Source organism: Cylas formicarius, unplaced genomic scaffold (assembly GCF_029955315.1).
Source record: "Cylas formicarius isolate icCylForm1 unplaced genomic scaffold, icCylForm1.1 PGA_scaffold_1__22_contigs__length_36826433, whole genome shotgun sequence".
NCBI lineage: Eukaryota > Metazoa > Arthropoda > Insecta > Coleoptera > Brentidae > Cylas > Cylas formicarius.
This window is the reverse complement of record NW_026844264.1, coordinates 24,583,682-24,706,829: the sequence shown is the minus strand read 5'-3', so window position 1 is coordinate 24,706,829 and position 123,148 is coordinate 24,583,682. Positions and strand designations below refer to the sequence as shown.

At 33.7% G+C, this 123,148-nt stretch overlaps 4 protein-coding genes and 1 long non-coding RNA gene across 15 annotated transcripts; 3 read left to right on the top strand and 2 right to left on the bottom strand.

Annotated features, from left to right (window-relative positions):
* The first annotated feature begins 10,453 nt into the window (after positions 1-10,453).
* On the top strand, positions 10,454-88,061 carry LOC132696175 (voltage-dependent L-type calcium channel subunit beta-2). Of its 8 annotated transcripts, none has more exons than XM_060660852.1 (12): positions 10,454-10,831; positions 19,926-20,081; positions 44,176-44,211; positions 69,286-69,402; positions 71,792-71,911; positions 72,831-73,002; positions 75,104-75,335; positions 76,140-76,404; positions 76,460-76,627; positions 78,707-78,812; positions 80,422-80,460; positions 83,269-88,061. In XM_060660852.1, the coding sequence occupies exons 1-12, from the start codon at positions 10,763-10,765 to the stop codon at positions 83,490-83,492; spliced, it is 1,704 nt and encodes a 567-aa protein (XP_060516835.1). In that variant the 5' UTR covers positions 10,454-10,762; the 3' UTR covers positions 83,493-88,061. The 8 variants fall into 8 exon arrangements, with proteins under 8 accessions (XP_060516835.1, XP_060516834.1, XP_060516840.1 ...); XM_060660851.1 differs by having other exon boundaries at positions 72,831-73,041; positions 83,269-88,060; XM_060660857.1 differs by lacking the exon at positions 80,422-80,460 and adding an exon at positions 81,155-81,192 and having other exon boundaries at positions 72,831-73,041; positions 83,269-83,397.
* A 745-nt stretch (positions 88,062-88,806) lies between these two features.
* LOC132697050 (sodium/hydrogen exchanger 9B1) lies at positions 88,807-99,123 on the bottom strand. Of its 3 annotated transcripts, none has more exons than XM_060662308.1 (9): positions 98,919-99,123; positions 96,208-96,285; positions 93,787-93,967; positions 92,624-92,759; positions 92,002-92,379; positions 91,524-91,757; positions 91,228-91,468; positions 90,130-90,531; positions 88,807-89,463 (listed from the first exon to the last, which is right to left on the bottom strand). In XM_060662308.1, exons 2-9 carry the CDS (start codon positions 96,283-96,285, stop codon positions 89,134-89,136), a joined length of 1,980 nt encoding a protein of 659 aa, XP_060518291.1. In that variant the 5' UTR covers positions 98,919-99,123; the 3' UTR covers positions 88,807-89,133. The 3 variants fall into 3 exon arrangements, with proteins under 3 accessions (XP_060518291.1, XP_060518290.1, XP_060518292.1); XM_060662307.1 differs by lacking the exon at positions 98,919-99,123 and adding an exon at positions 98,771-98,909; XM_060662309.1 differs by lacking the exons at positions 96,208-96,285; positions 98,919-99,123 and adding an exon at positions 96,017-96,170.
* Positions 99,124-103,718: 4,595 nt separating this feature from the next.
* LOC132696895 (2-oxoglutarate dehydrogenase-like, mitochondrial) lies at positions 103,719-117,302 on the top strand. 2 transcript variants are annotated; one of them, XM_060662020.1, is made up of 16 exons: positions 103,719-104,004; positions 104,075-104,218; positions 104,271-104,388; positions 104,822-105,077; positions 105,653-105,786; positions 106,528-106,672; positions 108,471-108,600; positions 109,608-109,788; positions 109,848-110,102; positions 110,526-110,771; positions 110,839-111,040; positions 112,770-113,020; positions 115,139-115,414; positions 116,497-116,660; positions 116,720-116,874; positions 117,156-117,302. In XM_060662020.1, exons 1-16 carry the CDS (start codon positions 103,795-103,797, stop codon positions 117,259-117,261), a joined length of 2,973 nt encoding a protein of 990 aa, XP_060518003.1. In that variant the 5' UTR covers positions 103,719-103,794; the 3' UTR covers positions 117,262-117,302. The 2 variants fall into 2 exon arrangements, with proteins under 2 accessions (XP_060518003.1, XP_060518004.1); XM_060662021.1 differs by lacking the exon at positions 104,271-104,388 and having other exon boundaries at positions 117,156-117,296.
* Positions 117,303-118,203: 901 nt separating this feature from the next.
* Positions 118,204-119,068, bottom strand: LOC132696897 (uncharacterized). Its single transcript, XR_009618093.1, has 2 exons — positions 118,930-119,068; positions 118,204-118,878 (listed from the first exon to the last, which is right to left on the bottom strand). It is a non-coding gene; the product is annotated as an uncharacterized LOC132696897 (long non-coding RNA).
* On the top strand, positions 118,640-122,828 carry LOC132696896 (trypsin delta-like). Its single transcript, XM_060662022.1, has 3 exons — positions 118,640-118,836; positions 118,914-119,158; positions 121,434-122,828. Exons 1-3 carry the CDS (start codon positions 118,640-118,642, stop codon positions 121,757-121,759), a joined length of 768 nt encoding a protein of 255 aa, XP_060518005.1. The 3' UTR covers positions 121,760-122,828.
* Positions 122,829-123,148: the final 320 nt, after the last annotated feature.

Sequence of the window (123,148 nt, the reverse complement as noted above, 5' to 3'; positions counted from 1 at the left end):
TCGAGTAATTATTGTTACCCACATAATGTCAGCTAAATAAGTCGAAATCTGTTCACGTAGTTGCCTTGTCGTTTGGCAGTTTTTTCTTATGTTATGTTATTTAATGTAATGGTAAACTTTTTTAAGCAAAAATATCTAAATCTTTGGGACTTACGCAAACTACATTCTGTCGACATTCTGGTAAAACTTTCATTGAAAATGGCAGTGGCAGTGGTAGCTGAATTCATTGAATTTAAGAACATGCTACTCCATTACAAATATTCTCCTGTGGAACATTTGCTTTGCTTCACTTCAGATTTATGGTAAAAATACTATACCAAAAACTATTACAGTTCTTGAGCGCAGCTTTCGATAGGTTTATTTGCAACTAAATGGTATAAAGTTGGTATGGTACGCAGGTACCTCAAAAATACATAAAATAGAGACTCCTTCTCGTGCAATTTATGGAACTCATCTTAGTCTTGAAGTATACACTATTGAACCTCATTTTCCTGCAACTCATTGAGTTGATCCTTATTTAAGCGATACTTTAAGTATATAAAAGGAAAATCAAAATTCCAGTATTTATTTAGAGAGAACATCCTACGCGTTAATTTTGCTTCATTTCAAATTTCTGGTAAAACTACTATACCAGAAACTATTACACAGATTTTTAAGCTCAGCTGGCAATAGATTTTCACTAAGTGGTATAAAATGTTGGTATGGTAGGTAGGTATCTCAAAAATACATACAGCTAATAATCGTCTTTATCGTTATTCCTCGAGCACTTCTGGTATGTATTGAGGGAGCTCCAATTGGAATTAGGCTTTATATACTATATTTTTCCTCTTACTTTTGTTGAGAGCTGTAACCAAAACTTTCCAACACAATTCTAGCTTTCCCGAAGGAGAAGCAAGGATCAAATATAAAATACACCAGCTAAAGAAAAAGGCTTGAAGATCCCTGAGATTTCTGAGGAATGACTAATCTTTCCATAAGTAGAAATTTAACACAAAAAATTTCTTAAGCGTTGCTTTCAGACAATCAGAATTTTTTTTAGCAATAATAGTTTTTCAAAGAGAACATGAAATATTCAAATTAGTAATATAAATATTTACTTACCCAAACTTCATTCTGTTGATATTCTGGTAAAACTTTTATGAAAAATGGCAATGCCCGGGGTAGCTGAATTCATTGATTGCATAAGGAATAAGATGACATTGTTTCCAAAGTAGTTCATGCTCTGAAAAGTTTTTACGATCTCGGAGAAAGACAACAATAATTTTAGAGGGTTTAACCCATTCATAGCCCATGTCATCATTAATATTAATTAATATAATTACTAGATTTTCTTTCACATATGATCTCTAGTGGGGCGGCGTCTGTGTTTATGCTCGCTATCACTGTTTAGGCTTCTCAGACTTATATAGATATGTTGTTGGTTGTTTTTATGAATACCATACTTGTACCGGTCCTTGGCTTAACTTTTATACTTTGTGCATATTCAATTTAAGGTAGCTAGACCTGACAGTCTGACTATCTCGTTGCAAAAGGTATTTATTGTTCCATCAAGCGCAACTCGCCTGTAACGTTTCTACTTCTAACGATGTGGCAAAAGTGCGCTAAGTAATATAATAACAGAAAATTATAAAATCGTATAAAAAATAAAATGCAATAATATGAGTTTTATTTTTCATAAATATATATCGAAGTGATATCTGAATAGGCTACTGAAGAGCGTCAATATCTTCTTACTATACTAAAATACCGAAGAAAGAAAGTTTATTTAATATTTATTCTGATCTATTAGTTGAAAAAAACTTAAGTACTTCGCTTCAACGTGAATACAAATTAATACAAAGGCAAATCTGAAAATGTTTTTCATGGTTTGCTTTTGGGTATTTTAGTAATATTGTTTACCCCTTGTCCACGACGAATAGTTTCCGAGATAGGAAACAGTAAGACATTCTTATTTGGCCACCCTGTAAAATTGTTACCTGTCTCTAGAAAAAAAAGCATATCAGGATAATAAATAGCAGTTTAAGAAGCTTAGTATACACAATAAGTCTCTGTTAGGAAAATAGTAAAATTTTGATATAACTTCACTGGTTCAAAAAATAAATATAGGTAAAAACGAAAAATACGTGACAGTATGATTGACAAATGAGACTTCCTTTTTCCCCAAAAACACAGTTAATTTTTTCAAACCCAGTGGTCACGTCATGCAGATAGTACTCCTGATGCGGTTTAGGTTTAAATAATATTAAATTAATATCCATTTGAAGCAAAATTTTTGAAAAAAAAAATTATTAAATAATTAGAACTATTTCCCGCTTGAGATTTCCAAAATTGGTGTAAGTTATGCCTAACTAATAATCAAAAGAAAAGAAAATGCCTTGTCCTCCTTCCCTCTCTTTTAAAATATTATCTTATATCATAATGAATGTAAGAAAAAATCGAAACAAAAATCTTTTCTTGGAAGTGTTATCCGGTTAAAACTGAAAAAATGCAATGCAAATTAACATTTTTTACGTTACGACATCAGATAAAATAAGCAAACGTCTCTAAGTTTTGCGGATATTTAAGGACTCAGGAAAAAGTCGACACATTATATTCCAAGTATCCCCGACGTACTCAAAGCGTTTTTGTTTCTTCAATTGTATTAGCCGGATAAGTCAGGTTTGTAATTTAATTCTCCACCTGTATCTTTCAAACGCAGCCACGCGTCCAAATTAAGCGCGATCGGCAAAGGAATTTTTCGCAAATTACTCACTTGCAAACGTCCGTCGACCACGATCACACCACGCATCGCGCACTACATCGGCAGTGCGTATTGACAAAACTAGGGAATTGTAATAATCCCCGTTTGTAGGTAGTTGAAATGTTCATGACTGAAATAATGCGTTGGTGCGGCGGTGGTCGAAAATCGTAACACAGCGTACCATACGCAATTCCGCCTCCTGACCCCTCGACCTCTTGCCCCTAGTCGTCGGCTTGTGTATACGTCAGGCGTATATTTCGGTCTTCCGCCCTTACTGCATCCCTTCACCCCTCGCGACGCCAACGAAAAACAAACCAAATCGATTTCGGGATCCCTTATCCGATATTCGCTTGCAATATAGTTTCTCGGCCTGGATATGTACGAATGGTTTGTACGGGGGTGGCACGAAAAGTTTAGCGAAATGATAATTTTATCGAATTGCTCACATAATCCAGGACTTCTTAATTTGTTTTACATGGTGAACCCGGAACAAATTCCCCTAAATGCTGAAAATTGGGAGTACTATTTAACATACTAAAAGTGCCCAACTCTACGAGAGTGACAACTTTTCCAAGAACCACCCCAAAAGTAAATTTTTTCATTTTTTGACGAATATATTCATTATTTTTTTTATGAAAAAGGACAAGGTACCAGATTTAAAGATTATAAAATTCCCTATAAAATACAAGGGGTTGAAATAGATGAAAAATACAAATTAGGATTAGTAGTGCAAGAAAGTGAAACATTTCTCGTTTATGAATAAATTGGTTAGTATCTATAACCAAACTGCCTCTGTTAATCGTAGTATACTTTTTAACAGAATTACTTGTACCTTGTTGTACCTACAAATCGAAGGATGAGCTAATCACTTGTTTTTTGTACGAACTTTCACCAAATCCTTTGGCTCTTTTTAAAAAAGTCTGTTCGAGAAAAACTACGAAAATCGACTTTATACAAAATATTTCACAAAAAGTGCTTGCCTACAAAGCCCCACCCGATTTCACAAGATTGTTTGGCAATTTTTTAAATATATACCGTATATCATTATGGAAAAAAAGCACCATTGTTTTTGCTAATGACTCAAAGGTAATAACAAGAACAGATTCGAAGATATCAAATAGTATCTTAATCAACTGCAGCTCCTCTATCTCAATCAAGCTATTTTCCAACAAAATCAATAAACAACGTTTTATGTTACAACTTAGTAAACACCTAGAATAATCTGGTGTATCAGTACACCATGCAGAAGGTGATGCCGACCATCTGATAGTCGACAGATGAATCGAATTGAGAAACACTCAAAACTCTGCGACTCTGGTCTTACTTTATGGTAAAAAGGAGACGATTTATAAGTTAACGCAAAACCTGACAAGCTTACTAAAAGTGTAAATCTACAAGAAAAGCTAGGTTCAATGTTCTCCCATGCTAGTTAAGGCATACACTACTTCCGCTTTGTTTAAGAAGGGAAAGCTTACCTGTAAAACTATTAGAAAAAAGGGAAGATATGCAGCAAATTCTAGAATATTTTCTAAAACCGAAATAATAAAATCTTGAAAAAGTCTAGATAATCTGCGATATATTAAATATACAATTACAACTGCCAGACAAGGGCTAAATAAAATCTTTGAATTTGAATCTTTACCCCAACATCTGACTGCAGTCTACTATTTTAAGAGGGTCTATTTTCAAATCTAAAGCTGGATCAACAAAACAATACCATGAATTTTCTGCAATAACGTCTACAAAGAGCAAGATTCTGTGAAAGATGAGTTTTAGGTAATGAATATATTAATATATCAACCTGCTGCCTTCAGATTTTACTTGTTTGGACTTGCATACATACTTTTTGTTTTTAGGCTAATCTGACAAGTTGGAAGAACTATTCTTATATTCCGTTAATTCCTATTTCTAGTTCAAACTTAATCATTTTACTTATGTATTTTATGTTGATTTGCATTGCATTCTTAAATGTGATTGCCATTTGGCAATATAATATAGGCTAATTTTTTTTTTTGCTGAATCCTCGTATTTTTTTATCCCCTTTGTTCTTATAACGTTCTAAACTGAAATTATTTTAGTACGTAATGTTGATTTACAGTGCTTAAATTTGATTATAAGCCAACATAGTGATCTTTTAATCAAATGTGTATTTTTTATCTATTTCAATGCCTTGTAGGGCGGTAATGGCTGATCTTTTATTATTTTTTAGGGACTTTTGTAATCTTTACTACAAAGTACTTTCCATATCTGAGTCAAGCCTCTAAGGCCTCTACAGACGCACGTTGATGTCAGCGTTGATGAACCGAGCATTCAAAAACTTACATTGAAAAACGTTAGTGTGTGTGACTACATATTTGAGTGTGTATTGCAGTGTCCTTTTTTGGCATATAAGGTGTTTTGTGCTGTTGTTTATTGCCATCATTATCTGTAATTTTGTAAAAACTTCTTAACAATAATGAAAAACAATATAATTAATAGACCGTGTGGTGTAATAGAATAGTTTACGGCTTCTGTTCACCTCTGACGTGGTTAAGAAAATTGTATTATATCTATATGGATTTTTTATCTGTTTGAGGAAAAGCAGCACTATGCTAACTAGGCAATCAGTCGGCAGTTAAATTTTGCATTTAGCATTTTTGTAAGACCTAGTATATGGAATAAAATTCTTTCCGTTAATAAATTTAAGGTTGATGGGCGTTGGGTTTTTATAATTATTATTTCAATTTTCCCAGCAATAAAACAAATGTTTAGGTAAAAACCTATCATAAAACGCATTTTCCTAACCAAATCATTTTTAGGAATTTAGTGCATCTATTAATAGAAGTTTGTTAAATGTCGAGGATTTGGGTTAATCTGTGGTAGACTTTGACACAAAATTTATTCTTATATGGAAGCATAAAATAAGAACAAATGAAAAACTCTATTAAATGTATTTTTGAGAAATTTTAAACACTTGTAAATTAATCTTTGTTAATTTATTATTTAAAAAATATTGTAGTATTTACACAAATCAATCAATCTCTGCTGTCGAGACCTCGAGAGGAAAATTCTTTGGTCAAAATTAGCTTCAATAAGGTTTATGATGGCTAAATCTTAAGGTTTTTAAATTAATTTGAATGTTGTTAAAATATAATCTAATTTTAATAAGCTGAAAGTATTTAAGTTATGTATTTTCTCCAGTATTTCCAGTAAGGGTGACCCATAATAAACCATATGTCATATTTCAATTTTAAAGAGCTTCCTTCTTATCATTTTATTTTAAACTTTTTTTGCTTTGCATTTGGTATTTTAAAAAAGTTACAATGCCGTATAGCATGAAGTACTATGAAATCTGAAATAAAAACAGAATTCAATTATTTTTTAAAATATGATTTTAAATTTAAAATAGTCATAAACAAATGAAATTAAAAAAAAAGCACAGTAACGCTACCGATAACGACGAAGTCGGCAAAAATTAAAAAAAAAAGATCATACGCCCAAATTTCAACTTCAATGATACTTTACATACGCATTGTATCAATAAAATTATTTTAAGCATGCGATTTGAAACCGAGAATAAAATGCAGGAGTAGACGTTTATTTTCTACCGCAAAAAACACGCCATTCCACGGCTTTCCATTCCGTATTATGCGATATTTGAACTACTATTAAAGCGATCGATAAAAAACATTAAGCAAGAGGAAATGCTCGCTCCGAATGTCAAGAAAACGGCATGAGTTATAGTAAACGCACAGTCGATTTGAATTGGTAATGAAATTGGAAAAACAAAATTCGCGTTGATTTATGCCCGAATTATATGAAGCAAAAAAGGAACTTTAAATTTACGGTTGCCCTTCTATACAAAAATAAGGCAATGAATCCTTCCGAACTATACGACTCGAAAACTTTTTCCCCAACAACAAAGTTTTATCTTACGTTACACATATACTGTAGCCTGTTTTTCCATAAAATGTCGCATTTATGTTACGACACTTTTCATAAACACGCAATGACTAGTTCAAACATTTTTCGTTCGTTGGACCCAAAGAAAATTACAGGATGACAAGAAATTGGCAGTCTGTAATGCTAACTGCGGTGTGTGTCCTTGGCGACTAGAGTGCGGCATTTAGACCTTCGGATTTATTATCCTCGCATTTCTTCCCTCTCACTTCATGGCGAGTTTGGATACTGACTCAATGAATGTTAGGTGTCTGGAGTTTAGATGACGTTAGATGCCAGTCTCCTGTCCGACCAGAATCGAAATTTTTGCGACCCTCTTTTGACTTGTTTTGTTATTAACGAATTATGAAGATATAACGCCACTAAAAAATGAAAAGTTTCTTTCGTCCAGACTATAATGCTTCTCGACAGTCAACTAGCAGTACAGCCACTGCGCAAATAGCACAAAACTTGGTCCGTCCAGGAAGGTTTGGAGAAAAGCGTCACGCTCAGATACTTCAATCTACGAGCCGAATTGAACGTCTCCCCCTGCAGAACTATGAAAAGAAGCAAAGCAATTAATTTGTTCATGCAAAGGAAGAACTCAATGATATGATAAAGCATTGATAAAAAGTTTAAAAATGGTCCATAATATGAATGGAGAATTAGTATTGATAGAAGTGGTTTTACACAACCACATTATATAGTCCGAATATGCCACTACATTTAGACCTCTTTCTAGTTTATTTTGTACATATTTCTTACACAGAATGGTGGTTATCATCATCTTAACATTGTACCTAAGTTTGTAGTTTAACAAAAATAAGTAATGTTAGTTTAGAATGCGATATATATGTTGGACATCACTGTTTTCTTTTTAAGAATAGTGTTAGTTCTGGTTAGTTTTTAAGCGAGAAGCTACAACCAACCCGGTCTTACCATTTCCCATAAATTTAGGTAAAATAATCTAACTAAAAGCTTGTCAAATAAACATGCGATAAGATGTCGCATCATTCGACAATTGGTTAATCATTTTGTCAGGTCAATCAGTCAATCAATCAATCAATAAAAATGCCTTTAGCCCTCTAATACATACAGGATAATAATCGTAAATATAAAAAATCATTATTGAATGTCATAACACAAAACAAAACACCACTGATAGGAATAGTACAAGCTTTCAAATATTAGACACGAAAATATGCTTAAACCAAAAAAATGGCTGTAGTAACAAGTTTCGACCAGGTTTTTTAGGATATTCAAGTAGGAAGCATTCGCAATTGGTAACCTATTAAATCTCCCCAGGACAGCATTTTTGGGGCTATCCTAATAGTACATTATGCAACTAGTTTTATAAACGACTATTAGTTTTTGAGTACATTTCAGCTATTGAGTCACGCTTGTGGGTCAGTGGCTAAAACCTTCCAAAAATATCATATTCCTCGCTAATTAAAATAAGAAAAAGTATATTGGTGGCTCATTAGTTTGAAACTTTATAATTTTGTGAACTCCGCACAATTTATAGCAATTTGTTATCCCTTATAAAAAAGTATTTGACCTCACCGTAATCGATATAAGATTCCTAATGCCGTTAACAGGTTTCCTTGATGGTCATTTCCCCTTAATAGTATTGGTGGTTGTGAGTTTTCTCCAGTCGAAAGGCCAAACAACTAGGAAATATTTATCGGAAATAAGCTTAATCAGGATTATAACAAGTTATTTATGGCTCAATTAGACCTAATGCGTGAGATCCTTTGAAACCTATTTCTTTATTACACTTATGTCATGTAGGAAGGAGAAAAAATAATATTTAAAACTGGCACTAGAAATTCAAGTTTATTTTTATAAGTTAATAAGTAGTGGCTCATTTCCACCACTTTGTAGTTCTATTAAAAAATAGATTTATTCTAGAAAAGGGCAAAATAGAACGTTTTGGAAATATTTTTAATAAATATTGATAAGATAAAATAAAATTTTATATAGCATAACTACTAGTGCTAACAATTTTTCAGAAATTTCTTAAAAGTCGGTTGTTTCTATTAATGAATGTAAGAAACTTACTATCACTTAAATCACTTTGTTAAAAAAGTCATATCCTGACAGAAATAGTGAATGTTTTAAGTACGTGAACATAAAACATGGTGTCTTACAGGGTCTGTACTTCTATCTCCAATCGGGGATGGGAGCTATAAATTTTGGTGACCTCTACAAGAAACTAGTCTACATCTCTTTTCGGAAAATATAAACATTTTTAAATGTTTTGAAGGTGTGTTTCAATTTATATTAAACGGTATTGTAGATATTACTTAATTAATTTAAAAGATCCCAGAATTGCTTTTATTAATTCAAAAATGGTTTAACGGACTTTTGTCGCACATAAATTAAAGTTTTTCCTAAAAATGACGGCATTTAATATATCAGTTCTTCTTTAGGTCAACAAATCCATTGCTGTGGCAACCAACATTTTTGTTTAAATATTACAGTTTTTATACCTTATTTATTTATTAGAAAATAGATAAAAAAATAAAATATAACGTAACTATAAAAACACAATTTCTTCATGTTTTTTTTTATAAGTGGAGGGGATTGAATTATCATTCTTCTTAACTAAATTTAAAGACAAACTTATGCAATAACATTAAAAAAATGTTTTTTAAAGTTTTATGCCTTACTTAAAAACTTTTGTCTGCTGATTTTTTTTCATAATAGTTAGCGTTTGCATATAAAAAAATTAAATCTTAAAAAATGCGTAATGAGGGAAGAAATTAATTATATAAAAAAAAATAGCGGCCGTTGTAACTTTTTAAGGCGTTTCTTATTATTGCTTTATTTAACATTGCGTAGTCAGTTTGATTCAAAGGCATTTGAGTGACGAGTTTATTTGGCAAGAGCCGAGCAAGTCACTTAAAACGTGTACTGATCTTGTTGCAAAAAGTTTCTCTTTTCGTTTAAAAAAAAAAAGATATAAGCAAGTTGCACACTTCATAGTCACCTGTGGTGGTGGCAGCTTTGAGGATGCTACTGCGATGGTCTTCTGATATCATGGTAATCTGGGTGGATGTAATAGTGTCGTTAATATAGCAACAAGTGAAATTAGAATAGGATGTTTTACAGAAAATCATAAACATAAAATACAGGGTGTTCTATTTAGTTTTATAAAATTGATCCCAATCCATGGAATACTAAGCATGAAGTAGCTTGGCGGATACATAATATATAAGTTCCTTTAAAAAAAAAAGAAGTTTTTTTCTAAATCTAATATATCTTTTGACAAACGAAAGTCGAGAATCCTGTATGAGGGACCATTTTTCACATTTAAATAAGTCGCTATTATTGAATTGCTATTATTAATGTTATTCCCACGGGAGATGAGAAATCTTTCGTTGAAATACCGCGATTCCAAAATTTTCCTAACGGAAAAACTACCTACCGACAGACGTACGCAGAAAGGCCAACAATAACTCAACGAATAAAGAAAACTCATTTAATAGTCGAACTATGGTGCTTTATGTGGCGCCGATAGGGTGCTATACTTTCCCATTTTGCAAAAGTAGGCTCCTCTCTATTTTGAAGAAAAAACATATTCTTAATAAGGTCATTCGGAGATCGATCTCGCTCTCTTTTGCACCCACCTCGAACCAATTCCATCGTCTCTTTTTTCCCTTACGTTAGATAACCGAGCGGCTCTCTGGGTTGTTTCCCAAAATCGATATATGAGACGCCTGTGACGTCGAGCGTCGCGACGACCCGCGAAATTTCGCGAGACTGCCCGATGCTCCAGGTGGTGCTCGTGATTGACATTTGTTCATACGGGTGCCGTGTTTTCTTACTAATATGTAAATACAATCGACAAAATAAATTGTTGTCGCGAGTATAGCACGCGGTTAAAGTCGTTGAAGATTCGTAGACTACCGATTTCGGTTAGATTGAATGTTTATATGGATTTGGTGTGCTCGTTAATAACAATTGCCGAGATGAATCCGCGCAAACACTTTAGTGCCGATGGTCGTTGCTCCAAGATTTTCGTTTTGTTCCGTGTAACGTTTATTATTTGCTAGACAATGATCTTGAAACCATTATGGGGCGCCATGGTCTAAAGGGACCATGACATCGCGGCCACCCCATACCGTTGCCGTTGAGCAGGAGACACTCACGCCTTATATAGGTGTTCAGGTAGGTTTAAGTGTTACCAATTCTTCTGGATGGTCCAAGTGGCTCGAAGGGACGAAAGGGGTCTATATGACAGCTATGAAGGGCTTCAAATTGAAATGGTGACCGTCATCGGCACTGTTTTAAAAGTTTACTGGAAACTGTGCTAAAATAAATAAACAGTTAAACCCTTGTGATGTATTTGCTACAACGACAGAGTTTTGCTTTACTGTTCTACCCTTTCTAGCAGTGAGAAGTGGCGCAAAACAAGTTTTCAAATACCTAATTTATTTTATTATTATTATTTATTAATTATTTTGACATACTAATGGTAGAAATTTGTTCTTGTTTAGCTTTTTCCTTACAGTGGTGCTTTATTCGCCGTTTTTTAGATTTTCCGAAAAAACTTTAACTAAGTTCATAAGTTCTTTTTTGTTCAATAAGATTTTCAAGTGTCATAATTTTATCCTGCATTTAGCGTAATTCGTTTAAAAATTGATTAAACCGATATTCTCAATGTGTTTCCAACTTTCCTACTTTTTGTGGCAAGAAAAAAATATTTCGCAACATAGCTAATTTCTCTTGAATGTTTGAACTATTTAGATAAACTAACCGACTGTAGCGCATCGAAGGATATTGCTAAATTTTGTGTGCAGTTTCTCAGTTGGATATTTTTTTTTTTTTTTAAATGCTGTTATCGAACACATATAGCATGTCTACTAATATATTTTTTGGGAGAAGTTAGCTACAAAATTAATTAAAATCAAGGTGGATTACTTACATTAAATAATAAAAATTTTAACTATTCATCTATTCGTATTTTCAATTTAAGAATAATTATAAAGTTTATATCGAACCAACCAACCGAATTAAAAAAAATAACTGGTTAACAGAAGTGCATAATAGAAATAAAAATTGCGAAATGTTAATTATTTACTTAAATTGTTATGGAAAGGTAAAAAAGATAGTAAATTAAATTATGATTAAATTATTGTAGTCATTAAAAAATGCAAAATTAATTAAAAAAAAAAGATTTTAAGGTCACAAAATGTCAATTTACTTACACGTAAAACTCAGAAAATTAACTTTTTATTTTCCTACTTCACTTAGTTTTTGTACAGGATATTTTGCTTCAGTTTAAACAAGAAATTAATTTACTTATTTATTGGCAATAATAGAAGCGATTCAATTAATAACATTGTTACTGTACTATTTTCACTGAATAATACTCATCCATTTTTTTGTTTCGAAAATAATAGACAAAGAAAAGTTGAAAGCAATATTATCAGTTTCCTTTATTTAATTTTAAAATTTAAGAAAACGCCATTTAAAGTAATACTATTTAAATCCTTATACTTTTATGCGAACCAACTGCATATGTTTGTTTTTGGTTAAATTAAGATGGAATAGATTTCAAAGGAGCAAATGGCTTAAAAATAACGAAAACTGTCGTTTCGCAATTTGTCCAGGATCTAAAACTGTAATGATATATAGGGGACTCTTAAAAGCAAGCACGATGATACCGCGTTAATGTAGAAGCGACAACATTGCGTTCTCAAAATATTTTAGAACGACTGTGTGACCAAGCAATTTAATTTAGAGTCACTTTACACCAATTAAGCCCCAAAAAATACGTCAAAAGAAATAACGTCGACACCCGATAGATAGATAAAACGCGGCAGCAAATAAAGGACGGTCCTATTTATTAAAGGTAGAAACCCACGCGGGTCTCTGCATTAACACAATTTAAAGGGTGGGCTTTTTCGAGGTGGCGCAATGCAGGTCCAACCGACCTCGCAAAGTACGAATTTCTCGACATTGTCGTGATTGCCTTTGATGAAGGTTGATTTTTCATCTCCGTCGCTTTTGTCTGTAATGCAGGTAACGTTTCATGGGATTAATCACTTCTTTCGGGACGGGTGGTAGGCGAACGGCGTTTTATGTACCTACTTATGTTCTTTGGCGCTTTTTTTTGTTCAATTTTACTTCGGCGACATACAGAGTGCGCTATCAAAAAGTATAACTATTTAGAATATTTCTCCGCTTAATAACTCAGGTTGATAAGTCTCCACGTGATCAGCCACTCACATTCATGATGTGATGAATGCATAACTATCAGAAATAACAAAACAGCTGATCGCTTGCAACCCGTAACTAAAGTACAGGAAACACTCCAACTAACTTAGGACAGTGTTGAATGAAGCTGACTTTTAAATTTTAGAGTATGGAGTAGAAATGCCGTTTTTTGACATTTGCTTTGGTCACTTACGCTCTGTTTCTTGTACTAAATGTGATTATATATCTAGAATTACTTTATATCCACGACCTATTCAAAGGTGAGTACTATCGAACCTGTTGAGGAATGTTCCAGCTTCATTAATTATTTTACATGTGGAGGTGGTAAGTGGACGAAAAATTAAAAAAAAAAACATGCAAACATTCAGAGAAATACTTGTATTTTATGGTTGATTAAATTGAAGAAAGGTAGAAGATAAGAAAAAATAGTAGATTACAACCATAAACCATAACTACACCACAACTTACACGACGTTCATAATGTTCGTGACATATCGTTTACTGATGATACTTGGCTAGCGAAACGCGCTTTAAGAACATCATCTTATATATTCTGATGTGGTTGTGACTGCGAAAAGAATGAATGGGAGCTTCTATCTATAAATTTTTAAATAATTAAATGGCATAAGTTGGAAACCAACAAAAGTGTGAAATGATGTTAAAAGAATGTTTACAACCAAAAGAAAATAGTATCGTATGTGCGGTAAACGGCATTTGACTCACGAGTATAGTTGAAACGAGGTCACTGACATGACCGTCAGAATTGACAAACGTCAAAATTTAAAGCGTGGGAAATATTTCCGAAAACATCCGATTGCTTCCGAACCCGTGCGGTAAAATCTCGGAAATATCCGAAGTGGCTCGGATCCGTGGGATAACAACCTCACGCGGTAAAGTGACGCTTCCCGCACGCTAGATCGCTAGATATTTTACAGACGGGAGTAGAAAACGGCAATTTTCTGATCCTCACTCTAAAATACATCCATTAAAAAATTAAACTTTCCTTCCTTTAATGATTGTATTCGTGCTGTCTTGCGAAAATGTACCGGAACGTTAGTAGTCGTAGAAAATGTACAGTAAGAGAAATGTTGATAAATACTTCAAACACTCGTTTATTAAACACTCATTTAGCTTTTATCTAAGCATAATCATGACTAAAGTGACTTGGTTTCTTGAAAGAACGTTAATGTAAACAGTTGAATATTTTTACAAATTGTTTATCCGTCATCATTTTGAGCCAATATTGATTATTCTCCCTGTGGAGAAACTATAAAATATGTATCAGTTGCAATCATCAAGAACTAAGTGAAAAGTTACTGTTGCTGTTACTGTTTTGTTATGGTTGTTATCGCAGTTTTTGATTGCTCGCATAATTATAGCAGCTATGTTGTGGAGGACTGTTGTTTCAAATTAATCATCGACTCCTATTGAAACATCAATTTAAAAAATATATGTGATTACACAGTTTCTAAAACAAACAGATCGAATACTATATTCTGCCAAAACAGTGAAAATGTATACGAAAATTTAATCTATTTTGCATTCTATTTCACACAAATTTGTTCCACTGAAATTTGGTATTTTTTCAAGTCTATAAAAAGTTTTTGTATTACTTAAAATACCGAACATTTCTGAATACGTTAACTAAACTGAATTTGCAGAACTATTCCGATATTTCATTAAAGATAATATTTGGTACCAACGCTTTGAGTACTTACCTGCATACGGTACACTCCCTTTTTTTCGGCTGAGCGAGATATGTACCAGATCACAAAATTTATACCTATGATCAGGTAGAAAAGTCAAAAGTCCCAAAAAAGGTCGGCCTGATTGAATCGCTCATACATACCGAGCAGTATTTATTATGCAGCTTCGTTTTATGCGTGGGTACACGTACAATCTCTTTATTTGTATAGCGAGACTAAAAATTTGCGGCATTTAATTGAGATATATTGACACCAAAATTATTTAAAATACTCGGCGATTTTTAAATATGTCTGAGGTAATTTCTAGCAATTCACTAAAACAGTACTAAAACTATGAATCCTATTAAATATCTTTAACTAAAACTCCTACTAGAAGTCACGTGAACACTGAACCAGTTGCTTTTCCAGAATAATAAAAGTAGAAAAATATGACAATGGTGTGGGTGCTGAGGATGATAAACGATTTAGAAAAGGAGGACATTCCATCGTTGCAATAGAGGGGATTAATTATTCTGCGGTCCAGAATATTTATATAATTAGTGGCTATAACAACAGCAATTTTTAGTTATTGGTATATTATGCAACATGTTATACTTGTGACCTTTTCCGCACGCTTCATCTGTGCAGTATTTCAGATTAGAGAACTACCAAAAATATCATAATTTTCTAATGCTTTCCCTCAAATGGAAAAAATTCATTATCACCTTAAATGACGTGCCTGTGATTGAGTATTTTAGCCAGTTTTTTTGAAGTATTTTGAATTATTGGGTTACAATATTTTTTAACCATGTAAATATGCTGGAAATAGTTTTATCAAATTAATAAAAATTAGAAAATTTTAATACTAATGCCCTTTTGATATATATAAACTTAGGATGACCTTGTGTTTTTTCATTTCATTGTTATTGAAAAAATAAAATTACTTAAATACAATTTTACTGATTTTACTACTAGATTTATATCTGGCTTTTTAAGTTCGATAAAATCATAAAATTTAAATTAAGTGCATCGTAAAAGAAATTGAAATAAAGTAGTTGCAAAAACATCCATCCCATAACTGATGTTATTCTGCGAACGAACCAGCTCAACTAAACTTAAACACTACAAACTATCGGGTCCGAGTTTAGAGTGGGTGTGGCCAAGTTATTTCAACCACCTTGCCTTTCACATGTTAAATCTGCTTACAATACCTTTTCCCACCCTTCACCCTGCACACCCCCGCTACCTTCGGGGATATGAAATCTGCTAAATAATTGTACCCCGGCCCTTGTCCTAAAATCATGATAAATGTGAGTATTTCATTTTTCCAATGGAACATTTCTACATTAAATTAATGAGGGCTAAAAAAGCACCATTCTTCGGCAGGTAAAAAGATTTTAATTTTAGATTCTCTTTCGGTGCGCTCTCTTATAACTCTGAAACATTTTAGTTACGGAATTTTAGTGACGATTTTGATTTATTCTGGCGGACTTTTAACAACTTCTATAAAGTATATAATGTGTTATTATATTTTTGTTTTATTATGGGAGAAATAACATAATAATATATTTCATTCGGAACTTGCTTAGACCGTAGATTAATTATACCAGTTTTGAAATCCATAAATCCGGTAGTCATAAAATTGAATCGGTTCAATTCCAAATGCAGATAGAAGCCTATTTTTATTCTAAACAAAAACATTAACATATTTAACAGTTACAAAAGCGGGTTTCTAGCTAGCTGTACGTAATATGGCAACTAAAATCTATAGGTACCTATAGGCTTAAAGCGTTCCAAATTATATTGGCTTCTTAGTACTAGTGGAACACTACTGAATTAATTGATAGTATTGTCAAGTATTTCTATAAACTTTTCTTATTTTCATATAATATATTAAACAATGTTGCTTAAATAAAGCTGGATTCCTTTTATATATATTCTGCTAGATATTATACTATATTATACAAGTTTGATAAACGCCATTTGAAGAAGTTTATCAACCTATTGCAGACTATACTTTTTCTACAACTTAAATGACACTGTCTTTAAAAAATGGACGAAGAAGAATTTTTACTCTTTAATGTTTGCATACCCACCTACACGGTTAACGGAAGTCACCGAGAAAAGCTTTTAATACAAAAGATGTCTAATTCTTGCAGTATTACTTTTTAGACTTGTAAAAGAAAACAAATGCGCATTGTAAAGTTGAGAAACAGTAGCAAGTTTTTATTTTTAAATGGAACTCCCTATATATTTTCTGTTATGAAGACAGATCTTTTTCTTCTGATTTCAAAAATCTATAGATGGTTGATATTTGTATAAGTTGTGCTTGAATTATTTAATTTTGACTTTTTTATAAACTAAACGAATGTTGATATCCACCATGATTTCCTAAGCATTTTCTAATATTATCTCTCATTTTATGACGAATCGCATTCAAAATAATCTTGATGATCTCTATTTGGCATCAATATTTCTTGTTAAATTTTTTGGCTCATCATTCGTATATTTTGAGGTTTGTCATTATATACTCGGTTTTTTAAAAATCCTATAGGAAAATATCAAGAGTGTTTAAATCCGGGCTATTAGCCGGTCACTGAACAGGATCGGTATTATGCAAATAAACCAGGTTAATGCATTGGAGAACTGGCAGGTCTTCCAAATAATTTTTAATGTTATTTTGAATTAAATCTAAATATCGATTGCCTGTCAGATTTTAATCAACAAAAGTTGGACCTATTATTTAGTTGGCCGGCATGTCACACCACACAGGGACCGATCTACAACCCTGTATTTTTACCATACCCGCCCGACGATGTTGGAACCGTTGATAGTTATTTCCTTCAGTTAAGCCTTGGGCTATAATAAATTTTTAGGGGTGATATTGTTGTTCCATTTAAAAATAAAAAACTTGCTACTGTTTCTCAACTTTGCGATGCTTATTTGTTTTATTTTATACATAATAGTGAAGAAATTATATAACTTTTATAATAAAAGTTTTTCTCGGCGACTTTCCTGTGGTGAGTAGGTGGTATATAAAAAATAAACCTGTACAGTGGTTCAAACAATAATTGTTAGAAAGACCGTTACGGCTGCCAGTCGTTGACCCTTATTTTCGAATTACTTATGCTGAAGCAATTTCAAAAACTGTTTCAGTGCTATGCTATCTACGTTTCGTTTAACGATCCCCTGATGGTCCCTTCAGTCGCTAACTACTTAGGGATTACAGGTCCGTTTCTTGTTATGTCCAATTGCAACAATTGCCTCAGAGGGGGCCCTAAATTAGATTTTATTTAGATTCCACGCTGTAGCCGTGGCTAATGAATTGTTTTTTTTTTTTTAATTTCTTATCATCCACTAGTTTACTGCTATCACTATTACAAGAACTTATACTTACTTCTATCTATATTTCTACACCACTTTTAATTTTGATTGAGTTTGATCTGCTTTATTACAATAAAATACTGAATTTGCCTGACAATTCGAACACTGAGTGCTGCTCTACTTCTGCGCATGTTTCCGTATTCCGCAAGGTTTCCGCGGGTTCACAATTTGATAGTTCGTACTGTTTCTTGTTATTATTAAGGATCAGGAATAAAGAAGGTAACTATTTTACGTCCATTGAATATTGTTGAAAGTTTCCTATATCTGGTCCGTACCTGACTACTTAACCCGGCCAACTTATTCTCTTAACTGGTTCACAGGCGATATCTGAAACTACTTCGCAACCACCGTAAAGCCTATTGATTGATTTTAATAAAATATGAAAAATATTGGAACTTAGTTTAGGGCTCTACTAAAACAACTCCTCACATTTTTTGTTGTTGTCTGCCTTTTGAGGAGTTTCATGACAAATCTTAGAAAAGTTCAGAACTCTAAGCTTGTAACCTGTTTCATTTTATTCCATTTTAACGTTTTATTAATAAGCTTACAATTTCCTAAAAGGTGATAGTTTCGAAAAAACCGTTCGATTGCTCTTAGTTTAAATGTGGCATTTTCGGTTTCATTTTGTCAAAATTTGCCAATTCGCATGAAATTTCAAGAAAATAAAATGAAGGGTGTAAAGATCGATGTTTAAAAAGAAAAGAGCCCAAAGTGCAGGTTAGTATTTGATAACTATATGAAAGTTAAATACAAAAAGACAGCTTGATTCATAGAGATATAATTTGGCAGCCTGCATGATTAACAATGTTTTTACAAGAACACGTAATAAATTTGGTATGTAGCAATGGTATCGTCTAGAATGTGGTTTATTTATGACCGTACTTCCGAATATTCGTTATCTAAAAACTAGATTCACTCTGCTTTACAATCGCCGCCATGTCCGTCAATTAAATTATGTAGGATAGGGGTACCTGGCCAACTTCCATGAATTGGTTAAGGGAATTATTTCTAAATGAGGAATTATCATATTTTTTGCGAATCGGCTCCACGTTCAGGTATCATAAAATCGTCTTGCGGTGGTCTCTCAAGGTTCTCTTTGTTTTCGAACCGTTTAACATAAATCGTTTTTGCACCGAAAGTTCTGTAAACGATGGTTTTGATATCCCCGCGATTAGGTCGCAATTTAAATAATAGCTAGATGTATGGCGGAAAAATTTACTTCATGGTCAAGGCCCATGCAATTATAAAGCTCCGAACTAAAAACACGACATGGAGCGATGGAACCCTTTGTTTATTATGCTTATTCTTGATTACTTAAAAATTCTGTTTAACTAAAATGGAAATATCTTTTTATAATGTTAAGTAGCCCTAAAAAAAATAAAAATCCGTGATAATTGAGTCATTGAGTTCACCTCATATAATTGATCGATCTTAGGCACGAAGTAAATGCGACAAAATTCGTAATAAGATTTGCAGATTACTATATAAAATGTAATTTATGTTTTGATGATTAATGAAAACGTTTTAGCCACCATATTACTTTATCTACTACTAGGTACTACAAAAGACTCAGGATTCGTTATTGGCACTGTAACATTAGTCTGTTTCTTCATAAGTGATAGTTTGGCGGATAATTTCAAGTAATCAAGGCATGTAATTTTTCCTCCAGCACTAAGAAAGGTCTGATGTTTCAAACTCACTTCTTAAGAAATAATTCGAAATCTCAAATATGATACGCGAACGTGGCTGGTTTCGTAATCACCTCATCACAGCCAATCATTAGCACTTGGCCAGTTTTGGCTAAGTGTTTGACATTCAAAAACAAAGAATATTTTTTAATACCTTGCCAAATACTTTTCGACCTTTCTGCAATGGGTGCAAGAGCTTACTTGCCTCAGCGCCAGCGGAAAAGTTATGTTGGACGGGGAAGCAGAAATCGCACAGATCTGACGCATGTATATATTCGTCCTCAGGGACTGGCAGCAACCAACGAAGGAGATACCGAAGAACTGGTAGCGTCGGAAGGGCTTCCGGCAGCTTCTTTAATCAAAGGTCGTTTGAAAAACCGGGCCCGTAAGGTCGCGGCCTCAGGCAGCCTCAGTGACAGCTCGTCCAGTGTCAAGAGACAGGCAAGTCAATTACTGATTCATTATGTATTAAGTATATACAGGGCGAGTATTATGAAAACATGGCACACTAGACAAAGGCCTTATTTTAAATTCAATCTTATTTTTAAATCTTCTTTATCCCTCCTTCTTCGGTTGTTTAGACGTTTTGAAAGCCAACAGCGAAACGTCAGCAAGTTTGATTTATAAACAACCGAAAAACAACTGAAAAATTGCATACCATCTTCTGAATATCTTTTTTTTTTTGTTTCCTAGTTATTGGGATGTCTTACTAAATGTGCAATTTTTCTATAGTTCGGTCTTCGAGGAAATGAATGAACTTTTTATAGAAATATTTTTGCCAGGTTATTTTTTTCTTTCTTACTTTTTTTATTTTGCCAAAATCTTAAAAAAAAACATTACTTTATTAGTTTGAGAAGTAATTATAAATTTCACTTGGAAATTTTCCTGCTGAATAATAAACTGAAATCAAAAATCATTAATTGAATATGGTAGATTAATTTTAAATAATAAATATCCACTGGAACCCAATCCGAGGTTATGCTAGTGAAAATAGTAGTATTGGGTTCCATTTTAAAATATTATGACTTTAACCGTTTTTTTCCTTTCGGTGTCTAGATAAAGATAAAGATAAAAGGCGCCTCAAGTTAAAAATATGCCTTTTACCTATTTTGTATTTGTTTTTTTTTTCAATTTCCTTTGTAAAAAGTAAGGAATAAGGAAGTATCGGAATGGCGAGATTCGCAAATGGATGCAATATCGATAATAACTAAATAATTAATAAAACAAATGAATGAAATGAATGAAGTCAGAAAGTCTACCGCTACACTAAAATAATGTAATCTAAATAGAAAACTAATTAATAACATTATGTAGGTACAATATTGTTAATATTATCTCAGTAACTATTACAAATTTGAGTAAAATATTTTACCATAAATCGATATACGGCACTAAACAGTTTATGGTGAGATCGTCGACTTTTTAAAATACTTTTTTTTTTCTTTTTACAAGCATGCGTTAAAAAAATATCGTTAAAGTTCTCAGTAGATTTTTTCGGTTGGCTTTTTTCCGATGCTTCAATTAATGCTAATAGCGAAAATCAGTCTGAATTGAACCAAAACCGAGAGAAGGCGTCTGTATAAATTTGTGTTAGTGCAGTATTTGACTATCGCAATTATTCATAATATTGTTAGAACGAAGGTAATTGGTGGTTATAGATTATTTAATGAAAGTCAGAGTGCATGTGTGTATCTCAGGTGGCGTTTAAAACTAAATTATAATAATACTACTTTTGGTTGTCTCAGCACTAGAGATATATAGGCAGTGTCTATGCCGATATTACTTATGAAGTAACTATAAAAAAACTTTGAGAAGGAATTCAACATGCCCATGCGAGAGATGAAAGATCTGGTTTTTAACGAATTGCCTTATGGCATTCAACAATCAACATGACCGCTGAGAGATTAACAAGTTTGAATGCGACCTTTTTATGTCAGTATTTTCTCAAAATATGTAATGTAGAACCATACGTGAAAAATCATTCCCTTCTCTATGAAAATATCAATGCTATTTGCGGCGCATCAATTGTTACTGTAGTAGGGCCACTATATTATGCAGATGCAGCTAAATGGGGTCTCTACTAACATCCAAGTTAAATATGAGTTACATGTTCTCAAAGAGTTCAAATATCAAAAATTTTACTGACGATTTTTTTCGCTGACTTTCCTAATATTGCTAATAATACACATGTCTTTTGCTTTAAAGGGGGCCTTTTGTAGATGTTCGATCTCATGCGTTTCTCTTTATTATTATATTTTTTGAACATGAACATTTTTTAGAAATTTTAAATCCTATTTCGGTTATTTTTGTTTTATATTATCAACAATGCTTGACATTTGAATTTAACAATTTCTTTACATTTTAATTAATAAAACCTGATTTCAATTTTTGAAAAATATTTACGTTCAAACTTTTTTCAAAACTTTTGGATTTCTATTGCCTCGGTTTTTGCTGAGTCGAGCTTGCTGACGTTTCGTCAATCATCTTGTTGGCTTCTTCAGAGATTGACTGAAACTCGCTCGCATTTTACTCTGTATTTGCTTATATATTGTTGAGTGCGGAGCTAAATGAGGGGTATAAACACCGTCTCGGATGACTGATTCAAATATTGGTGACAGACCTGAATCGCAGTTATGATTGTTAGGTTGTTTGTAGATTTCTATAGACTCTCAGATTTTTCGCTGGTAGAAGAATTGATTACTTGCAAGAGTTTTATCGAATAAAATTTTATGTCCGGTTTCGTGATTGTGTTCGGCCACAGCTGATGAGGTTATTTGTCTTAGTCGTAAGGCTGTTTCGTGTTCTTTGAGCTCAGTTGATATTTTTCATCCGGTCTCTCCTTTGCCGCATATGCATGGAATGTTGAAAAAAATCTGTTACCACTCTAAAATTATAACAAAACTAAACTCTAAAATTCCTCGTCTGTAGTCCCAGGATATCATTGGTTCTCCAACATATTCTCTAGCAAAATATCTAGCTTCCTTACAGGGAAAACTGACAGTTTCTTCCTTAATTCCTTTCACTTAATTGAACAATTAAAAAGCATTGCATTAGATACACAAGATATTCTAGTTAGTTTCGTGCCTATTCCTGCAATACTCAACATCATTTCAGATATATTATAGTCCGGGAATCTGGAACCAAACCTTCTCACCTTAATTGAAAAATGTTTGTCTGGAACATATTTTTCTTATAACGGTCCAATTTTTGAACAAACGTCGGGAACAGCTATGGGTTCTCCACTATCACCAGTTATCGCGAATATATTTATGGAAGCCTTTGAGAAGAAAGCTCTCGATACCTTTCATCTAAAACCAAAATTATGGAAACGCTACGTCGAGGATACTTTGTTATTTGGTCTCATCGCCAAGAAACCCTAGTAGATTTTCTTAGATATTTAAACTCTATATACTCTAACATACGTTTTACCATGGCGTTGGAAACTAATAATAACCTTCCATTCTTAGATATTCTTCTCAATAGAAAATCAGACCTAACATTGGGTCATTGTGTTTACAGAAATCCTAGGCACATAGACCGATACCTTAATGAATGGTCACATCACCATCCAGCCCATAAATCATGGGTTATCAACTCTCTTGTTTACAGCCCAACTCACTGAACCCAGAATTAAAACACCTTACCTCTATTCTTCTCTCTAATAATTTCCACATTAAAGATATTAAGCAATCCATCAAAAAATACACTTCACCACAACCTTCCAATACCAATGAGGCGGAAATCAATACTACGCTATTATCTTGATTCGGGTTTAAAGGCCGTCGTCGGTTGGAATTACTTCCTAATGTTTCGCTAGCACGAGTGGCGAGCTTCTTCAGAAGTCCTTCCATCTCCCATGTTGGATGTAGACTGACGATTTCTCCTGCACAGGTTGTATTTATGACGATTGGTGGTGGGCGGGGCTTGTTCCGCTTCGGTTGGTCTCGGGATATCGATCGGTACTGCTCAGGGGTTCCTAAGGATCGGGTTCCAGATTTGGTTGAGTCTAACGGTCTCTTCCTTTCTGTTGAAATTGTGTGGGTGTTTTTGTATCTCAATGGCTTCCCTGACTAGTCTGTTGTGATAGCCGTTGACCGATGCTAGTAACTTACAGCTCTCAAAGTGTATCCTGTGTTCCCCGCTGCCCAGTGCGTGTTTAGCTACTGCAGACTTATCTGTCTAGAGGTTCTCCGGTTCGCAAATCCTTCGGGCTCGTTCTGTCAGGGTTCTGATAACCCCATACTTTTGACTTGGGTGATGGTTGGATAGAGCATGCAGGTATCTGTCCGTATGGGTGGGTTCTGTACACTGTCTGGCCCAGCTTGTTACCTCGCTTCCTCACTAGTACGTCTAAGAATGCAAGTTGTTGGTCATTTTAAGTCTCCATAGTAAACTGGATGCTGGAATGCTGACTGTTGAGAAGTTGCAAAAAGTTGTTGAGCTTGTCCATACCATGTTTCCAAATCACGTAGGTGTCATCCACGTACCGGAACCACGTTGCTGGCTTGTACTCTGAGGTCTCGATCGCTTTTTCCTCAAAGTGTTCCATAAATAAGTTGGCTATAACCAGGTTTAATGGACTTTCCATTGCCACTCCGTCCACCTGTTCGTAGAAGTTTCCCTTCCACACGAAATAGCTACCGGTCAGACAGACTTCAAAAAGTTTGCAAATATCGACAGGAAATATCCTGTTCACCAGGTCCAAGCAACTCTTCAGAGGTACTTTGGTAAACAGTGAGACGACGTCGAAGCTCACAAGGATGTCGTTTTGTTCAATATTGATATCTTGAATCTTGCGCACGATGTCGGTGGAGTCCTTGATGTAACTGGTGACATGTCCTACGTGTGGTTGGAGCAGCGATGCCAAGTGTTTAGCCAAGTAATACGTTGGTGATCCGGGTGCGCTAACTATTGGTCTGAACGGGACATACTTTGTGTGCCTTAGGTAGTCCATAGAGCCTTGGTGGAACAGTCTCCGTCCTTATCAACGGACCGCGAAAGCCTTAACCAATTTATCAGACGCCTCTACGGGGAGGAAATATGTAAACAGTATCAACGACTAGACAAAATAAGGAAGCAAAAGGCGCATTTACTCGCCACTTTAGCGTTTCTGTACCGCTGCCGGGACACCAACATCATACCAGCATTCCTTAGACGAAACGAATTCTCCCATCAACGAAGACAAACAGGATCTACGTCAGGACTGAGAAAGCTTTTCTCCGGAAACGAATTCACCACACTCGTCGTAGCCTTGCGAAGGAACTTCTTGGCCTGCACTTGACACTGGGCAACAAGATCGAACAACAGAATTGGGACAGAATGGATGCAATCTCACATTCCAACATGAGGAACGAACTGGACCGCACAAAGGAGCAACAGATAAGGAAGTACGAGAAGTTTGCTAAAAAACAAGCGCCCAAAACAGCAAGCCTAGGCAGTAAGCGACTCGTGACGGACAGAGTACTCACGGATGTCGAGAGAACAGTGCTAACCAAAGGAGGGAACTTCGCAATCACTCCCCGTCACATTCCGATTGAAGAGATCATCTCCAGCACGGAAGCAGCCATCAAGAACCTACCTAACCAAGATGCCGAAGAGATACGAATCGAGACAGCCAACATCCGCAGGAAGGCAAAACCACCCAAGTCTAACCTGACGAGAAGTGAAGGACTGGCACTGCGTAGCCTGAACACGGATGAGGGTATCATCATACTCCCAGCGGACAAAGGAAACGCAACCGTTCTTCTGAAGACCAAGGACTACGAAAGGAAGATTGAGGAACTCTTGGACCCGGGAAGCTACAAAGCTACAAACCCTGGATTAAAGATCCGACGCAAGCTAGACTACGTCTTACCAACCGGCTCATCAAGTCATCATCACTGTCAGAAGAAATCATGAAGCGCATTGTGAGGACGGAGACTGTTCCACCAAGGCTCTATGGACTACCTAAGCTACACAAAGTAGATGTCCCGTTAAGACCAATAGTTAGCGCACCCGGATCACCAACGTATTACTTGGCTAAACACTTGGCATAGCTGCTCCAACCACACGTAGGACACGTCACCAGTTACATCAAGGACTCCACCGACTTCGTGCGCAAGATTCAAGATATCAATATTGAACAAAACGACATCCTTATGAGCTTCGACGTCGTCTCACTGTTTACCAAAGTACCTCTGAAGAGTTGCTTGGACCTTGCGAACAGAATATTTCCGGTCGATATTTGCAAACTTTTTGAAGTCTGTCTGACCGGTAGCTATTTCGTGTGGAAGGGAAACTTCTACGAACAGGTGGACGGAGTGGCAATGGGAAGTCCATTAAGCCCGGGTATAGTCAACTTATTTATGGAACATTTTGAGGAAAAAGCGATCGAGACCTCAGAGTACAAGCCAGCAACGTGGTTCCGGTATGTGGATGACACCTTCGTGATTTGGAAATATGGTATGGACAAGCTCAACAACTTTCTGCAGCATCTCAACAGTGAGCATCCCAACATCCAGTTTACTATGGAGACTGAAAATGACCAACAACTTGCATTCTTAGACGTACTAGTGAGGAAGCGAGGTAACAAGCTCGGCCACACAGTGTACAGAAAACCAACCCATACGGACAGATACCTGCATGCTCTATCCAACCATCACCCAAGTCAAAAGTATGGGCCCGAAGAATTTGCGAACCGGAGAACCTCCAGATGGAACTTGAACACCTGAAAACTGCGTTCGAGGCAAATGGCTACAGCAAGAGGGAGATCAAGAGATCAATGAACTCAAGATCATCAAGATCACGGGATACCGAACAACGACCCTCCACCTCCCACGCATATCTGCCGTATATTCCGAGCGTCACCGACAGGATTGGCAGAGTATTGAAAAGACACGACATCAAAACAATCTTTAAGCCTACAAAGAAGATCCAACAGACCATCAGGTCAGCGAAGGACAAGAGGGACTCACTTTCAGCTGCAGGAGTCTACCGCATTCCGTGTTCATGCGGAAAGGTCTACATCGGAACTACCAAGAGATCAATGGGAACGAGACTTAAGGAGCATAAAGCAAGCTGCAGGCTAGGACAGACAGAGAAGTCTGCAGTAGCTGAACACGCACTGGGCAGCGGGGAATACAGGATACACTTTGAGAGCTGTAAGTTACTAGCATCGGTCAACGGCTATCACAACAGACTAGTCAGGGAAGCCATTGAGATACAAAAACACCCACACAATTTCAACAGAAAGGAGGAGACCCTTAGACTCAACCAAATCTGGAACCCGATCCTTAGGAACAACCGAGTAGTACCGATCGATATCCCGAGACCAACCGAAGCGGAACAAGCCTCGCCCACCACCAATCGGCATAAATACAACCTGCGCAGGAGAAATCGTCAGTCTACGTCCAACATGGGAGATGGAAGGACCTCTGAAGAAGCTCGCCACTCGTGCTAGCGAAACGTTAGGAAGTAATTCCAACCGACGACGGCCTTTAAATCCGAATCAAGATAATAGCTTATCAACGGGCCGCAAAAGCCTTAACCAATTAATCAATACTACACTTGCCACTGTTCCATATATACATTGAAGAGACTTGACGAATAGTATCAACTAGGCCCAAATAGCACGAAAGGGCTTTACGACTGAGACAAATAAACTCATCAGCTGTTGTCGAACACTATAACGAAACTGGACATAAAATTTTATTCGATAAAACTAAAATTCTTGCATGTGATTAATTCTTCTACCAACGAAAAATCCGAGAGTCTATAGAAATTTATAAACAACCTATCAATCTTAACCGCGACTCTGGTCTCTACCTGTCACCAATATGGGAATCAGTCGTCCGAGACAGTGTTTATACCCCTCATTTAGCTCCGCCCCCCTCAAACAATATATAAGCTCTAAAGAAGCCAACAAGATGATTGGCGAAACGTCAGCAAGTTCGACTAATCAAAAACCGACGCAGGAGGAATCCAGTTCTGTATAAAGTTTTACAGTAGTCTGTGGAAGTTTCTTTGAAAAATTAATTACGGTCAAAATGAAATTAATGAGTGGACCGATTACTTTTATAATTTATTTAACAGAAAATTTTTATAACAATGGGAGAGTATTAACAAACACAACAATTTATCTTAGAGTTTTTTTAAACTGGTTAAATGAAAGGCTCATAATTATTAGTAATTCGCCACATATGTGTGAGTTGGTTGTGCATAGCGTAATTCGTGTTGGGAACTAGCATATAGAATAACGTATTGTTACATATTGTGCGATGGGCAACATAATATATTGAGTAGAAGTTCTTCACAGTCACCTCAAACTATTTTAAACAAAAAATATGAAATGAAACTGCCCATCTCTGGGTCCGAAAAATTTTATTCGAAAGTAACTTAACACAGTGCTGGTAGTCGAAATACGGAAGGAAGTGTTTTGTGGATTATCATATCAATTTTGTATCGAATATATTCTTCTTGTTTAATAATCTACGCTATGGTGTCTAATTTGTTACCGAAAATTTGCTAGTACCAGTAGTATACCAACTATATGATTATCCCAAATAACGCACTACATTCTTTTAATATTATAACAAATTAAAGAAGACTGAGCCTATTTATTTGAAAAATATATTGACTCTAATGAATATTTGATATATTTATATCATGCCAGCACTCATTTCAGTTATAAAAAGGAAATATCATTTTGCATATATGTCGCAATTAAATATTTCATGAAGTTTGAAGGGACTATAACTTGATATACCAATAATCTTGAACGGTAAAACAGTTCAAGGATGCAAACTTGATGCAGTCTTACATTTCAGTCATTCAGTTACAAACCAAATGAAGACTGTGTGGGATACATATTAACATTTTATCAAATTAATTATTCTGTCTAAGCGGCCATCTTCATGTTGTAGGAATTGATGTTATCCAAACCATAAATCAAAATAAAATCGGCAACGGCAAAGCAATAATACTTTTCGACGCTACATGATCGGTAAATAACTAGAATTCGTAAGAGGTCAACTACAATTTTATGTATATTAAGTTTTATTGAATTTCGAAAACATTCTCGTCCCATAAATAAGCACCAAATGTTATAGGAATACGCGTAGTTTTTATGTGCCGTCGCCATTATTTAATTATAATTAATTGAACGGTAGATACTCAACGCACATCTTAGATTTAAATTTTGTTTATAATGGACAATTTTAATGAGCTTGTTTATTAAGTTTTGAGCGAATTAGATTTGTAAATGGCGAGAAAACGTGAAATCAGACTTAAAAACAGAACCAATTTGACCTTCAACTTGCAAATGCTTCGAACCCTGCTTATTCGTTAAATGAAAGGTTGGAGCACATTTTCTCAGTAAGTGTGATACTTTTGGTTGGTTGGTTGGCTAACTTAGACAAATGTGTAATCAATTGGGACTGTATAATCTTATCACACAACTTTTGCTTCAAATAAGAAGTCGAATTGCAAAATATATTTTCTATTGATAGCATCCGATTTCCAATACAGTCGTCAATACACCTAGTTCTATTGTAATTAGGTATTAGCTAGATATATAAATAGATAGATAGAAAGATAGATAGATATTTATTAACTCCTCTCGATGTATACATAGACATAGACATATATAGATATTACAAGTATGCAATAGACAATTATGCTTAGACACAAATACTTAGTCAAATATCACATTTTTGGATGTTCCGCAGAGTTTCTAAAATTGGGCTCAATTAGTTTATTTGATGCACATATAGTCGGGATTTTGTTGGCAAATTGATAATCTATAAAAAGGAGATTCATTGTAATTTTTTGTTTGCGTATCTAAGTGGGAACCTCATTTCTCTGTAACAGTCGCTACAAAAACAAATTGGTATTAAACTGACGTTGAACTGATATAAAGTATGCAATACACTATAATGCTGGGATATAAATATTTAACACAAACAAAGAATATGAATACAACAACACTAAAAAACCGACCCAATCAAATATCATATTTTTGGAGGTTTCTGGTTGAAAAATTTTCAGTTTTACTTTAGTTTAAGTGTTTCACGCACAGTCCCTAAAATGTACAAATAGTTGGAATTTTGTTGGCAAAATGATAATGTATAAAAAGGAGATTCAATGTAATTACTGAAATCTGAATTTAAATTGCTAGAAAAAACTGAAGGTTGACCCTGCCTGGTGAAATTGTTGCTTGCATTCTTCTTGGCTAGTCGCGAATGTTTTCTTTATCTTAAACATCTTAGAATTAATTTAAGCTTGATCGGGCCGGATCAGGGCTTCGTGTTCTTCGCCCAAACTGGTATTGTTTTGTATCAAAGTAAAATTATCCCCAATAAAATTGGCATAAGAGCCAACCATATCATGAAGATTTTCGTGATTATATCTGCAGCTGAAGTCTTTTTAACCGTGGTACTACATGCCGGCAGAGAAATTCTGCCTCACACTATAACTTAGCTTACTTCAGGACCGAATGTATATCTTGCAAAATTCTCCTATTGTCTTCGTCTTACTTCTTTGTCTCTATCTACAGACTACAGATGGTGGTAAATAAAATACACCCACATTCATTTTCATTCCAGTGTTCATGACTCTCGGCAAACTGAAGGTGTAACCCGATTGCCTCTAGGAAGCTGTTGCAAGTCGATCTCTAGTAAAAATTGGCGTCTCCAAGTCTTCGTATAATATTTACGATAATCCTCCAGAGATTGATACTTCGCAGTTTTTGTGCATAGATTTCTTCGATGCCCCCAGTGTAGTTTCTTTAGTGCTATGGAATATTATTGAGCAACGCAAGATTTGAATATTGCAACTTTGAGTGACTTACTAAACACAACACATCTTCAAAATAGGTACCTATCAAATATATAAATTTAAATTTGAAAATTTGAAACGAAAGTACAGAACTAAGCTGATGGTCACGTTACACATCTCTCAGTGAATGTATTGGGGCTGTATAAAGTATAGTATGCAATATGTTGATTAACTTCTCCAATCACTCGTTTAACAAACCAAGTAAAACTAACCAAGCCAGATTTCTGACCAAAGTGGCATTTCTCAAACTTGTTGCACAATTTATTATTGTCGGTCTTTCCCGATAAACGCCGAAATAAGTGTACTTGTCCAACCAAATATCTCATAGAAGTTAGGAGCAAGTATCTAGCAACTCCCCCTCTGACGTAACCGCTTCGTGTGTGGGTAGTTCAAAGCAGATTACGATATGGAAATAACCGGCACATTCAAGTGCAGGCAAGTAAGTAACCATCGGCGGTAGTGATTTACAAAGAAAGATGATGGGCTCGCGCTTACTGCTTGTCCCGTTTCTGAAGCTTTGAGCGATGTGCATCTTTTTGAACATTAGAAGTACTTTGCGCGCTGCGACGTGTTTATTCTGGCGCGAAATTCCGTAAACCGGAAACGCGAACCCATGCTTGAGTGTACGCTATATACGTACAGGTACGGAAAATCAATACCAGGACAAACCAGCAGTTTTGAAAACTGTAAGAAAAGAATTGGACATTACGTGATGTAAAAATCAGTTAAAGTAGTGTGTGTAATAAAAATTACAATAAGAGACTTGAGAATAGACAACCTTAATGTTGTTTCTCTTGTTGATTATCTTCTCTTTCATATACTCAGAAATGTTCAGTCATTTGAAGATGATCATTTTACGTTTTGGAGAGATGAGCTTCCTGGAGTATCGTCATGAAGGTCACATTGATGAATACTTGCTAGAAAAACACATTAATGCATTCAACAAATTGGCATTAGCAAGGAATAGAACCGTAAAGGACGAACTATGGGAGTAATTCCTTTTTTCTACTCCCGTCTGTAAAATACCTAATTACGCACCGATCTAGCGTGCAGGAAGCGTCACTTTACCACGTCAGTTTCGTTTCCCACGAATCCGAGCCGATTCGGACATTTCCGGGATTTTACCGCACAGGTTTGGGAGAAATCGGATGTTTTCGGAGATATTTCCCACCTCTTGAATTGTGACGTTTGTCAATTCTGACAGTCATGTCAGTGAATGTATTCGTGTTTTGCGAAAATCGTTTATCAAACACTCGCTCCGCTCGTGTCAAATAAACTCGTGAGTCAAATGCCGTTTACCGCACTTGTTGCCTAATATACTATCTCCAGAGTAAGTCGACTAACCAACCAACCAACCTTCAGATCAGTGAAATTGCTTTATGAACAGAAACCTTTTGTTGAGAACTTTAAAAAATAATGTGCAGTAAATTTAGAGGTTGGCTTTGAATAAGACAGTTAATGTTCACGATACTCGCAATGTACTTAAATGCAAATATCATTTCTTCAAATATAAATATTGTGACCTAAACTTTGCAATTATTCAAGTTATGGTTGTGAGTTAATAATGCTAATTATTATTATTGTATTAAGTATTTCTATAGGTCGGGTTGGGTTTTAGATTTAGGTTTAACTTTTAATTATAGTGATTTTACGATAACTCGATTCGTTTGTGTTAGATTGTTAATATTTTATATTGAACTAGGTCACTTAAATAATAAATTAAAATTGCCAAAGTAATTTCTTTTAATACTATTTCCTTTACAACTTATGGGTTATACCGAATGTCTATGGCAATGAATTACTGAATTAGGGAAACAGACGATCTTTGAAATTCGAAAAAAATATTAAGTAAATCGTCCACCAGGGGTCGTAATTGGTTTTTAAAATCCGCTTTTTACAAAATATTGCTGTGAGTACAGGTTTTCAGGCTAAAACAAATTGGAATCTTTTTTGTTTAATGCCTTTTTTGGTGTATTGCTGCAGGAAAAATAAATTGGTGAGTGCTGAACATTTTCAGAAATAAATGTCCATAATTCCAAAAAGGTTTAATGCACTTAAAACATAGAGTCGTTCAAAAAAGCTTTTCCTAGGTTATCAATCGTGCTATAAGTGACGCGTTCGCTATTGCTTATCTTACCACCAAGTGGCGTTTTCTGACCTAATCGCGGCATAAAGTTCTATTCTATTCTATTCTATTCTATTATGACGACTCTCTACTCTAATTATGCACGGTTATTATGCTTTAGCTTGCGGAACGTGTCACTCTAAGATATTGCTTCGCTACTTTAGTTATCGATTTAGGAGCTATCGAAAACATCCGTTCGGATGTTTTCACCCGATTTTAACGCTTTCCAATTGTGACAGTCGTCACACGTCTTTCAGCGAATGTATTTACCGAAAAGCTGGCCTTAAAAAAAGTATAGTGTGCAAAATGTCTATAAACTTTTTCCAAAATTCGCTGTACTTTGCGCTGCGCCAAATCAAACCAGTGACAAAAGTGGCATTTATCAAACTTGCGGAATAATATACTATTGTGATAGCGTGGCAAATAAAAATGCGACAATCAGTAGAAAACGTGCGATTGAAAATAGAGCGATAACAAAATGCTCAAATCGAACTTCGATGAAATAATATACGATCAAAATCGATTTAGCATTTTCAATAATACGAAACTGCAGCAATTTCGTCGCATGGTCGCTCATTAACTGGCTTATTAGTGGCCGCCGTAAAAATCCGAAGCCAAATGTCGAATTCTGAGAATTAACAACAACGTCTATGCAGTAATTGCGAACAAGCAGCCACGTTTTAAGGACCGGGTAAACCAAACACCAGAATTTCGATACCTGCTACGTACCCGAATGACTTGTAACGCAATTTTAAAGTGGCATATTTTGTGATATGGGTCTCATGAAATGGCTTTTGTCGACGAGAGCTTTAAATCGGCTTTGGTTAAGCGAGGGTAAAAAAGACCTTAAATAATACAGAGTCGGAACGGATAGTTGTTTTTATAAAAGAATAGAACCAACATTTAATAAAACGATTGATAATTAACGCCGTAATTTTGATATTCGGAAAAAAATATGGAATAAATGAATTTTAAAAACTTTAGGGCAATTTTTAAATTACATATTATCTATATATGTAAAAATCAATTGCTGTTCGTTAGTCTCGCTAAAACTCGAGAACGGCAGAACGAATTTATCTTATCCTGGTCTTGAAATCTTTGTGGAGGTCAAGGGAAGGTTTCAAAAGTGAAAAAGATAATAACAATTGCTGGGAAAATCCTAAAAACAGCCCTTTTCTTTGAATTGAATTTGAACTTTATTGCTGTACTTCAGAGTTAATTTTCAATTTATTACCGCTGCACAAGTCTTTGCGTGCTCATTCGAAGATCTAAAGCGTTCAGAAACTCAACAAAAGTGATAATATCGCGAATGCGACAAAATTGTATAGTCACAAAATGAAACAGATCATTAGTAGTACTGATTTTCAATTCAGTTGTTAATCTATCAGATTATACCATAATATTTGACGTTAGATTTGACAACCAACTAATATGGCAATCCATCCTGTCGCACTTCAGAACACGTAAAAAAGCATTACGATATTGTGTGACGATATCTATGAGTGTGCGAGGACTTTCTTTACTTTGGCGATCCTGTGTGATGGTGACATTGCAGGTAATGTGCTCTTTTTTTATATATTTTGTAATAGTGATACTTTACTGCTGAGTGAGTGATGATTAATGATTAATTACAATTTACGATGCCGAAGACCAGGCGACCTGATTTAGGTCGTCGCAGTCAAACAAATTTGCGAAAAGCTACGTCACGTGCTAACCGCAGTGATGACCAGAGCGAAACACATGAAGAAAATAGTCGTATTGTTATGTCAGAATTGTGTTAGTTAGTGAGAGACAGCGACAGGCTTAGAATGCAATGAGTTCGTGCACATCAAACACAACAACAGCAAGAACGACATAATGAAATTGAACGAATCCGCAGACGCAGTGCTCCTGTGATTCTTGAACCAGCTGCATTATACTATAATTATTGTGCAGACAAATCGGTAACAAATGGGGAAATGAACACTGGTGAATCTACTCGATTATGCTGTGCACAATTGGTCCCACCACCAGATCCTTTACGATTTTTAGTTTCTGAGATTGGAAATGAATCTAAAAATTTCTTGGCCAACATTATTAACATCATAAAAAAGTATTTCAGGAAAGCTCTGTTTTGTAAGTAAGAAACATGATGTGTCGAAAATAATAATAAAAATAAAAAACTTCATGCTTCATTCAAAAAATGCTTTTTTATTAAACACGGATTTGTTATGTTTGTTTTAAGATTATTTTATGCAAAAGTTTAGGTCTTTTATTTATAGATAGTATTTTAAATTTGTCGATTTTATCTGCTTGGTCCTGGGTCGTAGCTATAGTAATTTAATTAAGAAATAACGCGTTTTCACTAATATATTATCAGAATATCAAAGTATCACGAAAATTTGTTTTGTAAGCTGCTAATGACCTTATATTTTGCAACAGCCTCAATAAGTACTTGAGGTCGTTTTTCTCAAAACTCTCCGGTTACAGTTGTTCTTTATAATACGGCAGTATTGTTTAACCAAGAAGGATAAAAATTATAGACATTTCCCTATGCAAAATTTCTATGTGAAAATTGTTAATTGTAGGAAAGGGTCATAAAGAGTAAAGGTTTAAGCAATATGCCAAGTTACACCAAGAAATTGAAATAAAGATTTCATTTACTATCAATTAATTATTAATTAATTAATAAATCAAAGAGCACATATAAAAACACAAATCATCAGAGCCGAAGACGTCCGTGTACGTAGAGGAGGAGACAGGGATGTGTACTCTCACCACTATTATTCAATAAGTACTCGGAATAGATTTTTAATGAAACGTTTGAGAACTCCGAATAATGAATAAAGGATAATAGAATTCCAATACCTGAGATACGCGGATGACTCCGTATTACTTGCAAATAACATGAATGAGTTACAGCACATGCGCGCTCGACTGAATGAAACCGGCAAGCGATATGGCCTAAACATCAATTCCAAGAAAACTAAATTCGTGAGCATTAAACGAAGCGAAAATATATGCTAACGCAATACTCAGCATAGAAAACCAACTCATAGAAGGGGACAAAAAATATCAATATCTTAGCAGTTGGCCGCATGCATAGGGAAATTAGAACAAGCACGTGCAACATTCATTAATTTTAGCAACGTAATGAGCAGCAGAGATATTCAACTGCAGCTACGTTTGCGCTACGCAAGGTGCTATTTGTGGCCTGTCTTGTTCTATGGAAACCAGCAGCATAAATATAATATTGAAACTTGTTACCAAGAAGAAAACAATTCAGACACTTGGTTAAAAATCTACTCAGACAGCAAACAGAGAGAATCAGATACAGGACATACAACCCGTACCAGTAAACATCTCCTTAACGGGCAACGTCCTTCTAAGTGTGATATGTGTGAGGTAAATTTAACCGTGGTTCACATAATCAGTGAATGTCCAGTGTAGGGTTTGCAAAGACACCAACTTAACATAAAACCGATTTTTGAAGACAACTTGAAAACAGATTAAACACACATTGGCGTGTTTAAAAGACATCAACGTGTTTGACAATTTATAGAAAATACTATTATTAGTATTAGTGTGCAATAGAGATTAACAGCTAAGGGCCCTAGCAGCCGATGCAGTAGATTGGGGTTGATTTAGTGGGTAAGCCTGGATTGCACAACCCACCAGGGAGTCCCACCACTCCCCTACGCTTGCCATACAGGGCGTCCGTATGGCAAGCAATTCCCAAAAAAAAAAATCAAGTAATATAGAGCTTCTAAAAAATTCTTGATACCTTCCTGCGTAATTACTACCCAAAGATCTTTTCAAGTTGCTGTATTAGGGTTAAATTATTCTAGAATGTTTGGAGTATTTTGGTGGAACAGCAAAATCGTGCCTTCAAACCTGCAAACAATCAATCCATTAACCCATACAATTTTTTTCTTAGGTTGTTTATTAAAAACCTCCCCAAAAACGAAAATTGTGTGCTTTCAATTATTCAGTAATGGAAATTGAAACTTTTTGAAAACGAACAGCTCTGTTTTTAAAACAAGACAATTAAGGTAGTTTTTTAAATATACAAGTTTCAAGAGCCTTATTATCCAGAATTGCAGAAACGGTTTTTCATTTATTTTGATCATGACTATTGGCACATGTACAGGGTAACAGAACATTATACGGTAAATACCTACCTATCAAATTTTTATAAAATCAAAAAGTTAGCTGATAATTTTGTAATGAAAAAAAGATAGTTTTGTACTGACGAAATTTATATTGAATTTTATTTATACAGTTGTATTTCCGAAGTGTGTCACAAATGGAGTTTTTTTTTATTGTTTTGTCAAGCAAAATTTACGTAATGTCATGTCTTTTTGGTACGCTCCTTGCTTCCAAAATTACAATTCTGGACGACGAAGCAGTTGATAATATTCAAGCCTCTGATATTAAAATATACCCTGTTCTAGAAAATAAAGCGATGGTTTTCAAAAAATTGTATTTTTTTAATTATTATGAAAATTAAATAAATGATCAGACACCCACGATTACCTACATAATAAAAATTAAATTTTAGATCAATATATTTTAAACTTTGATATTTCCAAAAATTTTCTTCAAATCGCAATTTATTTGATTTCAGATGTACCAAATTATAAGTATTCAGTTTATTATCCAGAACATAGGAATTAAAAAAAAAAAAAACAAAAATTGGTTTCAACTTGTAGAAAAATCCATTGACGGATTAAGATTCATGCTATTTATTTTAACGTCACGTGATACGCTAATAAATAGCCTATTTCATCAATATACGTGGTTGTACATGTTAAAGTCTTGTCTTGTAATGTTTTGCCAAATAATCGATATTCTCTCATGAATGATGGATAGTTTCAAAAATGTCAAAACCCAACTAAATACTTGTTTACTAGCATGTGACGTTATCGAGGTTGTTGTTTTATTATTTTGTAGTCAAGTTGACGCCCATCACTTGTAATACCAATAATTTATCGGGAAATTTAAAGAATCAGTATTTTTCACAGTTTCAAATAGAGTATTTCAACGACCTTGGGCTAATTTCCGATGCGGCACAGTTTCGCACTGGATACGTCTCTGTGCCGTATTTCGTTGTGTCAGTGGCAATTTACCCCTCGCCTTCTACCTGATCTCATCTAAAACCGTAGGAGTTAACGTTCATTAAACGGCAATGTAATGTTTTTTTGTTCCCTTTTCTTCTTCACCCAAATGCACTTTGGAATTTATTATTTGGTCTTTTATTTAGCGATATTTGAGTGCGCGCCTTTCTCAGAATTCGGAAAGCGCTCGATGATATTGCGCGTTTGCCCTCGGTTTCGCCGTTCTTCCCGACACGGGCAACGTATTTTTTTTTATCCGCATATCGTGTTTTGAAAGAATAGGTTTCAAGGTGTTTTTTTATGATGCAGATCGCAGTTTATCTGTATAGCTATTCTTGAAAAAAAAAAATTTACCATACGGAGATTTTGTGATTTCTATTCCTAAAAAAAATTCTTTGGAAACCACTATCCTGTACTATTGAAATCCCACCTCACATAATATATTATTTATTTTGATAGTGAACTGACCAAAAAACGTGTCTGGTTTTAACGTACCCTTTAAATAGTATAACAGAGATACTTAGATCCCAAGTAGTATGTACTATCAACTCTAATAAAATGAACTCAAGAAAAGTTATCGCCGGACAAGAAGATCTGATAATTTCGTTTATAATAGAAAAGCCTAAAATATTGGTAGCCACACTTGTTGAATAAATAGTTGACCAAATTTTCTGATAGAAACCTAAAAAGTTTCCATCCAATCTCGATCTTTTCCAGAGCCTCTTCAAAATCGGCATGTGCGCAACTTTTTTTGTCCTTTGTTCAAAATTGATCTTTTTCTAAAAATACCACTAGGTAAGTTGGTTTAATTTAATTTAAATTTGTTGGAAATAAGCTTGCCTTTTTATGTGTTATGCATTTGATAGTATTAGTACGACTGTCGGTAGCTTATAACAGAGGAATAAATCAATACACGTTACACAAAAATTTTCGCCAAATTGCCCAGATTTTTTTTGAAATACGTCCCTGTAATTCCGCGCAGTTTTTCAAAAATGAAACGAATATAAAGAAAATAAAAGAATAAATACATGGTTTGGTATGTGCTTCTCAAAGTAAAAACGTAGTAAACTTGCTTCTTTGTTTTGAGATGATTTGGGATAACTGAGTAGAGACCTAAAAACCCATATTAGGATCTTGTTATTAAAAAAACAACTTTCTGAAAAAAAACATTATGTGTTCTTAGCTTAATTTTTCCAGTATTTGCGGTGAAATAAGTATTTTTGGGAACGGGCACAAAATAATATGTTTATGATAACATAAATACCCAAGCAGAATGGCTTTGTAGATTATTTTCAGCTTACTGTATTCTAGAAACCATAGAAACGTATCATTTTCCCTTTAAAAAATAATTCATTAAATTTGCCCTGTATTTTTTTTATCACACTGCCTATAAACATCTAAGGCCCAAATTCCCATGAAATTACCTTGAAATTCCCCCCCAATACCCAAAAATTTCGCGGAACTTCCAAAAATTTTCTAAAATTCCTTAGAATTCCACTAAAATTCCCCACCATAAGTAACATCATCGTGATTTATGTTTTTCACCGTTATTGCACTAGGTGCAATCGGTCATCTCTGAAAAACAGAACTAATTAATTGCTTGAACTGAGGTGGCTTTTACTTGATGAAAATCCATTTATCAAAATAAATAAGAACTAAAAGTTCAGATTTTCACGAAATTATATATTATGACATGACATGTGTGACATCTGATAAAGACACGGTGTTGTCGAAACAATTGTCATGTCATAATATATAATTTCGTGAAAATCTGAACTTTTAGTTCTTATTTATTTTGCTAATTAATTGCAACCATAGCTATGATATTTCGGAAGATAAATATTCGATTTGTAGCAAATAGCAAAGAAATCAAATATTAAGAGAAAGCTATTTTTGTCGGGTATCATAATAATGAAAAATATTTAGTTTCAACTCCCACTTTGAAAATAATTAAAATTAAATTCTCTATTAAAACTGATAATTGGTTTCTTAAACCTGATTCAACACAAATATTACATTACATGTGCGCAATTTTTTTTGCTTTTTGTTCAAAATTGATCTTTTTCTAAAATTATGAATTACCATTTCCTCTCTCCAAAAGGCAGCAATTTCCAATTATCTATAAAACCAACCGGGTGGTCCCCGACAATACCGGCTGCGGTCACAGTTGCGCAAAAAAAATATGGCTGTAATTTTTACCGTCGTAAATCCAGGTATATCCCCATAAATATAATAGTACAGGTAAAAATGACGAAAATTATGACATTGATCCAATCTTTTACTGTGGAGACATAAATGGCACATTTTTACTGAGTTTTATAATTTTTGTTTGGTTAAATCGCAAAAAGGCTGCCGACCAAATTTCAGGGCTTTTTTCTATGCTCAGGAAACTCGTTCCTGGAAAAAATTGATTACGCAATTATTACTGATGTGAAATAATTTCATACTACTTTAATTTTCTATTTCTTAGTTGGAGTATATAATAATAATAATAATATATGATAATTCTTACAAAATTCACTTGCCGTTTTGCAGTGGAATAACTACTAATCTCTATTACATATATGTTATTGGATTTTTAACATTTTTAACTTAAAATTATTTTTTTAATTGACATAATAACAATCTTGTTGTGACAACGCAATTATTGACGGTTATAATTATTAAACTCGAAATTTAAATTAAATTAATGAATATCTATGTAAACCATATTTTCAAAAAATTATTTAATTTTATGGCATGATTTTAACCACAAGAAATTGAATTGATTAAAATACGTAACGAAAATGGAAAAAAATGTTGCTATTTGAAAACGATTTAATTGTAAGAAATTGGAAAAAAATTAAATACGTCTTTCAAGAATAGTTTAGAAAATTTTATTTTAAATACTTCAATGAAACATTGTTCTTTCAATCAAATGACTAAGGACTCAAAAGTACACAGGTGGCAATTTAAAATTAAAAAAATGAACTTCACAGAAACTCTACTTGTTTTTCGCTTTTGTCATTTGCTTTCCAACATCGGAATTAGTTTGCGTTGAAATGACTGCGATAAAAAAAAACCCACAAAAAAGTGATATATATTCGGCCGCTGCAGCAACACCTCTTTTGCATTGTCGGTCGGCGGTTAGAGCCGAAATTTAAAACTCTCCATTTCGTTTCGATACTCCCGTACTGACCTTGGGCACGGTGCTCGATGCATAAAATTCACAGGGTCCGAAAAACGACCCAACAAAAAGTCCAAACGGCATTGCTGAACGTCTGGGCCAAATATAGGTTGGGTTATTATATAAGCCAGTTTGGCACAAATACGACTCTAAGCGCCGTTGCCGTATGTCCGCCATTTTTATGAGGAATTAGAAGTTTTTTACTACTCAGTAAAAGCCTTAAAATACACCGGCTATTTGAATTCACTAAGTACTATCTATTGCTTTATCTAATAGATCATTTGATTGAAAGGGGTGAACTAGGTACTTGAACAAAATTTCCTAAGGCCTTTTTAAGCGATATATAAAAATAATCTATTTATAATCATTTCCAAATTTATTATTTTATTAATTTTGTTGGCAAAGTTAATGGTGATAAGGGTTCATGGTATTTTCTCTTAAACCTTTTTTGTATTGGTGAGTACAGTAAAATATGATATTAAAAGCTAGGAGTTTTTTGCGTGGGCTTGAGATCACTTTTCGTACTTGATATATGAGAATTTTCGACAGACCTATATTTTTTACTTTCTTTTTATAAATCTTTATTTTCAAACATATATTTACTCTCCTCCGACATTGCTAAAATTAGACACAAAATGTGGCTTCCTCACTTCCGTACACAAAATAGTATTAGCTTTATGTAAAATATTTTAAAGTGTTGTGAGAAACTAACCTCTACCTGTTATTCCACTGTTGTCAAAAATAAAGAATATCTTTTATTTTTAACTTCCGTTTGAATGACTGCAACTCCACAAGGAAGTATCTTAGAGCCTAAAGCAGTATCTGCCACTAAATAGAATATTATAAAAAGTGAGGTTCAAAAGGAACTGCAAACTGCGTTATATAAAAGCTAGGAAATGAGTGCTGGGCCTTGCTGTAAGTTTGGATGTAATCTTGATGATCCATTCATATATTCTAATTAGGTTCATTTTGTTGTGCTTAAAATAAGTCTGCAAAAGTGTGAACTTGATTACATTGTTTTTTTTTTCATTAACTCCTTGCCATTGTAGAACAATAGCGTATAGAAGTAATATGCAGAATTCATCTCTCCCATCTCTACAATCTTTGTTCGTCTGATAAACCGGATACGTAAGGCATCAGACTCTGTTGATATATAATATTTAGCCAAATAGTTGATGAGAGATTTATTCCTAATTTTTTATCCATTTTTTATAATTTATTCATCAGTTTTCACTAGTTCGTCTGACATTTATTAACTCTTCTAATTTTTAGAAGAATTTACAGAAAATGGCAGTGTTTGTTCTCTATTGGTCTGGCAACGTTGCTTGGTCTTTTGTTTCTGCCTAGTCACCTGCCCGCTGCGCTGTGCGCGAAGTGGCAACATCTGCCTCAAAGAACACGAGCTAGAAAATTTGGCGAATTACTCCCTATTCTTGATTCTGAAATAAGGCCTGGAACAAAGATAGACATTAAATTCTATTACGAGGCACAAGTTGAGCCTTGAATCCAGAACTCATCGTTATAATAGGAATTAAATCGTGTAAATAATTATTATTCGTAAACTCCAAAATAGGGCTGAAGCACCGGTCAACTGACGACAAACCCCTCCCTGTGTTTCGCATTGAAATGTTATTTATTTCTGCAATTATGCGGTTCGTCCCGAACATGGGTAATTAATCCGGCGTATATAATTGAAATTTTATACAAAGTAGCAGGTGGATTCGACCAAAAAATAAAAAACAAACTAGACGGTAAATTCGGGCAGACGAAAACAATTTTAACACGATGTTTCGTGATGAATTGAAATTACCGGCAGATATCAAGTTTCCTGGAAACTACGAACGTGCAGTTAAACAATTTTCTAGTATTACCATATGGTTTTAGAAGGCGTAGGTTTCGCTGTCCGCCGTAGGTATTATTGCCTACGAAGAATTTTAAAAAATTTGTTATGTGCTTTGCCAGTACTATGTCTATAATTCTATAAACACATTAAAGTACACAATTGTAACTTGTTACAAACTAGATATGTACCAATACACGATTTTACGAACTACATTCATATTGAACTCTCTTTTTCATATTTTCGTAATTGTCCCTTCTATGATTTGGTGGTCCTTTATTCCGATTTCGGTTCGAACTCGACTTTCCCATCCTTACATGGCGGTCTCAAATCTCGTTTTTTCTATCTTTCTCATTAACGAATTGTATATTATGTTCTATAGTTCATCATTTAAATATCTTAAAGTTCTTCCTTGTTGTGTCGTTCTTGTCTTTATATTTGAATCCTTATTTACTTAGTTATCATGTTATGAAATTCACCAATATATCTGTTACATATTTTACAGGCTATAAAAATTGTATACTACGGCATTTTCATATAGTTTGCTCAAATTTCAAGCACTGTATTGTACTGTACTTTGCGCTATTTTCTTTTCAAACAGCGATATCCATAAAGTTAACTCGATTTTTCTCTGAAAATTTACTGGAATCTGGCCATATTTTCATAAAATACTACCGAAAAAATGCCATTTCCAAATTAATTTTTTTTTGAGTAGACAAACTATGAGAGGCTATATTGGAACTTATGAAGCAACTATGAAAAACACCAACATGGCCGCTGACAAATCGTCAATAAGTTTTGGGTAGTATTTTCGAAAAATATACCTAGATCTCGTGAAATGTTCTTGGAAAATGAGTTAAGTGTGAAAATGGCTTGTTAGAATGAAAATTGTGCAAAGTAAGGTTAGTGGGAGAAATGTAGAGGCATCCGCGGAAAATCTTCTCTACGAAAATATCGATGCCTTCTGTGACGCATCAATTTTTAGCGTAAGAGAGCCACTATATTATTTAAAAGATATATGGTTGAAAGCAAGATGTGAAATTACAAGACTTGTTGGTTTTGTTGGCTTCAAAAATTATCAACATTGCAAGGTCATATATCTAGCAACTATATGCTTTACCCTTATACCCAGTTTTTGTTCTTTAGTTTTCGAGCAATTTATTCTTTCTGATGTTAATTCAGGGATACCGTTTGTGTAGTTTGTGTAGTTTACTGATAAACGTGCCAGATTCAATTAAAAATCTTGCAGCGGGCTTGCAAATATAATTTATAACATGAATCTGATTTTAGGAATCTCATATACGTTTATAATATGAATTGAGTAAGGCATATCTAAAATGGAATGAATTCAATAATATATCAAACATTTCACAGCTCCGAAAGGTGTATAAGACAGAATCAACGGTCTTTAATTGCGATTTTAAATATTTAAATTATATATATATTTTAAATATTTAATTGTTTGTAACTGACTTGAGCATTAATTTTTGTTTCAGGAATCCTCGCCAACTTTGACGCTCATATCGTCAAAGGTAAGCAGGCTATGCAACCACAGCGCTGTCCAATCAAGGTGTGTGAATAGTGTGAATAATTCGTTTTTCTCTTCCTTCCATGCGACGGTACTTCTCGCTCTCCCTACCAATAGTAATCTGACGATTCGTGTGGCTGAGAATATGGTGGCATGCGTGCGACATGGTTGGTGTATGAGTTTGCTTTATGGGTTTGTTTTTTTCCGCAATTTATGGTAATTTTGTTTGCCTCGAGTCTAGCGAAACTATGACGAATCATTTTTATACAGTAAAAGTTTTGATATTTCTTTTACTGTAACACGCAGTTTCATTTTTACTGTTCTTTGTGGGGAATTTTTACACAACCAACCATTCTTGATTTATGTGAATAGTGATTTAAGATTACTTATATTAAGTATAAATGAACTACAAAACTAACAAAGTGTTTTCTTTATTTTTTGTAAAAAATGAGAAAACAAGCAATATATTAAAATATGCATAACCCAAGATATATGAAATTTCCAAAAAAAATTTTTATTTTGAAATGGACGCTACTGAATTTTAGTGCTGGCGAAGTTTCACATCTCATGAACTGTACAGATTATCATGTTTGATAGAAAATCGATCCACATAAATATTTTTCTAAAAAAAAATTTCAATGCTTTCAATATTTCAATACCAATACTAATACTTGGTGTTGGTGGAAGTACAATAAAGTTTTTTTTTTCATTAAAGTCCCTCATCTCTGGTTTAGTTGAACGGAATTTGGCAAACTATAGGTCTAAAAAACGGATATCGGTTTAAAATATTAAAATAAGAAATGTTCAATTCGTTGTCAACCGCATTTTTGTCTTTCTCGGACTCTAGAATAATCTACTTCAAATAATAAAAACGTGCTACTGCCTAATGGTTTTTCAGAAACACGCAAACATGTTATTATTTCGGAAATGCACCAATTCGATTTATGTATATCCATTTACGAGTTCCCGAAAGCAGTCACACGAAAATTTTAATTTTCATTACATATGGTGGATAGTTAAAAAATGCGCACTTAAGCGGAAATTTGATCACTCTTATTTTTATATTATGTATATTTCGTATTTATATAACAATTGGAGAATGTAATTGTTCAAAAAATAATTTAGGAGTTTAAATCTTCTATGAAATCGTTGTTTTTTTATTCAGCAGAAATGGGAACTGAAAAAGGCTTATTAGGTATGTTTCAAATTTAATGGGGGTTCGAAAAAATGGCCTCTCTATCTTTTTTAAGGATTTGATGCAATTTAATTGTATGTTGTATATACGAAATTAATTAGTCACAAAGTTAGCGTTATAAACGCTCTCCAGACAATATACCAAGTGTTTTTTATATTGTTTGTCCGAAAATACTTTGTTCAAATGTAAAAAAAAACAAATATTTTTTAAAAAAATATTTAAGAAACTGTTTAAGTTACCTAATTGAAATTTGAACCACAAATATCGTTTATTGAGTCATAAAAGTAAATATTTTGTACAGTAGTGTCATTAAAGGGGAAGAGTGATACTCAATTGCTCCCTATGTTTTTTTTATGAGAAAATTTCTTTTTTGCAGAAAGATGTTTTCAATTATACGAAAGTGCTTTTGTTTAAATTCAAATAATATTACTAACTTAACATAAGTTCTGTCAGCAGCAAAGATTTTTTTGGGCTTCTGTTAAAGCTCCGTATCTTCTAAAGGAGACATTTCAGTTACGTTTCTTCTTCGTGAAGTGCTCTTCTGCCCTCCTAGAGCGTTGGCGACGAAAAGCATAACTTGTACTTTATTGGCGGTCTTTCTGAACAGAGACATAGTGATATGTCCTTCCCACTGGCGTAGGTTTTCAGTCACGATGTTCTACGACGTCCTGGCCTTCGTTTACGCTCTCTCTTTCTCTGGATAATGACGTGTAATAAGTGTGTATTTGTTATTACGCAAAACGTGACCAAAATACTCCAGTTTTCGACGTTTAATGATGTTTAAATCGTCTCTTTCTTTGTTTATTTCTTTATTTGTAATTCTATCTGTCCAGGGTATCTTAAGTATCCTACGATACGCCCACATCAAAGCCTCCAACTTCTTGCACATTTACCCTAGAAATTAGCGGAACTTAAAACTGATTTCTAAAACTGATCTTAAATGTAAGTCCTGCTCAATGTTAAATAAAACACAAGAAAGATTGATGCAAATATTTTATCCGGATGCCCTTAAAAAACAATGTCAAACTTTAGAGACGCTGCTCCTTAGGTTAGAACTGATACGCCATGCTATAAAAATTGCTGGTCTGGAAACGTGCGAAGAGAAACGATAAAACCCAAACAACTGCCACGGTGCCGCCTCGGCCGATCGAACAAAACAACGCGAAATATAAAAAGTTTATTTAGAATCCCATAGAAGACGGACAGCGAGACCCCATCGCAATGCATGGAATAAAATTGTATTGAGCGAAGAGAGAAAACAGGTACCGAAAATTTACCTGGCCGAAGACACATAGTAGTATTTACGACTATCGGATCCTACATGTAAGGTATATACGGTCACCTTGAAATTATACAATAATTAGGCGAGCCGGTGGAAGTATCTGCCGTCGCTCTTTTACTCGTCTTTCCAGTCTCTAAAAGCCGAATATGTATTTTATTATTGAAGTTCGATCCGAAAGCAACGTCATCACTGGATGCATTCTTTTCTCAGAGGTATTCGAAGCTGCAGCTATGACGCTCCGACATCTTGACTCTGATTAGTTTTCTAATATTGTCCACTTCCGGTACTTTAGTCACTCGTGTATTAAAAACACTAAATTGCAGTTTATAAAACTTAACGTCTGCAAAGTGTCACTTTAAACATCCGCTTCATTAAACACTTCGCGAAACTTTCTCTCGAAAAACTGTTTCCGGTTCTATACACTGATTTTGATACGTTTTAATTTAATCACAGTGAAAAAAATGAATACTAATGTATATAAGATTATCCGTATCTATAAATGGAAAACTGCATATGGCAGTGAAACATATTATAATATTCAATCATGGATGGAAGTAAATAATCATATTAGGTTCATGAATTTATACCTGATAGTTAAATATTACTTAAAGTGTTCTTAGCAATACTGATATTTTCATATCATAGCCAAATAATACAGGAATGATAGGTATCTTGGTAGAGGTGCCTGAGTTTGAAGTAGATCAGATTTACTTATAGTGACTCCATATTGCGTCCGTCGGTTTGTTAACATTACGGTTGCTTTTTTGCATCAAATATTATTGGAAACTTCTTTTCTAACGGTAAGTTTTGCAGTGGTCTAGCATTTTCTATCGTGAGTTTTTCATGATCCAATATCGAATATCACATACAAAATATCGCTCACTTGGTGGAATAATGGCACATATAAAAAAATAGCTATTTTTAGTTAATTGTACCATAAAACTCGCACATTTCTATTTTAACAACGAACAATACCGGCACAGAGTAATCTTACTTCAGTTCCACTAGAGTTAATGCCACTATTGAATTTCCCGCGTTTTTTATCGATCTGCCGCGCAAAACCGACACAAATCAGTGTCTGTGATCACCGCAGAGTACGTAATATTAGTAAAACCGCCAAGAAGACTAGAACTCCTTGTAAAGTCGTGGAGATAAGTTACGTTTTTTTTTTGATTTTAAAAAACTGGTAACTCAAACTTCTTTTAGGCTTCACTGGGACGGTTCAGGCAATATTATCAAAATAAATGACGTGTGTGTTTTCAAAGTAGCAAAAGATTCTTCTGACACATTTTTCTATAAAATATCTTTTAGTGAAACTTACTACAAAAGCATAAACATTACTCAAAAAAAACATGTGAGCAGGCGCGACTTTCACATCTTTTGGAAATATGTATCTAGACCGTGGTTATTGAGGTGTTATATCAATTCCAAAAAAAAAGTTTAATGACTTAATGGATTTGCTAAAATGTAGTGCTATTAAAAAATGTTATAGTCACTTTTATAATAGCCTGAAAGGTGCCAAAGCCTGAAATGTCACGGTTTTTTAGTTACTTTGAAAATTGTACTTTTTGTTTATTTTCCAAAAGCCAGTTCAGTTGGTCGTTTACTGTAGAATAGCTTAGCTTTGTTTACGTGTCATGATGATAATTCTTGTTTTTTCTAATTTTAAGAACAGTAGCTGTCTATCAAAAACTAAAGGTATTTTAGAAACAATACCTACTTCGACATATATCGGTTGTTTTTTAGTTATGGCTTTTCGATGTTTTTTGTAGTTACTGTTTACGTGCCAAAGCTTATAAAGGCACATTTTTTAATTAGTTATTAATTTCCATTTTGAGTTTTTCTACTATTACCTATTACTATGTGCCTATCTCGCATATGCACCTGCCGTGTTATAATTTTATAATAAAGTGATGAGAATTGTTTTTTCAAAATATGCACTTTATTTGTGAAATAGATGTGTACAACAAAAAATCAATAACGGTACAAAAAAGAACCTCAAAAAATATTTTTTGTTTTAAATGGAGAATAATACAAATCAGTATATAATTATAAAGACTTTAAATGTTGTAATAAGTAGCAAAATTGATATGAGTTATCTCAATATTTCAGTTTTTATTTTCCTAAATCACTAATTTTGTGGTAACTATTATTTTGTGGATGTGGCACTATTGCACCCAGGTGAGCGATATGCCTTCATATAAAGTCCATGTAACTACATCTTATACTAACTCTGGGTATTATACAGTGTGTTTACAAATTTTATTCAAAAAACGTGATTATTTGTAAAAAAAACATTTTCAAAACGGCGCGTGTAAAGTTTCTTAAAATACACAACTAAATAGTTTGTTCGGTTGTTAAAGCGGTAAAAGCATGAAAAAAATATTTCCAGAGAGCAGAACAGACTACTCGAAAAGTATCGAATCTAATCTGAATATCCACATCCTGTCCGTTCACCGAGCGATATTTTAGGAGATTGGTAATAATGGTCTATTTAGACTGGTTACCATTGTAACATATAATTATACCGTACATCGTTTATTTGTTCTCATAGTTTAGAACGCGTGGAAAAGGTTAACTGGTCAACGGACTATGCGGTTCTCGGTACCCACTTAGGTATACCACACATATCAGATAAGGATTAAATAATTTATCTAAGCGTATACAATGAGCGGTATTTGAATCAAGTACAGCGTAGCCAAAAAAAGTAACTGTTTGATTTTTGGTTACTTATTAACCGTTTCTTTGTTTCTAAATTTCCAAGTTTTCTTTCAAGAAAATTTTAGCATAAATCGATGATAAAATAGTATATTATACAAGTTGGATAAACGCGATTTTAGAAGTATAATTTTCCTATGACCTTTATTCTTTGGGTACTATTTTTACTGATACTGGCATGTTACCAAAGTACTTTACGCACACTTCATCGCTGCATAATTGTGTGTAGGGCGTAGAAAAACTCACTTTGTTGTTTTGAAAATGTATTTCGTTTATTAAGTATCGCAGGTTCGCATTTATCTAAAAAACTTAACCAATGTCCACATTGAGGTTAGTTTGTAGGTTATATCCACAATAACATTGTGTGAATTAGTTTAACAAATGACCACATTTCGATATTTAAAATTATATGACATTTTGCTATTGGCTACAAAAACGCGGACACATAAAAGAAATCAAATTTAATTGTACTAAAAGCTAAAAAGCTAATCAAAATAAATAAGTTGATTTTATTGATAATGGACGGATTGTAGCCGTTGTTCAGTGCAATTTGTTTAATTATATTAAGTTATTTGTTGTAATTTTTTGTTGAGAGTGGCGTATTAATAAGTCTGTTTATAAAAGAGTGAAATCCAGCCATTTTGTGAGTATAAGGGTGATGTATGACTGTGTCCGTGTGTGAAGATTTATGGTAAATGGAAAAATCTAATTTGTTTTGTGTTTTCGTAGTAGTAAAGTCTAAAAAATTGATAGAGTTGTCCTGTCAATCTCGATAGTTAATTTTATACGATTATGTAATGAGTTAATGTAATTTAGAAAAGAAATCAATTGTCTGTCCGTGCCAACAAAGCAAGCAAAGACGTCATCCACGTATCTATACCACTATAGAAAACTCTTACTTAAAGGATGTTCTAGTATGATATTTTCCAAATTATCCATAAAAATCTCGTCTAACAAAGGATTAAGTGGGTTTCCCATAATCAAACCCTCCTTAGAGATGTAAATCTGTCCATTAAATTCAAAATAATTTTGGTCTAAACATACAATTAAGCAATGTAATAAATCCTGTTTCACCAATGGGTTAACTTGTTGCCGAGTGACGGTGAAATCTACTAAATCTATCACGTCCATAGGTGGAATACTGGGAAATAAGTTTTGTACATCAAAAGACAATAGTGTTGCGTTAGAAGGGATTTTGATGTCTTTAATTTTGTTTATTAATTCAAAAGAATTTTTTATTGCAAATTTTGGTTAAACCAGCTCAAATCACCCTTATACACACAAAATGGCTGCATCTCACTCTTTTATACACAGACTTCTTAATACGCCACTCAACAGAAAATTACTACAATCATTAAACAAATTGCACTGAACAACGGCTACAATCCGTCCATTATCGATAAAATTATAAATAAAAAACAAATCCAGACAACAGTAAACTCTATTCATCCGAAACCTAACACAGAACGCGAACAATTTAAAACAATTACATACATAAGAGAACCCAGTAAAAAAGTTTCAAAACATTTGTCAAGAGGTGGTTTAAAAATAGCTTTCAAAACTAACAACATAATAGGAAAATTTTTAAAAAACAATAAAACGAAATGTCCAAAATCCCAAATATCAGGTGTCTACAGGTTGAAATGCGGATCTTGTCCTAAAATTTATATTGGACAAACAGGTAGATCCTTCAAGAAACGCATTAACGAACTTAAAAAGCGTTTAAAAACAATAGTCTATATTCTAATTATGCTACACAGTTAAACACAGAAAAACACATTTTGACGACAATTTTGATATTTTACATAGAGCCACAAAAACCAGAAAATAACATTTATTGGAGCAATTGGCACAATAACATTAATTAAGGTTTTATTGTCGTTTTTCGGTATATATAGTAGAAGGTAGATTGTAAATATTACATTTGATAAAGACACTGTGTTGTCGAAACAATTGTCATGTGAATATATATAATTTCGTGGAAATCTGAACTTTTAGTTCTTATTTATTTCGCAATTATTTTATTACGAATCCTTTTCTTTATTATGTCTTTTATACAGTGTTCTAATGCGCTAATCTCCATTACTAGCTTGTCTATTGGAATAGAAATTTTTATTTTCGTCCTTACTGGTATATATTTCCACTCATCCGTTTTTGAGCTGTGGCTGAACGATATTATTTCTGCCTAAAATAATTTCAAAAATTCGAATCAGTTGAATTTCTTCCTGTTGCTGTCCTGGTATGGCGATGTTATCTAAATTTTAGTTGAATACTTTCCACTCTAAGTTTCATCGTAAGATAATTTTGAAACAAAACGTAGAATAAAATTTTGGTACTACCATCCTCATCTGGTATCATTTATTTAATCTTCATTAAAAATAGGTTGTAGAATAACTTTGAAAATACCTACTTCTCAGCACCGATCTAGGTGATGGTATAACCATCACCATTAATCAGCACTCAGTAGGTACGTTTTGTTTTCATAATGCAGGGTGCTTGGAACGGTATAGGAAAGTATTGCTGAGAGAGAACTTTTAGGTAGAAGTGTACTTAATATCAAGTGATATGTATTAAGTGTTGATCATTATTTGTATCCTAAACTACTCTAAATGCGAGTTTAAAAAATACGGACCAGCGTGATCAAATTATTTTGTAATTTGTTGAAAGCCGGTATAAATCAAATGTATTTTTTTGGTACTAGCGGTATTGAAACTAGGACAGTTCGTAGATTTTAAATGAAAATCCAGTTTTGTCTCTGAATATTTATTTACGCCGAAACGATTTTTCAATTAACACGGATCGCCCGAGGCAGTTATTATTAATCGAAGATGTCTTGTATTCCCACAGCAGTGCTTAAAATAATTTTAATGGCATAGTAGGGTCTCCGCATTCACAGAGTTTAAATTAGAACTAAATATATTAAACATTTTTGAGTATAGTTTAAATTTACGCACGGCGACTACTTTCCTACAGTTATTGAACTTTAATTAGGCGTGTCTATTTATACGAGTTTTGTTTCTACTTGTTATTGTATTACTGGGATTCTACCATACACCAAAAAAAAAAAAACGTGCACATACCAAAGCAGAAATATTTATTTAAAGAGTTATCACAATCTCGAATATAACATTTCGTAAGGCCTTATAGGTAATAAAACTTTCTGTCGGGATTGAAACGATTTATATAAATGTTTTCAAACATATTTAAATCAACCGTATTTTAGTAGGTACTTAGGCATTTTAATGTAAGGAACTAGTTTCTAATCAAGATAGAAACGAAATTATTTTCTCTAATAGGAGGTTTCTGTCCCGGTAAATTACATGTGGAAACGGGTTTGCTATGATATCGTCTCTTACCGTTTTCGAATATTAATACCGGCTGCTAACGCGTCTATGGAATGTTTTTCGCCGATGACGTTTTTTTTTAATAAGTAATACTAAAGAGTGTGATAAATGCCACTTTAGTCAAGAGTCAGGAAAAGTGCGCAGCGGAGAGAGGGGTGACTAAAGTACCGGAAATATTCGCAGTTTGAGGAAGCTGTCATCTTGAAATAACACTTTGCACATGCCTAATCAGTGCATAGTTAGACGTGATGAAAAAAAGGTGAGAGCAGAGAAAAAAATTGAAATCCATCCAAATCCTAAATTATAATTTCATCAAAACTGTGTTGTAAGAGTTGTTTTGCAACTTTAAGTTTAAGTTAAGAATGTTTTCCGATTTATGTTTTGTTTCAATTTGAACTTTCCATACATATAAAATTTAGTTAACCGCAACAAAATGATTTTTTTGAACGTAATAGATTTTCTATTTTAAAATGAGATGATCCGCAACTTTTACTGCAAATTAGCATTTAAGTTTTGGTTGTATTCAACAAAGACGTCATTTGAAATGGAAAATGAAAATATATTTTTTGCTTCTTTCTTCAATGTGCTCATTATTTAAAATATTTTTATTTGTGTGCTTCATTTACCTTTATAATGTTATGTAATTTTTAAAATAATTTACAGGGCTTTTCTCTTGCTACCCATATTTCTTTTCCCGTAATTATGACCGAGTACCATGAACATAGGAATCCTTATTATTTGCAATTACAGTAAATTGCTGCCTACTGAGTTTGGCTTATTAACAGTTTGATTTTGACATTCCGCGAATGCGTTTCATAGGTCAAGGACGTTATTTTAGACTAAAACTTTTATTTAAGCTTCTGCCGATTTGTTATATTGTAGAGAATATGGAGGGGAAATTGACGTGACATTTAGCAAAATTTGACGTGCCTACAGCTGCCTGACTGCAATCATCTGACGATCGACGAAAGCCCGGAGTTGTTATTCTTTCTTCCTTCAATATTTGTAAGGTGTTTGAACACTTGCGTTTTTTAAGTCGGTTCTATACGATTAATAACTAATAAATAAAATAAGTGTAAACGATTTCGCATAAAAAATTCCCAAACAAACTTCTAAGTAGATAATTAAAAAAATTAATCCAAAATGGAGGGCAAATTCGATATTTGGAAATATTGTGTGCTGGTCATTTTTGACTTTCGTCTTATTTGCAATACACAAAGACAGCATTATTAAGATTTCATTATTATTAAGAGTCTATTTAAAATTTCCAATGTTCAATATGATGTTCATGGGAAAAAGTCATTTAATGTTAATCTAACTTAACTTTGGCAAAACATAAAGCTGCAAAAGCTCTGGTTAAACATTATCTCATGAGCAGTCAAATTTTAAATCTTCCAGAACGTCCCCAAAATATAATCAAAGTTTTGTTAAGAATGTCAGAACGCAAAGCTGAAGAAACTTTGTGAAAAATGTAACTTCGCTTGACCACGGTAGTTTAAATTAAGTCACAACGTTCAAATGACATTTTTATCGATTAGCACTTAACTCAGTTGCGTTTTTAAACGCACTTTTTCACTTTCAACACCTTTTTAATGATTTCAAGTCATTTTGTCCATTACAAGGCGGTTACTGACCGGTAGTGAACTTTCGAGTTTTTATTTTTACGAGATTTGGTTATGGAGAGCGTTGGGCTATTAAACAAAACCAGATTTTTTAATAATTAAGGACGTCTGCGGCATCGGTTTATATCTCTTCAGCCTAAGAGCGTATTACTGCTTAAGGTACTTAATATTATTCTCTTTACAGTTAGTTTTATGTATGTTCGGACTCGTACGTAATAGAATCGAATATTTAATAGGATCCGTTTTTCTCATTGCTTAAGAAAAATAATAATTACCACGACCTAAGGACACGCGGGACTTTTGTTGATTTTCGTTCACTAAGTCAAGTTTAATGCAATAACAATATGCATGAGCATAGTTCTGTATGGCAAAAATTGAACATCATAATAACCATTTATGTGTAGAATTTTTGTCGTAAATAAGAAATAATATCGCCGAAATGTGTTATCCACATTTATATACTTCAATAATTGAGGTTGAGGTTCTTCCTAATTTTTTAACCGTATTCGCTTAGTAATAGCTGTACGTACTCAATTATTTTATATATTCATTTTTCACATTTCATTTCACACACACTTAAAACATTTTGTATATTTAATTAATTTTTTCAATTTGACACAATGAAAACCTCCAAATTTTTTGAACATTACAATAATGACAGTGATGAAATACTATAAACTCTAATAATGATGCAGAATTCCTAAGTATTATAAAAACTGACTCTACCAAAACCGGGGAAGGAATGTGCTTTTCATTTAAATAAAATAATGGTCAGTCAAGAGCAGAACGTGTATTTCCGTAGACAAAGAGTAAAACATACTGTAACAATATCTAGAAAACGTAAGCCACATTCTCAAAAGTCGTAATGATATATTAGAAATTTTGTCCACTTACGCTCAGGCATTTCTACGTTAGGAACTGCTGCAATATCTTTATTTATTTAATTGCGACCTGTTTAAAATCAATGAACTTTGTGGGTCTATGCAAAAAATCATATAATAAAAAAAAGTGGCAACGTCATTTGAATGATTGTGGAGTTAATAACAAAGTTATCCAAGATCCTGGTGCCGTAGGGTTTCAACATAAAGAGAATTAAACTGAATCGATTCAGGCAATTTACAAGTCTTTCAAATACAAATTACTCACAAGCATGTGTGACTGCTGAATTCCAGATCGGCACGATTTTATTGAGAAGTGCCCTTTGAGGAGATATCGAGTTCCCGCTTCCAATGTTATATGTTTTACGATTAACCGTATTAATTCGGCAAGTTATATTTTCATATACCATTTTGAATGCAATGGCCATTGGACACTCTTAAAATTTAATACAAAAAGGCACCCAGTCTTCCTGCACAAAGATAGCTAAGATGCTACCAGATCAAAATATAATAATCAAACAAGTATCATCAACAGTTAAATCTAGGGGACACATGGGGACATTCGTTATATTCACTTTACTTTTAGAAACAGCTTAACAGTAAAATTTAATGATATATTTATTAACTCGGGTGGAATATTCTAGATTTCATTTCAATATTTCGCTCTTTAGTTACATGAATGGAAAAAGACCGGGTGTCTTTTATCTGTCAGAAATTAACTAAAAATTAAGCAAAACCTAAACTTCGTTGACTCCTAGAAACAAATTGATAACTTCTAGCGATTTCAATTTCCATTTGGTATCTATCATTTGAAACTCTCGAAAGTCGAAAATCCAAAATATTTTTTGTATCGGTTTCATAATATCAGTCGCATAGAGAAATATTTTTTTCCTACAAGTCGCGTCGTACTATTGAGAAACACAATTTGGATTATTTTTAATCCGTAATATCCTATTTATATATTTAAACGAGTCTTCCAGCGACCGATAAAATTCTTTAGAAACGAATACGTAGCCGTGGCTCCTCCTACATGAGTAATCCAAACCCTCATGAACGCACTTTATAAATAAAAATGAAAATAAACGTCTTATTTAAATGGCTGCGGTCCAAAATTGTTAAAATTATATATCCAAATACCATCAGAAATGAAATGCTTATAATGACATACTTTTCTTTCAATGCATTGGCGTAACTCAAGTTTGTCTTGAGTCAGTTTTTTTGGTTAGTTTAATTATGTTCCAATTCGCACCACTGATGACGTCATATCTACATTCTAAAGCTCTCATTTCACAGATCAACAGTGGAAATTAACGGTTAAGATTGTAAAGCTGCGAGAGGCAGGGGTGTTCTTTTGAGACATTGGAAATTGCAGTGTTGGTCAGAGTGGTCTGTACATCATTGCCATTCACATCGTAGGTGCACTGAACATTTAAAAATAACCTGTAGCAATCGCTAAGAATGGCTGCTAAGACTTAATGATCTCAGAGAATGTCACAGCACAACCAGCCTATCTTATAAAAAACTAAGGGTAGCTACGGGTCTACAGATATTCATGACATTGATTGCCAAAACTTATTACCAGTTAGTATTCCCCTTAACCAAAAGACATAGACGTCTGGTATAGTGTCAAGAACAGGCTCACATGAATGAGGAGTGAAATGGGGAAGTCTTCAGTCTGGAATAGTAATTTTTTATATGGGTTTACGATGGTCGTAAAAGCGTCTGAATTTGGCGTACCATAACAGTTGGGAATAGGTCATCCCTAGTTTTTTTGAAAACGTAAATGCTCAAATCTACATACGTATTACAATCTGCCACTTTATCATACCTTCAGCAACTGCAGGACCCAAGTTTACAGTAACACAATGATAGACCAAATACCGCTAGAGTAACTATAAACTTCCCTTGATAAAATAATGTAACCCTTAATTTTTCAAAGAAACTTTCACAGGCTACTTTATACTTTTTATAAAACTTCTGGATTCCTTCTGCGTCCTTGTCAGCACCATTGGTGCTCCAAGATGCTGTCTAGCAAAATATCTAGGTGGGAGGGACCTTAATTGAAAAAATCTTGTCTCTCGGTCAAACTTTTGAACAACCTTCGGGAACAGCTATAGGTTCTCCACTATCACCAGTCATTGCGAATATATCTACGGAAGCCTTTGAAAAGAAAGCTCTCGACACCTTCCACCTAAAACCAAAATTACACTATGTCGATGATACAAAACATCCGTGACCACATATCACACGTTCTAAAGAAATATAACGTTAAAACCAGATTTACCACTTTTCCAAAAATCTCTCAACATTCCATTCCATTTGAGATGCTATAACCAACTTGTCACAAATATGATAATCAGTCATCCGAGACGGTGTTTATGCCCCACATTTAGCTCGGCCCCCCTCAAATAATATAAAAGCAGGTGCAGAGTAAAATGCGAGCCAGCCTCAGTCAAGCTCTGAAGAAGCCAACAGGATGATTGGCGAAACGAGTTGAGTTCGACTCAATAAAAAACGACGCAAGAGGAATCCAGAAATTTTATAAAAAGTCATCACCAAACTTACATGCTATTAAACATGAATGGGATATGTTTTGTGAAATGCTGAATTAGTTGCTACATCTTATACTGGATTTCTATTTAATATTGTACTCGGAGAATCTATCATAGGAAGACATGAATCATATAATTCGCAACATGCCAAAATTCCTTTCACTAAATGTATTTAAAAAAGTCAAGGATGTTGTAATCCTGGAAATGTGTTCGTCTGCATCATGTATCTATATTGCATAATCAACCGAAAAAGTATGGATTTTTACTTAATTTAATATGACAGGATTGAGACTAAATGTCACGTTGATTGACTTAATTTTGTCATTATCTGATACGAAGGTAGTTGGAAAGTGTGATTCATTAAAAGTAGAATTTACCAGAAACAAATTACGACTGATATTGTATATGTATATTGTAAAAAAATGTATTTAAAAACCAGGACCAGAAGCGGCGAATTTATTACAGCATAGAAGAAAATCGAGGACCACCTAGGATGAAAATGCTGATAACGATATTGGCATTTATACAAAAATTCAAAGTGAGGCACATAAGAACAAGTGATTTGACACACGAAAAAATATATCATTTGAAATGCATCGAAGCGCATAAGGGCAAACGCACCTACAATAATCATCGCGTTGTAATAGAACAGAATGTTGGAGACGGCTATGATTTTCTAAATAAGAAAACGAACACAAAAATAATATGTTTTGCAAGACATCTGTACGTGCGTGTGTAATAATTTATCTAAGGAGGCTGTGGAGTATTTTTGTACATAGAAAATGTGGTGCGCTGCGTAACTATTAAGTGGCGGCCCACGTTTTCGAGTAACTATTGTAGGGTCTCCTTGTGCACTTTTCACTTGCCTAAACAGAATTGAACTACGTGGTAATCCATGAATCTTTTGGTTTTTATTTTCTTGTTAGAATGAATTTGCATGTTATTGACAGGTCTGGATTCACATTCACACGGTGAAATCCTCTATAACTTTGCATTCAAAAACTTAATAAAACTGTCAATTCCAATAAAGAATTTGGAATAATGGTCAACAATATTTAGTTTCATAGCTTAAATTTGTTTTCCGATTTTAAAAATAAAACTATTAATTGATATTTATTATATATATTAATATTATAATATATATATTAAAATATATATTAATATTTTACATTTTATTATTCAACAGGTAGCCATTTGCTTTGAAATTCTAATATGATATTATTTATGCATGTTCGTATTCCACACGTATTGTCCACTTTTATTTTGGAAATATGGCAGTTCCAAATTTTCTATATTTATTCACAGCATCTTGAATATTCGTCCTAGTAATAAACATAAATTCATTAATTAAAAATTAAAAATTAAACGAACTTTTTTATTCACTAAACATTACGTACTTGTCGGATAAAAGCAGTAACCAATTTTGAAATAAATACTGTACATAGGGAAACTTACTCTAAAATACTATATTATAAAACAAGTGTGGTAAACGGCATTTGACTCACGAGTTTATTTGGCACGAGCGGAGCGAGTGTTTAATAAACGAGTGAGTTAAAAAGTTTACCGAACGTGTTGCATACTCTACTTTTCCTACGACCGTTAGTTTTTGGGCACATGAATAATTTACTTCGTGTAAAACATTATTTATAAAACAAATACATAAAAGTCAGGTAAACAGACGAAGACTAAGTAAGACGATGGACAAAGTTACATTATGGTTTGTCGAACTACAACGTAAAATTATTATACCTAAGGTGACAGTTTCATTTCAAATGAGATTAGAAGGCAATGTTTATTTTGCTATAATATAACTTTTGTTGTTTGTTGCTAAATCAGTACATTGTTGTTGAAATTTATTTTGTTACCTAATTCAAAAAAAATATTTCTACAAAGTTAAAAAATTGGAAAATAGTTTTTTTGGTGGATTTAAAAAAATTGTGTCGTTTGAGGACTGATATCTCAAAATGGCATTGGAGATATCGATTTAAAATCTTTTCTTACAAAATGACCAAACAAAGCAAAATGTTAAAACAGGGTATGTATAAGTTTTGTCTTAAAAAATATCTTATTCATTATGTGTTTGGTATGGAAGCCACCCTTTGAGAAACTTTCAAAAATTTGCAATGAATTTAGGAGTCCGCGTAATCTGATTTACCATGCAATGTTGGTAATGAAAACTTTGTTGCTGAAACTAGCATCTAATGTTTTACACAATTCAGAATTTTTAATGTTTCTTTGGTAGGTATTAATTTATTATTATTTATTATATATACATATATATAAATCAAAAGATACCCATTTTTTATATATTTATAAACGACGCTTTAGTCATAACTTTGTTTAGGTAGGACCGCGAGCGCTGCTGTGGGTGAAAAAGTTTTTAAACATATATAACATACATACTTTTCCTACGATCATTAGTTCTTGATGTTGGCTACTAGTTTAAATAATTCAGTGGAACTGCAGTCACACCACAGTCTCAAATTCTTTTTCTTCCGCCTCATGATGTGCCTCAAATACTGAATTTTTCGTCTTTTGATAGTGATTCTTACTTTACAGTTTTTGTTTGTCCTTTGGATAGCGTCAGCGCTTACTACCTTCTCCAGCCATGATATTTTCATGATCCTTCGTTGGCACCCCATCTCGAAGGTTTTGGACGGTCTTTATGTTATTTTATTTGACATCTCCACCATATACGTGAAAAAAGTATCAGAATAATGCCGTGTAATGCTTACTTTTAAAGTGACACTTGTTTTAAATATTGTGACGGTTACATCACACGTCACCCAGTGAATGTATTCGTGCGGTTTTGGTTCAATACGCTAATGGACGTAGAAAAATTATAGCATACAACCCATTGCTAAACTTCTTTAGTTAGGCTTTTTAAACACTCGCTTCACTCTTGTTGAAGCAATTTCGTAACTAAAGTGTCGCTTATAGTGGTATAATATACTGGTGTAACTCAATACTGTAACTTAAGTGTTACCACAGATTCATAAGAATTCGTGATACTTCAAATCTTTTAATAAATTGCTAACATCTTTAAGAAAGTGGGAAAATGCAGGGAAACTGAAAATGCTTTTAACAGCATATTTTTTTATAGTAGGGATCTCTTGTTCACTTTTTAGTAATAATAAACAAATATTTATTTATATTTATACTTATGCTACTAGACAATAAGAAACCAAAATTTCGTTAGTTCTTGACAATTTAAATACCTGTGTTCCGAAAATCTGCATAAAATATTGAATTACTCCAGGGGAGCATATGTCGCAAACAGGAAGCCAAATGTGTCTTTAATGTATTTATTCCATCTGGCAGGGACACTTTTACTTGCATGGTCACTCTTTTTGCTGTGCACCCTCGCCGCGCACACCATCGCATTTCTTGGAATTTTCTATGCACGTGTGGCTGTGGTTCTATATTATTAAAATATTAACACCTACTTTTAAAATGAAAATGGAAATGTAATTAATAATGTCAGAGTTCAATTCGTGCCGTGAACCACAGATCAAACAAAGGCCGTTCTGGAGAATTCCACCTTTAATAATTACCGCACTTTTTTTAAATGCAAACTTTCCTGGTTAGCGTATTTCAGTAAGCTGAGTAGAGTCGTGCAGCTTTCTTGTTTCTTGTTCACTTATTCTAGATCTACGTTTATTAATGGTAACGAAAGCTACTTCGTATGACTACAAAGCCCTTCCAGAATTCATATTTAGACCTTACTGCAATTTGTTTAATTTCCCCAATTTATAATTTCACTTAAACATTCTTATTCAAATTTAAATTTCGTGGCATGTGCAGAGTGTTTAAAGCAAAACCAGTGTTGTTATCAATGTTTGTTTCATTCTGGGGGCATTCACGTCAACAGTATTTAGTGTCTCTCTTAGTCATGTAGCGTCTAGTAGCTATATGGTCTTAGTGAATGTATAGCCCCATCTTTTCCCAGCAATTTTTTTATTAAACAAAGAGAATATCAATATTTCATGTTTCCTCTCTGGAATGTATATAGGTAAAATTCAATTTAAAAAAATAATTGCCAAATTGTGAAAATAATGAATTGCCGTTTGTATGCAATATTGCAGCCAGGGCTAATAAAACGACCCCTCGGATGCAGAAATTTCTCTCCAAATATATTTTTTCGCAATATTTTTCGGGCCTCTCGGCATTTTTTGGTTAAGCGCTATTTTAACAAAAAAATATATACGTAAATTAAAAAAGTGGATGTTGGTGTCATCTAGTGGTCGGCTCTAAAATTGAAAATATTTTGTCATTTGTAAATAGCGGCGTCTCATGGGTTAGTTTGGCTTTTGGTTCAAAGATGGTGCCGTTCGAATATATCTACAATAATTCCCAAAATCTTTATTTTCCAATGAGTTTTTGACGGAACGTATAATGATTTTAGAATAACATCCAATATAAAGATAGGTACATCAAAAATACGTAAAACCTGAGATGGAAAACTCAGTGGATAATGTTGTTGCTACACTTTTATTAAGAGGCGAATATTTACATTTTATATAAATAATTGCAAATGATATGGTTGAAGAAAATATATCCAAACTATGTTTGAAATATACAAAGACAACCCAAATAAAATAAGGCCAAGTATAACTTGACCCGTTGTTATTTAAATTGTACCATGCGTGTAAGGATTTTAAACGATTTCCAGGAATGCTCGATATTTATAAAATAACATAAAATTTAATATCCTCGAGTAACGCACATAGTTTATTTTGAATTAAGTACCAGATCAACTGTATTTTGTCTTAAAAATACATCACAAAATTATTACAACAACAGACCATAAAATTTACTATATAAATGTTAATACGTGAATTATTTAACGCTTTTAAACTTTCCAGGATTCACATCAAGGTTTCACATATTGTTTTCTAGTTCACTAGCTCAAGCCATAAAAAACATGCAAAATATTGAGGCGTTTAGGAAGGAACTAAGTCACAGAGAAATTCTTTTATAGTTTTAACTTTAATCAATCTAGTTTTATATTTTTTTCTATAATCAACAAACGTTGAGTCACTTTTTGTTTATAACTAAGTTAATGAATTCAAATTTGTTATTACCTAAATAATGTAGGACATTGAATTCAGTTGTCTTATCTGTAATCACATTAGTATAATTTTTATTTATTTAGTATTACTGAAAAAGAAAGACAAATTGAAAATTTGCTGAAATAAGTAGTAATTGATTGCGAGAAGGAAATGTAAGTTAAAAAACAAAATTAGATCAGAAGTTTAGTACTTTATTTTCGGAAAGATATTATAGACAACATGACAGACAGGGTTGTAATAATATTTATAATATGTAAAGAATGTCAGTGAATTGCCAGTTTTGTGAACCAATGAAAGCTTCAATATTGAACATTATGTCAGTGCTAGTAACTCGTTCAACACTTCAAAGATAATAAAATAATATAAATGGCCGACTAGTCGATTATCCAAGGGTTACCCTGACATTGTAAATATAAAACTGAATTATTTTTAGACCGATTTCTGGCAGGGTTTATAATTTGCCTGAACAAGACGACAGTTTCTTAAATAACTAAACACCGAGAAGCCGTGTTAATACGCGATCGCGAGTGTTGGGTCGCAAGTAAATGATTTCTAGGACGAAAAAACATCATCATCATGGACCGCATCATCACAAGAAGCACCACTACATACCGTTTCGGTTGCACAAGGACAGACGGGTAAATATTGCTGCGAATACGGATAGGTTGACTGATTAAAACCGTCTAAAATTATGCGATCGTTTAGAAATAGAATGTGGGTTTCAGAAACCGGGGTATGAAGCCGGTAGTAAATACATTTCCGAGAACATGATGTTTATGTACGACGACAAAAGATACACAATGTTTTGGCCTAATAATTTGCAGCTGCGATCGTTAACAACAAAATCGACCACGAAATTGTTAGCATATTGTTTTCCAAAGTGCAACTGCAACCACCGCGGCATTGTCTATTTGTTTTTTAAAAGATTTGGGTTTGGTGGAAGTGATCAATAAAACACGCCGAAGTTTCGGCTGTTTATTGAGCCATCCTGAGAACACTGAGTTGAGTTGCTTGTACCTACAGTACCTCCAGCAAAATAAATACAAATTGTTTGAGATTCATTTTACTTTCTAAAAATACATTTTTATTTCCGATAAAAAAATCGTTGTTTTTATCAGGCATTGTCAAATAGGGGATGCCCTACTAGGGCCTATTCTTTGGACGCCGATTTTATAGTGCATTAACAATATATTAATCTAATTTGCGCACACAGTCTATTGCATTAGCATCGTCTGCAATATTATTTTTGTTAAGCTATGGCATGCTGTAAAGTAGATACGAAAAAAATGGCAAATATTTTAATACTTAGTGCAAACATGGAAAATAAACACAAGTTTTAGAAGTCTGTGTCTTAAATGTTTAAAAAAATTAAAACTGTATAGATATCAGTAATGAAAGACCTTTCACTCTAGTTGCATTTAGATAGTACAACACTTCGATAATGTTAGTTTAATTAATTACTTTTTTTGAATAAGTTTGTAATTTTTATTCCTTTTTGTCTGAATATATCCGACTTCACCATAAAACGTGCGTAGTAGAACACACAATTTTTGGGAAACATTTCTTTATAGTAAAGTCTTATAGTAAAGAGCAGAATAAATTTATGACTTTCTTTTGCCAATTAATTTTTCGTGTAGATGTTCTCTTGACATTAGTTTTACGATCTTGAAAAGATATGATAAAATATCTTTTAGTTTTACGGAGTCCAAATAACGATTTGCGCAATACCAAAGTCGCATCAAAGTTATAGATTTTTATGTCGTTTTTAGCACTAAAAGAATTGCTTGCTAAATTTTGTTGTTTCTGCAGATTGTGAAAGTTAAAATTATATTCAAATAAGTGTTTTAGTACATGATTTACATGTTTTTTATATCGGATATTTATGTTTAAATAAAACTTTATAAAGACTAACTGAACCAAGTAGACTCTTAATCATGCCCGGCAAAATTTGTGTTGTTATAGTGAATTTCTTTCTACGAAAGTTAGGTTTGTCAAGGAGCGGACCTAAAAATAGAATACAAAAAGTATATCGCGGATATTTCTTCCGCTATTGGTAATTTAAGGAGAGAGTGACAAATGATTCCTACAAGAAACGAGAACACAGTGTTTTCGTCAAATAAGGTCCTAACCCAAAACTTAGCAATAACTAAATTGATTGAAGTAATCGATATGCCATGAATTCGGTAATAATTTTATTTCATCCCCACGCACTCCAGACTTGACTTGCAAAGAACTAGAACAAACTGTTTAAGAGTAATGTACCACTTTCAAGAGAAGTCGGCAACGTGCTGCCCTGAATAAGACGTACACTTGGCTGACATGCGTTTCCTCTGAGCAACCCTGCATTATCCTCCATGTATACTGAGATACTATTTGGCCCCCAGCTTTCAATCCTACCTGGTCCACTGCAATAGGAAGCAAAGACCAAAGACACCTACCTGTCCATTGAATAGCGTTTGATTTTATAGATTTTTCCTCCGCGATATCCGGCTTGGTGTCGAATCAGAAATTCGCCTGTATGGATTTAACAATGAAAACATTTTCCGCAAACTGGCATCGCCGGTTGAAAGTTAACCGCGGCCAAAATCAATAACCGCGCGTGCGCGTCAACAAACACAACCAACCCCACCTCTGCTATCAAACATGTACGCTCGCCGAGCTTTTCTCACAATCGCCAGAAAATGAACATTTTCTTCTTTTACTTTTCATAGACTATTACAATCCGTAGCTGTAGTACGTGCCTCGTTATGTAGTTTTTTTTACCACTACTAGACCGTTAACGTTTCGTTCCGTACCGTAACTAGTCCGTTAATATATTTCAATTTGCTTGCGTTGCGTGCGTTTTGGTGGTTTTTACAAAGTCGACGTTTTTATACGAAACTAGAGTTTTTTAACGAAGTAGTATACACACAATATCATAGTTCCGGGTCGGTTGGTGCGCTATCGACCGTTGGAGATGTCGCAAAATGATGGGATACAACAGCTACAACCAAGGATACAATAAACTATTCACCCAGGTGAGATACGTCGTTCTACCCAACTTTGAGCTGCCGATCCGAAAAAAAAACTCTACCCAAATAGAAGCACCGTGCAGAAGTGGTGGAATTTTTGTTACCTTGACATTTTCTGCCAAAGACAACATTTTTATAGAGTCCCCTGCGATATTAATAAATACCCGTATATTTTGAGTTTTCTTTTAATCGAATTCCCTCTATAATGCCTTAATTTAATTACTTAATCATATCCTGTTCCACGGCGATAATAAAAACCGTCGGATTTAATCAAAGCATGTTTTACTGGTCAATAAAGTTATCGTAAAATTATTATGAAATCTGTGTTTGACGCGAAAATTGGGCTCGTAATGTGGAAAGCATCGCCGATTCAGATGATAGTACCCCTGCGTCAAACATGATAATGCTTTGGAAAAAGATATTTAAGTCGGAGAGGTGGAAGTTGTTGGTAAGCTTTTTTGGTACAGCTTTTTTTGCATCTTGCTACTTTAGTCATGTCAATCTGTGCTTTCCGAGGTGTGCAATCACATTCAACCATAAAATATACATCTGACAACCTTTGGGAACATTTGGTAAGGTATTTGGGTATAATTTGTTTGGTCGCCGACGCATGTTTGCACTCTGGTTTTGCCTCTCCAATAAAAGCTAAGCAACATTAAGTTCAATTTCTTATTGCTTAGCTTTATTTTTCAATCATAACAGATAGTACCCATGCAGAGGACACCAGAACTACATCTCCGTTAAAGAGAGGTAGCGTCTAAAGGAAACCTCTATAAAATATGTGTGAATATACTATTAATATATGGAATTATCTTTGTAAGAAACACGATACACGAAACAAAATCTCGTTTTTTGGCTCCATTATTTTAATGTCGATGCCTATCTTGCTTCAACTACGCCATGGTTATATTAATCTGATATTTTTTGACTATCAATGTTCAATTTCTTCGCTGCTTACAGGAGTAATCTCAAATAAGTTCTGTTATACCTATGCTGGTCAATCATGCATCGTGCTCGTTTACTGATACTTCTCGCTGAAAATCCAAACGCTTATCCAAACGTTGTTGGCGCGTACGGAATTTAATTATTAATACCTTTATTTTGTGCTCGTTCAGGTGAGATTTTTGTCGTGAAGTTCTTTAAAAACATTGTTCGTATCCATTTAGAGGGAAATAACGGATAATGTTTTTTTTTTTATTTTAAGCCACCGCTAAAGGGGGTGCCGCTCATGGTTTTGTTCGTCCGTGCATTCCATTTCGCTGTGTATGTTTAATTAACCCAGTGTATCTCATTTCTACTAAACACTTTCCAAACTACACCATGAACATCAACATTGTGGAGTAGAATACTACTAGCTGTCACCGATATGTAGGATAAGGAACCCATTTATGAAATGAAACCTTTTTCTATACGTCAAATTTAAAGTCAGTTCCTAAATGAGACACCAGACTATCCAATTAGAGTTATCTGTATTTAAATGTAGCTTGCTCGTATCGAGTCGAAACTTTGAATAAATAGAACAAATGAAGTGATGCGACAACTTTTTACTTATTCTTCTCCTAAAATTGTGATATAAGGTAATTAAAAGCAGCACATCTTAAAATAATTAATTAATTAATAGCGTTTAATTTGAAATGTTATTTTTAATTTTTTAACCATGCAGGTGAGAATCGCTGTCAAGACATCTTATTATTATATAAGATTTTCTTACATCTATATACAAATATACTTAAAGTATTTCAAAATCAGATAACTCATGAGTTATACACTAGAGCTGTGCCAAATTTGACACTCCGAAAATTCCCCTTTACTCAAAGAACTACTCTAGACAGAACCTAGGTTACTAAATCTATTGCCTTTGAAGCTAAGCATAAACTCTAAGAAATAGAAAAATAAGTAACAACTAAAAGTTCAGATTTTCACGAAGTTATATATTTTTACATGATAATTGTTTCGACAACACCGTGTCTTTATCAAAAGAAATAGATACATGGAATTTTTTTTATTTTAAATTTGCTCTTAATGTTAAGTAGGAACTACTTAGTTCTAGATTTTCAACGTTATGTTCTTTATTAAGATTACCATGGATAGAATTTCTGAAAAAACTGTTAGGAGGTTGAGAAAACCGGCAACTTGTAATATAGTCGTATTATCATTCTTGTTCATGAAACCACAACAACAACAAACTATCAAACGGATATTGTCTGGGAAAGCAGGCAGTATATTTTGATGAATGCTTCAATTTAAACGCTATATATTATAATAATTTTATGATTTAACAAACTTTGGCTACGTGCGTTTTAAGCACATTTATCTGCAGTCAAAGATATCGTGACCAAACCCATTATGAAAAGGAAACCATGGTCACACAGTTAATTTAGATGTATTAAAAAAGTTCGAGAAAAGTAAACAGGTTTAATAAATAAAATATGATTCTTGAATATATTTATTACCAACGGTACGTGCAGTAGAAGAAAGATGTCATGGATCATCAGAAGAAGACTTAGGAATAGACTAGAAACATAAGAACATAAATAAAAGACAAATATGCCGTGAAAATTTTGCAAATGCCATAAAATTATATTCTAACGAGTCATGAAACCTTATATTACAAGATGTCTGATACCCATGACATCCTCAAAAGAGTTGGAACAGCACCTAAATGAAAGCCAATCTCTTTATTGCGATTTTTGAAGACGAAGACTTTAGCAGAAGAGCTAGACAAAAAATATGTTCTAGAAAGCATTTCTTATATTTTTGTGTGGAAATAGGTTGCATTTAATTTATCTACTTTTTATAATGTAAAATTTCATCAATTTCTTTTTATAAAGCGAATGTTCTTTTTAGTTGAATGCGAAAAATCAAATTCTTTCACTGTAACGATAAGTTCGGAGGAAATGAAGGTTATTTGTAGATATCCGCTTTTAACACTAAGCCAAACTCGATCAGAGAGACACACAGACCCAAATGTGTGTTTTAATGGGAACAAAGATGTGTGATGTGTGTCGACGTCTTGCTAAATGGATTTTGTACCCATTTATTATACTCATTTTATTTGAAAATTCAAATACTATTTTCTTTGCCTTTGCTCAACATGCAATAATTTTATTTATATTTTTTCTCCTTGAAAGCTATCGTTTATTATAAGAACGACTCGTTTTGAATAACAATAACAATATATAATATAATATTTTTATACATAAATGTGGAATTGTACAAATTACAATTGATACGAAAGGAAACGCAAATAATGATGAATCCCATACACATAATTTCATAACGCTAATTAAAACTGGTAAATAAGTAAGTTTAAGATGAGATTATTTTCTTTAAACTTAACCTAAACGCCAGTATTTTCCTTATTAAGAAAGTTGTTCTCGTAAATATTTAATATTTTGTTACAGGGCTCTGCTGATTCAAATTATTCTCAGCCATCATCGGACCTGTCGCTCGACGAGGAAAAAGAAACCCTTCGAAGGGAGAAAGAGAGGGCGGCCCTCAGTCAGCTGGAAAAAGCCAGGGTAATTCTCGTTGCTGTTTATTTTATTAAATTTTTCTACTTATGCAGAAACGCCAATTATCTTTTGGCATTTAGTGCTTTGAAATAATTGCCCAAGCCGATTTTGTTTACAACAAACATTCTCATTCATTTTAATTATTGACCGTTTCAGTTTAACATATTCACTAAATGGCAAAAAGTTCGAACCATTGCCAAGAGTTTTCGGTTTTTTCTTTGTCACTCATATGAATGACGCTGAACGCAAAAGTTTGTCATTTTATCGTTCCGCACCACCATTAAAAGCTTCGATATCGATATTCTCAGACGAAACACATTCTTGCGTTTCGAGAAAAACCAAACATTAGCGAAATCTAAAAATACTAGAATGCGGATGCGCCTGTTTACAATACCTACACGTAACTGCTGTTAAATATTTCGAGGTTTTGGTTCCTAGCATTCGCAAATAGATTATGCGAAAATTCTTTAAAAATAACTTTTTTTCCAACGCTTCATTAAATACGCCGATATAGATCAATGTCAATTAGATTCTTCACCTTGCTATACAACTTCTGAATGCGGCAGTTAATTTGGTATTTGGCAAAAATTCGTGAAATATATGAGATTTACGAGAACGGCAGCCGTATCAGTTTTAGCTAGTTTTGGACATTTTTCATTTTTCTAGTGTGTTTCCTTTATATGTTATACAGGGTGTTTTCTAATTGAATGTCAATAATTTAGGGGGCGGTTTTTGGATCCATTTCAAAAAGAAAACTTCATGTGAACTTTTGAAATACAGGGTCGTAAAGTTTCCAAAAATAAAAAATATTTTTTTAATATTTGTAATACCATTTTAGATATTTTAATGAAATCTGGCCCGCATGTACTATGTATCAAGAGGCATTATTAAGTGAACCACAATTTTTAATGAAATTTGCATATATGTATCAAGGGGACTTATTTATTGTACCACACTTTATTTTCTCTAATCTCTAATCATTTCTGAAGCAATTTAATTTTCGTCCAGTATTTGTTTTAATGTTTTTTTCCACCTAGATTAAAATAACCAATTATGCAATGATCAAGGCTGTGTAAAGTATTACTTTAAGATCTTTGTTGCGTTAAGCCGCTACTTTGGGCGTTTTCGGTACTTTGGCCGCGGGTTCGATTGCGAACGGATGTTTCCGGTAGATTTTAGCCACACACAGCATATTAGGACCCTAGCGAGGAAAAATTTTACAAAATTCAATATGATTTGAATAAAATCAACGTCAAACATGTCCATTGTTTTCTAAATTAAAATGAGGTGTGCACGGAACTTTGTTGGTTGTGATTCAAGTGGGCTTCTGCGTCTTACAATTACATTGTCAGTTGCGATAAGGAATTTTTTTTTAGAAAATAAGGAAAAACATAATCAACCTAACCTTTTAAGTTAATGTCAACCAAACAGAGCAATAGTGCGTGCAACATAAACCGTTAATAACCAGTAAGTGACATATGGGTGACACTAAAAAAAAGGTCCTAGGAGTAGAGCGCAGAGACAAATGGTATTAGAAACCTCTGTAGAAACCAGAAAGCCAGCTGGTATAACTCAAAAATGATGTATACCACTTTTTCTTTTAACGGCTCAATTGTTAAAGAACTGATCATGTTATTTTTATTATAATCTTTTGCTTATCGTAATATCAGTTCTTAATAAGCACAGTGTATATTGACACATGTACAGAGTGTCTGGTTATAATTTGACACCTTTATGTTATTATAATTTATATCGAAAGATATAAATATAAAATTCACAGATTCTGCGATTATCAAATTAAACGATTCATCATGAAAGTTTTTTAAACTTTTTAAATTAAACGTCGTGGAATTTACAGTAAAAATATTGAAGTTTTATTTTTGTAAGAACCGTCATTCTCATCCAAATTTTCGGAAATATTTGTAATTACGGTTGCATACATCTGATTGAGATGACGCTCAAAGCAATACGCGGAGCTTAATAATAAATGTCTATACTATGATGGAACTGGTAAATCTGGACCCCACCCTGGTGCCGGATCATGTTTTGTTCGGTCCAAAAAATATAAAAGGCTGTTTTTTCGTAACCTTATCCCGCCCAACCGGACAACTATGACCGGAAATAACCCAACTTTGGCATATGGTCGGAACTACAAAATCTTCAAGTAAATGTGTAAGAAAAATTTGAAGGTTCAAAAGCTCACTAATTTACATAATGAACTACTAAAATAATTACCATGATTTGTTTATCTTTCTTGTTGCGGAAACAGGACGCCAAACTTAAAACTAAACTCAAACTCAAAAACTTTAAAGAAGTAATTTTAAAATTGTTTTATTAAACCGAAACTAATAATTTTGCATCCGTTCCATAATGTTGAAATTGTAATTGTTTTCAGGCAAAGTCGGTAGCATTCGCAGTTAGAACGAACGTGACGTATGACGGAACGCTGGATGATGATTCGCCGGTCCATGGATACGCAATCTCTTTCGACGTTCGAGACTTTTTACATATTAAGGTTAGTTAGTTGACTGAATTTTATATGCGCACGGAGACGCAAACATAAAAGCGTAAATTCAACACAATGTTGCCTAGGTTTTCCTACTCTGTGTTACGCGTCTTTCTGATAATATATAATCAAGCGAGTTTCAACCCAGTTTTACAGAATTCTGGACAATAATCGTAAAAAATTGTTTGTCAGTCCTTAGAAAGGTTTGAGATCGATTTATTTACTTTGTTTCTATCGTGAAAAGAATGAAATCGGCTTTCGCGAAAGCGTCTACACTTCCCAATAAACCCTGAGTACAGTAATGTCCAAGTGATCGAAAATACATTTTTTTTTGTGTCATTTTTTGAAGTCGGCCAACTATTAAACTTTTGAAATTTCAAATTTTCTTTCGTTCTATCGCTCGGCGAGTCCAGTTAGTATCTAAAATTTCGAGCTACTAAGTTGAAATTACGCCGAAAGTTAGAGCTGCGTCCCCAGATAGAAAGTATTTAAACTGATTGGGATTAAAAGTCGTGAAGTATTTTTGAAAATATTTTGAAAAACTGGAATTCCGCTGTTTCGCGGGACTATTGGGATCCCGTAAACCGTAAGAGATTCGTCGTCGGTTAAATAGAGGCATTTTGATGCTTCATTTAAAACCGTTTCATAATGTCGAAAATTCAGATTAGTTCCAGAGATATTTGGAAAAACCGAAAATCATCAATTTTTGTTTTTTTAAATTTTTTCCTGGTTTTAATTAAAACAATTTTTGAAAACAAATGACACTTTTTCTCCCCTACAAGTTGACATTATTAAGTATCAAGTTTGACTTTTCGGTTTTGTGTGCCCATCATCAACTTAATTTTTTAACTACAGACCTGCATTTTTTATTTAACATTTCGAAAGAGCACGTCATTTTGCATGTACCACGATGTTGATCTCGTTTCAGGAAAAGTACGATAACAACTGGTGGATCGGTAGGTTAGTAAAGGAAGGCTGTGATATAGGTTTCATTCCGTCTCCAGTGAAGCTAGAGAATCTGCGACAGCAGCAAGTGTCGACGAGGACGACCAAGTTGTACTCGAGCAAGACCAGCTCTAGTTCAAACATCGGTGCTGCGGGTAACGATGCTTCCAGAGGTAGCACTCCTCCCACGCCTGGTATGTCCCATCCAAATCGATTTTCGGAAATTTTTAATTATTTTTTATTGATATCCGTGGATGCGATGGAATGATTTTGATGTCGTGGCACTCTCAATGTTATCTATTATTAATCAATGTTTTTTATTTTTGCCAAATCAGGTTTGTATATACGCTGGGTATTAAGAGTGCTTCTTTCTATAAAAGAATACAATTTATTATAAAATGTGAAGCTCTTTATTTTTTAACTAAGGCTATGTAAGAAACACTTAATTAATACTTTTTCACAAAAAAGGGCACATATTTAATATGTCTATTCTAGTACACATATATGATTATCATTGGTTATCAATTAATTGTTAATAATGAAGTCTAGATGAAAACTGAATAAGGTGCAGATAAAAACAAGGATCTAAACTGATCTGATCATCAAAATGTTACTCTTTTCATATTGTTAGGGGTCAACTAAATATAATAATTGTAAACAACAATTTTTTGTTCCATATTTAGTGTGAAGTAAAAGTATATTCCACCTTTTTACTAGAAAGGAGCACTTTTAATTTAATTCAATGATGTGGCAACCAAAATTGAAAATTTTTGCATCATGTATTTTTTTTTCAACCGTGTCCTCCTCCAAACTAGTTATAGATAACCTACTAGTTCTTGATCGTCCGTCCCAGCAGTATTTCTCTTGTTTTAGTGAATTATTTTGTTTAGTCCTATAATTCCTTTAAATTATCTCTTCGCACTATATTTGCACTTCTTTAGTTATCACTGCGTAAATCATAGTACATGGAAAAGGGGCGTCTTCACTGTATTGGTAAATGTAGCAACGAAATGATTGATTTTAATCTGGACGACAGGAATCAAATTGAAATTTTCTGAAATTATTATTTTCAATGTGCTTTGAAATACGTAGTTGGAATTTATTGTGAAGTTGTCTACGTACATTGTGTCCAGGATAGAGTCATTGCAAGATCAGAACGCATAATAGTTACGTAACAACTATGTCTTTCAAAAATGTCAGAAAAGAGCCCAAATTCTTTTCCAGCTTATTTTGGCAAACGCGTTTTCCAATAATTCTTCATTTGGATAGCCACTTTTACCATCTTAACCAATGAAACTTTTTGTGATTGTCCTTTTCTAAACTTTTTTTTTAATTATTACTTGGTATTGAATTGTATTACTGGTTTGCTTTGTAATTATGGAAAATGCATTATATTTAAATTGTGTTTGGTTGTGTTATATTTTGAATACAACCAAAAAAAAATCATTAGCCAAAAAATGACCATGAATTTTAATGAAACTATTTTCAAAAGTAACTTACAAAGTAGGGTAGGTATTATGAAAATTTTAATTTAATTAGGTATGGTGGGAAATATAAATGTGCATTTTTAGTTTAATTGACCCCGTAGCTTTTATCATTTCCGCAATGGCTTTGCTGCGCATCTTGGAGACATTGTATTTTAGTTGTGGTTTATCTTACTTGTTGTTTTCTGGATTGCATACATCAATCACAGTGACGCTTGACAATGTTTGTTTGTAGAAAATTTTGATAAAGAAAAGGTTAATTCAATGTTCCGCATCTATACTATATTTCCGCTGAATCAACGGCTGTTGCCGTATAATAACTTCTAAAGTAATATTATTAATATATTAATATCAAATTTTCTCATTTCATTCTCAAGCTTCACCTATAGGCTATCCAACAGCTCTCAAAAAAAGATGTGTGTGATTTTTAATTAACCAAAAAAATGTGTTAAATTATTACTGCATATGCATGTAACTTACAGTTCCTACAAAAAAACTTGATGATTATCAATTTAATTGTTTTGTATCTCACTATCATGAGAAATCATAAAATTGAGTTTTGGTGGAGATCAAAACCCTAGAAAGCATCTTTTATTTTAAGGATCGTTTTCTAAATTAAAATTTAATTAAATCATCATTTGAATAGATTAAGTAAGTAGCATTTCATCAAAAGCTTTTAGACAAATTGTATTGGTCCCTCCGGTAGTTATCAGTGTTGTTTTGAGTATTTTGTTGCATATTAATAACTTATCGACTTGTGTGGCTTTTCAAGGCGATGAATCGGATTCGATGGGTAATCCGCGGTCAGGCAAATCCCTTACAACCCCACCCGCCAAGGAGAAGAAAAAACCATTCTTCAAAAAACAAGAAGCCACCGCGCCGTACGACGTAGTACCGTCAATGCGTCCCGTAGTTTTAGTAGGACCTTCGCTTAAGGGCTACGAGGTTACGGATATGATGCAAAAAGCCTTATTTGATTTTTTAAAGCATCGCTTCGAAGGAAGGTAAGGATGACACCCGGAAATCAATGGCATCATAACACGCGCGAGACACAATGAATGATGAATGATGAAAACAATTTGTGATATGTTGCAGTATTATTGCAGTACAACACAATTATATTTATAATTTTTGTTGACTAAATACCTAAATGCGCGACTCCCTATGGCAATTTGTTTTTATCAATTTGTTGCATTTCTGCGCAGAGGACTAGAGGTTACAGTTTTTACTGTTAGAGTAGAATTGCTTTGAGAAACCTGACAAAAAACATGGCTGTGAGATATTTGAAAGTGGTCAGATAGATAACTTTCCTGTAAATGTAGATAGGGTCTGGGATATATTATACCAATGAATTTCTGGTCCCTTCTTATAGTAATTAACTCTAACTTGTTAGAGTCGGGAATCTTGAACTAGTTACCTGGCCATTCTTTTAAACGATTAAATGGGTTTTATGTAGTTCTACCCAATCACAGATTTGCGAATCTCACGTATCAAATATGCCAAATATACCAGCAAAAATTAAGTAATAACTAAAGTCCTCTATCCAAATTCCCAATTTGGAATGTTGAGCTCGTAATTATTAAGAATTTACAGGTATCCATTAGATATAAAATAATTTGCTATTGCCATTGTAAAAATATGTAACGTTGAAATTTCATCCATTCATTTTATTAAAACATACATATATTAAAAGCCACCATAAATCCGGTAGAAGAATTAGCGTCTTGTCTATTTAAAATAGATAGGCATTTAACTGACTGCTGGTGGCTAATTGGTGGATGGATACAATCCAATTAAATTTGTTTCAGAATAATTATAACGCGGGTAATGGCAGACATTTCGCTGGCAAAGCGATCGCTGCTAAACAACCCGTCGAAGAGAGCGATCATGGAACGATCAGCGACAAGGTCGTCGTGTCTTTCGGAGGTTCAGGCCGAGATCGAGCGGATATTCGAACTAGCGACGACGATGCAACTGGTCGTGCTAGATTGTGATACCATAAACCATCCTTCGCAGCTCGCGAAAACCTCGTTGGCACCGTGTATCGTGTACCTTAAAATATCTAGTCCTAAGGTAAAAAGGACTTCGCCGTTGATATTTACCGTGCGACCTAAACGCATGATTTTAGGTTTTGCAAAGGTTAATTAAATCTCGAGGGAAAAGTCAGACGCGGCACCTCAACGTACAAATGGTCGCCGCGGAAAAACTTGCCCAGTGTCCGCCGGAAATGTTCGACGTCATATTAGACGAGAACCAACTCGAAGACGCTTGCGAACATATAGCGGAATACTTGGAGGTGAGTTTTTTATAAAATTGTAATTTATCAAGTTGAAATTTGTGTCATTCTCTAACTTTAATTTCATTGCCACGAATCCACCGTCTCCAGTATAGTATTTTTCAAGATATTGCAGACGGATACTGTGTGCTCTGGTGTATCAATGTCATTACGGTTCGTGCAAACTTCGTTTACCTCACTTCCAAAGCGTTTGACCCTACGTTGAATTCATGGTGTCCATGGGTGTATAGTTCCTTTTTACTTTTGAATGCACCACCCCACACAGTACCACACCCTTTCCACTAGAAGGCCCTCCTATATTTCTCATAAGTCGTATCAATTTACCAAGTCTGTCCTCAGACCCTGCTAACATGTTCGCCAAAATAACCGTGCTTGTCAAAATAGATTCCCAGATATTTAATACTCTCTTTTGGTGTTTTGGTCTTTTTTCGTCCTTATAATGTAATTTTAAATACGTCATTATACAAGATATTCCAAAGTGTCGGTCCTGGTATGGATCCCTGTAGTACTCTGGTTTAATTTCAAGTGTTTCCTGTTTAGAAACCTGTATGTGTCTGTCCTTGTGGTATTCCTCAATGATATTGAAGAGATATTTCGATATCTTTCACGTTCTTAGTTTTTGCAGTATCAAATTCCAGTTAACTGAGTTAAAAGCTTTGCGGACATCCAGTGTTACTAAGGCATTCCAGTTTTTTTTTTCGCTTCTCTGTTGTTTCTTTAATTTTCTATATTGCATGTATTGTTGATCGCCTCTTTGTAAACCCGTATTGGCGTTTCGTTATTCCCTCTTTTTCTGCAATTTCTTCTTCCAGTCTCCTTTATCATTTCTTCATATAGTCTGCGACAACTAGACAGAGTGGCCCGAAGGCACTTGGAGTTCCGGGTTTTGATTGTTTCGGTATTAGTATGACTTTCACAATGTTCCATTCCATGGGAAAACTCTGCTTCGGGTGGTATTCTATCCAGTCCGGGAGCCCTTCCTATTTTTATTCGAGTTAAAGCTACTCTCATTTTTTTGAGGGGGTTAGGTTTTTTAAACCTTTTATTGCAGTCTTATACCCCATATAAGTTATCCCAATGCTCTGTACTGGACTCTCTTATCAGTCTTGCGAGTTCCTTTCTTTTTTCTTGATGTTTTCGCTTAGCGTTTTCTTTCCTCACACTGTCGCTTTCAGTATTCTAGTAAGTTGTCTTCTGGTACTTGTGCAGTACTTCCAGCAGTATGGGACCACTTTTACTCTAGCTGGGCCTTCGATTTCCTACTGCGTCTTATATTTTTTTTTGTTTCCCCCTCGCAGGTACTTTCCCCTTTTTCATCTCATAGTATGTATGCTTATATTTAGTTAAGTTTTTTTTCTCTAGTACCTTCCAGTTTACAATAGTTCATGCGTACTTCCCCTCAAAAAGGTACTGCTTTCGCATGTGTTGTGAACTGCAAGGTTTGAAGCTGCTAATAGCTCAGTCCATTATTGATCACTTTCGTTTATAGTTGGGGAACCCACTGTTGTGATTTTGCATTTACGTCACTGGCAATTATACTTTTCTTTCGATCGCATATTTCACTTCCTTTTTTTTTACGGTTTGGTCCATACCCATTATATATATTATCGCTGTTTCCGTCTTTCTCGTTGTGACCAAAGATCGTTTTATTTTTGTTTTTATTTTCTGTCGTAGTACTTTTGCTTCCTCGTATATTTACCAAGATGTCGCACATTTCAGTTTTTCTAATTTTGTTGACTCCTATTTTTCTGATGTCCATTTCCTGTGTTAGCTTCTTTGTAACCTCCGTATCACTCCTTCCTTCTCTCTTTACTGTCATTACACTTTCTTCTTGTCTCATTTTTGGCTTCCTTGGTTCAGGCGAACCCATTTCTTGGTTTGTTAGCTTTATTTTAACGCAATCCCTTGAGAAAATAAATTCTTATATTTTCCTAAGCCCTCTCCTACGATTGATAGTTTCAGCGGGGTGCAAAATAGTCAAGTTTTTTAATCAGTATGTCTATTGCTTCCATATCGTTAAGTACAGCCTTAAAAATTAATTAAAAAATATTTTGTAAACGGACATTAAATTTGGGTTAGGCTTATTGGCGAGCAACCCATCCAGATGTTCCCAACATACCAAGACCAATAGGATCGTCACCCCAAGCTTCGCCCAGCGGTGATCAAGGCCGACCCACTTTGCCAGGTAATTTACTGTTTTTTTTCTCATCCTTTATTTTACTATACATGTGTTACCAGTTGCAGTACCAGCCATTAAAATTAGATTTTTTTAAGTTCAAATACGAGGAGAGTCTTATCATTATTTTTAAATGTCGTACTTTATTGTTACTCATGTGAAAGGTTCTCATTATTACACACATTGCTTAATAGTTACCGAAGTGGTTCAATAATTTAATGGGATATCGAATTTTTTAACCTTTGTCATTTAGCAGTCTCTGCGTTTTTGGAATTCAATTTTCTTAAATATTGTGTCGTTGGTTTTCTGGAGCAATACGTACCGTAGGAAATTGAACTGAAATATCAAAATTATCGTCAAAAATGTGTCCAAAATCTCACAAATCAGCTGTCTACAGGTTAAAATGCGGATCATGTCCTAAAATTTATATTGGACAAAGAGAAACGCATTAACGAACATAAAAGAGCGTTTAAAAACAATAGTCTAGATTCTAATTATGCTACACACTTAAACACAGCAAAACACATTTTTGACGACAATTTTGATATTTTACATACAGCTACAAAAAGTAGAAAATTAAATTTATTGGAAGCCATGGAGATTAACAAAATGAGACATTCACATGTATTGCTTAACGATCAATTAGATTTAAATATACTTCTATTATTAAACTTAAATTCTCATAACATCAATTAAGGTTTTATTGTCATTTTTCGGTATATATAGTAGCAGCTAGTTTGTTAATATTACATTTGATATATATATATATATATATATATATATATATATATATATATATATATATATATATATATATATATATATATATATATATATATATATATATATATATATATATTTCGTCAAAATCTGAACTTTTAGCTCTTATTTATTTCGGCTCTTACACTCTTACAATATACTAATGTGCATATAGTCCTTAATTATGCCTGCTGCCTGGCGGCTCACCGAATCCTGATATATTTTCCTGATATATTTTTACAATAATAGAGATCGGATATATTTATAGAGAGAAAACAGTAATAAATTTTAATATCAATGCTTGGTATTGCGCATAGTAAAAACATTAGGCCAAAAAATTTGATATAAAATAGAAATATGAAATGTGATAATAGTATTAATGTGCTTTTATAATCGGATCTATGCTTTGGCTACATAAACATGAAGGATTTGTCTAGTCTCCTTTGGTAACGTTTCTGCTTGTCAATGTGCTTTTTGATAGTTCTGAAATAACAACCGTAAAAATAAATAAAGGATGAATTATTCAAATTTTATAACTAAGTAGGCACAATATTTGGAGATTTGCATTTCCAGTTGAAACTAATCATTCCTATACCTTAAAAATATTCATCTAGGAATTTCCGATTGATAGATTCGGGCATACCATTTTCTTCCGTCATGTATCTTCCACTAGGTTTTTTTTATTTTGCCGATTGCTCTATTTTCTTTTGGGAAAGACTTTTTTATTCTAATTAATTATTTAGAGTCATTAAGTAGTTTTTTTAGTTTAATAGTTTCTCTCCTCTCGGCAAAGGTAATTCGCCTGTTTCAATTAAAATGCTGGCCTACGGCATTAATTTACTGCTATGTTTATTTCCAGCCCACCATGACGTATACGGATACCCCCATGATTCTAGAGGTAGTCACGCAGGTGTTAGATATATAGGATTGCAAAGTTGGGACTCTGTAGACTCTCTAGAATCACTTTCGTTTTTATAAAAGTCACTGCATGTTTGTCATTTTGACACTACTCGATTCGTTTGCATCGTTTTAAGAACATATAATTTCGAAACCGCTTAGAATGTATTTTTACTGCATTGAGCATTTAGTTGTTTATAAGCGATACGGTAGAGTTTTAAGATAGTGTAAATAATTGTTTGGCAACACCATTATTTTTCGATTCCGCATACGTCCGTGTTTTTGAGCCAGCTTACGCAGCGTAATGGCTTTGTTTACATTATTGTTTTTTTTTACTTTTGAGGCAGTAAATTTTAGATCGAACTGATTTGGGGCTTGAAACTTGCAGCATTATTTTAGACAAGAAAGTAACATAAATATTCTATTTATGTCGGAGCTGTTTTCTCATTACAAATTAACACTGGCCGTATTATCTGCGAAATAATTCTTCGAGTTTAAAGCCAACTTTTTTGACCAATTTCCTATATTAGTGCACCTGTAGATTTAATAACTTTATTCGGTATTTTATATTTATGAAATTTCGTGTATCGAGTTAGAAGAGAGTGATGTACTTGAAGGGGTCCAAACAATAAACAATTTAAACCGATTTAGTTTGTTTCTTTCTGAACTTTTTATTATATATTGGAATTTTTCAGATTTTACCGGATCAATGACACCCATTCCGATTTAAGAGGTTGAGTTTTTACATGCACGGTTTTTGATTTAATTTTTCTTCTTTTCTTGTTTTATTTTTCGAATCGCTTCGCTGGTGCGCTACTACAACGCTTTATTTGCCGCTAAACGACAACAAACAGCAGACATAGCACCGAGTCCCGGCAAAATTTGGCGCGCGGGTTCAACTGATTTATTTGCTTGAGCTAAAGGTTTTCGTAAGTTTCATTTGTTTGCGAGAATAACAACCGCCGTTGAGCTAGCAATCTACGACACAAATTACGTTTCATTTCCTATAGGTTCCTCCATAGGTTAGCTTGGCTTCGAAATAGCCAGGATATCGATTCTTGTGCTACAAGGAAGATAAATTCCACTTGTAATCGCCATATTTTTCAACTTAATTAGATTTACAAAATTGTTGTGCTGTTTGTCATTTTTATTTACATCCAATCTTATAAATCCTCAAGGTATGCAAAGTTCTATAATATTTCTAACGTTATGGTTTAAAAATGTGTAAACATTTAGGAATGTGAATTTCAATAAATTTTAGTGAATATTAATTTTTCTGTGGAAGATCGATTTTTCAGGAAATATAAGATCAGTACGCGGCTGTTCAGCGTCTCGCTTGAAATTGTTGAAATGTTGTTCCTTGTAATGTGAAAATCGATATCCTGGATGAATTTTTCGCACAGAAGAAATCACATTTCTGTAAAACCACTTATTCGTGATTTGATGTTTATATATATTTATCGATCTGATGCAATCAAAGGGTCTCTGAATATTCTGTTTTAATATTTCTGCTTAATTATGGCATTTCGACTGCAATATGATTTTTGAAGATTACTCCAAAAATATTAATTTTTTCCTTGAAGTCCATTAAAATGTCGTTCTAACTAAAACAAACGAATACTTTACTGGTAGAAATGAATTTTTATTCCAATAGTATTCTCTTAGCGTCTTTAGATATTTCTCTTCAAAAATAAAAATTTCGGAAAAAAATTGTCCTTTATTTCATTGCAAAAACTGAACCTTTTGGTTAGTTAATATAAACCAAATACTGCGTCTACAATTGGTTTGTATAATCTGCTGTTGATGCTAACTCAGCTGGTGCGGTATAAAGGCCACGTGCTCTTTTGAGTTGAATTGAAATGTTAACTACTTTTTGGTAACCACATTGCCTTACTTAAATTTCACTGAACTCTTGGAAGGAAGATTTTTACAATTTTACTTTGAAATCGGCCTTCCCTTATCAAAAACGATATTTTACGTAGAATACTTGTAGAATATTCTCAAAATTAACATGAAAATTATATTTAACACAGATGTGTTGAACAGAAGTTGAAGAATTTATCAGTTGTTTGCTGCTACCACGTTATAAATGATTAGAAAATCCACTTTTTCTACTTGTCCTAATTACAATATGTATACAAAATAATTATGGTACGTCTAAATTACAAACAGAAATAGTAGCGAATAAAATGGTTAATATTTTATTAATAAATGTTCAATCTTCCAGAATTTTTGTAGTAAGTTTTAGTCTGAATTTTGAATTTCTGATTTTAATTTGAATTTTGGTTTAACGAGTTTTCATTTTTATACATTGAGAATAATTTTGAGTAAAATTAAACAGCTAAGTAAATACTTTTGGAAGTTTAAAGAATTAATTGAATTTCATTGAATTTAATTGTAAAATACATATATTTTCATCGCCGGTTGTATATGCCTTCAGAAAAAATTGGTTATTGCATTTTGGTTCAATTAAATTGGCATAACAAAAAAAGTTGGCAGGTTTTTCTGCATAATTATTGTTGACAGAATCTTGGGTGACCTTTGCTGACCTTATTTAATAAAAAAAAATGTTCTTTCCAAAATCTGTATAATTAAAATACACATATCACGAAGAAAAAAGCGAGCTAGCTGAGCGGTGACTTTGAAATTAATAGTATTGTTGATTGGATTTAAAATTGATTTTACGTGCCCAATCCAGTTTACGCTCCCGATTTAGTTAGTATTGGCGAGTGTGCATTTCACCCACAACACCACAGAACAAACACACAACCGACTAACCCTAACCGTAATTAAAACTTTTTGAATGCAGTGCCTACTTTGCATACGGCTCACACGAGAAGCTCTAGAAGTAGATTAGAGAGAGAGCGCGAGTACGAGGAATATTGCGAGAAAGACCACCTGAACGCGCACGTGCCTCTGCACCACCTCCAAGGGGGCGACTATCGGGGCCGTGATCCAAAAACCATCAGGGAAGATGAGTATCCGCCGCCGTCTCACAAATGTTCTTCGAGAAAAGCGCTGAACGCCATATAGTGGAGGCTATCTACGGAACAGCCCATTGAAGAAGAGGTTCAAGACGAGCTTTCGCCCGACGTCGAAGAAAACTATTATTTACCACAGGCCCCGAAAGAATTCCGGGACGATTCGTTCGAAAGAAGAAGACTGGACGATAGATATTCGGACGAATTACCCAGAAGCAGCAGGTCTTATTCATCCGAACACAGGAAGCCAACTCAGTTGTCGACAATCGAGAAAAGCAAACAAGAAGGTAGAAATTATAGGAAAGACCTACTGGAGATGTTCGGGGCCATGGAATTGGAAACTCGTCCGGGATTTCAAGGCCCTCAGAGATACTACGAGTAGTTTCCTAGAGGGAACTCGTTCGTATATTCTCCGCGGGTTCTTCAATGGGGTGTTCCGTAAGTTGTGATGTTTAACTTATGTAATATATTACGGTTTCGGAAAAAGATGTTTAAACCCGCGGCAGGTCTTGAATGGTATCGTGCTACTTGCAGTTCTGATTCTATTATTGTGAACACACATCTAATATTGCGTCATTTTAAAATATTTTCTATTTCACTGTTTATTAGTTCTAGAAAAACTGGTACGTACTTGCTGAACTAATTTTTGCAGTCTTAAATCCGAGAGCTGCTCTTGTGCAGTTTCTTCGTTTCTTCGTTCGTACTACATGTACGTTTAGCTCTTTACGCGACAAGAGGATTTTTTTTCCAATTTGTTCTCTTAGGGTAACAAACAACCATAGACAAGGTTGGCCATTATACCAAAGGCTTGCACATTGCACGTCGCGATTTAAAAAAAATGTTTTCATCATTATAACAAATGTCGAACTCAAAATAAGTCCATTGAATTTTGTTGTGATCGAAACCGCGGGTTTGAACGTTTTCCGAGGCCACCCTGTATAAATATTTACGACCATTTTGGTGCCATATTTGAGTAAGAGCTCAATTTTAAAACCATCTAAATAAATGAATTAATATTCAAGCTTTAATCTGTACTTAAGTAATTTATAAATTTGTTTGAATAAAGAGAGAGAATGGTTACAAATTAATTAACCGAACGGTACGTTTTATTACTATAATAAAATAGTTAATGAACAAAGAAAAAAAACGAAAAGAACTGAAATATAATATACTTTAAAGGATGAATGACTATTCGTTAGGATTTGGTTCTTCTTTTTCGCTTAATTTTAATAGTTACCAATTTACCTTCGTGATATTAACATAATAAATCCTACGAGGCGTTTCGTATAGGGTAGCAATATCCATTGGTTGCCCTTAGCAAATCGCCCTGTATACGTCAGCGTATTGACTGATTCAAAGGTATCTAGAAAAATTGAAGTTTGCGCACTCTGCTGTTAGGATATTGTGAATCGATGGGCGGGCTTTATTGTGTAACTGATGGTGGAATGGCAAAGTCGCTTCCCCACCGACAGTCCTTTTCGAGAACGGAACGTTTTTGTATATTGTGAGAGTACAAGGGATGTAGATAATCGTATTTTGAAAAATACATTTAAAGGAAAGTTTTTATTATAGAATACGCCTTTTTCCAGTTACCATGGCAATATGAACAACGTGGCGACGGAAGTCTTTAAATGTTAACAGTACCCTGTAACGCCAAATAAAATTACTGACAACTAAATTTTAAATGTTTATTAAAATATGCATTGATTTTAGGTAAAATTGGATATGAAGTTATAATAAAATAAAATCAACTTTAATTTTCAAATAATCATTGACATGTGGTGGATCTACTAATACCAAATATGTTAAACATTAATAAAAAAAAAAAATTTGCAATAAGGTTGGAACTATCCATGAAAAACTAAAAATTGCGAGGGAGATATCAGACCGCCGTTTTTACTGTAGATTCAGGTTAATAAATGCGTATACCCTGGGCCTGAAAAATACTTCACATATGGAAAACATCACTTTTATTATGGTTCCAGAAGACATTTGTGGATATCGGCAAATATCTGATAAAAAATAAAAAAGTAAGCCACAAAATATGTAGCCTGTGTGTTAAACTTTTTTTTCTATTTATCACACTTAACGCATGAGATATAGACGGCAAGTCTAAAATAAAAATTAAAAGCTTGAAAGGGTTCTAACTTGTTCTATTTTGATTCTCTACTCTTGTTATAGAATTAAGTCGCGTTTCTAGCAATTATTAGTTACCTCGTTCACGTGTATTTTACAAAAATGATTTCAACATTTTATTTAGTAGTTTTTTGCTTAATGGAAGTGTATTAATTGAGGTGTTTCAACACCTTTTAAAATAAGGACTTGATTTTTTGATTATTTTTTGCTTGTCATCCGAATCTTCAATACAAATAGCTCTTTCTCTTTAATGTTTCTATTTTCTATAATTAATTTCTATAGTTTGAGACACCCCTTTGTTACATCTCTTCGTTCTTTGTACTCACACCGCATATTACTTTTAACAATTGGGAAAAATAATATTGTTTTTGTTAGTTTTTTCCCAATATGTCTGCTCGAGGGTGATCACCCATGTATATGTTAACAAGCCGGAAATAATAACAGCAACTGCCTATTTAGTTTTCGATGCTCTATTTTTTTGTTCTATGGTATTTGTTTCACTTAAAATTTCCTGTAATTTATTTTCCTGTTGATATAATAACGGGATACTAGTTTAGGTTTAGATTTCAGTTCCAACGTTTTTTTTTTTTTATGAAACGTTGTTTCTGTGGTACCTGCAACTGCCACAATACCTAGACAAAACTAAATATAAGACTTTTAAAAGGCTGTACAGCAAAGGAAAATATCATTGTTAAATATACATTTTGCCAATTAACTAACTAACCGATAATTTATGAATTATTTTTATTCGATATTCGAAAGTAAATTCAAAATTCAATAATTTTTAAATTCCTTTAACCGCAGTTTTTTTCTTATTTTTAGATCCATATTGGCGAATCTATTGTTCGGATCCGAGCTACAATTTTGTAAATTTTGAATTTGTTTTTGATTCGCATTGTTAATGTAATGGAAAATTTTATTTAGAATATATTTATATATTATAATGTATATTTAACTGGCGGCGTGAACAATATATGTCTGGTCACCCTATATATCTCAGAATACGATGGGGAAGCACGTTTTGAAATTCTACTTTATTTTCAGAATTTATCACCCACCGTTTGTATTAATTTTTTAAGCCTCTTTTGAATAAATACCCATGACTTTAGTTTTTTTTTCATAACATTTTTTTGGGGTGTTTTTTGGTGAGCAATCGAAAACATGGCTTGATTTAAATCTCGCAAATTAAAGTCTCTTTCGCTCATCACTGAAAATTGTTCCTATAATTAGTATTTTAAATACATATCAGGACAAACAAATACCACATGTTTTGCATCCTCAAATTGTGAAATTGGAGCTTTTAAGGCAGAAAATATTTCTTAAACTTACCATTAAACATCCTGTAATTATTATTATCGTCGTCGATGAGATTTTAGCAAAAGTATTTAACATAATGACGTTACTAAGTCCATATCATGATTATTGTGAAGACAATTTTATGTGTTACTGGGACGTTGGAAAATTTTCTGTTGTTGTAAAGTTGTAAAATTAAATTTACGTAAAAAAAGTTGACAAAAAGTTGTTACGGGATAATGCCTTCTCAAGGGGGAGTTGTTACGAAGATATCCTTCGATCCTTCCAATTCATTTCAAAAATTGCGTGTAACTGTACAGATTTGTGTACCTTTAATTTTTTGTAAACTTCAACAGATTTAAGTAAAGAAAAGTGTATTACAATTAGGGTTTAGTCTAATTAGTCTATTACTAAGCTAATATTTTAATTACATGCTTTGTTTATTCATTGGAGCTTATAGTGTGAAAAGGGGTGTTGGCCACTTCCCCGATAAGTATCCAGCTAATACCATATTCTGTATTATTTGATTATTAGCAATATTCGAAAGACGTGCAGAACAACCACAATAGTTTGCTAATCTGCACGTCTTATACTTAATATGTGTTGCGCTATATATATTTAGCTAAACATTTTTTAATAAAAGTAATTTATCGAAAATTATTATGTATACAAATCGGTAAGGTTTCATTAAAAATGTGTTTCTCTCAAGATCTGAGAAATTGTGATTATTCTCAGGCATGTGAAGCTTCTAGAGCAGCATTCACACCTCTTTCTCTTCAAATGTCATAGCAGCGGTTAAAAGAGCGTAACAAATTTTTGGACAACTATCATCCACTAACCAAAATTTTAGATCGATATCCACACTTTGTAATAAAAAAATGAGGACAATCAAACATGTTAACAAAAGGCAAGGTAGATTAATTTTTGTAACATCATTCGAGAGTGTTTAGTTGCACGGACTGAGGGCAACGTTAATTTGTGCTGAGATAAAATCTGAAAATAACGAGCTACAACTTCGTCCAACTTGCGTTGTATTCAAGAGATGCACGTATCCACGGATCGTGGCTATTTAAAAAAAATCACCGACCAATCTCATTACTCTAAACGAATCTGTATAGTTATAGTGTTGTAAATTTTTTATAGTTTGAGCATTGTCACTAAAATTGTAATTTTGTTGTAATAAAAACTTGTTTTTAAATATCAACGAATTTACTTACTGCGATTGGTTAGCAACCTAGGTGGATTCTTAATTGAGAATTATCTATCTGTCTTCTCTGACAAATGCATTCCACCTCTTATAGTTCGCTTATTAATAGTAAAAACTGATTAGTTATAGAGCGATCGATAATTATGGCTATAGTTTCAGGTTTCAAAAACTGACTGATTTATCTGGTATTTCGGAAAAAATACGATCCATGTCCTATATTTGTCAATTTTTCAATTAGGCTGTTTGTATAGTTCACAATATAGCACATTTATCACATTTTTGGGTTCTATGTCTAACACAGCTATACCGTTGAAAAAAACACTAACCCAACAAGAATAGGAATTTAGGTTTAGATTTAGACAAAATTTTGTTCCTGTCATACCATACTATTTTTTTTTAGAACTAATAAGTTAGTAGAATTACTTCTTGGGCAACTAAGATTTCTATAGTCTTCGAAAAGTACTGAAAAAGGTAAAACACTAACAATGCTACAGTAAAGCGAGGTCATAATTGAGTTTATCAAACTGATCCACGAGAAGCACTAAATTTACCCTCTTTTATCCGGTATTTAACTAGATAGCGGATTTCTCGTTGATCGAGAAATAGAATCCGCTTCCCAAATGCAACAACCACTGTGCGGGGATGAAGGTAGGTAGTAGCTTGCGTGGCCTCGAATGAGGCAACCTATACATTTATTCTGTCAACTTTGAGAATAGGTAAAATAATGACATTTCAAAATCTTTACTAGCTTTATTAAAAAAATATTCATTTTAAAATATGTTTTCTTTGTTCGGACCGTAGAAACAGGATAAAAATTACCTGATAAAATATAACACTCATTACATACAACAATATTAGAAACATGTTAAAACGAAATGAATTATGTAATTAAGTATATTAATTACTTTTCCACAACGACTTCCACACCCACAGTAGAAAAAAAAATATTTCCATATAATACACTAAATGGGCGTAGATTCTTTTTGCAAATATCTTTTCTCTTAAAATGCCATCACTCTTATTTAAGAAGACCAAACGTTATTTTAGGGAACGCATTTTACAATGTGTTTTCAAGCTTGTTTGAAGACCTGTCTTTGCTGCTTGGAGAATCGGAAATAACGCTCTCGATGTCCGCCTTCTCCTCTTCTTCGTCGATGATGCTAATATCACGTATGGAAGGCCGATGTGATTGGCGCCAGCCATCAGAAATTACGGGGAATTTAGTCTTTGTGAGAAGTCTGGGACCCAGAATGGTGATCATGATGGCACCAATTGGCGCTGAGAGCATTATAGACAGGATGCATATCATCAGGATTTTCTCTGCGTACTCATGCTCAACTGAGGACTCGTTGCTGATCGTGGCGAGTGCTACTGGAGCTAGTGCTGCCTGCAATAAAAATGTTACAGTAAAATTGTAGTAGTATATTATCTTCGATCGGTGAAAAGTTCTTGTCGTTTTTCAATCTTCTATGGTTAATTGGTCAATCATACTTTTTATAGAGTTCGAGACTGATCATGGAAGGAAACATAGAGTAAGATGTAGATGTTAATGGCTTAAAAACATAAGAGAGAGGACAAGATTAGACATGTGCACCCTATTGAGAAGAGCAAGGAATAGAGAAGAGTTTTCTGCCATTGTCGCCAACCTTCAGGAAGGAAGAAGGCACCTAAAGAAGAAGCAAAGTTTTGATTTCTTTCGTTCAATGTAGCTTAACGTAGGCGCTTAAGTTTAGATTAACATATGTTTCGTCTTAAGTCATTGAAATAAATTCAATTAAATAAATTGTTAAATAAGTTTTTGCAATTGTTAATACTTTATCTTAAAATATTCTCTTGTAAACTTATTTTAGACGTATATTTTTATGCAATAAAACAATAATAAAACAATAAAACAAAAATAAATAAATCATAAAATTTTGAAAATGATTGAACTAGATTTTTCCGAGACCCGTAACAATAAATCAGTATCGGTCCGCAGGTTCTCGTAAACAAGATATGACGCATCAAAGTGAAACACGCAAAAAATGAGATATCGAACGTAAAGATAACTTACTTGCACAGTAGCTTTCGACATCAGCGCAAAAGCTATAAAAACTTTCTCCTTGGTATTCAATTGACATCTGATGCCTACTAGGATCGTGATAACTATCCGGATAATAATGGCGGCCGCCAGTATACCCAATCCCATAGAGACAATCGCTCCATCCATTTGGTTCAGGTTAATTTGAGCTCCCGTGATACCAAATAAAACTGGCTCGAATATCATCCAGAAAATTTCGAACGCGGTAGTTGCTGGATTGTCGTCGATTTCCCATCCTTGTTTCGTCCAACAGACTAAACAGACGAACGCTGTGGACACGCAAGCCAAAGGTCCGGCACCGCTGTATCCGATGAGGTCGCTTCCGAATACAGTGATCAAACCTCCCACTAGGAGCAGAAGGATCCTCAAAGGAATCTAGCAAAAGATTCATGTCATAAAATTAAACTAAAAAATGAAAATGTGGAAACTCTTTACGTCTACTTCAGTCCCTAAAAGTTGATATCTATTTGCCTTCTTTTTCATTCGTCGAACCATAAAAAATGAAAATAACATTTAGAGTTTTGTATTGAAACAACAACATTTTTTTCTGAAAGTCTTTAAAATGGGTTTTTATGTCCACCCTATACAGAGTGAGCACTGTTTTCGTCGGTTTTAACGTCTCGGAGCAACACTTTTCGTATTCTATCAACCGTGCTAATTGTGATTGCTTATCTTGCCAACAGATGAGACTGTCTGACATGCAACAATATGACTTTTTTACGGCATTTGACAGTTAACAACTCAGTACAAACTGGATCTCAATATATCTGTCCCATCGGAAAATATGAATAGCTTAAAGCTGAAACACTGTGGTATTCTGGAAAGCATTTCCACTTCAAGAGTGGCCCATTAACTCCAGATTGTTCCAAATAAGTATTAACGTTATTAACATTAGTAGTCTCACAATGTCAAGATCAAAAGGGAAAAGCCCAGATGTCCGAAAAAAGCGTTCTTCATAGTTTAGGTTATACAGTAGCTGCACTTATAATTTTAATTATATTGTCGAATTAATGTGATATGTAATATTCATATTCTGGCCATAGAATGGTATTGGTATATGGTAATACTTACCAAAAATGGATCGTGCTTCTCAGGAATGTAATTACAAAGAATTCCCCACAATATCCCAAATCCCAAACCGCCCAAAATAGAAACAGGTCCCTGAAGAATCACGGAAGTAACCGAACTGCTGGAAAACATGATGCTTTTGATGACGCCAAACATCGCCACGGATAAGGCATCATCAATACCCGCTATGGCTATAATAAGGGTCGGAATGCCTTTAGCTACGCCGTATCCCTTAGACCGCAACCTTAAACATGAAGTGTTTATAAAAACTGTCCCGCTCAAGACCTAATTAGGGTTACCTAAACAGACATGGCACAACAACCGCTGGCGATACGGCAGCAATGATTGATCCCAGAAGCACAGCATAGTTCCACGGCATGTCCAGAAAGTATCTGGAAAACACTGCCGTTACTGACGCCTCCGTGATCCAGGGAATTAGCCCGAGTTTCATCACAGTGAACTTTAACCGGCGAAGGGCGGACGGGTCCAAGTCCAACCCAGCCCTTATTAGTATAATCACCAATGCTATGTTCCTAAAAGAGACGTAAATAAATGTAAGGAGGAGCTGGTGCAATGACCTAATTTTATTTCCTCCCAAAAAATTTTCTGAATTGAAAATTCAATATAAAACCAATAGTGAACCTCGCGAAAGCAACAATTATTTCTTGGTTATCTTGATGGTAGTTTCAAGTTGATGATTACTACCGCAACCAACTAGTTAACTGGACCGCATGTTAATATTTGAAAAACTCAAAAATATTATACATAGGAAATTACCTAAACACCTTTGTGATCTCGGAAAAGTCCTCGTTTATGTTGACAACGCCAACATTTTGGAAAAGCAGTCCCGTGAACAGCATGCCTATAAGGGCAGGAAGCGTCGTCAGACTTATTATCCAACCCCCGAAGTGGGCGCAAATGCTCAACAAAATTAGTTGGTAAATTATGCCATGCGGTGGGGCCGCTATATCTCCAATGAGAGCGTATAGCACGCACCACGATAGGAGCCCTATCAGCCCTACGGCGATTATTCTTGAAAACTGGCGGTATGTGGGGCAAAATGGATAAGGGCAGATTTTAGGCCATATGCCAGGATGCCACGAGGGATGGTTCTCTTGCGTCCGACACTTTATACAAAAACTGTACCACCATGATCTACAACAAAGACGAGTAATATTGTGAGTCACAATTAATTCAAAGGGGCATGATGGAGGTAACAAACTATCTAGTAAGACAAAACTATATAATTGTTCATGGTATTCGAATAATCTTGACCAATAATGGATAAATCATTAAAGTAAGTGGATATGTTCGAAAACAACTTAGATAAATTTTTACCCATATTTCTATTAGTAGTAGATTTTTAGATCTAAAATTCATTAATTGTTAATACACTTACTTATCGTCATTAACATCGTCCGATAATCTAGCTCGTGAATATGCAGATGTTTTCGAGTATGCTGAATATTTGGAATTGACAGACTCTGTGGTGGAAATTTTCTTTTTTCTGTCGGCATTGTGCACTTTCCCTGCATCTGTATAAGCAATACGATCAGAAACAAAACACGCTTTGCACGGGTACGGATCTTCTTTATCTGAATAATGAACGCATTTACTGTTGGAAGGATGCATTGTGACTAGTACCGACGAAATGAGTACTTCAAAAAAAAGCAACAAAAAACGACTCGCCGTTTTCATACAGAAAGAAGGGGACACTAAATAATAAATCGAATTTATGAGCGAATTACTAAAGGAAATAATTTTAGATATTTATAAGTAATGCATAAATAGCAAATGACACAACTCTTAGCATTAAACTGATAAACTGAAACTGATAATTCTGTGTTCAATAGATTCCATAACATATATTAGAAATTTTGAAAATCATACTTTTCCATTTTAAGAATATATCGAAATAAATATTGCATTTTTTAAAGGGTTGTTTAATACAATATTCCACCTTGTCCTAATAATCATTAAATTTCTAGTGTGACTGTTTATAAAATTATTTCGTCTTTAACTTTCAATTGTAATAGAATTTTCTCAGTAACTAATATGCATAATCTACGCAAAAAACAGACGCGCAACTGTCGAACCAATTTTATAAAACTTTCGTAATTTCGTAAAACTTTCTTGTCGAATTTTCGGTTAGAATTATTAATTATTAAAATTTTACTTTGTACTTTTCTTCACGTTTAGTTAATGATTTAAATTTTTTTAAACTAGTAAAATTGTGGACATTTACACAAATAACAGTTTTCGTTAAGGCTATATGTTTGTTAGGTCATTAATATACACAAGCAGCGGGCCTTGTGTTGAACTCAATAATACACAAGAAATGTGTTGATACACTTGATACTGCTTTCCACACCTCTGCATTGTAAAGTTTCAGTGGAGTTTCTTTACTTATTTATTAATTTGTGTATTATCATATATATTGTCTTCAAATTTCTATTTAATTAATGTCATTCTTATTACTAACATTATCATTACGTTTATGTTCAAAAGGGACTAATATATTAACTAATATCTAAAACTCTAGTGTATATATTCACATTTTACCATAAACTCCGTTGGTATTTTCGAAAGCGTTGCTTATATGGTGGTGTAGAATACTTTTTTTTCTTACGGGTCCTATTTCCGCGTACTCGGAGGTAGCTGATACTTTTCTGCTTCTGGCCGGTGACTCAAAAGCATGATTTTCGTGCCCCTTGTCGTGTATATGGTGTTCCACGATACTGACCTAAGGAAAAGTGAAATTATATCGTCACTAAGTTTGTTCTCGAGATCTTCATGCACCCGGTTAAAGGGCCGCAAAGTTTTCCGGTGGCCTAGCTTGACCAATCGATATAAGACCGAACTCCCTTACACACCTGTTAGGGTGTATTCTCAATTGTAACCAAATTATAATGTCGGGCATTTTTAACATATTTTATATATCCATATTATTGTGTAGGCAGGTGCTAAAAAAATGCTAATCTAGGACTAACAAAATATGAGACGATTAAAATTTTGTCGGTAGAGACATATATAGTGGCAGTTGGAGAGCCTTAAATTCCGCTTTCCAATGTTGTCAAACACAATTCTAACCTTCCTGGAGAAGAAGGTGATGTGTACAATACACATATAAACGCCTTTTCTGAGAAACGAGTACAATTTAGACCATGCTGCCATCTATACAGCAAAAACTGAGGTCTTTGGCGGATCCGCTGATACTAGGATGTACCTAAAGCTTGATAGAAATCAGATCAATAAATCTTGAACATTTCTGTTTGATCGTTAGACAGGTTTATGAAATGCACCAGCATGCCAACTTTTCTTGAAATATTATGTATTAGCATTTAACTCCAAACTTTTATTTGATTTCAACTCTGTCTTCTAACTAACTGATTACAGATAGTTTTGGTTAGTTTGAATTTTTTGTTGCATATAGTATGTATTGTAACTAAAAAACAGAAATTTTTGTCCTTAATATTCTTCAAGAAATTTTATTTCATTGTTCTACTACAGTCCGAATGCTATGCGATATATAAATTTATTTATGTTGACCTTGGATATTAGGCAAAAAAAGAAAATAGTGGTAGGAAAAATCACCTCTCTATACACTTTACCGGAAGACTGAGTTCTTCCAGTAACCAACCACTTATGTAACTTCTCAATTTACATGTTTGTGGTTGAAGTCTCTTCGGACTATACTCTAGAAAATAAAAGCGAATTTTTTCAATTATTAATATAGCGATTTTCTGCAAGGGTTGTACTGACTGATCCTTGCAATGTGTGTTTCTGATATCAGACTAGCAAGGATATTGTAGCATAAGCCGAAAACATTTTTGATTAATTTGTCTCTGGAGCAAATCGGTGTTCAGATGATTCGCATATAGAAATAAAACTACCAATCCAATATACCTCATTTAAGAAAGTTAAGCTCTTTGCGGTGGACCGTAACTTCATTTTTTGTTACAAATTACCTGGAAATCGCCGAAATGGGTTAAAATTTGTTTTGAATCGATATTCTCTAATTGATAAACCATAATAAATTATTTGACGAACACAAAATGAGTTTAAGCTGTGTAGATAAAATCAAACTTATTAAGAGTATCGATTAAGTCTGTTTACGATTATGATTAAGAGTGCAATGGAATATTGAAATATCGAGTAAAATATACAGCGTGAACATTCTAAAATGGACACTATTGCCAACTTCTTTATTATTGAAAATCCGTTACATTAGCAAAGTTGTTGCATTTTTTCAGATAATTAATTAACATCGCGTTTCCGATTTGTTTTCCAAAATGAAGTTTATTCAAATGAGACTTCTCTAATCGAATAATCGAAAAATATGAAACATATACCAACAAAGTTCCCAGCGCCTTTACTGTTGAGTACAGATGAATACGCCCCATTTGGTGGTTTTTTTCCCATCGGAAAGTATTAGCCAGGCCAAATACATCGATATATTAAAGTGAACGGTTATATTAAAAAAAAAGTAATAATATTTTTTCAGAAATATTTACTCCATTTCTACTATTAAAAAATTGTTATTCTTCTACTATAAAAAAAGATTGAGAAATTTTAACACTCTTTTACTTAAAATAATGTGGTCAATTTTTTGAAGTTCAATAATCTAGAACCCACTTTTACTGGTTTTATCTAAAAAATGCTGATGTCTTCTTCAAATCGATAATTGGTCAACGAACTAGGAAGGTCAAACTTGAAGGTTTGCCACTTCGAACAGAAACATCTTCAAATCGTACTGTATAAAATCTTTTTCGCTCCGCTCAAATATTCTCACCTTTTTCTTTTTTTTCTCTTCTGTCCCAGAAGGTATATGTATAATATCCATCGTTCAAATTCAAACACCGATAGTGTCACCGACTTAGATTCGTACAAAAGTGTAAGAAAAATTATTAAGTAGGAATACGAGCAGCACGATTACAGTTTGTAGACTGACCTTATCATAAAATGAAAAGCGCGTATCAGTACCTTTCTACTGTACGGCGTATCCACTTGAGGTTTTGCTGAGGATCTAGACAAAACAGTGGGCTCATGATCGACCGACATCTGAAAGCAAAATCACAATCGCAATTTGTAAAAATCGACTTGATAATATTCTTTATCTATCGATATAAATGCGAGAATCATATCGCAGTTCAATGATTCCAAAGAATGACGGACGATTTTGCTACTGTTGCCTAAGAATTCGACAATTTGTAGAAATAAGATTTAAAGGCATTTTTGTGGCTTTTAAAGAATACATATTATCGCATATAAACCGCTGAGGAACTGAACCAAATTATCCATAGCTATAAAAAAAATTTGTCCACAATAAATTATTTTTTTTTATGTATATAGTACTAAACCTCACCATACTTATTAGAACTCATATTGAAATGTATTGATAATAAAATTATATTCATATATTTTCCATGTACCTAATATTTCCTTGGACCTTTTAAAATAACTGAAAAAAATAAATATCCTCAGGGCAATGGATTGAGAAACATTTTTCCAAAATAAAACCGTTACAGTTTTTAGGATCTGGTACGGCACAAATACACCATTTTGTTAATTCTCTTGAACCGCTTTAGAATCGCTAAAAGAAATCCTTAAATTCCTATAAATTAGTTATACTGTTTCGTTGCCTGAGTAGAAACTTGACAAAGTTTATTGGAAAATATAACCGCAGCGAAAAAAAAACGGACCACAATAATTACACTGGGTTGTGGCTTTTGAGTAAATTGCATCGCATTTGAATTAGCGACGATCGTAAACGTATGCGCACCATAAAAAAATTCGTTTAGATACAAAGTGACAAAAGCACTAAATGGCTGTTCTGCGAGATGCTCGGCGAAATGCTTTTTGGAAAATTTTAATTATCATCTTTTTTTTTTTCTAAATGAAACACTAGAAGAAAAATTTACCTTTTCTGCAATATAATTCAGAAAACATTTCCATTCTTTGAAACAATAATTTACAAGTCAAGAAAATTGTTGGCAATTTTCCCAAAAAAGTTGTAACAAAACGTAACATTAGATTTGTAGAAGGCTTAAAACTGTCTTCCAACCATGTGTGTGTAGGTAGAGTATAGAATAGTAAGCAGCACGATTTAACTGCCACTAAAAAGGTCTATACTTGGCATAACTTTGAAAGGAAACGAATTCTGGAGAATAGCAGATCCATAGATCCCTAAGGGGCAAGATAGGATGAGGAAAAAAAGTTTTAATATTCAAGGGCTTTATATCTATATAACTTTATCTACAGGGAATCTCGTTCTTAAATCAGTAGTGATAGATTAGTAACAAATCAAGTATGGTATAGTTCGTAGTTTTGCTGATACTAATGTGTGCGTGTGTGTGCAGGGGGCCACAACGCATTTCGAAATAGTTATGTTCGTAATTTCCCGAAATAGGTATTGTTTTTTTAATAGCGGTCTTATACAGTTGAGAAGACCAAGAAGACCCAAACCTTATTCAAATATTATTTACTATGCCGAGATTGATGATCGATAGACGTTTACAGAGAACCGAAAAAAGATTTTTTTTTAATTTGGATACTCAGATTTTCCAATCTGATCTATAGAACTAAAATATTTTGGACGATGTAACGTTGCCGCTTCTAATAATAATATATGGCAACATCGTCAAGTTAAATAACTATAACTATGTCACTAAAATGTTATTATTTTTCTAGATCTATTGCCCCCTTTTGATTATATAGTACGATTTTCTTTTTTCTTTCTTCCAAATGCGATATCATTTAAACTTTTACTTATCTGCCATTTGAACTCACTGAATGCTGAAATATATTTGAAATACATCCATTCTCCAGTATACAGGATCATTTGAAATTAATGATTGACGTAACAAAACACATGGCAGAGGGAAGTCGAGTATCCGAGCACCCAAAATAAATCTATTTTTGGTTAGTTGTGGTTAGTTTTGGTTTTCAGTAAAAATTTCATCTCCCAACAACCAACAATAACATATTTACAATATACTAGCATTATTTTTTCACAAAATCGCTACTAATGCGTAAATAAAATGTAATATAAAATTTCCACATACGTAAGTCGTAAAGAATTTTTTTTTTTGAGTTAGGCATAATGTAAAATAATGATATACACGGTACATTCTTTTATTAAACTTAATAATAATGAAAACCATTTGTTAAACTTGCTATTTGAACATTTGTAATATTTCTCAGTCAGAATATTCAGTCTGCGCAAAGTTTTGTAAGTAAAATAATTTTAGATAGATGGGTAGTATGAAAGATTTGTAAAATAATCCGCCTGTCGTATGTTTAAGAATTTTTCTGCGGAATAAGTTTTTTTGCCACCATCATCAAGTTTATTATTTTCCTACCGATGCCATTTGTCCAACGTGTTCCAAAAATTGGAAAAATATAGAAAAATAACGGTTCCATAACAAACAAAGCGAGTTTGCCTTAAGGATGCGTATGCTTTTTAGGCCAAAGTTAATTTTTTAAAACAGCTTTGGCATTGACATCTCACCTTGAATAATTAAACCGCTTAGTTCATTTTCCTTACCTATAATATAACGGCGAAATCGATAGCGGCACTTATCTCAACTGCCACACTCAAATACACAACGGCAAGGCATTTATTTACATCAAACGATGCTCAGGTTCTCACTGAACTTAAACCGCGAACACCGAATTAAATTTATATTATGTACCTGACTATATCGTGTGTGTCCACCTGTGCGTGATTTGGACTTGTCCCCGCTTGTCAGCGTATTGAAATGTCATGTGCGGGTCTGACCGACATAATGCCACCTGTCATCCACAACTTTGTTAGTTTATTTTATCGCTTCAGCTTCAAATCCTACGATCGTCAACGGGAGCGCTTTTTTTTCGGCGGCGGCGATTACAACTGCTTCGTTCGTAGTTTTCATTATTTAAATTCATTTCCCGTGACAGTAAATTGATTTCCGTTTACTATAAAATTTATTAGGAAGGGGCACATCGGGAATCGACGGAGTTGGAGATTTTAATACTTTCAACGTCGCCCAGCTGTTTGTTTCGAGGGATGGATTTCGTGAACCCCATGCCATTAGAAATGGGGAAGTTTTAACGATAACTATAAGAATTATCTCAAATGTTTCAATCCAATTCAACTTAAAGGGATGCAAAGGATGGGCGTACTTGGAATACAATTAAATTTTAATATGCACATTTCTTGAAAACCAAGAAGAAATTGCTGTGAACATATAGGGTAAAATACCCAGTTGTTAGAAAATGACTGGAAACAGAAAAATAAAACAAAAACGTTCTTTTTAATTATCGTTTGCAATTTCATTTATTGGCACTAATCTCTAGTTAACGGGAATAACGATTACATAGTTAGCACAGCAGCAGCAAAACCCAGTTATTGGCTGAATATGGCATGTTTGTTGGGTTATTGTCGTACCTATCATAAATCTAGGTGCTATTTACACAACTTCTGGATCCCTCCTGTGTCGGTTTTTGTTGAGTCGAACTTGCTAACGTTTCCCCAATCATCCTGTTGGCTTCTTCAGACCTTCACTGAAACTGGCTCGCATTTTACTCTGTACCTGCATATATATGTTTTGAGAGGGGCTGAGCTAAATGAGGGCATAAACATAGTCTCGGATGACTGTTCCCATATTGGCAATAGGTAAAGAACTGAGTCGCGGCTAAGATCGTGAGGTTGCTTATAGATTTCTATAGATTCTCGGATTTTTTGTTTGTAGAAGAAATGATTACATGAAAGAATTTTAGTTTTGTTCGGCAACTGCCAATAAGTTTATCTGTCTCGGTCTTAATGCTCTTTCATGTTCTTTGAGCCTAGTTGATATTTTTCGTCCGGTCCCTCCAGTTTATTCTCTGCCGCATATGCTTGGAATGCTGTAAACTCCTGGCATCTCAAATGGAATTTTATCTAGACGGATCGGAGATGCTGAGAGAATTTTGGACAAGTGGTACTGTAGGGTCGGTTTTTTTACTTCTAGTAATATAAATAAAAATAACTCATATTTTGATAAAAGTAAAAGTCTAACTTTTAACTTATTTTGTCAAAAGAGCTTGTCTTCAATGTAAAATTTGCAATAATTTAATACTTCTTTTTTATCTTATAGACATTTTTGTGATCACTTTAAACTTCTTACTTACCTACTTCTTACCTACTACTTTTACAAAGTGCGATGTAACCGAAACCGCTAGCGATATTGAGAAAGGAAACTAACCTAAACAATATCATTGGCCATCAACTCGTATTTCGGCTATGTCCAGATTGACATTTGTTTCCAATTTGTTGTTATGAAAGCTATTATGGTATAAGATATGGCTATAAATGATTGACAAATCACTTGAATAATTGACAAACTCGAAAAAGTGCGAAAATAATGATTTCTTTAGCTTCGTTATCTCTTTCCCTGTCTCTATCGCTTTCGGTCTCACCCTTGACTTTATATTGTTTCTTATACTAACTATACTAACTTTACTAAAATTTAAATTTGATAAAATATATTTTTTAAAATGATGCTAAATAACTGCTTAGCCTAAGACTGACAGGCATCGGCTGTAACTAAATTTCAGTCTTTCACTCTACTCAATATATAATTGTTGTAGTTACGATAACTAAAATTTTAATACATTGAAGTTTCTTACTTTAAACTTCGAAGCCAGCTAACCACAAGTAGAAGTTACCAAATAGAAACGCTTATTTTTGTTTATTGCATCTAACTTCGAGCTACTGTATTTACCACTTTGTATAAACTTTGGAAACATACATTTCCTCCCTTTCAGTTCCCGACTCTCGTCGTCTTTCTTTATACAAAATAGCAACCAAACGAACTCGTATTATGCCCGATTCTGGTTTTCAGATGCAACGATATTAGTTATTATATTTCTTGTGATTTTTTTTGTCTTTAACTTCTGCGAAAAAAATACTTGAAAGTGGCAAGCTTCGTCTGTCCCGATTATAGTCTGACCCAGTTTATGAACTTCAAATTTTCGTTTAACATACACATAACATTAACAACTTAAAATAGCATCAAGAACATGCGATTTATTTACAAAATGGCGAAACTCCTAATCGTAAATCACTGTCATAACTTTCTGCCTTCATTATCTTGTCTTCGGCGAACTGAGGGACAAGTTGGCGTATCTCGCTACCAATATTAAACAAGTATTTTTTTGAAAATTGCTAAGACGGACTGTTGCTGAAATCTTCATATCTTATCTTGAGCGGTAATTGTAAATGAAACCTTCGCTATATCTCGGCTCTCTTTACTATTCTTTTTCTTTGTCCTTAAAATATAGAATCACAGTAGAAGTGGTTTTGGTCCCATTTTCGGTTTAAAGGGTGTTTGTTGAGTGAAGTCGGCCAGGCATGCGGGGATTTTTGATCGAGATCGTCAATCCTACAGTCAGTAATGGCCGTGACGAATACATACGTTTTTGTTAGTTGTTGGACGATTAAATGTGCAGTCTTAAAATTTTATTTGCATTGTGCCGGTCGCGGTAATAATCGTGAGAGTAATCCTAACGACATAATTAATTACGTTCAACGAGTAATTAAATCTATCGAGACTTCCCGATTATATAACGACGCTATTCCAAACTAGTTATTTTGATTGAAGATTTGTGGAAAAATGCGAATTATATCCCCAACAGCGCTGCGGCGTCGTATCACGGTGTTTACGAGTTTGAAATCAATTGTCACCTTAATTGTAAAATAACTTAAAATAAATACGTCAGCGCAGATTGCGTACGCGAATAGATACTTGTACTACACCAAAAGTGGGTTTAAAAAATGAGGCACGTGTTCAAGTTGCTCTTTTCATACGTGATAATGTTCCCTGCAAACTTTGACGGCTATCGGCTTACGTTTCGCCCGTAACAGGCGGTTTAGCGCCCGATGATAATTTACCTAATAATTACGATAAATATAAGTCAAATAAACGACTGAACTTAGACTAAGGTAACTGCCATTCGTTGTGCTAAATATTTTTAAAATGGAGCTTGATAATTATCAAAAATTGTTTGTGATAACATGTTATTATCAACAAGACTTTTCACCACTACCGTAGCAACATAACTTTTCATTGATGCCAACGACATATTGGTACTTCATTGGACGGCAAGGCAAAAAAAAAGTTTAATGCTGACCGACAAAATAATGAAAAAAATTCTATATAATACAAATTTTAAAATAACGGTATATTTTCCCTTAATGATTCAAAGCGACTTTTTGCATTGGTAGGTTCTCAGTTCATTGCCGTCATTGTTATAACGACCATGTCAGCAATGGATTAAAGTCTCTTAAGAATGTTAATTTTTAAGAGTTTATAGCTAAAGTGATCAAATAATTTCACATTACCGTCACATTCGCAACCGTTTGGGTTTCATGTAGGTCAAGCAGCAACATATTTTATCGCACCCGTACCTGCATTCTTAAGATCAACAATAATTCTTCTTGGCAATTTTCTCAGTCAATCTAGTCAATTTTTTATCATTTTGTGCAGTAATCTTTTTCCCGGCGCATTCGTCAAAAAATGGAAATCGAATAAGGCACGTTGATACAAGCAATTGTTTGCTTTGTGTGCTTCCCGACTTGCCGATCTTTGCAGCTTACTGCATTGTTTCCCGACGAGCGTACTGAAGATATTATATGTACAGGGTGTATCAATATGGATTCTATTAAAGAGAAACTAACCCTTCTAGAAGAAATAAAAGCTCATATCGGTGTCTGGGGGCTTAATTTTCATAAAAAAACAGAGTTGTAGGGTGTTTTTAACTATAACTTTGTTGCTATGGAAAATTTTTGTGTTTCTATAAAAATCACCATTTTACGTAGAAATTAGTGGTTTCAGATTTATCAATGGAAAACCCAATTTTTTGTATCGGAGATATATTTGATTTAACTTAAAATTGCCTTTGACATTTGACATCTTTTTAGAAAAAAATAAAAGATGTGGTATGAAATTTGGAACTGAGCGACTAAACGATTAAAAATTTGCTTTGGCATTATTTTTATTGAAATAAATTATACCTGTCAAAAAACTTACGACTTATTATAAAATGCACATTTTCTAAATACACCCTACACCTCGGAAACTTCAAAAGATATCTAAGGCCTAGAATATTTTGTATTTGTTGTGAGGTTTTTATCATTGTTTTTTATGAAAATTATGCCTCAGTCATCGACGTCAGTTTTCGTGTATGTGTTTTAGAAGATGTCCAATTTGGTCCACCCTGTAAAGACAAAAATAAATAAAAACCATACAACAATAACAACAACAATATATTTAGAGTTTTGTTTTCCATGCTTCAGCAGCTGTAAGACATCAAATATACAGAGAGTTTATGTTAAGTTATATGAAAGTCGTCAATCTGGATTATAAAATACCTACAGAAATTATATCTAACTTCAGTTACTTACATATTTGGTATCTAATCGCACGAAATTAATGTTTCTAGTCGCCAAGCAACTAAAGTTGTCACGTGAAAGACACAAAGACGAAAGCGAATGTAGACTTGAGTCAAATTTCAATATTTTTTTTTTTTTAACCCGAATATAGCATAACTATGGGCAAAATTTCAAAGTGCCTCTTAACATTGGGAGGGGCTTCAAAATTTCGTTTATCTATTTTCCAAGGAAATTGTGCCAATTTCTATTCCAGTAAAACAAATTTGCCGACCTCAGTTTACAACCATTCATTCCTGAATGGTACAAATGCCTGTTATATGGAACAATTGTATGAGGAGTGGTTAGAGAATTCCCAGACGGTCCATCCTGTAAGTGCATTTTAAAAAAGAATTTGATTATTGTGCTATTATTAATAACAATAACATGACTGGAATACAGAGCATTGAAGCTTATTTTCGGAACCTGGATAACAGTGGCTCTTCTAATGTATCAACAGTGGATCACCAAGGAGTTGAATATAATTTAGACGCACGAACGGTGGAAGCCTATTTTGCTTTGCAAATGATCATCAAGGGATACCAGGTAAGGCATTCCATTAGCCGACCAAAAAATTCTCATTCTGAGACCCGTCCAGGCTCGTGGGTATTTATATGCAAAAACCGATCCTCTAGAAACGGCGGTTGATGGCAATTCCACTTCAATTGCAAAACTAAAGGGCAACATCGAGAATATTTGCCATCACGTCAAATTAGGTATCAACTTTATAACGTACATATATTTGATACAATGTGCTTCAAATTAATCTTAATATTTTTTTTAGTAATTATAACGCAAACAGTTCTAGGGAAATGCTTTTGCTTCAATTCTAAAACTACCAAAACAACATAATTTAAGTTTCCAATATTATGCTGACAGTAAAAAAGTATTCTTATTGCGTTTTCTATATTTTATTTTCTCATTTTATTTATTTTTTTAAAAGTACAGAAATTGTGCCTGTGTCGCAACAGTAATTTAGTATTGTAGCTTGAAAATGTTTGCCCAACTTTAATTCGTTTTGTATTTATCCTATATTTGTATAATAATACAGAAAATAACAGTTTCCACTTTGTTAACAGCTGTAGAGTTTTCAAAGAACAAAATAGATAACTCGTTTCTAAAGTTTTTATGTTGCCATCGAACTTGCAGAAAATATTTCTCATGATACGGTACTGAAATTACCACCGTGGACTTATATCGGTGGCAGTGATTCACATTTACCACTAAAAGAAGTGATTGATCGACTAGAGAAGATCTACTGTGGGCATATCGGAATTCAGTACATGCACATACAGGATGTACAGCAACGCATGTGGATTAGGAACAAATTCGAGATGCCAAATAGTTTTACAGCTACAAAGGAAGAAAAGATTGCCCTTATCAATAGTTTGGGTGAAGCATCTTGGTAACTACATTTACAGGGTATCCCAGTTTTGAAATTTATGAGCAGCACCTCACTTATCTTTAAAGATAGTTTTCGGTTAGAAGAGATGTTTTAAAAGTATTGAGAGATGTAACAAGATTGCTTTTCTTGTAAGGAAGCTAAGAAAAATCCGTATATTAACAAACACATGAAAAATAGGCAGTGGCGTAAGAATTAGGGCATGGATTACATAAATATCTCCCAAAAACTCGATTTCATAAAAAAATCGTTTTTCAGCCTATGATGTATAAAAAAGTTTGTTAAGATCTTTCAGCACGTGCAGTTTAGTTCACTAAGAAAGAAATGCCCTGTCTAGTTTTTCTAAAAACAAGCTCAATATACAACATTTCAATACTATAAAATGCAAATCAGCTGCTTTAAATAAGGAAGTATCTTTAATAAATGTTCCTAGAAGCGCCTTTGGGCTATATCCAACAAAGTGCTCTATAGAAGAAACGTTTCTACTAGTAAGATGTAGGTAAAATTAACAAGACAATATTATTTTTAAGAAAATACTTATCCAATAAATTTAAATAAGCAAAGCTTTTTGGTTTTAGGTTTGAAAACTTTCTGAGGAAAAGATTTCCCTCTATCAAGCGATTTGGCATCGAAGGATGTGAAGTGATCATTCCCTGTTTAAATATTGTTATCGATAAGTCGTCCGAAATAGGCGCAGACACATTCATTATAGGTAAAAATTGCATGCTGTCCAATAAGTTCACAATGCAACGCTCACCTGTGACTGCTGAAAGCCGTATAATATTGGAGGCTTTGTTACACAGGATGATTAGAGCTGCGCATGATGGACAATTAATGACTATTTTTGATACCTTTTAGCAAAATTCAGTAATTTTTTTGGTTTTTCTCACTTTAATAAATTTGGCTTGCATAAAATGTATTTAACCAACTTCAAAAATTGGGTGCGAACCATTATTTGAACCGCAGCATCGAAAAATGGTGTCACACAGGGGATTTATTATGACCACGAGCATGTCACTTTTTACATGCACATAGCAACAAATTAATTATACGGAGTGACGTATGTATTCTAGAAATGCGATCATAATTTCTTAATCCGTTTATGGAAGTTTAACAGCAACAAATTTTCTGAATTTGGGTCGAAGTAGAACTCAGACCAACCACCACCAACGAATTTTAGGACATGCATTTTTATATGGGAAAACTAAATCATTCTGACTAAAATAATTTGTATATGGAATTTACCAGATTCTGAAAACTATCTGACATTTTTAGTTAAATCAACGACACAATAAAGGAAAAAAAAATCAAAAATTTTTTCAGGCAAACCATTTGGAATGCATAAAATTATGCTTAAATTATCTGTACGGTAGATAATGAATATCACGTAAAATGCAACCCATATGCACACAGTACACGTTTTCAACAAAATGTAACCAATTATTTTTGCAAGGTGCAACACACCGGGGGCGTGTCAATATTCTGGCCAATGTTTGCCAGGCACCATTGGACTTGGTGATTTCCCAATTCATGGATCACCCGGTCAACGGTTGGGAAACCGGTGACGTAAAATACCACCTGGGTACCTACAGAGAAAGGTATACACACTATTTTTAAGATAAATTTAAAGTAACAGTACCGAAAATAATTTTTTATCAATGTAATGCCATTTGGAATTGCATCTTTGAATGCTCTTTGCTTATTTATATATTTCTGGGGCCCTTTTCCCAATAAACGCAATGTTATTTTATTAATACACATACCTATGACATAAATATGTTTGTTCCATGTTAGACATGATTTCTTAATGAATTGATTTTTATGAAATTAAATTTGATTTGGCAATACTGGATAATATTAGATTTCTCTGCAAACCAACAGAGATGGAATAGTCAATACAGCGTTGTAACTTGCTTATGCGCAGTTTGGTTGTATTGTCTTCGTTTTGCATATTTCTAGTATTCTGGAACGTATAAATAAAATAAAAACCTTTCGTTATATCTGTGGTAGTTATGTCGTAGTAAAGCAAAGGCAAACTATAACTTCTTTTGTGAAAAATGTATACCACGCTTATTTGGGGTAAAAATTGGCGACCAAGAAATGTTTAAGCTTTGGTGTTCTTATGGTGTTGCGAGAGCCTAGGAATCACAGTGATGATTGTAATTTTCAACAGAACAAATTAGAAACAAATTGTGTATCCCAATCTTGACTCTGCTATTCGACCAGTTCCTCATGGACCAGATGTACCGAGACCTACCTGTTGTCTTCGTTGTTGCATATTCTAGAACGTATAAATATAGAAAAAAGACATCGTGTGAACAATCCAAATAACTTTTGTTATATCTCTGGTAGTTATGTCGTAGTAAACCAAAGGCAAACTATAACTTCCTTTGTGAAAAATGTATACCACGCTTATTTTGTTGTAAAAAGACAAGTCCTGGGCTCTACATACTGTTTATTCCGTTTACGTTGAAGCGTCAAGAAAATGGCAAAAAGATAGGAAAATAGCTTTGGTGTTCCTATGCTAGGCGAGAGCCTGGGAATCAAAGTGGTGATTGTTATTTTGGTTCGTGTAATGTTCAAAGATTCAACAGAAAAAATAAATTGTGTATCCCAATCTTGACTCTGCTATTCGATCAGTTCCCCTTGGATCAGATGTCGATACCTACCGCCCAAAAAGAACTAGAAAAAGTTATATCGTCAGAATCAGATGAATTTAATTTCGACCCAGATGACTCATATTTCCCACCAAATTTCAGAGAGTCCGAAGTGTTTAACCAGAACGAATTAAATGATGTAATTAGAGATTTGAACCTTCCAAAGGATGCATTTGATTTTTTTTTTGCGGGGTCGTGAAAAAAGTTATGTCAATATTTTACTCAGGAAGGACCACCAATGGATTGCAACTAGGATTTCACTTTTTTACAGAATAAAAAAATTAATTATTTTAGAAATATCGTTATTTTTTTCTTTAATATTTGCAAAAAAAACTTACGTGATACAAATAAATGCATAGAATTTTTGAAATCAGCCTACCAAAATTATATGAAATCAGTTTTCGAAATAAAAACATCTTCTAAAAAGTTTAATTTTGTAGATCTTAATTGGTACCAATGGTTGCCGTGTGGTTGAGAAGTTCTTTCTGTGTTCGCCAAATTTGGCATAAAAATGGGAAAATCTTTTGAACAGAGTTGTGTAATATTTTGCAAATAAAAGCGAATTGCTCAGTTGATATGACTGGGAATTTTCATGTGCTGCGTTAAATAAAAAAGAAGCTGAGATATGCAAAAGAATTATATCAAAGAAAAAGAAAACTTATTTTTGAAGTAAACCGATTCAAAACATTGCCCACTATAAACTTATTTTAAAAATATTATATGCAAAATTCCCATATAGGATGACCACTAATAAGAAAATCAGAGTGAGTCTTTTGGGAAATCCTTCTCATCTCGAAGTCGTTTTTCCATTAACACAGGGGCGTGCTAAGGCGGAGCAGGTTTTCAGACCGGACGCTGAAAGTCAAAAGGTATATCACAAAACTTTATTTTCTTTCACCGTACATGCAAGTAAACACTAATAATAATAATAATTTTTATTCAAATCAATAAAAATATACAATTTAACAACTTATATTAATGTAAACATTAAATAAATATTAATACAAAAAAACACTCATATTCAAGGTATACTAAGTTAAAAACTTGACAGCCATCCTTGAACATGACGCAGGTTAATTTAACTATGTTTCCCATCTATTATGTAATATGAAAGAAAAACATAATATTCTACCAAAAAAAAAGAAACGACTTTATATAGTTACAATACATTAATGAATCTGTGAATTTGACTTATAATAGAAACTTATGCTAGTTAATTTTGTTTTAAATTATTTTTATTTTATTTTATTTTTCAGTTCTAGAGGTAGTGCGTTATAAATTTTTTGACCAATATGAAAGTAATTTTATTGTCCAACAGATGAATGCATTTTAAGTTATTTTTTATTAAGAACAAAAGGGATGATTTATAATATGAAATTTTTATGTGAAATATTTGAAATTGAGTAAAAAGTAAGTCAGAAGGCTATTGCAGATTTAACTTAAATATAATTTTCAAAATTCTTTTTTGTATTACGTAAAGGGATTGAGGAGTCGTGGAAGCACCCCAACCGATTATCCATAAGATATAAGTGATTGTACCAGTGAAAAATAAGTAGAAAGAAGTAATTGCTTATCATATATTTTAGTCAGTTGCCAAAAAGTATTTTAAGTATTTTAAGTTCAATTAACACCTGCTTTTGACCTTGACATGTTCCATGTTCTAATAAGGGTTGGATACTATCATGGCAATTATTACTACCGCTCTATAAACCTATACTGGTGCTTCCGTACAAGTTCCTCGAGTGACTAAGTCAAAGCAAAGCATAATGTGTTCAAAATATTTGAGATTTCGTCTTCACCTTTTTTTAATAACGCAACATTCTATAGCAAATATTTATTTTGACCGAACTAGTAGTCTAGGTGAAAATATTTTAAGGTGTTGCCAATAGTAATCCATGGAGATGCAGCTATCTGCGGGCAAGGTGTTTCTTGGGAAACAACCAATTTGGCTAATCTACCTTGCTATAATACCGGTGGTACTGTGCACGTTATTATTAATAACAGACTTGGATTTACCACGGAACCATGGCAGTATAAATCTTCCATGGAATCAACTGGTAACTATCGACCTTTTGCGCAGTTACTTGTAAGTGCTAAAGTCGAGCGTCGTCCATAGATCTATGCTCAGTTATCGGGGCCCCAATTTTTCATGTAAATGCTGACGACCCAGAAAGCGTACTTCATGTTAGCAAAATTGCGGTGGAATGGAGAGCAACATTCCAAAAAGATGTGATATTAGACGTCGTAGGTTATAGACGGTTCGGTCACAGTGAAGAAGACGAACCCTCTTTCACTCAACCGTTACAATATTCCGTAATCAAGAAAAAAAAAACAAATTTTGAGCTGTACGCCCAAAAGCTTCTGGAAGAAGGTAATATTAAAAAATTGAGAAATGTGTGGCGGAACGTTAGTTGTGCCTTTAAGAATGCGTCATGTAGTTTAATACCAGTGCGAGAGAGATTATATCTTCTTGTTTTGTCTACTTTAAACTGTATTATTATAGGGATAACTTTAGCATTTCAAAACAAATTTTGGTACTTTAAATTGGTTAAACATGTGATCTGTTGTCGCTCTTTTCAATCTCCAGATTACAGAAATCGACACCAGGTGATTTAACAATAATCTATAATTTGATTTAAATGTAAAATATAAATTTTGTGTTTGCATTGAATTCTTCTTTTATGGTGTATTGCAAAATCATTGGTATCGGTAACAGAGCAGGGAGAAGATAGTTCCATTTGTAGCATCCAGGGGCCTTCATGTTAGCTGTAACATAAAACTTTGGACGTTATAGGAACAATTACGAAAGAGAGTTTGACTGATATGGAACAAAAATTTGAACACAGATGCGCGGAGGCTTTTGAAAAGGCGAAACAAAAGAAGTTTCACACTGTTGAGGAATGGACAGAAAATCCCAAATTCGTAACTGAGAGCGGCGTCAAAGAAGGTCAAACGGGGATAAGTCAAGAAGTGCTCGAGCACATTGCCACCAGATTTTCATCTCCACCCCCTGATTCTCACAATTTTCAAATGCACCGAGGTTAGTATATCTAAAAAATCCAAAAAATAGGTATATTACTGCTAGATTATTTAAACTATAAATTCAGGTTTGAAAAGAATCTTATCTGCTCGCATGGACCTTGTAAAGCAGAAAAAGTGTGACTGGGCGATGGGAGAGGCTTTGGCGATTGGTTCGCTGTTAAGAGATGGCGTCCACGTGAGGCTAACCGGTCAAGATGTCGAACGTGGAACGTTTTCACACAGGCATCACGTTTTGTTTCATGAAATTCTCAGGAACGTGACATACCAGTAAGTAGACATTCCGTGTTAATAACTTATTAAGTTTCTTCAATCAAATTTAGCTGGATTACTACTAGCAATATCTGGAATTGGACGTAACATAAATTAACGTAATTAATGAGAATAAGAATAAAAAGCATTATAGAAAAATTGTTTTACAAATGCTAAAGTTGTAAGCATATAGGTATTGATACCACAAACAGCTATGACATTTTTGAAATCGCTGGCACATATCTGTATGTCTTGCCTATGCCGGTAATACAGGCCCCTATATATTCACTAGCTATATGTAAAAAACTTTTAACTGAATTTTTGATTCCACGCAAATAAGGAAGTTACCTACTTGTTCCGATTTCTTTATGAGTTACTCATAGGCTTTTTTTTTCTAAATAAAATTTAGTTTTTGGAATTTTTAGCAAGTTATTCAGAATATTCGTAGAATAATGCAGTAATTTTAAACAGCACATACATAAGGTTAAAATACCAAAAATAAGGTTTTGCATACTTTCATTTTCCGACTGAATTAGTGGAAGTCCCCTAACATAACGGTGGTTGCAGTTTCCTTTCACGTACCTAAAAAAAAAGAACAGAATAGGACCTTCCCTATTTTTAACTTGGCGAAGGAGGGCCTGGTAATGTTGATATATACGCAACACGAGCCTCTGGTTTATGTCGGGTCATAGAGACTGAGTAAGAATCAGAAGATTCCTCTTATCCTATCATTTTTATCATATCATTCGATCATATTATTCGATGACCCGTTTTTAATTACATTTACATTCTTTTTCAAACTCTGTTAACAAAAAAGGTGAAAAATTGGTGTGGAAATATCTATACTGCATTATTTTATTTCAATTATTTTTCATAAGCGTTTTTTGTTGGCAAATTCGTAATTACTATTATTCTGCAAGAGTTGAATATGCCAGGAACTGCAATATTGGTAAATAATTTCACTTTTAATTTTTATTTTTATTGAAAACTAGATTTTAGGACTTCTTGCACCTTGCTATTATAAATACAGGGTGTTTAAAAAAATCTTACAAAAAAATATAAATTAAACTTGTTTTTAAGCCAAATAATAATGTTAACGTATGGTAACTACATTTATTTTATTATGTTTGTATAATAATAATATATTTATTATATATATTATAAAGGGCTAATTTTACTAACTTAATTAAAATTGTGAAGTCCAGGGGCGTCGTATCTTAACGAATAGTATTTTCAAAGCGATGTACGCCATTTACTTTTTTCGATTTATTTAAATTACTTTGGATAAGCCACCTAAAAAAAACTTTTCTAACCCCTGATTTCTTTTTATAATAAATTGCTTTTTTTTATGAACATTTATTTTGTGGACATTTTCATGAACATTAAACTTCATTCTAAGAAACGAACACTAAAGAAAATGACCACCAGCTTCATTGGCGGCATTTTTGTTCTAAAATTTAACACTCCACATCTTGGAAACTAAGTATTTACGGATATACGTTTATTTATTTCGCTACTAAGTTATATGAACTTTTTTTTTCTTGACGAATCTCCAACCGAGCGTTGTTGCATGCTTTTCGAAACATCTTGTATATTTGCGGTGGGTGAAGCAGCTTTCGCTAAATATTGAAAGTAACTGAATTTGTGAAATCTATGCAGAGTTGTTGGATTTTTGCATTAAACTACAAAACTGCTACATTTTGAAAATTCATTTTTAATTCGAAACACAAATGGTAAACTTTTATAGATACCTGACCGATCTATATCCCGATCAAGCCCGCTACACCATTTGCAATACGCCTCTGTCCGAATGCGGCGTGCTAGGTTTCGAACTAGGCTATTCTTCGACGAGCGCGAACTGCTTAGTTATTTGGGAAGCCCAATTCGGCGATTTCGCCAACACCGCCCAAGTGATTTTCGATACAATGATAACGTCAGGCGAAAGCAAGTGGGGAAGAAAAACCGGGTTAGTTTGTTTCTTGCCCCACGGTATGGAAGGTAATTGGCCCATTTTTTGAGTCGTATAAGGTCCTGGCAGGACTCTAGGGAAAAAATCTTTTCCATAAATTATATATAAGTTTCTCGTGGAACTAATAGATATGCCCGAAGGCTAATATAATTGCTTATCTTACTTTGCAGTAATATTATTGAGAGACCACCGTTTTGTCAAATAAGAAGATCAAAAATTTCCAAAAGATTAAAGCAGCTTCTTTTTTTTTACTGATTTGAAAATAGCATGAAGGTGTTCCTAGGGGGACTTCGTCGATCTGTTAACCGGGTTTACACCAAAAGAAAATAAAGTACGAACTAGGTGCATTTATAACAAAACTAGAACTGATAAGGAACACATTGTTTGAATTGAATGTTTTAGTACGAGGTAGTTTTTATGAACGCAATGAAACCAGCTTAATGGAAAACAACAATTTTTTTAGCAGTGTGTGCTTGAAATTCTTCAAATACTCTCTAACAAATGGCAGCCTTATATTATCTGCTCTAGATTTGCTAATAATCTTAGAGAAAAAAATGAAAAAATAAATACATAAATAAGAACTAAAAGTTCAGATTTTCGAGACATTTTCACATGACAATTGTTTCGACAACACCAAATGATTTGATAAACACACGGTGTTGTCGAAACAATTGAGTGTATAATTTGGCAAAAATCTGAACTTTTAGTGTTTATTTTGTTAAATTGATTTTCATCAAGTAAAGTCACCTTAGTTCAATTTAATATTTCATATTTTTCGAAGGTTTTAAACATTAAAGTTTTTTACTGTTAATGTTCGTGATTGATGTAAATCAAAGACAATATATCCAAAGGAGACACGGCAATCTATTCATTAAAAGTTATGCGATTCTCTTCTTATCAAATTTTACTTCTTATTTTGTATATGTCTTTTTTTTATATAATGAAAGTGAATGTAGAATTGAAAAAAATCGAAACCAATGTTTAAGAAAATATGACCATATTTCTAATTTTTATAAGCAGATTGGGTGGCTTAGGATGAAATCTCGTTAGAAGACTACATTTTTGTAGTTTTTTAATCTATAAACGATCCCGATACTCCGTCCTCGATTCGGGAGCGAATAGTGTTTAGGCGCGAAACACTTAGGAATGTTAGGACTAGGGAATTTTTAACAATCCCTGGTCGAGTTTTTCGTATAACGCCGTAAAATATTATAATTCAATACCTAATTACCTGGTAAATTTAAATTGTAACACGTGTAAATTAAATATAAGAAAGAATTACTGCATCTACATAATTTGCTGTAGACATTTTTTTCTGTTTAGCTATAAAAACTGAAATTAGAATGATCGTAACTGGTTATTTACACACTAAACAACGCTAAACCACTTTAAACAACTGTTTCATTAATATTTAAAAACAAAAACTTCTCAAATAGCATAAATACGACGTCCACATTACAAATGTCAATATCCTAAACCATCTGATGTCTCCTATAATAGGTCACAGTTCTTATGCATTGTATTGAAAGGTGCAAATGGCAATCCTGTGTTTAAAATATGATCGCTATTTAAACTCAGAAATATTAAGAGTTTATCGGGTCTCTTGAATTTAATGTCGTTTATGCAAACCACCAATCCGTTTTAGGATCTCTTCAGGAACAATCACAAACCAATCTGTTCCGACTTTCTGTTCACACGGACAGATCGTGTTGTGCTTTAATTCTGTCAATTTAGTGGAAACCCGGCAATATGGTAAAACTATGCAACTATTAAAAGTTTGCAAATTTGTAATTATAACATACTTTATCATTGGTGTGATTTTAATTTACATACCCTATATATTATTATTGCATATAGCTGCTATTAATAAATTCCATCAAAAACGACCCCAATTTTAGATTAAAAATTAAATAAACTAGGCTTACACTCGTTTTTCGCTAAAATGGTTGTTGGAAAACAGTTGAAAATAAGATTTTTGACTTATCTGATGAATTAAATTTCCTATGTATCGGTATATGAGAAAAAAACAGCTCTGCGTAAGGTGATTAGTTTTCTGACTTGGAGCTCTTTTCACTAACTTAAAAACGGCTATTTTTGGAGTAATTTAAATATAGATTAGGTCATCACTGTCGTGAGGTTATGTTTAGGTCCGAGTCCAGAACATTCTAGCGCCCGCCCCGAGCGCTTTTTGCAAATGGGTAGCGACGACCCAGACTACCTGCCTCCCAATTCCAATAACTTTGCGGTCGAACAACTAAGGAAAACCAACTGGATAGTTGCCAACTGTACCACCACTGCCAATTTCTTTCATATATTGAGAAGACAAATCGCTCTGCCTTTCCGAAAACCTCTGATACTGTTGACCCCGAAAAGTTTGCTGCGTTTACCAGCTACGAGAAGTGATTTTAAGGATATGATAGAAGGTATCACTAGCTTATTATATATTCATCACAATCAACGACATCGGGGTGATGGTGCCAAAGTTATTTCTACGTAAGCATTTCCATGTCACCAATAATTTTTTTAGTAGTAAAGGCTAGAACATTTATGCAAGAAATAGCAAGGGGGATGTAAAAATTCCAATTAGGGGTTGAATAAAGTTTTTTTTTTGTGATAGTCAGGAAATAATGAAAATTTAAGAAAAGTTATGATCTCTAATGCACAAAAGGGGGGAAGCTCTGAAAGCAATTAGATAAATCGGTAGAACTGATGTTTCACGTAACGTCAGTCCTTTAAAGGAGTTTGCAGGGGTGAGAAGATTTTGTCTATTGATTTGGGTCGGAAATACTGGGCACTAGCATTTGACTAAGCACCCTTTGGTCATGCTAAGTTGAAAACGAATATAAACGCAACATTGTATTCGCTCACAGGCAATTAAAAACACTGAACAAAAATGCTTAAGAGCGTATACAAAGCAATAGAGTACTTCAAGTTACCTTAAGAGCATTCAAAGCAAACAGTGTACGCCGTCTGTCTGTTTAAGTCATTAGGATATGTGCTGTGATGTTTGGATTTATATTTTATGTAGCCGATATACCGCCCGTCCGCTGTAACTTCTTGGTCTATTGCACCATATACAAAGACAGAAAATCCCACTTAACATGACATTGGAGTTTCAAATTAATTTGATATAGACAATTTAAAAATCGCTAGCCATTTTATTTATTTAAAAAATCGTCCATACTCGAAGTGACCTGGTTTTACAAAACTAACGATTATATTAACAAATACACTCACACGTCCAGATCTTAAACATAATCATAACATAATTAGATCTATAAATTAAACAATAGGTACATAAAAGAACGCCAACTTAAAAGTACACAGACGCAAAAGGAAATATTATCGAATCGGTTCGATTTCCACGAAATCTAGAAGTAGTAAAAATTCCCTGTGTTGGTACAACCTAGGTTTATTTAACGGAAATGTTTTAATTATCCTTTTATACATACATGTTATGAAGATAAATAGTTGAGAATATTTCGTGACCAAACATTATGATTAGGTACGGAATTTCAACGAATAATATCAAACGATGGGCCAGCGTCGAAAAATCCCAACAAAGTGGCAAACATTTTGTTTTGCAGCGGGAAAATATTCTACGAAGTAAAGGATATTTTAAGCAAGCGAAAATGTGAAGATAAACTGCCTCTAATTAGAATCGAACAGGTGAGTTACGTAGGAAAATGAAAACAGATTTTATCATCCCTTATAATATACGACGACAGGTATGTCCATTCCCATATGATCTTGTCAAAAAAGAATGCGAAAAGTATCAAAAGGCGAAAATCGTGTGGGTACAAGAGGAACACAAAAACGGAGGTTGCTGGAGTTACGTTCAGCCAAGATTTGAAACAGTTACGAAGGGCGAGAGGGACATAATGTAAGTATTTAGTGAAAATTGGTTAATTTGCAGTGGATGGACATCATTTCAAGTGTCTCTTTTGCCAGGACGCTTAATCGGCAACTTATAATAATGACACCTGTCAAAGTTTCGTGTGGGGATGGTCGAAAATTTATTCCATCACTTCGACTTTTATTTCGTATGGGACACACGTCAAAAACACAAATGAAACCTTCACTTTTTAGGTTTCTCTCGGATATGTTGAATTGAAAACACCTTTGTCTGGTCTTGATATATCATACAGTTTACTTTTTTTACAGTTATATTGGCCGTCAGCCTTCCGCAAGTACCGCTACGGGCTACAACGCCAAGTATTTAGAAGAATTGAGAAAACTTTTGGATGATGTCACCAATTTTTGTTCATAAATTAATCGCATTGTCTTTTACTTACTGTATTAAATTTAAATTGGTCCAATCAATTTGTATTATTTGTAACTATTTGTAAATATACTTTTAGTTGTAACCTAACATAACAAACCTGTCAAGTTCAGCGATCAACAATAAAATTTACATCTGGAATAATCTTTTCAAAATAGAAAACAGCATCCCCATACATATTTTGTATTTTTGAAAATTTTGATTTTGGGAGAAATAGTTTTTTTTTGTAGAATATAAAAACTTTTGAATAGATTTTCTCGAAAATTGAGCTTCATAAGTGGCGGTCGCTTTTTTTACATCTGTAGAAGTCCTTAATTGGCGGATATATATTAATAATTGATACTAGTTACTGTGTGGGATAAAAACGTATTGTTTTAGACATTTTTGTGGGTTGTATCGGATATTACTACTATCTACTACCTAATATATATTTTTTCAAAAGTTCAAAGTGAAAATTTCAGACAAATACTATTTGATTTTTTACTTATACAATAAATTTACATTTTTTTAGTAACAAGCGCATTAAACATTTAATGGAATTATCACATGATTACATAGCTTGTTCTATTAACATACAAGTTGGCTATGTGTACAAATGCATAATATTTCAAAATGGGTTTACACGCCACCTAATTCACGCTTTACCAGAAAAGCAACTACTCAGCACATATTCGGCCTTTAAGGATGCTCATATAATTACAACTTTAGATGGAGGATGAACTCTGGTGTTGACATGCATAGAGGCTGGTGTTCGATCTCCCAGTGCTGTCATAATCGGCTTGTCTCATTCATGATAGCTTGTCCCTGACTCCTAAGTGAACTTACTCATTACTCCCCACTTATCAATTGTCCCTAAAGGTCGAACAGACTTTAATGCCCTCTCGTGGGTCTGGCAAAGTCTGCAGTGATAATATTTAATTTTATAACTGGAAGGTAGTACGTTCTTTAATCGGATTCTACTTTAAAATATTCTAAAACATGTGCTACAAAGCCTTCATTAATATTTGTTTTAACTAGGACGCGATTCTGGATACCGTAACCAAAACTAATGTACGTTGCCAAATTTGAAAGTGAGTGAGTACATATTTACCGTAGCTGCTGATTGCGATAACAATTTCTAAGTGTTTGGTACTTGAAAAATCCAAAACTTAAATTACTTTCAACGTCATATACGTACATTTTAATAGAATTTGCATTGAAAAGGTTATTAGTGTAGCTCGTATGATTATGGCTCGAACTCATGCGAACTTGTTTGTGCTGAGTATCGCGATATCATTCCAGATATGGGTAAGCTTGCCCTTTTGTCTATTTCTCCCATATGGATACCCTACTATTGGTTTTTTAATTATATCTAAATATTTTCTAGATGTCGATGGCTGAAGTTGTAGATGATAAGAACAGTCTCCGGGTTGTGGGAGGCACCAATTCCAGTGCCTTTCAGTTTCCCTACCAAGTAGCTATATTCCTCCATAAGCATCTGGATCGTGGGTACTCGTTCTGTGGCGGGTCGGTAATATCACCAAATTATGTTCTTACTGCCGCCCAATGTTTTCGGAAACACACGTAAGTCATCGTTCTCCCGTCCATGTCCTACATTTGCTCTTTCTACGATCACCCGAGTTTATTCCGCCGAATTCCAGCATAAGCACAATCAACCTGCTATTTGGCGCGAGAAATGTCAGTAATTGGGAACCGGGCCATTACTGGATAACTTTAAGGGGATCCGCCGCAATTGTACACGAAGATTACGACCTGGAAACTCGAAACAACGATATTGCCCTTATTAAATTAGACGAGGAACTCCAATTCGACGAGGCGATTCAGCCGGTTCGGTTGCCAGAAAACGACAATGACGATTATGTTGGCAAAACTGGCACTATAGCAGGTGATTACATGATTTGCAATCTATTATTATTGGTAATTAACCAAATTAAGATTGTCCAAAATGTCTCACATGGCAAACAGAAATGAGGGGAAAATAAGTAAAAAATGAAGTACATTCATACAAATACAAATTCAATGTAAATGTCCAGGTTAAGCACTATATTTCGTCCTACTGAAAAAAATTGTCAACACTACAACATGCCTTAATAAGCAAAAATATTTAATATATAGCAAAACTGCGGTGCAAGTTCGACCGGGTACGGTTTAAAATCGTGAAAGTAAATATAACAGAAGGCAATAGCTTATTATTTGCTAAAAATTCAGTTCAAAAGTTTTTGAGTTTCAAACAAAACAGGGTCCGAAATAAGAACGTTTTTGAAAATTTTTACAGCTTGTTATTAGATAAGATAAATAAAGTACTTATAACATGACATTAGTATATCATGGTTAACTGTAACTCAATAATACTTTTCTTAAACATTGTATATATTTAGGTGTTTTCTCATGAAATTTTTAGATATGTACATTTGGAAAAACAACAATCCTAATTGTATAAACAATCTGTACTAATAATTTTGGACACATTGTATTCTAAAAAATATACCTTAGCTCTTACTTAGTCGACAGAAGTCGTTATAAATGTTATTTTTTTACGAAAGCCCAGCTAAGCAAATAAGCAAGGGACCTAATTAACAACTTTAATACCAATTAATTCAAATCCACCGCCAAATAATCCACAATTTTGCTGTAGTCCAATTGAACCTAAATTTTAAATTAAGCTAAATAAAAAAATTAGGTATACAGTTAGGTTTTTCTTTCTTGTATTTAAATTAGATTTAATATTGTATAGTTATATTACTAAAATAATAATAAAAATTCTTAGGATTTTAACATATTTGCTATGTGATGTTATATCAAAATCTTCTTAAATTTCAAAAAACTAAACGAACTATTCTTTTGCTAGTTACCCAAACGGATTTTGGTCACAGTACTGACATGTATGTTGTGTTTAGAAGCCTGGTGATCTTACCCTTAAAAAATGACAAAAAATATCAATTACTAAGTAGTAAGTCCTAGGCATAATTTTTTGCCGAATCTCTTGAAATCTTATCTGCATTCTTTGAATTTTTTTAAAAGTATCTAATTGAATTGTTTATATCAGACGACAATGTTTAATTTCATTGCAAGTTTTTATTGATTTGTCGCGATTGTCTCGCGGTTGATTTTTTTAACTCTCATATGAGGAGCGTTCATTTAAATCAAGATTTCTCCCATTTAGAATACGTTTTTCGATTTTTATATATTTTATATATTTATATTATATTTCTAGATATTTTATTTTATATATTTGTTATGAATCGATCAATATCAGCAAAATCCGGGTCCGCCCCCACATAAAAAATTGTTCTTTTCAAGACCGAAAACAACAAAATAAGGTGCTTTTTTTCCATGCCTAAGGACGGTAGGAATCGATGGGCCTCAGGAGGCCATGAGAAAGAAATCTTCCATGCCCCTATTTCACAAACAAACTTTACCATATTTTCTTTCTAAACAGCGATATCCACATTCTATTTGTTTTTTCTCTGAAAATTTAACTGAATGTGGGCATATTTTAAGAAAATCCTGCCGTAAAAATTCCATATCCAAACTGAAAAAGAGAGATTTGAACTAACAAGTCTTATTGGTTGGAAACGAAATTTGAAATGACTGCATATGAGCATATTGAATTGCCCTTATCAACATTGTTTTTACAGTAGCTTCAAAAGTTTCTGTATTATCAGCATAGACAACGCTTTGATATATAAAGGCATCTCGGGATTTTCTCTTTGGCATTTACGCTGTACGGGACAAGATATTGTTGTAAATAGAATATTTGGAGGTCTGTCGGGCTAATTTGGTAAAATTACTCTAACCAAGTGTCAAAAACCGAACCAAACTTAGCTCTAGGATGCCTTAATACCATTTGATAGATCATTTATAAAAATATGGTTAGTTTTTGTTCGTTAAACGTTAAAGTCGAATAAAATTTATTTTCATGTAGTGTGCTCCATACTTTACTCTCATTTAATGAGACCAGCCTATTAATTTTTCTTGAGCTAATGTATTGAGATATTTTTATTTCTAACAATATTTAAGATTACGCCCCTACAATCCAAAAAAAAAAGGCGCAAAAATAAACTTCGACAGAAAAAAATGTGAGAAAGTGTTTGAAACAGTGGTTTCATTAACGACATACCTGCAAACCCTTTCCACACTAAGTCACTGTAATTATGTAGGTTGGGGTCACTACAAGGAAGACGAATTCGGAATTTCCCCCTGGATGAATTTCGTTAATGTCACCGTCATGTCAAACGAGGAGTGCAAAACTTATGACTATGATTTTGACCAACTGGTAACATCCAATAATCTGTGTTCTTCGGGTGAAGGAGTGCTATCCCTGTGCGAAGGCGACTACGGTGGCCCTTTGGTTATCGATGGAGTGCAAGTTGGTATCATGTCCTGGTATTGGGACGAACAGGGAACCTGCTTCTTGTCAATGCCCAGCGTGTACGCGAACGTGGCCGCATATAGATCTTGGATTAAAGAGCATTCGGGTATCTAAAAAATCTTCTAAAAATTAAAAAATATATTTTTTTGTATTTTATGTCATGTTAGTTTTCCTTCAGAGAAACCAAGAAAATTAACAAAAATTTGGAATTTTAAACTAAACCTCCTATATATTGAACAAGAACGGATCCTATGCAAATTCTCAAGTACCTTTCATTAAAATCTGCCTACTGTAAACGTATACATTTTTTTTATTTAAAACAAGTTAATCACGGTTTTCAAATGCTGGTGAATTCTAAATAATAAGCATATTAGTAGTTAAAATTGTTGGTCCATTGTTATATTTAAAACAAAAATTATTTAAAACAAAAATTACTATTACCCAATTATTCGAGAGATGTTTTCCGTAGACAAACGTATAATATATAACACTTTTATTAATTTCCTTAGACACTCATTTACTAATATATACAATTTGGTTTAAATAGTGCAGGATATACGAATCTATAATAAAATATGGTGCTTCCGAGTCTGAAAGTCTACCAACCTCCCTTATAATAAAATTCGTTAAAAGATGCAGCTTAGACAAACTTTGATTTTAATTTAATCTGTCGACACAACCGCAGTCATTCCCTTAATTCGAATGTAGACTAATTGTGAGTTATGATACGTTGAAACGTTTTATGACTGGGTGTCAAAGTTAAGAATGTAGGACCCTCGCTGACAATCGATTGAGTAATGGGCTCCCTTGGCAGACGTATTTAATGAGAAAAATGAGTCGATTCAATCAGTCTTAATTTAAACCTTGTCTGCGAAAGGGTATTTTACCCACTATGACCGGGCATATACAGGGTAGCTCGTTACGGCGGAATCCACTGTGTAACTCCATAAGCTTGTTTTATTGACAAATTTTGAATGCAAAATCGGTTTGTACGAAAGAGCTGCTTGAAAAAAAAATTTCTAACAGAACCAACCAACCAAACTTTGATATTTTAAGTGGTACAAATGTGTATTAACTCAACATACCACAACAACAAAAATAAGGGTAACATTAGCAAATAAGTCAAATGGCTTTTAATTCGATCCTTTAAGCGACGAATTTACAAATGTTGTTGAGACTTGGATCATAACGATAATAAAAATACTAAAAATAAGTGATCCTGTTTGTTGTTACATTTTTCCTTCTAAGCAGCAACTTGTTTAAAAGTAATTTAAAAATTCCTTCCTCTATTTATTAATAAAATTGTTCGAGAAGCAAGGTTATAGTCAAATGGATGTTATGATATGGATACAGCTTTCCTTATTGTTGAGCAACAAAAGCCTCTATCATGTTGATTAACTAAAAATAATAAGTAATTGAAAACAAAACTAAAACAAAAGGCCTTTTTTTATGAAAGTAACATTTTAGCAGATGCATTCACCGAGTGACTCGATGCACACAGAA

Excerpts from the sequence above, each read along its gene's own strand:
- LOC132696175 (XM_060660851.1), top strand. The coding sequence starts at position 10,763 with ATGACATCGCGGCCACCCCATACCGTTGCCGTTGAGCAGGAGACACTC. Across the intron at positions 10,832-19,925 it reads CGCCTTATATAGGTGTTCAG|GGACTGGCAGCAACCAACGA; the intron begins GTAGGTTTAAGT and ends ATTCGTCCTCAG. Across the intron at positions 20,082-44,175 it reads CGTCCAGTGTCAAGAGACAG|GAATCCTCGCCAACTTTGAC; the intron begins GCAAGTCAATTA and ends TTTTTGTTTCAG.
- LOC132697050 (XM_060662308.1), bottom strand. The coding sequence starts at position 96,285 with ATGTCGGTCGATCATGAGCCCACTGTTTTGTCTAGATCCTCAGCAAAA. Across the intron at positions 92,380-92,623 it reads GACGATGTTAATGACGATAA|ATCATGGTGGTACAGTTTTT; the intron begins GTAAGTGTATTA and ends TCTTTGTTGTAG. Across the intron at positions 89,464-90,129 it reads TGTCGAAAGCTACTGTGCAA|GCAGCACTAGCTCCAGTAGC; the intron begins GTAAGTTATCTT and ends TTTTTATTGCAG.
- LOC132696895 (XM_060662020.1), top strand. The coding sequence starts at position 103,795 with ATGGGCAAAATTTCAAAGTGCCTCTTAACATTGGGAGGGGCTTCAAAA. Across the intron at positions 105,787-106,527 it reads CGCAGACACATTCATTATAG|GTGCAACACACCGGGGGCGT; the intron begins GTAAAAATTGCA and ends TATTTTTGCAAG. Across the intron at positions 113,021-115,138 it reads CTTGCCCCACGGTATGGAAG|GTCCGAGTCCAGAACATTCT; the intron begins GTAATTGGCCCA and ends GGTTATGTTTAG.
- LOC132696896 (XM_060662022.1), top strand. The coding sequence starts at position 118,640 with ATGTCGATGGCTGAAGTTGTAGATGATAAGAACAGTCTCCGGGTTGTG. Across the intron at positions 118,837-118,913 it reads CAATGTTTTCGGAAACACAC|CATAAGCACAATCAACCTGC; the intron begins GTAAGTCATCGT and ends GCCGAATTCCAG. Across the intron at positions 119,159-121,433 it reads CAAAACTGGCACTATAGCAG|GTTGGGGTCACTACAAGGAA; the intron begins GTGATTACATGA and ends GTAATTATGTAG.